The sequence below is a fragment of the Seriola aureovittata genome, chromosome 4 (assembly GCF_021018895.1).
Source record: "Seriola aureovittata isolate HTS-2021-v1 ecotype China chromosome 4, ASM2101889v1, whole genome shotgun sequence".
NCBI classification, from domain to species: domain Eukaryota; kingdom Metazoa; phylum Chordata; class Actinopteri; order Carangiformes; family Carangidae; genus Seriola; species Seriola aureovittata.
This window is the reverse complement of record NC_079367.1, coordinates 8,475,141-8,585,681: the sequence shown is the minus strand read 5'-3', so window position 1 is coordinate 8,585,681 and position 110,541 is coordinate 8,475,141. Positions and strand designations below refer to the sequence as shown.

The 110,541-nt window shown below is 40.3% G+C and overlaps 7 protein-coding genes across 13 annotated transcripts; 3 read left to right on the top strand and 4 right to left on the bottom strand.

Moving 5' to 3' along the window:
- The first annotated feature begins 3,792 nt into the window (after window positions 1-3,792).
- mmp13b (matrix metallopeptidase 13b) lies at window positions 3,793-7,556 on the top strand. Its single transcript, XM_056374458.1, has 11 exons — window positions 3,793-3,918; window positions 4,031-4,141; window positions 4,539-4,666; window positions 4,758-4,906; window positions 5,037-5,162; window positions 5,259-5,414; window positions 5,603-5,723; window positions 5,940-6,073; window positions 6,170-6,329; window positions 6,493-6,596; window positions 6,691-7,556. The coding sequence occupies exons 1-11, from the start codon at window positions 3,796-3,798 to the stop codon at window positions 6,789-6,791; spliced, it is 1,413 nt and encodes a 470-aa protein (XP_056230433.1). The 5' UTR covers window positions 3,793-3,795; the 3' UTR covers window positions 6,792-7,556.
- A 6,162-nt stretch (window positions 7,557-13,718) lies between these two features.
- tsku (tsukushi small leucine rich proteoglycan homolog (Xenopus laevis)) lies at window positions 13,719-23,136 on the bottom strand. Of its 3 annotated transcripts, none has more exons than XM_056374858.1 (3): window positions 22,864-23,136; window positions 17,023-17,333; window positions 13,719-16,108 (listed from the first exon to the last, which is right to left on the bottom strand). In XM_056374858.1, the coding sequence occupies exons 2-3, from the start codon at window positions 17,326-17,328 to the stop codon at window positions 15,368-15,370; spliced, it is 1,047 nt and encodes a 348-aa protein (XP_056230833.1). In that variant the 5' UTR covers window positions 17,329-17,333; window positions 22,864-23,136; the 3' UTR covers window positions 13,719-15,367. The 3 variants fall into 3 exon arrangements, with proteins under 3 accessions (XP_056230833.1, XP_056230834.1, XP_056230835.1); XM_056374859.1 differs by lacking the exon at window positions 22,864-23,136 and adding an exon at window positions 22,152-22,510; XM_056374860.1 differs by lacking the exon at window positions 22,864-23,136 and adding an exon at window positions 19,005-19,109.
- Window positions 23,137-27,665: 4,529 nt separating this feature from the next.
- On the top strand, window positions 27,666-36,923 carry gucy2f (guanylate cyclase 2F, retinal). Its single transcript, XM_056374456.1, has 18 exons — window positions 27,666-28,407; window positions 29,106-29,407; window positions 30,018-30,372; window positions 30,519-30,603; window positions 31,144-31,240; window positions 31,400-31,525; window positions 32,232-32,312; window positions 32,481-32,657; window positions 32,760-32,916; window positions 33,099-33,248; window positions 33,498-33,646; window positions 33,772-33,935; window positions 34,050-34,242; window positions 34,543-34,717; window positions 35,352-35,450; window positions 35,558-35,652; window positions 35,735-35,820; window positions 36,466-36,923. The coding sequence occupies exons 1-18, from the start codon at window positions 27,666-27,668 to the stop codon at window positions 36,545-36,547; spliced, it is 3,315 nt and encodes a 1,104-aa protein (XP_056230431.1). The 3' UTR covers window positions 36,548-36,923.
- Window positions 36,924-39,063: 2,140 nt separating this feature from the next.
- On the bottom strand, window positions 39,064-43,260 carry serpinh1b (serpin peptidase inhibitor, clade H (heat shock protein 47), member 1b). 2 transcript variants are annotated; one of them, XM_056375011.1, is made up of 8 exons: window positions 43,112-43,231; window positions 42,418-42,449; window positions 41,464-41,613; window positions 41,133-41,325; window positions 40,718-40,988; window positions 40,503-40,601; window positions 40,154-40,386; window positions 39,064-40,030 (listed from the first exon to the last, which is right to left on the bottom strand). In XM_056375011.1, exons 3-8 carry the CDS (start codon window positions 41,580-41,582, stop codon window positions 39,728-39,730), a joined length of 1,218 nt encoding a protein of 405 aa, XP_056230986.1. In that variant the 5' UTR covers window positions 41,583-41,613; window positions 42,418-42,449; window positions 43,112-43,231; the 3' UTR covers window positions 39,064-39,727. The 2 variants fall into 2 exon arrangements, with proteins under 2 accessions (XP_056230986.1, XP_056230987.1); XM_056375012.1 differs by lacking the exon at window positions 42,418-42,449 and having other exon boundaries at window positions 43,112-43,260.
- Window positions 43,261-50,224: 6,964 nt separating this feature from the next.
- gdpd5b (glycerophosphodiester phosphodiesterase domain containing 5b) lies at window positions 50,225-93,413 on the top strand. 4 transcript variants are annotated; one of them, XR_008827303.1, is made up of 18 exons: window positions 50,225-50,646; window positions 66,892-67,071; window positions 77,045-77,148; window positions 78,975-79,068; window positions 79,284-79,343; window positions 79,832-79,930; window positions 80,812-80,905; window positions 82,165-82,310; window positions 83,513-83,595; window positions 85,329-85,479; window positions 86,784-87,005; window positions 87,266-87,423; window positions 87,532-87,679; window positions 88,614-88,696; window positions 89,459-89,473; window positions 91,088-91,200; window positions 91,528-91,835; window positions 92,027-93,413. XR_008827303.1 is itself a non-coding variant. In XM_056373832.1 (17 exons), exons 2-17 carry the CDS (start codon window positions 66,955-66,957, stop codon window positions 92,110-92,112), a joined length of 1,773 nt encoding a protein of 590 aa, XP_056229807.1. In that variant the 5' UTR covers window positions 50,226-50,646; window positions 66,892-66,954; the 3' UTR covers window positions 92,113-93,413. The 4 variants fall into 4 exon arrangements, 2 of the variants coding, with proteins under 2 accessions (XP_056229807.1, XP_056229808.1); XR_008827304.1 differs by lacking the exon at window positions 89,459-89,473; XM_056373832.1 differs by lacking the exon at window positions 91,528-91,835 and having other exon boundaries at window positions 50,226-50,646.
- A 1,797-nt stretch (window positions 93,414-95,210) lies between these two features.
- On the bottom strand, window positions 95,211-99,403 carry hspa13 (heat shock protein 70 family, member 13). The gene is made up of 5 exons (XM_056373834.1): window positions 99,117-99,403; window positions 98,663-99,003; window positions 98,198-98,411; window positions 97,902-98,069; window positions 95,211-97,603 (listed from the first exon to the last, which is right to left on the bottom strand). Exons 1-5 carry the CDS (start codon window positions 99,139-99,141, stop codon window positions 97,023-97,025), a joined length of 1,329 nt encoding a protein of 442 aa, XP_056229809.1. The 5' UTR covers window positions 99,142-99,403; the 3' UTR covers window positions 95,211-97,022.
- A 303-nt stretch (window positions 99,404-99,706) lies between these two features.
- samsn1a (SAM domain, SH3 domain and nuclear localisation signals 1a) lies at window positions 99,707-105,714 on the bottom strand. The gene is made up of 8 exons (XM_056373171.1): window positions 105,545-105,714; window positions 104,433-104,513; window positions 103,706-103,834; window positions 102,926-103,043; window positions 102,677-102,828; window positions 102,309-102,521; window positions 101,716-101,863; window positions 99,707-100,533 (listed from the first exon to the last, which is right to left on the bottom strand). Exons 1-8 carry the CDS (start codon window positions 105,599-105,601, stop codon window positions 100,379-100,381), a joined length of 1,053 nt encoding a protein of 350 aa, XP_056229146.1. The 5' UTR covers window positions 105,602-105,714; the 3' UTR covers window positions 99,707-100,378.
- Between the last annotated feature and the right edge of the window lie 4,827 nt (window positions 105,715-110,541).

The window sequence follows — 110,541 nt, the reverse complement described above, 5'->3', positions numbered from 1 at the left end:
CATCTGAGTGTAAAAGAAATGTAAAGTAATTGGATTGGACTGGCTCTAAAAATCACCAAATTGTAAAAGACAAATAAAAAAAAAACTTGTAAAACTTGTACTGCCCCTGCCCCACCCACCGTGTTTGTTTAACTGTGGTCTGTGGGGAGATCCAGACACATGTTGCTGAGTTTTGCTGATGTGAGACAAAACCAAAGTCACTGTGTTGTATTTACTAGAGCAACAGTTTATTGATGGTTGTTTTAACTGTTAATGAATGGATCTTCTTTAGCGAAAGCTGTGTTTAAGCATAAAGTAGCTGTTGGCTTTTCATATGGGTGTGACATCTGGTCTCCTGCTGCTCATACAGCACAATTAGCTTTCCATAAAACAATGAAACAGCCTGACCGTGTCTGATTCTTCTCCTGACGTTCCTCCCCGTCATCATCTAAACTGAAACACCAACAAAAAGTGCCCCAAATTTTTTTTCTAATCCAGTGCTCATTTTAAAGTTGGGACATATGAAGAATGAATGAATGAACTTGGCCTGAGAACCTAGACAACAAAGAAACGTCCAGCTACTTCATATGGAAAATAATTAGGTGGATGTTTTTGCACAGAGGAAGAAGAGGAAGGGTCACCTGGTTCAAGGCTCAGTCTGACTGTGTGTTCATATTTATAGTTGGTTTGTTGTATGTATAACTTTTTGCAGGGCTCCATGATCAATAAGAACCAGGTCCTGTGTAAGATTAGGCTGATCTCAGTGTTGGCAGCTGTCAATCATAATTTGACGTAGTTTGAGAAATGGCACAGCTGCACCTTCATCAGCAGTTCATAAATAATCAAATACATTCAGCTATGAGTTGCAAAAACAACAACAGTGTAAACCAAGTGAAAGAAACTAGTTCGTCCGGCATCAGCTTTTCACTGACACAGCGGGGAAGTGGTCACAGGTCATGTCCGTACAAACCCCTAACATATCCCATGCCAAAGGTTTATGACCAACAGTGACAATTTAAAGAGTATATGAGTACCCTTCCTGCTAAGTCACAAAAGCAGTGGGCTGGTCCATCACACCAGTTCCAAGCAGTGGAATTAACAATAACAAAATCTAACGGGCTTTGGGTTGGACATCACCAAAGTGCTGAGCTTGTGGTTTGTTCTTCTCAAGAAGCAAGGCAACAAACCACCAAGTAGCGTAGTCATGCCACTCAAGGCATCAGCCACTTCCCAGGTGTCAGAGAAAGGTCGATGTAGGGTAATAAGAGACCAGAAGGAGGTTTATATTAACTTTATATTGAGATATATTTTTCCCCTTATCTCTCATAATGCTCTGTTGTCAACTTTCCATGACAGAGCTTCTCCTTAATGGCAAACCAAGGTTTTAGTATGTAATGTGTTCACACTGAAAAAGTGACTAAATAAGCTCTACAGCTGAGGCTGATGGATGCTGAGCTAGGCCTAGTGATGTAAAGCTGAGCATCACAAGTTGAATCTGATATCTCCTAAACACTTGCCACAGAGATGATTCTCTGGTTTTACAGGTTCGAGTCTTCACTACAATATAGATACAACATGATTTTTAAGAACTGTAACTCTTTTCCCACAAGAAGTGGGTCACAGCACATATCAGTGGTGTCTATGTTTCCCCATATTTGTGTGTGTGTGTGTGTGAGTGTGTGTGTTTGTGTGTGTGTGTGTGAGTGTGTGTGTTTGTGTGTGTGTGTGTGTGTGAGTGTGTGTGTTTGTGAACGTGTTTGTGTGTGTGTGTGTATGAGTGTGTGTGTTTGTGTGCGTGTTTGTGTGTGTGTGTGTGTGTGTGTGTGTGTTTGTTGGTGGCCATTTTAAAATAACAGCAAAAATCCCCATAACTGTCAACTTCCCCCAGGCATGAGTCAGGAGCACCCTGTTAACCACCGTCTACACAATGATGTTACTCCACAAATATTTGTCTCCGCAGGATACTGCAGTGTTTAGACACAAGTGTTTGTTACACAATACACATGATATCACTAATGAGCTGCAGATGAACACAACATCTGTGATGTTTGATTAGTACCCGTGTAATTCTGAACATCATTTACTATCTACAATAATTAACATCAAGAGAAAAGTGAGGGATCAATTTGACTTTTTAAATTGATCAGAGGGTAGTAAATGTTCCACATATATATGTATATGTCTGCCACTACAGCTATTGCTCCTTTATTATGAAATGTCACCGATGAATAGTAATCATGCCATGTATGAGATTTGGTGTTCTCTGGCAGCGCGGCAGCATGGTACCTACTCTAAATGCAAAATGTGACATACAGTGTCATATTTAGAAAAGAAAACATCAGCATTGCAGACACTTTCCAAAAGTATCTTGATAATGACTGGAATTGTGACACTGTTAAATCATTCTGTCAAATGTTTGCCTTCACCTAATTGTCGTCAGTGCAGCAATTTAAGTAGAACTGGATTCTTTGAATCTATAAAAGAGTGTTTCTGTATCTAAATATGTGAACGATGCCTTTATCTGGATAACTTCCAGAGGTCATTGACCAGCCTCTTTTCACTATGTGGAATTCCACTGATGTTACAGGAGCTAATAATTATATACCATTGTTGTCTCACACAGACACTGATGGAGTAGAAGCAGTAATAGACGACATGTCTTTACCTGCCTTGTCTTCAGGGACCAACAGATACCTACACAGCTATGTGTAAAAACATCTGAACTGCTCGTGGCACCAGATGAGAAGTCAGAGAATTAGCACAAACATTGTGAGGATTCATCCTCTGAGCAACATGAAAATCTGCACCTCATTTCAGGTCCAATAAATGAGATATTCCAGCCCGGATCAAAGTAGTGGACCGACCAACGGACAGATTTCACCTATAGGAGAAAAATCAACAATTTAAATGTTACATTTATGATCAAACAGCTCTCTTACCATGTATCTTGTGATCTATGCGTTTCTATATATATAAACTCTGTGCTGTAATTAATCGTAATTCAGTTTGTCAGACAACAGTTCCTTATAACACCGGTACATATGAATCACATATCACTGGAAACGGAAACATAAGAAAACACTTACAGTAAGTCAGGAGGAGCTGGTTTTAATTATTACCAAACAAAATGCATGCAGGGCATTTGTTTGCAAGGAAACAACTCACTGTCTGTCTTTATGAGATTGCTCACATTATGTTGAATACAGTCATATAACACAGTCATATGTAAATCTCATTACAAAAAAACATTTAACCCACATGTTTTCATCACCCCTTTCTTTATTTTGACGTGTGTTTGTTAGTCACGTATCCTAAAACGTCTTCACCTAAAATAACAAGATACAGAATGACAATCATGAGACCAGCAGCAGTATAAAAGTATTCCAAAAATTCCCTACTTTTTAATAGTGGGGCATTTATTTATTTATTTATTTTAAGTGAAGAAGATGGACAGATAATAACTAATGATGTGACTTTGGGATGTATTCATCCTAAAGTATTTTCTGCCAAAAAGGGAAGTCTCTGCCCACAGGAATGGCTTCATAGACTGTTTGCCTTGTAGACATTTTCAGTAAATCTATTGGCAAACTCCTTGAGTCAAGGCAAATTGTGAAATGTTTTATCAAAGCATTTTTAAGTGGGTTCAAAGGGGTACACTCAAACCACAGTCACTCTAGTTTTACAAATACAAGCACATTCTCAACAGGCAAAGGAGGAAGTGGCTAGGTGCTTTTACATGAATCACTGGGACCCTTTGAAAAAAAAAAAAAAGTGGACCAAAACACTATAAATACCCTTCAGAGGTTCTTGAAGCCAATGACTGGTTTGGACAACACAAAGACAACAACAATGATAGCCTTGCTGCTGCTGGCGCTGGTCGCTCACTCCTCTGCTGTCCCTCTGCCGTCTGGGGACAAAGACAACCAGAATTTAGCAGAGGTAAGATCTTCAGAATGGCCACTGTCTTAAAATGTGATGTTAAAAAATGTGATGTTAATTTTTCATGCCCCTATGTGATTCAGTTGACAGCATTTTATTCTCTTTCAAATAGAAATACCTCCGTCACTTCTATGGTCTTCCAGCTGGTCTCCAAGGTAGACAGGGGGCATCAAACCCCTTTGAGACCAAGATCAAGGAGATGCAGAGATTCTTCAAACTCAAGGTGAGATATAATTTACGTAATATGCAATATGTAATTATTACTTAGTTTTAGGTTTCAGGGCTGATCTTTTGTCAGTAGCTCACCAAAGTCATGGTCTTGTTGGTTTTGTGGTTCACCCTTTGTGCAAGTGGGGAAAATCTGCTTATCCTAAAACTGTATGTTTCTTTTGTGATTTTTGGAAAGCTTTTCTGTGGGAAAAATATACCTTAAAGTGCAAAAGGTTTACTACAATATATTAAAATTAACAAAACAATCAACCCATGATTTTCAAAGAAAACCACAGGCTGAGAATATGATGAGGACTAAATCTGCTAATAAAAACTCTTGACAATGTTGGCACTGTTTGTTACTAACCGTGGTAAAACATATTTTCTTTCCACTTCCTTCGCCTCTGAAGGTGACTGGGAATCTGGATGACAACACTTTGGACCTGATGAAGCAGGCCAGATGTGGTGTCCCTGATATAGGGGAGTACAACCACTTCCCTCGACACCTGAAATGGCAAAATAACAATGTCACATTCAGGTACGCGTTAAAATGATTACTGTGGATATAGAAGGAGCTGAACTTTTCATATTCCCTGGCTTACCTTGACCTCTTTTCCCTCATGTTTCAGGATTTTGAATTATACACCAGATCTGAAGAAGTCTGATGTAGACAGAGCCATTCGCAATGCGCTGAACGTTTGGGCTGATGTCACCCCTCTGACCTTCAAGAAGCTGCATGTGGGCAACGCTGACATTATGATCAGCTTTGGATCAAAAGGTACGATAAACCTACAATTCTGAAACCTTTATTCTGTTTGACATGAAAACGTAATTATTTGCTCTGAGGAGAAAGCATAATAGTGCAAATTCTCTCAATATAGCAATTTCTTTGTCCTTGTATTCTGCAGAGCATGGCGACTACAACCCTTTTGACGGGCCTGATGGACTGCTGGCTCATGCCTACCCACCAGGGCAAGGCATCGGAGGAGACACCCACTTTGACGAGGACGAGCACTGGACCAAAGATTCATCCGGTGAGAATTATGCACAAATGCTCAATATAAGTCACTATATTGCAGCGTGATGATTACCACTGAACAATATTTTGACTGAACTTATTCTCTCTACAGCTTACAACCTGTTTGTAGTGGCAGCCCATGAGTTGGGCCACGCCCTCGGTATGTCCCACTCCGCAAACGCAGGTGCCCTGATGTACCCCATCTACACGTTCACCACAGGCTACCCACTGTCTGAAGATGACATTGAAGGCATCCAAGCTCTCTATGGTGGGAAGATGCATGATTTTGCGTTTTGATTAAGGATTAACTAGAAACTCAAGAACTGAAAGTCACGAGTCAAATCACAGCTATTAATACAATGCTTTTTAAAACATTTTCCTTATTAATATATATATATATTGTATATATAAAATATTATTGTGAACAGTGTATTAATGCCAGATGTTCAATCACAGGTCCGAACCCCAACCCAAGGAAAGTGAAGCCAAAGCCTGACGCACCAAACAAATGTGACCCAAGGTTGAGTTTTGATGCTGTCACAGAGCTCAGAGGGGAGACCATCATCTTCAAAGACAGGTAAGACCCATGACGGTTCATACAAACATGATACATAAACTAGGCCGGAAACCTATAATCACTTTACACCATGGATTCTGGGACTTATCTCCTTTCTTCTGAGTCTCACCCTAAAAAAAAAAGCTCTGTAACCCGCTATGAATCATTATTGAGATTTTTGAATTGTAGATCAGTTTATTGTGCCATATTTTGTTAACACGCTGCGCCTTGTTGCAGATTCTACTGGCGTATCCATCCTCAGATGGTGGAGCCTGAGCAGACACTGATCAAGTCCACATGGCCCTCCATCCCCAACAAGGTGGACGCCGCTTACGAGAACTCAGAGAAGGATATCGTCATCATATTCAGCGGTGGGTTATTAATGTTGCTGTCATTCCATTGGATGTTCTATATGTTTTGTTATTTTATTCTATTTTGACTTTGGTCTCTGATCTGTGTTTCTTCAGGGATCCGAATGTGGGCTTTGAATGGGTATAACCTTGTGGACGGTTACCCTAAGTACATACACAAACTCGGCCTTCCCAAGACTGTAAGGAAAGTAGATGCAGCTGTTTACATTAGGGACACAGGCAAAACTCTACTCTTCACCGAAGAGGAATATTGGAGGTACGTGGAGATGCATGCCACACATCTCAGTTATTTTAAAGTTTTAAAGTCTTTAATTCTGCACTACAGAGTATTCTTGGTGAACAAAGATCACCTGAGTGATTCTTGCCAGATGTAATGTTGTGTTTCATCAATATGTCTTGCTGTTATTTGTCGCCCACAGCTACGACGAAGCGACAGGAACCATGGACAGTGGTTACCCACGAACCATTGAGGAAGACTTTCCTGGAATGGATGATGAGGTCGACGCTGCTGCTTATCACTATGGTAACGTGAAGCCTTTGATACCATATTTTCATGAATATTCAAAAGGATGATTTTTTTTTTTCACAGCACTTACCCCCACTCTGCTCTCTTTCAGGATACTTGTATTTCTTCCATGAGCAATTGCAGTATGAATACAGTTACACCTCAAGGAAGGTCATGCGCATCCTGAGGACCAACTCAATCCTCAACTGCTGATGAGGTGTTCGCCGACTGGCAGCAAATGGCTTAGAAATATGTGTAATCATAGCTGGCTATATGACGAATGACAACAAAGTAAATACACACAAACATACGGAGGTGACGGAGGTACGGAGGAAAATGCAGCCCGATGAATGAGCAGGGAAGTGGACGCATGGATCAACATCAGAAAAATGTTTATTTTCACTAGTGCTGGACACATGTAGGTCATGAAATATGTTTGACACAGAATGCTGGAAAATTCTTCGTTTCTATAACTCCTTAGATTATTGCTATTTATTTTACAACTCTATATTTGCACAAGTTTCACTATGGACCGAAAGATCCTCAGCAAGTTAAGTTTCTTGTCAGTGACAGATGGCTTGGCTGGTCTGTGAGCTCATTATTTGACTTTTTATCACACTAATATATTAGTATTTCAACAAAGAGTTTAGCAGTTTAATATAAACTGAATCTGTCATTAGATTTTGTTTTGTAGATTAATGAAAGTAGAGTTGAGCGTAAAGCTCTATTAATGATGTCAGTGTTAAAGAGCTGTGTTGTTGTCACTAACTCTGTTTTAGGTTGTTCCAAAGATTGCATTTAATTTATTTTCCGCAACACTGCAGAGCATATGCAATATTTTTGTACATTGATTATGCCAAACATTACGCTGAATGCTTCACAAGTGTGCACAAAACATCCACTTACTTAAACCTGATTTTTGTTTAAACATACTCCTTTTCATCTGATGTCATTTTAACACTGAAACATTTCTGTGAATTTCCGTGTCAGTATTTTCAAAAGTGTTGACAAATGATTTATTCAATAAAAGTATGTGAAACTAAAGCAATGTGTGTGATTGATTTGGACAATGAAGCTGCCTGTGTACCTTACATATTTTGAACCAATACTGTATATTTTAAGTCAAACCTCTTATTTGTTTGTCTGGGACGTCTGCAGTAGTATATGTGGAATAGTAATATAATGTACTATATATTATGTAGTAAATATAGTGTAGTAAAGTATACACACAGGAAACTTTCAAACTTGTAGTTACCTACCTTTTCCACTAGAGTGCAATCCTATCAACTGTTTGAGCACATAAAAGTCCTGACTGTTGATTTGATAGAAATCCTCACAGTAATTATGGGACAGGTTAAGTGACTGTAATGCAGAAGTAATAGTACATGCAGAACACATCATGAAAATATTCCACTGATCAGGTTTCAGTCTCTAAACCATTGAGTGTGTGGCTCCGTTCGTGAATTTGGGAAGAAAAAAAAAAATCAGTGTATGCTTCATTAGCACAACAAATGTTGGGGAAAATCTTTGGCTCTGGCCACATTAAATCTCAACATACCAGACATCAAACAGACTAAGCACTAATCATATTAATAAAGGGCCATTACACAGAATATCTTCGTCCACCAGCATCCTGTAACAGCTTAAGGCCAATTTATCTGAAAAGAAAATATAAGGATATATGGGATGTTTCATGAAAATTAAGAATTTGTGTACTGTGAGCAGCCTGGTTTTGAAAGGTCAGTAAAGTATCTCTAGCTGAAGTTTAGGAAACAGTGAAGCTTGAGCCAAGCAGCATAATCCACAGGCCCAATCATGTGGATGTAATTACAGTGCAGTGAAGCAGTCACCTCATTAGCTTATTTCCGAGGTACTGCGTGGTATGGGCTGTGTCACAAATTCTGTGTGTTCATCACTGATGTTGACTTTGAAAGTCTAAGCTCCAGTTTAGAGAAACACAGATGATTTATCTGGGAGTAAGATGCCTTCTACATTAGCCCTTTTTTCAATTAAAGTAAGATTATCAGGTAATTTGTATGTCTCAGAAATAATACAACACATTTTCTCTGCTTTCTATCCTTTGAATGTGTGAGTGTGAATTGTAATTTTGCAGAGAGCAACTGAAAAAGAGAAGGGAGACCTGATGAAGAAGTTTAAACAACAGGCTAACAGGACAGATTGATGGAGGCTCAGTTGAAACTCCAGTAACTTTAGGGAGATGTTTGTGATGTTTAGAGATGCATGTTTGTTGCATGAGAGAAAGTTGAAGCTTTTTCTAATGAATGTTTAGCGCCAGGATAACTTCGTTTTTACTATGGACAGAAAGATCCTGAGCAAGGTAAGCTTCTGGTCAGTGACAGTTGGCTTGTTCGGTCTGTGAGCTCATTAGTTTAGCAATTTAACATTAACTGTATTTGTCTGTAGACCTTTGTAAATTAAGTGAATTGTTATCACTAAAAGAAGCATGGAGAGTAAAGCGGTATTAATGATGTCAGTGTTAAAGAGCTGTAGCTCTTAGACTGCAGTCACATTTCAAGCTCTTCTAATAAATGTTTATTTTAGTGTCAGGATAACTTTGTCTTCTGTATGGGAAGGTAAAGGTGAACAAGACAGTTACTACTGGCATGCTCTTACTCCTCAGTGGTTTTTGCAGAAATAGAGCAACTTTCAGTATTGACTTGATTTTTAACTTTTGTAGAGCACTGCAACTGAGAAACATAAAAAATTAAATTACTTTTAGCCTATGTGGATTTAGAGGTCATGTTTTTGGGGGGTTTTTTTGTTGTTTTTTTAATCTTATTCCACTCATAGTCATGCACCTTTCCCTCTTCCTGTGACGGGCAGGAGTGCTTACCATAACCAACTCTTTCAACTCATTCAAAATGTATCAAGGAGGATTTGAGCTCTTGCCAAATGCAAAGATCGTGAACCCTGAATTTTAATGTCTTTCCACCAGTTACAAGGTCGTGAGCTGATGCTGGGTTTGCTGACGTTTGAATTACAGTCAAGTCAGTGTTTCAGCTACATTACAGAGCATTCCCTGCTCTGTGAGCAGAAGAGTTTGATCCTTCAGCCAAGACTCAAGATACGGTGGGTGTGCATTGACTAATGAGTGCTCCTAGACTGGAGTGAGCTCCCCGAGGCTATAAAAAAAATAACCATAATGTTTTTATCCAGCTCTTATTTTTCCTAATTTTTCTATTATGATTTTGTGTTTAATCACTTTATTTGCCCGCGTTTAAGCACAATGGCAGGTTGAAGTTTATAAAAATGTGGAGCGAGTATAGAGACAGTTGAAACAGGTCAGTGAAAAGTGGCACTGGAAAAAAAGGTGGTATCCTTAGAGGGAAACCTTCACATGGTCCAGCCCAGCAGCTCCTGATGGAAACCAGATGGAGGAGAACGACAGAGAGGGCAGCAGAATCAGGATATATCCCCTTTTCCTCTAGGAAACTCCCTCCTCAGATCACCAATATGAGACGTGGTGATGCAACACTGTTTCTGCACTGATTATACTGAGTGTGAGCAGGCAGCAAGGTTTACGAAACACCAACTGAAAGCTCTCTTTCCTTCATCTATTTTGAGGAAAAGTTTAAATTGCTAATTTAAGTGGTGGATGGTGTTAGACTGCAGGTCAGATAGGAGTCTTATTCACCTAGTTTTAAAGGTGCTGATGAATGTGCTTTTTGCTGTGTGCTCATGATAGTGGCAAATACCATCCTCCTGTATCTGTTCAGCTTATCTTCCACCTTAATCGCACTGATGCCTTCAGTGTGCTGGCTGCCTTGTCTCATCTGCCAGTTGCCATTTTTCCTTTCTTCCTCTTCCCAGAGCAGAATAGAAAAAACAAACTGGTGTTGTGTTTATGCTTCACTGAAAAGGCACAGTCTCTGCTGGAATGTGGAGAAAATCGGGATCTGTTTAGTGTTGGCCTGTAAGTATAGGTAAATCAGACCAGATATGACCCAGAGCACACTCATAAAAGTGACTCAGTAGCTGATTTTATCTCTGTGGAGTGACAGCGAACCTTGCAGCAGCATTTTGAGATTAGATCATGTTTACGACATGTCACAACTTCACCTATTTGATCCCAGAATTGCGGATGTACCTTTAAAAAAACCACCTCATCTCGTGGACTCAGTTGCACAAGCTTTAAACAAATATTGGCACTTTCATTGAGAGCCTGATGGTTTGTTTATACTTTAAAAATATTATATCTATATTATATATATTATATTTTTCCCCAAACTGTTATATAAAGTAAGTGGAATAGAACAAATTAATGAACAGATAATGTCCCTATATGGATTTATTTTCATTATGTTTTCACCTGACAACAGTGCTATTGACGTATTAATGCCCTGAATGCCCTCTGGCTTGTCGTGCCGCCGTGACAATAGACACCAAGGCACTGTGTCAGCGTGCTGCCGCTCAGCACAGAGGTTTTTGTTTTTCAGACAAACAAAAGATCAGCTCAACTTGTCACAGTCCACAAAGATTTGCTTGTTTTTCCTGAGGGCCACTAAAAATCTGTTGAAGCTTGTACCACTCTATGGCATTGTTGTGCTTTCTCTAAACATATTAACAGAAACTTGTTTCTAAAAGCACAAATTATGGGTTTCACCGGGGACAAAAAGTAAAACCTTGCAGTGTTTGGAGCAATATGGGCTCATTGTTGAAGCAAAGTGTATTAGCTGCTTGGATAGCCTGATCCTCCAGAGGATCTATGCGGGAAGGTCAAATTACATTAGTTTGATAGTTGTTCAAGCAAGAACAGAGCACTTAATAAAGACACCCTGGTTCTGCTTGCCTGAATTAATTATACACAGTTCAAAGCTTCCGTCTGCTTTGAAGTAATTACGTCTCAGAGCCAGACCACTGCAGAGAAGCAAGTGATTACCTTATGATTTCTTCACCCACATGTCCCATACCACCGTAATGCAAACAGCACGCCTAAATTAAGTTGTTCTCAAAACTAAAGATTAAGGGTGATGTTTAAAATCATCTCTCCACTGCTGGTCTGTTTTGAAAAGCAACATAAGAACAAGAAAAACCGGAAGATAAAGTCAGTTTTTCTTCGGTAAACGCTGAGTCAAGTAATAAATCTTGTTGAATCTTGTTCAAACTTGGATTAATGTGAACTGCTGTTTGTTTAGTAGCAATTACACCACAAATATTTGCACATAACTCACACCTACAAATACTTATTTGTTTTTGATTTTTTGTTGTTTTTTTTTCAGACATCAGCAGCGTGACTGAAAACACGGCTCACTCACTCAAAGTTTCTGTTGACCCAGTTTCAACTTCATCTACAGAGAGCAACCTGAAAAAAGGTCTCTTGTTCTCATGATTACTGCCTCCGCTTCCAGTGACTGACGGATATTTAAAGGCGCTATATTTGTGTGATGACATTACTTCAAACCACAAAAACAAGCTTTTACATTGTCTGGTTTTTCTTCACTTTGAGGGGAAATTAACTTTCTTTTTTTTTGTAGTGTCAAAAGTTAACCATACTCTAATTAAATGTCATTGTGCTGCATCGTGGGTTCATCAGGGTTTGTTTTTCTGCATCAAACTGAGATGTCAGCATTTCTTTCAACTGCTCTATCGATTTCCAGTGCTGTGAGAAACTTTTTCACCTTCGCTTGCTGTTAAAAATCAAAACAAGTGGCCTTGAACTTGTGGATTTTCTCTGGTTAGAGTCGATAGAACCTCATTTCTCTAAGGAAGCTAGTCTTGTTGTTTCATACAGATTGCATTGCAACACATTTGTGCTGCTTTTCAACACATCTGTGCTCGTCTCAGACTAGACAGAGTGACATTGTTAGGAGCAAACTGAAATGTGAATAGACATGTGACCTGATCTTCTTTCAATGTAGCTTTCTGATTAAGTCCTTGTTCTGATTAACGCTGAAATTTCTGTCACATCTCATGTCCATTAACACTTTATTTCACTTCAAACAATCTGAACTCAAGCTGGACTTTATGCTCATATATGAAGAGCTACAACAGTGGGACCAAAGTGAAAAAAAAATCTCTCACTTTTGATGTTTAACCTGATTTGTTGTGCTGTTGCATTCCCTGAATGTCTTTGCGATTTCACAGTGTTGTAGTGAGCATTTATCCCAGTGCTACTGAACGCAGGCAGGACAGTTTCTGATGGATGTTTGGTTCCTTAAGTCTCGACATGCCAACCCTTCAGGAGATGGACCAAAAAGCACCAACATCTGGAAGTGTTTTCTGCAACGGGGTCAAATCCAATGGGGCTCTCAAGCAGCCTCCCACCAACTCGAAGAGAATAGAGTCACATTCACACATGCACAGGCTTAAATAGACCCAAATACAGGATAACTGGGGGAATTTGATCTTGTTGAAAGAACTACCAGAGATCCTCTATATTGTCAAGCTGTTTTCAGGGTGTGACATGTACAGTCCAACTCTGATGCAATCTGTGAAAACCCCTCGCTTTAGTCAGCCTTTTCTTTGGTTTTGGCTGTTTCTGGGTGTCTTGGAGTTTAAGAGAAAGGAGGGTATAATGTGAATGTTTTCTCTGTCTCACGGGACAAACGCTCATTGCCAGACACACACAGGAGATCAGTAAGCTACCGTGACTGAAACCCAGCTCATTCCCCCTCTTTCTCCTTTCTCTTCTCGTCTCACTCCCAGTCACCTCCTTGGCAGGTTACCAACCCAGTGTAGCATGGTAACCTGCCAAACCCTGACGTGTCTGCCCACTTTAGTGTTTATTAAGAGCCATTCAAGACCACAAGTGTGTGTATGAGTCTGTGTATCCAGGCACTTTCAAGTAAAGAAAGAAAAAAAAGCTTTATATACAGCATGTTACAAAGTTGTAAAAAGTAAAGAAACTGTTGTGAGGAAACCACAGACTTCGAAGCTTTCCTCTTGTCCCGTAGAGTCACACCCTGCTATGAGTCAGTCCTGTTCATAGAAATCACGACTGCTTTGAAAAACAGTATTTTCAGCAAAAAGTTAAACACAGTGTCGACTCTGACACAATCTTTCCTTGTGTTTGGTTTTGTTTTTAATGTGTGTTTATGCTCCTTCACTGACACACCAAACCATTGTTGCCATTCTTACATCATACAGAACATGAGTAACAGCAGTCATTCAAAGCACATGTGAGAATAGTCAGTTTATTACATATATGATTCATATATATATATATATACACACACACACACGTTATATAAGTTATATACAATATAGTTAATATATATAAACTTCTACACCAAGACTGGGCTCATCTGGCTTTTGAAAAAAGGTTGATTTCTTTTCAAATCTCAAAACTAAGACACCAAAGCCTTTACAAATAGCTGACATTCACAACCTTAATGTGCAGTCTTGAGGCTGATCGTCTTCTTAGAAATACCACAGAAATGCTAAAGTAAGGTTACAGGTGACAGCACAGAGCAGCTGGGAGTTTAAACATCAACAGATAGCGGCATCACTTCATTACTAAATATGTAAAAGTTGTCTCAGATTTGTTCTGAACCAACCGTTTTGTTGGAAGTGGAGACAGAAGGTCAAAATAAACTCAACATGGACAACAGCTTGTTTGATCAAGTTGTGTGCTGCCACTGAAACAGTGAGCACCATATCCAAGGACGCATGCACCTAATTTACAAAGGCTGTACACCAAACTTAGTGTCATAATGAAGAGAAATTGTCCAAATACATTGGACATGTTTTCAGATTCAGGCTAATATTTGTAGAAGCAAATTCAAGTAATACAATGTTTATTTTGTGGTTGTTACACAAAAAGATATTTACCCAACTAGCTTTATCACAATGTGTTTAAGTCTTTACTTTTTCCAGACCACACTTGATAAATAATTACCTTTTTCACCGAGAGTTAGATAAGAAGTTTGATACCATCCTCATGCCTGTATGGTAAATATGAAGCTATAACCAATCAGTTAGCTTAGCTTAGCATAAATACTGGAAGAAGGGAGAAACAGCTAGCCTACTTCTGTCTTAAGGTAACAAATCTATCTTATTAATAGACATTTCTGTACATAAACTATAAAAACATGTTGTGGTTCATTAGTGAGCTTTAGAGGTTCTTCAGACAAAGTCTGGCTAGGTGTTTCCCTCTGCCCCCAGTCTTTGTTCAAAGCTAAGCTAACCAGTTGCTAGTTGTAGTTTCACACTGAATAAACAGAAATAAGAGTGGTATCAATCTGCTCAACTCACTTTCAACTAGAAAGCGAATATGTGCATTTCCCAAACTGGAAAACTATTCTTTTAATCATTTCCATAAAGCATCACATTCAAAGTCAAATGAAAATTCTTAGTGGTCAGCAGAAGGTTTTGTACTACAGTGGATGACATTTGGCCACATGTAAGTGCATTATTTAAAAAAAAAAAAATGCAACTGGAATTAGTGCAAATAACTGTTAATATGGTCCCACTTTAAATGATGTACACTAAGTACAAACATTACTTTTTTTACTAAGTTTTGAATTTATGAAAGACTCTCTACCAGATTAGACTATACTGTATGTTAGCATGTAAAAGTAATTGTTCTGTGCTATGTTAAATGCCGTACATTTTGCCATTGAGTCTCTAAACAGTACAGCATTTGTGATATTTGTGTCAAAAGTTCATGAAGGCTGCGTTAAACCTTTAAGACATATTCCAATGTTTCACCTTGAAACAGAGGTAACTGAGTGAGAGTTACACAAAAAAGTGTTTTGCATATCAAAGCAGATAAGGCACACTTCTGGCATCTGGATTGTAAGGAGTGGTCCATGTCCACAGGCACAGTCTCACAATGCGATGCCCTCCATGTTACAGTTCAGAACCTCGTTGTGTTGGATATGACCCAGCTGCCGGTGGAACTGTCCCTGTTTCTGGGTCCTCCAGCAATGGATGCTTCGTCCCAGTGTAATAATCTTAATACTGGGCAGGTGGGTCAGTATGTTATTTGGCAAGGATGCCACACCTGAGCCTGACAAATTCAGCTCTTGCAGGGAGTCTAGTCCACTAAAAACAGCAGGGCTCAGAGTCTTCAGCTTTTGGTTGTTGGAGAGATCCAGAACCTGGAGGCTCTGGAGGCCCTTGAAGCTGTAAGGCTCGATGTCCTGAAGCTCATGGAGACTGCTGATGGATAAATGAACCAGATCTTTCAGCTGAGCAAAGGCTCCCACCTTGATCTGCGTGATGGGGTTACCATCCAGATTGAGGTACCTCAGCGGAAGTCCTGCCAACCCGGGTACTCTCAACAGGCGGTTTGCTGACAGATTTAAGCTTTGAATGTGTAATGCTCTTCCATGCAAAGTCGTGGAAACTGACATGAGCTTGTTATGAGACAGATCCACGCTGACAGGTCCACCGTTGACTTTAGTAGTGAACACATCCATGTCAAACTCCTGGAAGCTGTTGTGGCTGAGGTCAACTTCAGCCAAAGGGAGGCCAGAGAAACAGGTCGGGGAGAGGCTCACCAGGTTGTTGTGGCTCAGATCCAGTGTCTCCAGGTAACGCAGCTTGGACAAAGCATTAGAGCTTATCTGAAAATAAGGAGGCAGGGAAGTGATTGACAAACAGAAAAATAAAGAAAACACTTAATGCAGTTGAAAGAAATTCTCACTTTTCTGTTCTTGTAAAACTTCAAAATATTTTAATGACTCACCCTGCCCTCTGAGGTGTTCACACAAATTTATCCATCAAACATGATTTGGAGTGACCAGCTAACCCTTCATATCATTAAAAAAACACACTTGGCCATTAGTGTGCAGTAGCTAGCATAATAATATCATAGGCCTGAGGTTTGAGCGTGCTAATGTATTATTTTGTCATGATAAAACCACTGAAATGTTTCTCTGTAAAATACTAAATCTAACAACACAACTTGCAATAACTGATTGATCAAAAAGAAGCTAAGAACACAAAACTGGCACATTATCAACTCGTTAGCCTCCTATTCGCGTATCCAGCATATACAGAGAAACAGTAGCTCTTATTTTGTAGCCATGTTTGTGTCTAGTTGATAAATGTAAGTCCAATATTCACTCTCATTTTAACCCTGTCCTTGTCTCCACCACCTGCTGAGGTAAATATCTGGCTATTTAACTTGTTTAGCTGCTAAATGCTGCACTGGCTAGCTGCTAGTTTTGTCTGTATGCCATTTGGTGCTCAGAGTTGAGTTTGAGAGTAAACCAAAACACTCAACTGTCAGTAACACTTATTAACATTAGTTACACAATATCATAACTTAAAAAGTTAGTTAACATTCGCTAACATTAGCCACAAATTGTGACCAAACATGTAACAATGAAGCAGCAACACCCCTAAGTTTATTAAATTGAGAGTGGGTGCTTTATTTTCATTATATACTCAATTTTTAATTTGCATGAGACAGAATATTCTATTAGTTGTATTACTTCGTTTTAAGGTCTATACATGACTTCCATGAACCACCGACCTTCGTAATATGGTTGCTGCTGAGGTCCAAGCTAACGAGGGTTGTATAGCCTGGACCAGCTAACATGGTGTCACTGAGCGGTCCCATGGCAATGGAGGACAAGTCCAGGTGGGCAGTGTCCAGTGGGATGGGAATGGGCATGTTGGTGCTGGGTCCCAACCCGCGACAGTCCACCCTGGTCAGGCTAAAGCTGTCAAATAGGCCAAAGCTTTCCACCTCACAGCGGCAACCAGGGTGGCAGTTCTTAACAGTGCTGGCCTGGACACCCGCCAGCAGCAACAGGCCAAAACACAGGAGGAGTAACATTATGCCTGGGGAGAGAACAAATGTTTTATTAGCATTGAAACCTTTTTAACCACGCCACACCCGTTGAGGTTTGGATAGTTTTCTCTAATGGAATCCAATATCATGTTCTAATCAGCTTTCAGTAAACAATCAACATCAAAGAAACAGCCTCAATCATCAGGCCCTAGGGTTGGTTTCACAAAGATACACTTCGACTATGGCTTAAATATATCAGATAGTCAGACTTCAGATAGACATCTAAAGTCTTCCGTTGCGCAAAGCACTTTAATTCTTGACTATAGTAAATCCGACTGTGCTAAATGAATTCTGGATAAATTCCGATTTGTTGCTAAATAAAAAAAATGGCCGACCAAATCACCGCATTCAACCGCTGCCCTCCGTTTACCCCAGCAGAAAATGTTTGTCTACTGGAAGAATTCAACAGTTAAAAGGACTTGGGAAATTCAGCTTACAGTGTAACAATAGGAAGAAAATGTGATTTGGAAAAAAAATTGCAGCGACAATGAACATTGTGAAGATATACGGTGGCCAGTTGTTTCTGTTTGGGGGGGATAAATGGCGGACGAGAGAGGGGAGTATGTGGAGTCAACAGCGGGGCGACTGGGGCTCCCACACCGGCCAGCGTTGGCGCTGACAGCAGCCTCCCGAGAGGAACAGACAGAGGCCAATGACAGCCAAGAGAACACAGGTAATATTAGTCCAACAATGTCTCTAGTGATTGTTTTAATGACAGCAGCCAAAATAAAAAGGTTTTACTTTGTGACGGTTGTTTTGGTATGCTAGCCGGTAGAGCCGGTAGCTAGCTGCTAACGATGTAACGATATATATGCAAGCTACCGGCAAATTACATGTCAACAAACGCTACAATTTGGCCATCAGAGTGCTACTGGCCAGAACAGGTGTCACTGATTGGTAGCATGGTAACATTACTCTTGGACCTGAATTTGCCTGGGGGTAAAGTGTCTAATTTTTTTGGCTTAAAATTAGTCAGTCTTCATTTTTACTCTTACTTGCATTAGACTGATCTATGAGCCAAATTAAGACTGGTCTAAGACTACAGACCAGTCTGAAATATCATTGTGAAACTGGCCCCAGACAACATCAGAACACCTTGTTTGTGATTTTAGAAGTTAGAGAAGCGAGGAGCAGAGAGGTCATTGTTCAAATGTTGTATTCAAGGTATTTGTTAATCTTCTGGAAAAGACTTTAAAGACTTTTCATGCAACTGGAGTAGCCTCAAATTCCTTCTTTCTCGGTTTCCCAGTGGGTTTGACCCGATTTCTTTGATGAAAGAGTTCATTTGCAATTTCTTAGTTTACTCACTACAGTGACTATGCATTGATGTAAAAATGAAAATCAAGGCCCTTAAAATATCTCTACTTTAAAAAAAGGAAAAATGAAACGTGTCCACTCTCTGAGCATCTCCTGTGAGCCTCAGAAATAACTTCTCATTCTGAAAATTATACTTCCACATGGTCTGATACTATGATACCACTGCATCTGAAATGGCGGTAGAAATTAAAGCTCCAAAATGAAACAATATAAATGCGACATAAGTACAGTCTGCATATTCAAAAAAATTATGAACGATTTAATAAAATACATACACATTCATGTTTAATTTTTAAGTGAATAAAAATAAATTCTTTATCTAAAACCGGAGAAGAACCTCATACCTTTTTTCAACTGTTGTTAGGTCCCTCTCTGTGTCTCTGTCATGTGTAAATGAAAGCTGAATAGAGCTCACCCTGTTCAACACTGTTCAACTTCAGCAATGTGTACACACACACAAACACTCAAATAAGTATGAATACTGGCCAGAGGTTAAGAGTTATGCAATAGGTACATAATTAACAGTCATGGTAAAGTCACCCTGTCATGACACAGAAAAGCCCGCAATCAAGATAAAATCTTTCACAGTATTACAGCTGCATGAAAAATTAAATTACAACCTCACAATTCATTTAAAGTTTACATCAGTGTCTAATCTATCAAACTAAGTAAAAATAACTGTGACCTACCTACTACTGAGGCCACCTTTGTCCTGAATTTATAGAAAATGCTCAATCAAAAAAACAAGTATTTTTCATGAGCAAGTTCAGCTTTTCCTATATGCATATTAGTTCATTCTTGCAAAAAGCAGTACGATAACAATGCTCTCTGATCTTTTGATTGGTGTTAAATTCTGACTGTCTTTTATGGTCTGCAGTTAAGTCACACACAGTGATTCAGGTTAAGGCTGTTAACAGGTATATCTAACATGGGTTAAGGTTGTTTATCCTAGCTTATGTAAGATGATGAGGTTGCATAGCTGCATAATACTTTTGGATCAACATATGCAGGCTGATTACCATGGTTCAAAGTCTACTTAGACAGAGCTGCTCACCTCTGTGCAGTGTTTCTTTAGTTTTAACCCTTGAACTTCTTACTGTAATACTGATGGTGTGGAGTAAATGTAATCAACTGAATGATTTCAGTTGTGTTTCACTCACCCTGTCTAGTGAATTAGTGTAATCAAGGTTTCCGGTGTCCTGTGTCCATTATTGTTTTGTTCTGCTATATAAAGGGTATGACTTTAATATTAAAAAATAGTGCTAAATTTTTTTGAACTAAACCCTAGGCCACTTTACATAAAGAAAACAAGCAAAAGATGAGTTAGTATTTTACACCAGTGTTTTCATGAAGGCCAGAATCCCTCCAGCTGCAGGTTTTGACCAAACAGGAATGGGCGAGTTTTATGAGCGTCAAATTAAGCTGAGTTCACAAATCTTTCACTCACTGAACAAAATTTAACAAGATTTTTTCTGGTTGAGCTCTTCAAAAGCTCAATAGTCCACCCATGGAATGAGCAACATAAAGGGCAGAGGGGAAACTTGATGAATGAACTGGTGTCATGCATAGTGTTGTGTGGATTAACTCAGCACCTTCAGGTTTTAAAGCAACCGCTAAACTCTTATATTGTGTATATATATTACATCATTGGCTGTCACAAAAAATGATAGTAAGCCCTCTCTGCAATTGCAAGTTGTGTTTACACCTCATGAAAACTGCCTCCTACAAACTACGTGGTCTTCAGCAGCTCGTCACCTCTGTGTGGTTTTGCAGCCACGTTCATCTGTCCCTCCTTCCCCTCCTGCATCCTTGGCTCCATCTGTTGCTTCAGCGAGGACTGTGAACTTTCTGCACCAGGTGTTCCTCTGAACCTCTCGCCAATAAATCTCAGCTAACGGCAAACTGCTGCTGCTGCTGCCTTCAAATCAGCCACATTCTAACTACTGCAATTATCCAATGGCAACGGCAGTTAAGAGCTGTGAACCCCCCAGAGTGGACAATTGGCAAAAGCCTGTGAAATCACACCCCAACACCTTCTCACTTTCTGAGGTCTTTTCACACCTATTTATCCTGGGAGAGCAGAACAACAACCTCCACTGTCCTCTGAGGATCATCAGTCATTAGTTGTTTATTTATTTATGTATTTATTTACCAACCTACACCTAAGGTATACAGCAGTGATTATTTTTATGGCACGATTTTCACAAAATTATGACTTATCACCTCTGAACTACATTCAGACTTTTGCAAAACTTAAACAATGTGATAATCCAATTACCATAGAGTGTTATCAGTGTAAACACAATCACTTAGCATGTCAAAACCCAATATAAAAGCACCACTTTTATTGCCTACAAGCAATACACTTATCTCAAGAGATTTTGTCGAGCTGGATTTGTTGACAGTGAAAAGTAAGAAACACATAAAGCAAAAGACAAAAGTGAATATCCCTAACATAATATCCTCTTAGCTCTCCCATTTAACACATCTATATGTATCTACAATCCCATCTAGCCCTCAATTCGTTTAGTATCCTCCAGCGCACTGATGTGTTCCTAATGTCATTGAGGCCGCTCTTTCCCAATTTAATCTTCAAGTTGAAGGCTGAAAACTGTGTAATTAGAAGATGGATGCCACGCTAATCCTTTTAAGCTAAATTAATGCATGACACTGAGGAGGAGGCAGTGAGTTTATATTAAATAGATGGTACTTAAGTGTTTTAAAACAATTAGGCAGCAATGGGACGCCTACAGTTATGGTGAATAAAAACATTCACAAGAACAGAGATTGATCAAATCCATCAAAGCATATTTTAGCAAGGCTGGAAGAGAGTGTTTCAGAAAGAAGTGATGAAAGATTTATAAGAGGTGAAGCCACACAGTATGGCTTGAATATAATTATGTGAAAGTCTAGTGTAATAGGTTAACTTCACTGTAGGCTGTAGGGATAATATCAAATAATGTCAATATACTGGTGAATATGTTGTTTATTTGACAGAAAAATAATGAAGCTGATATTAAAATTAGTATAATTTACCAGAGGTGATACATATGTTTGTATTGAAAACCAGTGATGATGAACTAAGTACATTTACTCTAGTACTACTCCACTACATTTGAGAGGGAATTATACTTTTTACTCCACAACATGTATGTGACAGCTTTAGTTAACATTTTACTTTTAAAACATCTATGATCAGTTTCTAAAGTATGATGCATTGTTATAGATGAAACCAGTATACTTATCAGTAGCTTTACCTTCAACATGCTACAACATGAAAATGCTGCTCACACAGTAATCTACCCGTAACAATACTCAAATAATATAAAATATAATTATATAACACAAAAAAGGGTTATTCTGCTGCACATACTTTTACCATTGAAAATTTAAGTAGGCTATCTATAGCTGACAATAACTCTGTACTACTTAAATAATATTTTGAGCGCAGGACTTTTACTTGTAACATTAGTTTTACATTGGTGCATTACCAGTTATCCTGAAGAAAAAGATCTACTTCTTCCAGCGGATATCCCAACCAAAGCTCTTCTTTCTGGCTGTAAATGTCAAGTTCCCGGCCTCTTTTCCCCTCTGTGTCATAAAAAATGACTGAAAACTGTGACAAATTTGTCGCTGCCCCCTCTGCATTACAACAGAGTGAACAACCATGCCATGCCCTGGGAAGTAAACATAAGGGGCGGGTGTACAGACTCCGCATGGGCACCTCTGCAGATCAAATTTCCTGCAGCCGTACGTGGCAAACCACTGAGAGCAGAGACCTCCAGTGTGGCCTTTTCGGATAAAATACTCAAAACGGTTATCACATGTGTAAGTCAAAGTACCGTTAATAACACCATCAATTTCAACCCCGCCCCTTTCAGCTGTCAATCATTGCTCCACATGTCACCTCTGCGCGCATCATTCACAGAAGTTTTCTCACAGTTTTTTTCTCTGTGTCTGAATAATTTGCGGTAACGACACAAAAGAGCCCGGTCAGTTCAGTCGGGACACCAGGGGCGGTTTCTTAAACACAGAGGCAAACGTGAAATCTGATCTGACCACAGAGTTCCTCTGTCCGAAACTACACCGCTGACAGACGAGGTTTTCACAGACAGCTTCTGACAGACAGAAATGAGAAATAAAATAATAAAAACTCTCCTACTTTGATGACTTTCTCGTTAGCCAGGGTTCCGAGTAACTTACTTTGGTGCCTTTCATCCAGACTCTGCGCTTTTCGGACGTTTTTCACTTCACCGCTCCCATTTTTCCAGACCCCCGCAGCGCCACTGTGTCCCGGTGGTTATCCTGCCGGCTGGTCTACATGAGCTCCGCAGATCCCTCTGTGTGTCTGTTCCGACGCAATAAACTGCCAGGAGCTGGAAACACTAGGGCATACTCGTCTGTTCCCATCCTATAAAGTCCTGCCTGGGAGACTCGGCTCGTTTTACCACTGTCAAACTCGCCGGTGTACAAAATGAGAGAACTTCCCGTCGATGATTTCCAAAACAAAACGCTTCAAATGCGACGTCAGGGTCTGTTACGGGTTTCACTTTAAGTCTAAGCAGATATTTGCGCTAAATATATCCCGTTGTTATATATTTTGTAGTTCTTTTCATGTTACCAGTTTTTTTCATTGTGTTGCCTAGGCTACTGTTGTGTAGCCATGGTGTTTTAATGTCATACAGGACAGGGTGAAATGAATCACTTGAGCCTATTGACCTAGCTAAACCACAACAATGAGTTAAAAGTTTATAAAAAATTTTAAAAAATCCCCGTTTTTTTCTTTCATTCTTTCTTTACTCATTCTTTTTTTGTTTAGTTTGTTTGTGTAATTTTACATTTAACACACACATCATAGACTTTATGGCACACACATAATTGAAAAGAATAGCACTTAAACTGTCACCTTCTGATAAGCAATATTTTTCTAACTAGAGAATCTCAACTTTCTTCCTTGACCAACATTGTACTTTTATTTTTAAAGGCTCACACGTGTGACTTCCGGGCTCTGTCTGCTCTCTCAGGTGGCTTTGACTCTACTCATCGGCGCGCAGTGAAGTCGCAGCAAACTCAAACCCACTCGAAAGCAAAAGCTGAGACACAGTGTTGCGCAACAAGGCGTCGGTTTGTTTCATTTGGCCAGAAGTTTGTATTTTGATGTAACTGATAAAATAAATTATGTGAACGGAAACAGACGTTTCCTGTTACTGCCTACTCAGCAGATCTTTAAAGTCTTGCAGACAGAGCCTGTATAGGTTTATATGAAGTAATTTAAAAATATTTTACTTAGTAATATGCCATTACAGTGTGTATGCAGGAAATATTAGTTTGAAAATCGTTTCCTTACACTAATCTAGACAAGAGACCCTGACAACAACTTTAACAGGATAACTCCTGCACATACTGCTGCACAGCAGACCAAAGTAGATTTGTGTAGACATTAGGTTGCATAATGTTAGATCAGACATTGTAACAATTTCTCAAAAATGAGGGTCAGACACACACGTGATGAATTATGGTGAACATCTGTTGCTGCTCACACAATGCTGAGGGGCCTCCACTCTTCATCTGCGACCTTGGCCATTGTTTTCCTCATGAGAGCATGACAGCATCACAGCGCACACCCATACAGTACAACACACATATGCACTCTCAAGAGTCCACACAAATTAAGGCCACAGTTTTGTTTTGTTTTTAAAAAGAGCAAAGATTATTGTGTTCATGTAGCTACTTGTAGGCTACACACAGTCAGACACACACACATACACACAACCCACTTGCATGTTGCAGTGTCTGGGAATCTTCAAGGCTGTAAAGATAAGATATGGGCTCAGACAGGCAGAATGCAGAGTATAATATCGGTATGTAAAAGGAACAACAACAAAAAAACTGTGAATGAAAACCCAACATATGTAAATGAAAATATCTTAACTAAAGCAAACACAACCAAGGTGGTACTTTAACTATCTACACATCAATTACATTCAATTCCTGTTATAACATTCTTCCTTGTTAAGGGACAAGGGAGAATGTTACAAAAATATCCCTATTCAATCTAGGTTGAAAGTAGACTTATGCAACTTTTTATCATCCAAAAAGATAATGAGTCCATGACAAATCAAGTCTACTCTCTTTATCAAGGTGCAAAATAGAGAAGGCTAAGCATCACTGCACACTCTGTGTCCACTAGATGGCACCAGAACTAAAGCCATTCTCTAATAAGTTTACTGTGTGCAGCTGCATTGTGAAGGATCATGAAGCAACTCAAATAAACCAGCTCACTTGACATGACAGCTTCCACTGAAAGTAGAGGAAAATAAAAGAAAAAATGTTGGAAGACACAAGTGGACAGTGTGGCTGCTATATTACAGTGGAACCAGCACAGTCTGGATTAGTTTTGACCACGAGGCCTGAGATTTGTTTTGATCCTGCACAAATCTTGTTGAGTATGTACTGTATGTAGTCCAAAAGTGACAGTGAGAGGCCATACGATCTGAGCCATAAGTATTTAACTTACACTCTTGCTCATGATATGTGATATAGGCTAGGTCTACTCTCACTTATTAAAAACAATACCCCTAATTGAATATAGTCAATTGTATCTTATTTTTCTAAGTTTTTGAGATACATACTTCATAAGGTTAAACCACTTCAGTCATTATTTTAGCATCAACAACATTTGGGCCTTGCTTTGTGCTATTAAGCGGACTTTCTCAATGCACACTTCACCATAACATCAGTATAAAAATTGAAAGGAACCTAATCCTTAACTTCTTTAACTTACTTAAGGAAAATATTCTGTGCTTGGTGACTCCATTTACCTTTCACTGGTGCATTTTTTTTCCATTCATCTCCTCACTGATCCTATTTTATCTGCCCAAAGACATATTTAATCATTTATCTCCTTTTCTGCCGATACATAATTTCTAATTTACCTCCTAGCTCCTATACAGTATAATGTGAGAGATGTGTCTTTGAAGTATTTTTATATCTTTCTTTTTCTCTCTTTTTTTTGGCTTGTAAAGATTATCTATGTTTCCTTCCACAGTATCCCATACAGAGTGCAGAGCTCGTCTCAGGAGCTGCATCCAATGTGTTGTGTTCACTACTCACTGGGTGGACATTACGCTGAGTCGCCATTTCTGTCCTCTATTCCTGGATGCAGGTGTCAAGGTGTTACGTTTAAGAGGCTCATCAGCTTATGTGGGATATGGGTCAACAAAGGTGGAATCACTTTCCAACTCCTTGTGCATTTAATGCAATGTAATATTCCTGTAACTATGGATTCTATTGTATTGTGTAAAGTTTGTATAATGTTCCTTTACTGCCTCATTGTCATTAGTAGTCAGTGGTCTGGATTGAGTTTGGAGGAAAAAGGTTTTTGGCATGATATTTAATATCCTCCAAACACACAGACGCACGCACACATGCACACACACACACACGCACACACACACACACACACACACACACACACACACACACAGCTGCAGCCTGATGTTGGTTGAACTAGTCACTCCATAGCTTCTGAACAGATGAACTCTTGAGCATAAGCTCACAGCTCACCCTTATGTGGCCATTACAATTTATGAGAAGTTATGATCCTTTGATGATCTGCAAGATTATACGAGAGTCTCCATTAACTAAATTAAAACAAGTTTGTGTGGCTAACAATCGCCTTCTTTTTATTCTAACCTTCCACTGCATGGTCTCACATGGTTTTTTCAAGTCATCCATCCTGTCCATATTTTGTCTTCCACACTGTCATCCAAGGGCTTGATGTTGTGGCAACCAGCTGTTCTTGGAGTCATTTGCCAGCCAGGCTGTTTCACTAGTGGAGTCTTCTGAGAAAGAGCTGAAAAGACTGACGCAGGTGAAACGCAGCAGAACTCAGGGGACCCACAGGGAGAGCCCTTCGTTATCTTTAATGACTGCCACTCCACTAGGGTTCAAATTCATTTGATCTGTGGGACCTGGTGTGCTGCAGGCGTATTAGACCAATTACAGCACGGTTCAGGTGTCTGTGTGCGATATGGCTGAGGTGTCTCCATGGCTAGAAAAACGTGTGCATACAAAATATTTATCTCTAGTGATATAGAGGTCTAGTCTATAATGTTGTAATTTTTAGAGAAGTAAGTTAATTGATTGGGAAATGCCTTATTGCTTCTCCAGCATGAATGATAACAAGGCTTTTAGAACAGACTAAGGCCTGTTGTCAATCCTCTTATATTGTACCTCACTGGAAATGGATTAGAGAGTAACACCTACGTTTTGCCCCAGGTCACTTTGGAGGGACTTGATTGAATGGGCCTGTAGCTGACACTGGCCTCCTATATTTATAATACATCATATACTTTCCCATTTTTATTGATCAGAAACATATTTTTAGGGAGGACGGCTCATTTTTCCACCGAGTTTTTTTGCCACCTAGATTTGGATTTTTTTTTTTTTTTTTAATACATATGACAGACAGAAAACCTGAGGGCCGGGGGTGTTTTTTCCCTCCTTCAGATATGCTTCCTGTGAACAGAGGTGTTTGTGGAAACGCACAGGAGCCTTCAGAGGCTCTGACTGCGGGGCGTAAGTAGCTCTCCAGGGTGCTGAAGTTGTCTCCAAACGCGACAGACGCGAGCCCTGCCTGTCACTCTCAGCCCCGTAATCCAAACACAATGACTTTGCTGTGTCTTCGCATGAGCGACGCCGTGAATCCTCGGGGTGAATAGGTAAGGTTTTTTGGGATGGTTAGGTGAGGGTTTATGTGGAGACGGAGAAGCAGACCCGAGAGGACACCTGTGAGATTGTCTCACCGGACATTGAAGCTGTCCTGATGGCATCAAAGACATGGTAAGTTACTTCAATTTGGCCATATGGCTCATAATTCTATTCTGTAACTATTTATTCCCAGAACATTTATTTCCATCTGTCTTGCAGGTGTCACTGGTCTAATTGATAATTAATAAAGTGAACGCAAAGATTCACTTCACCTTGGACATCCTGGAAGGAAAATGCAACATATTCCTCCAAATTTCAGAGGGACGCTATGGGAGTCCAATCATCCATATATCCCCATCATTAAAAGTCGACCAACTCTAACCACACTGCCCTTCTATAACTTTCTATTATGGGTCCTCCTCGGAGTGCTGACGTTCCCTTGTTGTGTCCGATGTTTGATTTTCAAAGTGGGGGTCTTGGGGCCTTGGAACTGCGACCCTGTGTACTACAGAGCGCTGCCTGCTGCGGCCGCCAGGCTCGCTGTAAGCAGGATAAACGGAGACCTGAACCTGGATCTGGGCCTGAAAATGGACTTTATCATCCTCCAGGAGCCCTGTGAAACATCCAAAGCTCTCACCGCCTTTATTTATTATGAGAAGATGGCGGATGCGTTTCTGGGCCCCACCAATCCCGGATACTGTATTGCAGCTTCTTTGCTGGCCAAGAACTGGGATAAGGCCGTCTTCTCCTACGGCTGTGTTAACTATGAGCTGGTAGGCACCTCAGGATACCCAACTTTCGCCAGGACAGTACCGTTCCCCACTGAGGTGTTGTTCACCGTGTTGAAACACTTTAGGTGGGCCAGTGTTGTGGTGGTCTCATCCAATGAGGATATTTGGGTGGATACTGCTGGGAGATTGGCCACTGCTCTAAGGAATAAGGGGCTTGCCGTTCGCCTGGTTACACCTATTGGTATTAATGAGACAGAGGTGGAGAACACACTGAGGAAGATCCAAGCTGCAGGAGAGATCAGAGGTGAGGACCTGGGTTCATTACAGTGATAAAATATTGCTGTAAGATTATTGTATGTGTTAAAGTGAGAGATAATCATGAAGTAGAATAAAGTCGCATTGAATCTAGTTTTGAAATAGGGGCTTTATAGAAATAAATGACCATTGATATAAGAACATGGGGAGCAGATATTACATCACAGGTGAATGAGTGCAAAACGTCAGACAATCAGCTCTCCTGATTTGCTCCACAAGAATATTCTCATATCCCAGCGGTACACACCCTCTTCAGTAAGCTCAGCCATCTGACGAGGAAGCCATCTTGACTCTGTAAATTTAACCTTGTGGTTAAGGTGAACTGGGACAGCAACTTAATTTATCAGTTTCTTAATCCTACAGGCCACCCTCTCATTTTGTGAATCATTTGAACCAGTGGTTTAGTTGGAGCCATCAGCCAGTTTGCATCCAATTGAACTGAGTTTATAAATAAAATAAATAAGTCTTTCTGATCATATGATTAACATTTTGAGTAGGTATTGCAGTCACTCCACTAGAGGGGGGCACTGGAGTACTTTTTACAAGAGTGTATTTGTTCATACTAGTCACTTGCTCACACATTCAATCATTATAATACTGAAGTCACAGGTCATATTATCACTTTTCATGAGCCACTTTGTAAAAATCAAATACTTTATTGTGTGTTTTTTTCCTTGTCTGTTTCAGCCATAATCATGTGCATGCACTCAATCCTGATTGGAGGTGAGCAGCAGGCTACTTTCCTTCTCAAAGCACGGGAAATGGGTCTGACCTCGGGGAAGTATGTGTTTGTTCCCTATGACACTCTCCACTACAGCGTGCCCTACACCAACGTCTCCTACGTTCCCCTGCAAAACAACAGCAGGCTAAGGGAGGCCTATGATGCTGTGCTCACTATCACTATGGCCTCTGAGCCTTTGTCTTTCAACGAGGCGTTCACTGCCGCCAAGAGGAGTGAGGAACTGACGCTGGCCGTGCAGGCAGAGCAGGTAGGAACTTTTAGGATGATACACTAGGGAGTTAAAGGAAAGGGTCCCACTTTTTAAAGTCTGTCTTAAAACTATTCACATGCCCATTTTTACACTGAAAAACTTAAGTCGCTGAAGTGATCCTTTCCTAGTATCAATGTAAGGGATAGGGAGCAAAAATCCACATCCTCAATACATGCAAAATGTGTTCAAGAGTCATTGTGAATTAGAGAAATCAAATAGGTATCTTCCAAAGTCAGTCTTTATTAGTATGAAAGTCCATCTTTTTGTTATTCCTCTGCTGTAGTTCTATAAGAAAGCACAGTCTAGGGATTTATTATTTTGTGCATTTTATAATGAATATCAGTGTTACATGCCCTTTAATTAGCAAAAAGTGAGTGGGTTTCCTGTTGCCTTTCTTCCCCCCATATACCCCATGGAGTCTTTCCAAGGATATTTCTCATTTGAACTCATGTTTATCGTGCTATAAACATCCCATATGTAGTATTTTTGCCTGCATTTTCAATTGCTAACTCTCTTTATCAGAAACATTCATTTTTAGTGATATAATATAGTAACACATCATGTCTTCTCTTGTGCCCCAACCAACAACCCTTGATCATCCTTGCAGGTTAACCCCCTGTTTGGGACCATCTATAACAGTATCTACCTCCTGGCTAAGTCCATCCACAATGCCAGGAGAGCAGGCATGCAGCTGTCCGGCTCGAACCTGGCGTACTTCACAAAGAACACAACCTTTAGCGGTTTCAACCAGAAGGTCAAGGTGGACACTGCTAGGGAAATCAAGACCAACTATGTCATCCTGGACACTGACAACAGTGGGAGCCAGCTGTACCAGACTTATATCGTGGATCTGACGTCCGGAGAGCTTAGTTTTGCAGGGAGGTCCATTAATTTTCCAGGAGGAACCCCTCCACCGTCTGATTCCAAATGCTGGTTTGAAAAGAATGCCATCTGCTCAGGAGGTACGATATTTCAGTTTGGCATTTGTATACAGTCTGTTGTGTTTACTCAAGTCTTCACAGTTTTATGGCATGTATTTCATACATTTTGTAATTTATTCCTCAACCATAATTTCCCACACCATCAAGTTACCTGTTGTCGTCCTCAGGTGTGGAGGTCGTCTATATCGTAGTGGTCTTGGCTGTCATCTTGACTCTGGCTGTAGGAGGGCTCGGTATAAGTCTTTATATCAGGTACAGCCTGTAAATACAAACTGGTTCATGTTATGTAGAATTATACAGATGAAGCCTTGTGTTTCTCTTCCATTCTTTCTGCCTCCATCTTTCCTACCATTTCTCTCATACTCATTGGTGTGATTTGCACAATAATAGATTTTCTGTGTAAAGGCTCGAGAATAATAAAGGACGATTGAAGGGACAGCCCCCTAAAGCCTTAGCAATGAAATACAGTCAGCCACATTTTTGAGTTTTGGGAGTTTGACTCTGGCTAACATTTCAGACAAACCAAGTGAGGATTTCAATTAGTTATTTAAAAACCACACTATTGATCACCTTGACCTATGGCAATAAGTCAAAGAAACCTTTTAAAATGTCCTTGAAATTACTGCATGCTGTGACTTTACAGATATCAAAAATCCTGACTCTTCTTATGTATCTTCCAACCTCACGAATACACGCTAACACTGGACTAAAAGTAATTCTCCTACAAGGATTTCTTTGCTCCAAAGACGATCTCCAAGACAGTTTTTTATCTTTTCTAAATCTCATTGAAAGGCGGCGACTTCAACAGATCCAGCTGATCAAAGGTCCCAATCGGATCTTGCTTACCTTGGAGGATCTCACTTTTATCAACCCCCAGCTTAGCAGAAAGGTAATCAGCCTCACTGTATCTTAGTTTCCAATATGAAATTAAACTTTAACTACTCTATTGACCACAATTTTATCTGCATTCCTTGGACATGACACACTGAATCTTTCAGGATACAACTCATTTCTATTAAATCTTCCCCTGGTGTTTGATGTCCCACAGAAAATCACTTTGGAGGATCTGAGCGAGTCTAAGAGCGCTCTGGAGGAGAAATCTGCAGACCGCTCACACTCTGTAAACAGCATGCAGACAGCTACTCATGAGACAACAAATGTAGCCGTGTATGAGGTAGGTTACACTGCAATACTGAGTCATTGCACTTGTTACTTCAACCTGTACTGCAAAACAATATTAAAACATTTAATTAAAAATAAAATGGTAAGTATCTGTTGAGGGAGTGAAGGGTGTCCTTGTGAAGCACATGTCAGGGCCATTCATTCTAAGTGGTACTGGGGGTTCAAGTAAGGTTAAACCTTTTGGTTAAAGGTGGAGTAGAGTCAATTGTTCTGGTTAAAGTTCAAATAAGGTGTTGTTCACGTTTTTGTTCTTTCTAATTAAATCACTTTCACTTGTTTTGTATAAACATGTATCCTGTAAGATTTGTAATCTGGAATTAGTGCAATACCTACATACCTACAAACACCTCCAAGATTCTCAGTCATTCAAGAAAAGTAAAATTGAGGGCAACTGGACTTGGTTGTAGATATGTGAAGACATTTCACCTCTCATCCAAGAGGCTTCTTCAGTTCTGATTTACTGGTGAAGCTTGTTCAGAACTGTAGAAGCCTCTTGGATGAGAAGTGAAATGTCTTCATGTATCTACAACCAAGTCCAGTTGCTCTCGATTCAACTTTACTTGCATTGTTCATTATCACGACAATGGTATATTGCCACATTTTGAAGCAAAAATGAAAACACACAGTCTTTAAGGAAGTAAACCCTTCCATTTTTTACCTGCAACATTTCTTCTGTAACAACATGGCTCCTCTTCCAGGGCGACTGGGTTTGGCTGAAGAAATTTGAGGAGGGCCACTTCAAGGAGGTGAAGCAGAGCACCACAAAGATTTTCACAAAGGTAGAGAAACATGTCTTGACTTGTGGGGGGATAACAACGGACACAAAGTAGAATCCTCACTCAAATTAAGTGGTTTGGAAAAGCTACACATTTTTATTGTGTGTATCTTAACATACCTTCTTTTCTTCTGTCCTTGCATTACCTGTTTATCCACCTATGTGCTCTCAGATGAAGGACCTGAGAAACGAAAATGTCAATCCATTCCTGGGCTTCTTTTCGGACTTCTCCATGTTTGCGGTGGTGACGGAGCACTGCTCGCGGGGCAGTCTGCAGGACCTGCTGAGGAACGAGGACGTTAAATTAGACTGGATGTTCAAGTCCTCACTTTTGCTTGATCTCATCAAGGTAAACATAAATATGATAACCCTGTTTGTCATTTTGCCATGATTTTCAAAAGTGAATTTTACCTCTGATATATTATGTGAGTTGGATGTGTTTTGCTTCCAGGGTATGAAATACCTTCACCACAGAGAATTCCCTCACGGCAGACTAAAATCTCGTAACTGTGTGGTTGACGGACGTTTTGTCCTCAAGATTACTGACTATGGCTTCAATGAGCTGCTGGAGTCTCAGAAAGCTCCCATAGAGGAACCTCCACCTGAAGGTAAGAGCGTAACCCCAACCTGTTGGAAATCACAACACAGTTCCATTTTTTTGGAAGACAATATAAATATAAATCATCTGTGATTTATTTTTTTCACTGGTAGTGTCCAGTGATGTATACACAAAACGTCGCCAAATCTGTCTTCATTGGCTGATATCGAATTCTTTCTTTTGTCCTCTCAGATCTATTTTGGACAGCTCCAGAGTTCCTGAGAGACCTTGCAAGCTCACGTAAAGGGACCTATAAAGGAGATGTGTATAGCTTTTCTATTATCCTCCAAGAGGTGGTGGTCAGAGGGCCGCCATACTGCATGCTGGGTCTACCACCTGAAGGTACTGTATGCATCCATTACAAAGGAGGAGATGCTGATTAAGAGAAGCAGACAAATTAGAAAGGAGTTTTTCAAATGTTTTGAGACAAGTGAGATGTAGATTTCAGGAACATCTCACCAACACAACAGCCACCACCAATTTGTTTGTTTGTGGCAGCAAAGCTCACAGCCAACAGTGTGACAAAATACTGCTACAAATTCTTGTTTGACACTGGATTAATGTGTCCCATCTCCACCATCTCCTCACCAGAGATCATCCGTAAGGTAAAGAAGCCTCCTCCAATGTGTCGCCCCACCGTGGCCCCGGACCAGGCTCCACTGGAGTGTATCCAGCTGATGAAGCAGTGCTGGAGTGAACTGCCTGACCGCAGACCAAACTTTGACGAAATCTTTGACAGGGTAACTTTTTGGAGACACCGATGTGTGATATTATTCCAAACTATACAGTTGTTATTTCACTCACGTAAACCAGTTTTAAAAAATATTACACTGTTTAACATGAATCTGTATTTTGTTACAACTAGTTCAAGCTCATCAACAAGGGTAAAAAGACCAACATCATTGACTCCATGCTAAGGATGCTGGAGCAGTACAGCTCCAACCTGGAGGACCTCATCAGAGAGAGAACAGAAGAGCTGGAGGTGGAAAAGCAGAGAACAGAAAAACTGCTGTCTGAGATGCTCCCACCGTGAGTTAACCACACACCATGATCCAATCCACACTGTGAAGTTAGGAAATAAATATACTGTTTGTTGCATGATTATCTGAATCTCATCTCACTTTTCTGCCTCTCTGTCTTCAGTTCTGTGGCCGAGGCTCTGAAGACTGGTGCCACAGTGGAGCCAGAGTACTTTGACGAGGTGACAATCTACTTCAGTGACATTGTAGGTTTCACCACCATCTCTTCGCTGAGTGATCCCATCGAGGTGGTCGACCTTCTCAATGACCTCTACACTCTGTTTGACGCTGTGCTCAGTAGCCACGATGTCTACAAGGTCAGAAAGCATGCTTGATATTCATAATACACTCTCATTTTCAATCAATGTGTTTGAAAATGAGTGATATGTTTATGGAGTTTGCAGAGTTTAAGGCTTATGAATGCATCCCTCCAGCATCTTAGCAATATTCACAGAAATGTTGTTTCAACCTGACACTGTGGAGTGATCAACAGGAGGTGTACTTAGTAAACAGGTATAGCACAAGACCTTAAAGAGACCTGAAAGCTACTGTTTGAGCCATGTAACCAGTAACCAGTGACACATTCTTGTCCATAACTAAATGTTGGCATTGCCCAGGTGGAGACCATTGGTGATGCTTACATGGTAGCATCAGGTCTGCCAAAGAGAAACGGCAACAAGCATGCTGCTGAGATCGCCAACATGTCTCTGAACATCCTCAGCTCAGTGGGAACCTTCCATATGCGGCACATGCCAGATGTTCCCGTCAGGATACGAATAGGAATCCACTCAGGTGAGTCCAGTTCAAAGCCAGAGTCCTCATCACATCATTTTACACCTATTAACATTCTGCTCCAGTTGAGCAGGTGGTCCAGTACCTCTGTACAGCCATTTGTAGAATACATAAAATTGAACACCATCGTGACCGGTCATTGTAGGACTGATTTTGACATGTAAAATGAACGATATGTCCTCAGTCTACGTCAAAGGTGACAAATATCCATATATTCCCCTACTGTAAAAATAAGGCTTCAGTGTTGAGTGTTAAGTAACGAATGAGTTGAGTAACTAATACAGGCCAAATACACCAACACAATAGCTTTCATGGTCTTGAATCTTACTCTGTTATGTCCCAGTCTCAGTTTTGACTCAGTTTCACTAATAAGAGTCTCACTATTGAATCCAGCTCTAGACTGGACAAGCTCCAGGTCTTATTTCATCTCCCTCTCTTATGTGCAGCTGGAACACACATGCAGAAAAATACATGTAATACATATAGTGAAGGCTATACAACTGATACTTCAGTGCGTAAGATGCAGCAACCATATATCAAATGAGAAACAACAAAAACAATCAGAGAGTGATACAGCTACTCTTTTTCTTAATCATATTATTCTGCATATCTGTCTGTTTTTTTGTGTTTGCAGGGCCCTGTGTTGCTGGGGTGGTAGGTCTGACTATGCCGCGGTACTGCCTTTTTGGAGACACCGTCAACACTGCCTCTCGTATGGAATCCACTGGGCTGCGTGAGTATCACACCGAACACATCACCCACTGTGTTTTTTTGTGTTGCTTCATGTTTTGTTTTTTGTTTCTTGGTCCAATCTCTTTCTCTCTTCTCTTCTGCCATCAGCTTATAGAATCCATGTGAATATGAGCACTGTGAAGATCCTCCATTCTCTTAATGAAGGTTATAAAATAGAAGTCAGAGGCAAGACAGAGTTGAAGGTAACATTTAACCTCAGTGTTGGCAAATATTTTGACACTCTCAGATTTTCTTATCCATGCCTTTTTTGTTTTTTTCTGCTAGGGTAAAGGTATTGAAGAGACATACTGGCTCGTGGGGAAAACAAACTTTACAAAGCCTTTGCCAAAACCACCAGAGATCAAACCAGGGTAAGAGATTCAACTCACTGTTATTATTCTCATTATCAACTCCCATCTGATCGAAAATTGCCTAACTGCCATTAACCTGCGATTGACACACGACTCATGCAAACTGCAACTATCCGCATGTCACTTCAGGGAAAACAATCACGGGCTGAACCCTGAGGATATAGCCGCGTACAGGAGAAAGAAAGCCGAGAAAAAGGCTTGACCTTCTTAGTTCAAACACAGGAGGTAGAGACCTGCATGCCAGCTGGTGTTGTGTTGTGTTGTGTTGTGGAAATGTCATCGTGGCTGATTTGATGTGACCAAAGTCAACCATTGAGCCTGCGCAGACACAATTCCCTCTCATTGAGTTCTGAACCTTAGTCGTGGCTTTGTGATTTACGATTCTCATTAATCTCTTGATCTTATCATCTTCTACATGTTCTTAATCAGATTGGTGAAAGCCCTCTTTGTTGACTTCATTTACTTTGTGGCTGGCACATTTTCATAATTAACTTCTAGCATTCGTTTTACTGTTTGTGCTTTTTGTGTGCTTTGTGGTACTCTTTCATAGTGTTTCTGTTTCTTTACATCCTAGAGCCCTGCTTAAGAATGAATGTCTCTGTAAAATACAATATTGGTCTGAACTCCCTCCTCTGTCTTTACTAGGGATAACTGGCAGGAGATGGTGACAGAGGAGATCAAGACACTATTTCGTAAGGCCAACAGGCAGGTGGACAACAAGATCTAAATGAGAGGAAGAGGAGCAAAGATATGAAAGAAGCAAAACCAGAAACATCCGGAGAAAGAAAGAGACAAAGAGCTGGGAGGGGCAGGCAGAGCAGACGAGGCACCACGCAGCCTCTCACTGTGGCTTAATGCAGACTTGTTTAATAGGATTGTCCATCGACTGGCTAATCTGCCTGCAGCCAACGCAGCAGAACGCAACGGTGCTAATGTAATGAGAGTTGTCGCATTACCTGCCTACGTATCTGCTGCCGAGAAGCACAAGGAAAGTGCACCCGCTCCTTAATGAAGGATGCACTCATTCACTCCTCTCTACACACACTGGCCACTGAGTGGTCACCTATTTCAGGGCAACCAGAGGTTCACCCGTCGGAAGATTGAACGCCCCAAAACGCCTATTTCAAAATGAAATGTTTGGTTTTTTTCTGCTTATAATGTCTGTTTTTAGTTTGTCATGAAAGCTCATAATAGAGTTGTGGAGCCAAGCCTGTTACTTAGCTATGGTTGAATATTATATTATGTTATTAGCCCTCCAAGGCTGGAGGCAAAGGCTGCTATTGTATATAACTATCAAAAGAGAAGAAGAGAAATTTGCCACTTTTATTTCTACTCTACTAGAGCTGAATGAGAAGGAACAGTCAGTCCAGTCCATACATGCCCCTTCCTATAAATTGTCTAATTATTTATTTTTTTAAAGATGTCACCCTCTTATTGATTGCCACTAATGAAAAGGAAAGATTATTTTTCTTTTCTGCTATAGTCAATGGAATTTTACTATTTCCAAAGTGCTCAGTGGTTGATTTATTCCACTAACACGTTGTTGTAACACTTGATATCATCATCTATAATTCTGGTTGAAGTAAATTGAGTTGACTGATACAGCTACATGCTTCTGCTACATCTCTGAATGATATGACACTCCTGCTATCAATAATAGTCCTGTAATACGAAGCTATGATGTGAAAAGAAATTATTCATAATAGATCAACATTTCAGCTTTTTTTTCTTTTCTTTTTTTTTTTGCATATTATTCTGTTATCACAGTTAACTTTACATCCTCTCTTTAATGTGTCAATATAAGAACACAATCTGTGTGTGTGCCTGTTCACGCAACAATTTTATTTACAACATCAACCCACCTTTCTTGACTACAGAGTAACTTTTGTACATAAATCCATAGATGTTTATGTCTGCGTTCAGGGAAGCAAGCTGAGTGTACAACATTAATCATATCTGGGAGTGTGACTGCTCACTTTGCACCCTTCTACTCGGGTACATTAAAACACTTCCAGAGTGTCAGGTATAGTTTCCCTCACAGAAGCATGGTGATGTGTGCGAGCTGTGCACTGGCTGAACACCGCCATCTAGTGTTCAAATTAAGACATTTGCTAAGAAGCATTGAACAGATTTTTTATTATTGAGTGCTTTGAAGTAAAAGAATAAAAGCGACAAAATGTAGATGCTGATGCAGTTTATTGAAATGGCATGTAGGTGTAGGGGAATACCTGAGAGCACAAATTTAAAAGAAAAACATGAATCCAAATAAATGATAATGATATTAATATGTTACTTCGTAGAAATGTATTCTTCAAAGTTTTGACCTAAATCCCAAAATATAAAGTCTCATCTCAACCAAACCTTAGACAATTATTGTCTTTTTTTTAAACAACAAATGGAAATAATCCCCTTATATTCTATGATTTTAATGTTGACTATAGGAGAAGCGTAATTCATGCTTGGTGTACAGCAAAGTCAGTCAGAGACTTGCACATTGTGTAATTTATATGTTGTTATTTTGTCTTGTGTATTATTCCTGCACTGCAAAGTACAATGTGCATGTAAATACAACATGATAAAATAATTAAACCATTGATTTGTAACATCATAATTATCTTGCTTATAGTCGTTTTACTCTTTACAACCAGAGGGTGGTGCTACAGCTCTTACACGGAAAAAAATCTAAGCCATTTACTGTATTTCTTACAAAGGGGTTGTATTATTTATGTGATAACAAAAGTCTTGAGCTAATGTTTTGAGTGTGTGAAAGGTGTTAAAAACTACTGATTTTGATTCTTTTGTTGACCCACTGTTGAGGTGCAGCTACACCTTTTCATTTGCTGTGCTGGAACGGCAGGAGATTAAGTTCCCCACTCACCATGATAACCCTGCACTCCAGTTTTTCCACCGCAGAGTCAGCTTTTCCTCTGGTTGGGACGTCCTAACAAAGATCCCACTTATTATTAAGGCTAGTGGTGGTTAAAGAAATGAACCACCAAATTCTCTGGCTGGTTATCTACAGCAGATTAGCAGTATGAGGAAAGGGCGGCCATTGTCATGTCCCTGCATTCCAGAGATGGCAGGATTGTTTGACCTCTAGTCAACTGGAAAGATTGTTATCCCTTTTCCTTTGAGATGTTAACTCTTGCGTGCTCACATTCCTCTGTTCAGCACTCCAGAGGACTGTATCAACTGCTTTTTTGTTGTATTCAGGCATGCTTTTATAAAAACAGGACACACACACAAAGAGCATTTCCTTTATTTTTATTGGAAAATGAACACATGATTTCATAAACACACAGTTCCAACAGCTTCTTTGTGGAAAATACCTGCAGCAACAACTGTATGGTTGGCAAGTGGACATAAATTAAGCATCAGACGTTTGCCACCTTTCCACTGCAAACTCAGCTTGTGTAGACGAACAATTCAGTGCAGTGCAGACTGGAAGCAAAATAAGGGAGGGAGTGAGACAGATCTGTAAGACAAGCTTGTGCAAAGATCTTTTTTTCTTTAAACATTAAAGATACTGCAAGAAGAGCACATTAATCATGGCTGAACCACAATTGCAAAAATAGAATGTAAAGAAAAAGAGATCATACTTAATATAAGCATGTTGTCTGTTGTGCCAACTGCTTTTCGTTTATGGAAATCTCAAATGAGGCAAATATTTGTGTTTTTCTGTGTGATTAAGGACATAATTCAATCCAAGGAGGCTTAACGCTGAGGCTTAAACATACAAAATTGTTCCCTGGGAAGGTGTAGTGTGTCTAAAAACAGTAAGCTCAGATTTTCAGTCCACAGATTGTCTATTGGAATGTGCTCATGAGGTAACAGTAATACCAAAATGCACACACAGGATCCTGACATAATTTCACAAAGCTACCCAAAGTGATTCACAACATTAACATTATAGCTCATCACGCATCTTATCTCCTTTGGGTCTAACCACTCTGCCAATGTAAAGGATGGAGTTGGTCTTGTTGTCCTTCACCAGGAAAATGAAGGGGTGATCTACGTAGAAAAGTTTGGGGTTCCTCAGCTTTTCGGTGCCGAAGATGTTGGTGTCGAACGGATTTCCCTCCACGTCCAACTCCAGGGCCGATGCGTGGAAGACGTTGGAGAGGTAGAGGTCCTTCTTTCCAGAGATGTTGGACAGGTCAGCCTTGGCTTTGTCCACAGCCTCGGTCAGGCCGAGCTCAGCCAAGTGTTTCTGGAGAAGACAAAGAGACAGATTTGCTCAACACACAGGGTTAAGGTTATTTTTGTTTGATGTCTGATTTTTGGATATCTATGTTGTGATAACCATCAAATCACCAAATTGCCACCAATTTACCTGCAGATTGTGGCTGACTTCCACAGAGATTTTAGGAAGAGAGATGGCCACAGGTTTGTTCTCCATCTTGCTGAGCCAAGTGTCCACCTGCTTCCTGGTCAGGAGTTTCTCCAGGCGGTTCAGGGGCTCCAGGTGGTAGGGCATGATGAGGATCATGGAGGCCTGCTTCTTGCCCAGAGGCATGTTCAGCACAAAGATGTTGTTCGCTGTGTCCTCATAGAAGTCATACAGACCTGTGAAGCGCAGTCAGACTAATCAGATACCTTATCTTGCTTGGATTTTTGTTGAGGCAGCTATGAAGCTCTGAAGACATAATAAGATCAGAAGCAGAGATGATGGAGAGACTCACCTGTGCGATGCATCATGGGAACTCCAACGGTGAATGAGCGAGTAACCAGGAAGCCTCGGTTGTCCACCATTTTATGATGGAACTTTTCATCCCAGTGAGCTGTGGGACGAAATATTAAAAGACTCTGTTATACCTCTGTACAGTCACGTTTCAGAGTTATGATCAAAAATGTGAAACATACCAGGCTCGGAATCAGAAATACTGTTTATACTCACGCTTGAAGAACATGGCATTGACAATCATGGCTCCATCTGGGTTCTGCACGTCCTTGGTGATCTCAGGCAGTTTGCCATCTGTTGACTTCGCCGCCCATTCATTGATGGAGTTCACGGCGCTCCTCTTGTCCCTGAAGTTGATTTTCGAATGGTCGTAGTTGTAGTGCTTCTTGCTGCTTTTCACAAAATCGTCAGCGAAGGAAACGGAGCTGGGGCCGTAGAGGCGGTTGTTGATCTTCCAGGTAGTATTGCGTGTCTTGGCGTTGCTCACCTGGGATGAAGCAACATATAATCAGACAAATGTGCAAAAGTTTGAAACTATTGAGGGTCTATATTGAAGCCTCTTCTGGTACCAAAATTTAAAATTGTTGATAATGAGGTCTAATGTATTGTGTTTTATATTTGTTCTTCATACCTCAGAAAGCAGCTCAGACAACCCTGAGTGCAGATGCTCATCCTTCAGTTTGTCAGCACTCAGCACGGTCTTGACCTGGGAGGCAGTGGAGGCCTTTCCACCAAGAGCCACCATCCCCAGAGAGGAGGCCACCACCACAGGAGAGATGAGGATGTTCTCTGTGTCTTTCTCCTTTGCCATGTTGTGGTAGAGGCTAAATCAAAATCACAAAAACAATTATTTACTTATGTTTTTCTAAGAAAAAAGTGCTTAAGCAAATCTATAGAAATAATTGAGACTATAATCAGGCCACTTTATGTTACAAATGTATAATCATAATACGGATGCAGACCTAAAAGCCAGGTTAGCGCTGTTGTCAGCCAGCGTGGTGGCATGGCTGCTCAGCTTCTTGTCCTCTGCAGAGGCCACAAGGGCCAGCAGACAAAGAGCAACAACGTTGGTCATCCACATCCTGTCTGTCTCCAAAAGCAGCTGTAGCAGCCTGCGAAAAAGGAACAAAAGAAAAAGATATGGGTTAATATGACTTAATCTGGGTTGTTTGAGTGAAATCAAATAAAGCATATGCAAGTATTGAGTTTGAGATGGAAGGCACATGTCAGAATATATCCTCAGAGAGACTTTGTGGAATTGATACATATCCGAACTATATTTAGTTTTTAAAACTATAAATTCAGCAGAAAGAAAATGTGAAACTGCCCGGACACAGAATGGGATGTGATGACGTAGATGCAGGGAGGGGTTGGCTCAGCCCACACAGAAGCTCGGGATGGCCTCCAGTTTGAGGCAGACATGTTGCCCGCCACGTCAGCAGCAACTGGAGGCTCAGCTGTACAGCTGGAGCTGCTGTCCACTCGGAGTGTAGCTGTGTGCTGACTCAAGGGTGTAATATGATACCTCCCTATTCTCTACATTTCCTGTAATTGACGCAAACTGTTGCACATCTGCACTTTAATGACCTCAAGCGCTTGTTTTTCTTGAGCCAGTAGAAATAAGGATCAGAAATCCCTATGTTTGATGCATTTGCATGTTCTCTGTAGCGACACCCTGAGCCATCTTTTTGTCCTAGAGAAGGGTGTGTGCCTGATGTAGGCTGTATCTAACTCATCCCATCACTTCAAACAAAGGACCAAATGTATATAGCCTGAGGTTGCAATTAACCAGCTGCCCTGACGTCTCTGAACACGTTTCTGTCTCCTCTCCACCAGTGCAGACATATGTTGCCAGTATCTCAGTATTTGCATATTTGTGATACAGCAGAAATGACTTTTGCATCATGTTCGGATACCTTGAGTTGTTTTGATGTCTGCGATTTTCATTCTGAAAGACAAGAGGTGTACGTAGTAATCTCCACAGAGCAGGCAAGGAAACATTATTCAGGCTCTGATGGAAACAGTCTGTGTTGTCTAATTTCTCCTTCTTATTCCCCAGTTTTCATCCGTTAAACTTCAAATGTCTAAGTTATTGTAGTAGTTAGTCATCACTTGTTCACAATCAGACACGTAAGCTGTTTTCATTGGCTGTGTGTGACCCAGAAAAAAACTTTCATCCAATCAGCTGTGCCACGGTAGAGAAGCACGGATTTCTAGAGGACAGATTTGAACCTCTCCTCAACAAATAGTGACAGGTCAAAGTTAATAAAAAAGCCAGATTAGGTGCATATACAGAACATTTTGGTGAATTTGCAGTTAAATGCCTTTAAATAGACGACAAAGCACTGGCATGCTGGAGGGAAAAAGCTTTGCTGAGATTGCATGAAAACTTTAAGCTCTGCCAACAAATCTGTCTTTGTTTTCCTCGCAAATAAGTTAAAGATATTCTGTGAAATATGCAGGTCAAACAGCCAGAGAAATAGCAGAAGATTTCAAACTGGTTAAAATGGAACAATGCTGCGCTGTAACATTAAACCTTAACAACAAAGCAGCCCATTCACCCTCTGCATTCCTTCCTGAAAACAAAGACAGTTATCTTCCAATCCTCACCTGGCACAGAGTCGCAGGGTTTCTCTTCTGAGTTGTGTCCTGTGGATTGTGTAACTGTAGCACACTCTCCTGCTCTATATAGCCCGAGAGAGAATTTTCTAGAAGTGGGAATGGGATATTCAAATGAGGCTGTCTGTATTTTCCCCAGGAAGTTGGGAGCTGGGACGTCCCACAGGCTGGAAAGAAGGGGGTCGGCTGGAGTCAACTCCTCAGACCTGATCTGGGTTCAGCTTCGAAACTTTCCAGATGAGCGGCTGCAGAGAGAAACTCAGAGGAAATCTGATTGTGGGTCAGTTGTGGCCGCTGTTGTATAAAGATACTCCTCAGCCTCTAGGTTCTAATGCTGTTTGCTGACTCAATCTGCAACATTGGTTTCATCACATCTAAAAGATAAAGATAAAACTGTGTTTTAATATGAACTTAATGATTCTTATGCATAAGAAAATACAGGATGTGGCATGCCAAAGCTTGTTTTTGCAGTTGTTGCAACTTGGAGTGTGTGAGCCTCTCTTGGACACCACCCCACTGCATTCTCAGCAGACAAGACACCAGTGAATGGAAACAACTGTTCTCAGAGGACACGCAGTAATTTATTGTAGTTAACCTCATTAGACTGATGTGTAGTTTCAAATGGAAACGTCCAGAGCTGTAAAAAGCTTCATTCAAGTTGTAGCCATGCTTCACAGAAGTTGCCAGATCTCCAGCCCTGCCCCCACCCGTACCCCCACCCCCACAGCGCCACGTCTGTCCAACTCAGCTGCCGATTGCAGGGTGCTGGAAGGATGGGGGTGTAATGCAGGACCACTGTCATAAAAACTGTCATGTCCTGACCAGGGCCTCCTTTGTTCTGTGCAGGAACATTTTAAACAAAATAAGGGGTACGTGTAATGTATGGAAATCTGTTCAGTCTTTACTGATCGATATTAAAGACATCAAAGATGAACAGCTATAATGTCAACTCTGTCAACACATTATGTGCAGTATAAAATACTGATCATGATGTTTAACACACACTACTTTACAACCAGAGGGATTACCAAATTCCTCCTCTTTTGCAGCTCTCAGCACACTGTCCTGACATGCCAACTGATGACTGACTGGCCTTTTTTTCAATGACTGGTTGCGGGAGGCATCAAGAAAGTTCTACGAAGGTTTGAGGAAAACAAATCTCCAAATCCTAACTCCTTATTGAAATCATGCTCACTAGGATCTCACATGATCGGGGGCAGGCTTGCAGCCGCTTCGCTCCGGTGAGGGGGTTGTTTGTCACTCGGAAAAAAGCACCAGGAGCTACAGTTTACACTCAAATTCCTCAGCATGTGAGTGCGGGCAATTTCTGGATCAGACAAGCCTGGTCAGAGCTCCTATTACACTTAATCTCCATTTAAAAAGCACTCCTTTCATTGTCTACCTAATGTGGTACAAAGGCACAGACAGAGGATGTGAAGGCAGCTCATGGACAGGAAACATGAAAGACTGCGTATAGTTAGGCATTCATTTTGTAACACTACATAATCTCATGGCAAATTCAGCGTTGTGATACTGCATTGTAATGTTAGCTTTACAGAAAAACTGCCCTGTTACACACAAGAATCATGCAGAAAGGTATCTTTACTGACAACAGAACAAGATGTTAATTCTTTGTTTTTTTAAGGAAGGATAAAAGAGACACAGGGGTCCTCCAAGACCACACACCCTGTGTGTGACCTCTTTATGCTGTCTATATATATACCATGTGTCTACGTGTCTGTGTGAGCATAAAGACTCTTCCAGCACTTTTCTGAATCACCACCACACACAAACAGTTTAAATACTGTGAAACTTTCATCTTCTCTAACATGGCAGGGAAGGATGTGAGAGCTACAGGCGCAGCAATAAATGAATATTTCAACCGGTGAGAGTGAAAAGATTGTCAGTATATGTCACATTTTCTCTACTACAGAATCTGATGTAAGAGTAGGAATAGCAGACCTTGGAGGGTGGAGCAATTCTTGCAAACTACAGCAATAAAATGCTATTTCAGGGATAGAGGCATTCAACATCTGCACGTGATTACACTGACCTCCGCACTAGTCTCGGTCAACTGCATCTTCGGCTGAGTCTCTCCCTCCTTCTCTCTTTTGCTTTCTGGTTTCATTTCTAGTCTATACATTTGGATTGAAATGATAGATTATGTCAACAGGTACTGACTGGAAAATGTAAGGTGATCACTATTATTTTTATGCGTTGTAAGACAGATTTGTACTGTACTGTTATATTGTACATTTTGTAAGGAATGGATGGCAAACAGTTGTTTATGCAGTTGCATTATAGTTGCTACTGCTGAAGAAAACAGAGCTATAGGGGGGTTGTGACCAAACCATCTGTGTTAGTTCTGCAACCAAAAAGACTAACAGGGTTTTGGCAGCCTGTTGCAACTGTTTGGGGGTTTTCTAAACACCTCTCGTCCTGCTTATCTCTTCCAGATGTATCAGTGTAGGGTTTCTTCTCTAATATACCCTCCTTATGCGCATATTGTTTACTGATTCCAATGCTACAGACGTGCATCCAAAACAGTTTAAAGAACTCAGGAAGGACTAAAAGACAAATATTTTAATTGAGAAAAAAATATCCAACAACGGGTTTCTAAAGGAATCTTAACACTGTGATAGGTGATAAACTGTGTATCTAAATGGCTACAGCAACCACTCCACAGGGAGGAATTGCTGGACACAAAGACTTCACTGGAGGAAGTAGAGCAGGGCTGCCAGTGATGCAAGACCTGAGAAATATTTCAGCTCTGCTGTGTGATGTAACTTTCTGAGGTTTTGTGTCTATGAGTGCATAGAGCTACTACATCATATACAGTTACAGTAATCTGTGTAATTCTCAGTCTAAACCAGACTCACATTATAATGTAGTAGCATTAAACTGAACACCCATTAGGATGCAAAGTTTTATAAGTAGATAATCAAATGACTTTTATATCAATCCGCAGGTTAAGACATTTGCTCTCTCTATTAAATAGACTGAGTCCAGTTGAAATTAAATATGTTATTGAGGTAAAGATAAATAAAAGTGGGCAGTGGACTTGTACGGCATGAAATGTGTATCAAGGCATTAAACAACAGCTGATATATATGGGCTGTGTCTATTTAGATTTTTTGATATACAATACATACAGTACTCGCCTTTACAAAAGTACTTCACAATCCATTTTCAGCTAATCTCTGGTTGAAGAGTTTGAACATCAAATCACACATCTTCAAGTTTATCGACAATTCAGTTACTCCAACATTTGGGACCCATCTGCCTGATGTAAATTAATCAAAAATGTGTAATCAATTAACTTTCTGGGTGACTCCGATGAATCCAAATGATCTTATACAATACATTAGTCTATATCCTTTGATGTTGAAACCTTATTAAACAAAACTACTAATTGTACTTGCTCATTTCAGATGAAGAAACATTTACAGATTATTTTGTCACTTTTAAGGAATGTCAAAAAGTCTATTTTAGATCTACAGTATAACTCGTGAAATGGGAATTAGGAAGCTGAATCTTTTCAATGGTCTTAATATAGAATAAACATGCCCCCTGGTGGGAGAATTTTGAAAGCTTCCTCCAAGGTATGCTTCACAGTAATTGAAGTAATATTGTCTTCAAGTTTGTATTCTTTCTTTTACCCTTACGATGTTTTTGAATTTTACTTATTTCATCAGGCTTCATCTTAAAATACAGACAGGCTACTGCAAGTTTATATTTTCCACTAAAAATATGAATGACAAAAATTAAACAGGAAGAGTTCTGAAAATAAACCAAAGACATCCAGCTACTGTTTACTTTTTTAGGAAAGCCTAATATCTTGGATATAAACTCTGAATGTCTACCATATTAGAAGAAGCAACAGCAATCATTTTAATTGTTGGCCAGACATCAGATACACTGCCAGCTATTGTAGTGTGGACTAACAACCACTAGATGGAGCTAAAAGCAACCGGATAAATTACCACCACTACTCCAGAGGCAGTTTTTCAAGACAGCATCCTTAAAGATAAACTCGAAAATTCATCATTGATTTGTCAGTACATACATGATAAAGTTACTTGCATGATCAGCAAATCTAATTCATTATTAGAAAACTGGAAACTGCAATTTCTGAAGAATAAAGCCATCCTACTGCAAGGGGGCAAGCTGAAGCCAAACTGCGTTGCTGCCTTGAATTAGTATGAAGAGGGAAGCTCCAGTGACTCACCTGGTAGAGCGCATACCATTTAGGCTCAGTTCATACCACAGCAGTTTGGGTTTGAATCCAACTCAGGCCCTTTACGGCATGTCATTCCCTCTCTCTCTTCCCTAACTTTCCTGTCTCTCTCTCTCACTGTCCCCTTCATAATAAAGCCAAAAAAAACTAAATAAAAAAAAGAATTTGTATGAAGAAGCAGTTGAAGTTGCATGAAGAGATGGAAGAAAAGGGGAAAGGGATGAAGAATGCAAACTGAAATGGATGTAGTGAAAAAACTTTAGATGTGAGTAATATTGTGGAAGTGAGTTGAAGTACACGGAGAGAAACTGAGCTGCATTGCCTCATGCATAGCCTACACTGTAAATCCCATTTCACTCACTCAATTTAAAAGTTTATTGGAAATGGTCTGCACACAAAACTTGTTTACATGCATACCAGCTATGGACGCAGTGGGAACCGTAAGGCAACGCCTGCTACACGACAACACCCTTCACAATAGAACCAACCTCAACCCAGAACAGATATGTGAACTACTGGACCTCAGCGAAACACCACCTATTTCCAGTATAACTGGGGGTTCTACAGACAAAGGCATGGCAGTGCTATGGGCTCCCCTCCCATGGTGGCAAACCTCTACATGGAAGAAGTAGAAAGCAGGGCCCTGAACTCTTTCAGAGGAACAGCATCAACATTTCTGTTATGGATAACAAATATATTTTTCTGGTTTCATAATTTCACCATGGCAAAATTAAAGGAAACTGAAATCCAATCATTCATTAGCACATTGCAACATCAAGAAACACAACATTCACTCTCTGGCTTCTACGAGTGGGATAGATGCTGCATATATTAGATAAACTGTCCAAGATCAATGTTTTCATACCACCCCCCTAAAGAAATTTATAAGTATTATACAAAGTCAGTGCTGTTTCTCTTCCTCTCTGGAGCTGATGTGAGGCCTCCTAAAAGATTGTACCTGGCTGTGAAATTCCAGCAGACCTTCAAAGTCAGAACAAGCTTTTGTATTGGCATTTAGATGATAGAGTGTGACTCTTTTTTCCCCTTCTCCCTGCTTTAGTCCAATTCTGTCTCCTTTAAGACAGTATCAGTCACAATCTATTCGCCTGACCCTGTTGCATTACGCAACACCACCTGCAGATGAGACCCCTACCAGCAGTCCTCCCCTTCCTGCCAGTGGATGCTGGTTGGCATTTTAAAATGGGCGGAGTTCAAACAAAGCTCAGCAGCTGGAGCTACTGACTAATGCCAACCTGTGGAGAGAGGAGTAGCAAAACCCGGGTCAGCCACATCAAACAGGGATGTGCCACAGGAAATCATCCTGAGAGAAACATTTCCCTAACCCCCGAACCTGTAGATGCTCACAAAGAGACAACGTCAGAGTGTGTGTGTCTGTGTCACTGTGTCTGCATGAGTGGTTGCATGGATGCAAGGGTGCTCATATAATCTCAACCTCTATTTGACTTGTATTAATGCCTGATATCTAAAGTGCTGTTTGATCTTAAAACAGTTGATGCAATTGAAACATTGCAACACAACACACACACTTTTAATTTCCATGATTCCAATGATGCTAATGTTTCTGCCAACATCACACTGACTGTTTCCTTGGTGATAAATCTGAACCGTTTCTTCTTTTAACTACAGCTCCTCCTCCACTTGATGTTCATAGTTCAGGATAAGCAATTGAATGCAGCCGATCTGAAAATGGTTGAACACTTCAAACACTGTATCTGTATCCCTTGTTGAGTCATTTCTCACACCAGAGACCTGCTACCACCTGTCATTATCACAGATGATCATCACAGTCTGAATACATTTCACTGTGCTCTCTGGTACAATAAATATTGGAATTTGTCAGTGTAGCTTTCCTGCTGAGAAACATTACAGCAACAAAACAAACAGTAAACTAAACATACGTGTCACTCAATACTGTCATGTTCTTTAATGTGTGCAGCTGCGTGAAAAAGAACTCTGCTTTGTTTCTCACCCTTTAAATAATCAATCCATGAAATCAAACCAATCTTTGTAACTGAACATCTTTAAACAGGACAAATTAGGATGAACACTAACCGTGTCACGGTGTGTGTCAACTGGCCAATTGTGAGGCACTGCTGACATTAAACGCTGTCTCTGACTATGGCTGCAGATGGTGTTCTTTTGACAAATGTCAATAAATCAGTTTGGTTTAATGAGTCATCTGATACTTGTCAATAGCCTATGATAGAGGATGACAAAGTCTGAACCTGGAAAACACTGAGTGCACAAAAGGCCAGTGACCCCTCTCGTGGTTTGAGTGTTTACTTTGTTTAAATGCCTGGTGGATTATTGAAACTTATTTATCTTATTTTTTCAGATCCAATGGTTTCCAATGATACTGGAGAGTAGATCTCACCACTTGTTTAAGTGGATGGCAATCATGTAAATTAAAATGTGATAAAAATGTGATAAAAAGGGGGAGTCGACCTTGACAAATCAAGTTGGTTGACTCTTAGACAGATTTGAAAAATACTGAACTTATTTTTAAATGATTGTGTTTGCGTGCTGTTGCGTTCAGGTCGCATCGGATTTTCTGCTTTCAAACGAATTGACGATTAGGGGAAAACCGCTGTTGGCAGTTTAGTTTACTGGCTTCTTTATCTCTCACTGCTCGGTGTTAATAGTGGCACAGAATAACGGCAAGCAATACTAAAACCCCACAAATACCCTTCAGTTTATTTTAGTTTTGTAAATTGCAGTTGATTAAAATGGCGTGAAGGGTTTTACGGTGTAGCAAAGGTACAGCTGTCTGGTAAACGATGCAACATGAAGGGGACCGGGAGTAAATTCAGCCTGGTGACGCTCTCTCACTGTACAGGAGGGCTGGGGATAAAAAGACCGACACTCACTCCACCCACCGTTCAGTCGGCTACGTTCAGTTACTCTGCCGGCGTATGTGTAGATATCGCGGCCAACAGGGACGAAGCGGTACGCTCTACTCACAGAGGAAAAAAAAAAAACCCGCAGGACCAAGTGTCTGAGAACATGAGACGGGACCTCTTTTAGCTAACCCGAAGCAACTGACGCCGTCCGGCTCTTTTCTCCTTTTGTTTTCGGTGTAAAACTTCAGCTCTGTCAGCATTTACCGGTGTGCCACTCACCTCTAACACGTTACCTCTGACACGGGTTGTCACCGTTTGACTCTAGGGGGCTTTTTGTCTAGGGGAAAGAAAAAGAAAAGCCCCAGCTTTACCGTGGACCTCTGAGCTACCTCTGAAATCAGAGAAAAGTGGTAGCAGCCAGCAGACAGGTGAGTGTGTAACGTTATGTGCTGTGTGACATGTTCATCACGTTGTAATGGGAGCATTTATGGATAGCTTTTTTTTTTTTTTTCAGAACATGTTTGTAGTTAAATGTCACATTTACCATATTTATTTATTTATTTTTTCAATTTGTGACACTCTGTAATAAGAGGTTTAACCATGGTAGCATTTGCTAACATGTCTGTAATGTGCCCAAAGTCAAACTAGTTTCCCTGAGTTTTCAGGATTGACACAAGTTTCTTTCCTGCATATGTTTTTTTTTTTTTTTTTTTTTTTAACCCATCAGTCTTTAGGTTAAGTACTTAGATTACTGCTCACTGGTGGTCTTATGTGCACCCACAGACATGGGACACGCCCATGATGTTTTATCCCATGAACGTTTTCCCTTTTTGGTGAAAGTATGGACTGACTCATGACACACGATTTTCCCATCCTCAGTTTATATCTGTCACAAGATAATGATTTTAGTGTAAAACTGCGTAATGCAAGTAAGACTACAGACACTGATTGTTGATTCATCCAGTCATATTTACTGTGCGCATATGTTTTTACTCATTTTGCCACTAACTTGCATAATTAATGACACCATTATTTATTTCTGTCCTCCTGAGGATGAGGATTGCCATTTGGATGATGCTGGTGCATTAGCGAGGAAGTTTGTACATTTACTTATTACCTTCATGTCATGTATCCCTTCATCAGAGGGAGTTTTAATCTGGTAAACAAACAGGACTTCAATCACCATAAAACTTTTGCTGTTGTTGCCATTTGGTCCAATGTCTTTAACAATTACATCCTTTTTGACTGTTTTAACACTTCCCCATCTGTCACTACACCTCCAGTAAAAACAGCTAACACTTATTTGTTTTTGTTCTGAGCTCTAGTTGACAGATGACATTTATTTACATCCCACAGGCATGTAAATAATTACTTTGAAAGATATTAGAGCCTGTTTAGTCAGAGTTTCAATAGATGGATGACTCAGGATTAGTCAAGAATTTGAACAGCGAGGCTGTTCTTTTTTTTTTTTTATCACTTTTTTACAACATCTATAAAAGGATTGAAGGGCTTTGGATAGCAATGTGCTGGATATTGTGTTTTTAAAGTTCTTGTTGGCTTGTACAATACTGTTGCTCCTGTTTGGTAAGAGAGGCTCACGTCCTGAGGACAGCCAGGACTATGAAAATGTTTTCAGGTCATGACACTGAAAGTCATTTTGTACAGAACGTTAGAAAATAAATATTACCCTTGATACTCAGACTGCTCCTATTTCAGCTGAGGAACTTGAGAAAATGATACAATAGTTGACATTTTGAAGTTAACTGGAAAAAAGGGGACATAACATATACCTTGTACTTCTATCGTTCTTCAAATTTGTGTGGATTAGAAAGGTGTTGCATTGGAAACATGGGCAACCATGTTGAAAAGGCTTGGTTTGTTTGAAAAATGCTTTAAAGATCACCCTTGATTTATAAATGTTATTTTAAGAGAAGAAATGGAGAATAAAGGGAGATATAATCGGTTGGAACAGTGCGGAATGTGGTGTGCTAAATTCACAGCAGTAATCCACTTAATGGTTACCTATTCTTTTACATACACACACACAGTCTTTTAGATGCATTTCTCCACTGAATTCATGTTCTGTCATACATCTTTTAAACCATTAATTCTTTCTAGCTTTGAGATCTCATGCATATTACTGCTGATTTGAATTCCACTCAGTCAGCACTTTATGAGAAACACCATACTAATACTGGGTAGGGCCTACATTTGCTGTCAAAACAGCCTCAGTTCTTCATGGGCATAGATTCCACAGGATGTTGGAAACTGCTCCATGTTGACATGACTGCATCACATCATTTCTGGAGATTTTTCAGCTACACATTCATGCTACCAGTCTCCCTTTCTCACACATCCTAAACCTGTTCTATTGGATTTTAGTCTGGTGATTGTGCCTGGACTGTTGACTCAAGGCAGGTTGGGTCCATGGATTGTTGCTGCTGTTGTAACCCATCCACCTCAAGGTTTGACATGTTGTGCAGTCTGAGATAATTTTCTGCTTACCACAGTTGTAAAAAGTGGTTATCTGAGTTACCGTTGCCTTTCTGTCAGCTCCAGCCAGTCTGGCCAATTTCCTTTGACCTCTCTCGTCAGAAAGACCTTAGAGACTATTGTACATGAAAATCCCAGGAGATCAGCAGTCTGCCCATCTGGTGCCAACAATCATACCATGTTCAAAGTCACTGAGATCATTTATTCCCCATTCTGATGTTTATTGTGAACATAAACTTAAGCTCCTGACCTGTATCTGCATGATTTTATGCACTGCACTGCTGCCACTTGATTGGGCGATTTGATAATTGCACAAATTAGCAGGTGCACAGGTGTTCCTAATAAAGTGTCAGATAAGATTAGCTGTGCTGTTGATTTAGACATGTTGAGCTGCACTGTGTACAGAGGCCGACCCTATTTCCCATTTAAGATGAGAATTGATTCTGTGTCCCAGCCATTCTGCTTTGTCCTGCTTACATAAGTCTGTATGTATTTATATGTTTATGCCCTGTATCTTTAAATAGCTGTTTCTAAGAACAGAAACATACCCAGTGCTCATCCTGCAATATATATTCTGTAGGATACTTGCAAGCTTCATATACCAGAAGAACATCCAGAGGGAGTGTGAGTCTGAGTTGTAAAAAAATGACCTGTTATTGCTGGCTGCCCTGAAGCAGTGAAGTCAAGTCCAACCTTATCTGTCTGTGTCACTCACACTGTCTCACTGCACTCATCTTTTGTGTCTATCCCCAGTAAGGATAATGAAGCTCCACAATGAGCTGGCACACTTCTGAAAGCATTGCTATTAATTTGCAGCACCCACATGAAAAAATTAGATTTCTTTGTGGTGCCACTCTCTGAAGCAATAGCAAATATTTAATAGGAAGGGATAATGAAACTGGATTTAAAGATTTGAGAGAATGAGAAAGAAAGGCATGGGTGCAAGGCTGTGTACACAACAGCCTTGACTCAGTAGAAGGCTATAATTTCCACAGTACTTTTACGTCATGCTGTTTCTTTACAGCGACCAATGTTTTCTTTCTGCCAATACATTTCTCACCTCCTTAGGAGAGTGTCAATAGAGTTGTAAAGCCGCGCATGCTAGCATAAGGTCGATTTGGTGGCGAGGAGTGGAAGCATGTGAGACTTTACAGTGTGAGCTGGTCTGGTACTGTAATTGGTTGAGAGTTGGTGAGGTGTATGGAGGTTGAAGGTGTCATGGTAACGTAGATGAATAAAAAAAATAAAAAATGTAAGTAGACAGTCAGTGACGTGCATTCACATAAAGAGGAGCCTTGCTTCACAATGTCTAAGAGAACAAGCTTGTGTATTACTGAATATACAAACCAAATATAATCTAAAATTGGTGAAATTCACTTGTTTATCCACAAAACCAAGTGAGAAGTCAGCTCTTTGTTTGCATGTGGTAACACTGACTTAGTCAGCAACTTTCAGCTCTCAATCTATCCAAGAACAGAGTGGGCTGGGAGAGCTGAGCTTAGATCCTTTGTCATCCAAGAAGGTTTGAGCCCTGCTGTTCCCGAATGAGTCCCCTCTGTGTCAAACATGCTCGATATTTGCAATGCATAGCAGATCCTGCAGATCCCTTTAACAGGTTTTCTGTGAGGCCACTACCTGATGCACTACGGTTTGTGACAAATTGTTGTCAAATGGGAGCCAGAAAATATAAGAAAATTCCCTTCTCTGCTCCAAAAATGTACAGGGCTAATTGCCATTTATTTAACTCCCATAGGAGCATTACAGGCTTTGGTTCACTGTCTTTGCTATTTTGCAACTTGAGCTCTCTTCAAAGCCCAGCACTCAGACGAACTGGGAGGTGCACAGTTATTATGTCAAAGCTGAGGTTCCCCTTTGAAAGAAGGCAACAATACCTCCTTGACTGCATCACAATTCTGCTTGTTTTTCTTTCGTTCTTGGTAATATTCCCACCATCTGAGACCCACTACCACAGAGTTCAAATACTGACTTCTGTGGCTAAGAAAATGTAAATTTTGTAACATGAGAATGAGCCTCTCTATAATTTTAGTATCTTCAGTGCCTTAGGTGTCTCTGCGTCACCTTTTTAAGTGAGAACTGTTTAAGGTTATTATGTAATCCTCTTAACTGAAGACAGAAAGCAGTTTTTCAGGTTATTTGATGGTCTAAGTTCATTTCAGATGTACTGTACTTATATTTACCACCATTTTGCTGTTGGGAAAACAGTTGTGTAACCGTCCCCTTATTACAATCAAAGAAGCCAAATGTTCGTATGAGGAGAAAGTAGAGTTACTCTCTCAGAAAGCCAAGTTCACCATGGTAGCACCTGCTCGTCTGGCCCTGCCTCACGGCTCAGACAGCAGTCACAGTAGAGGACAGAGCTTGGTGTAATGTCAACACACAGATGGTGGTGAAGAGCCCTCATGCAGACATACAGATGGCACCTTAATAAAATATACCAGTCCACCCACTTTTTTCTTTTCCTCTCGGCCATGAAAAACATTCAGACTGAGGAGGCCTGGGTGAACTAAGCCAATGGAGTTGTCCATTTGCACACAGTACAACAATGGTTCCCACCGTGTCTCTGCATGCCACGGATGTCTTTGTCAGCTGTTTGCTTTCCAGGCCACAGTATCAGCACTATAGTATCACCTATGATTGGGAACCAGCCCCAGAATACGTTCTCTCAACTCTAACAGGCAGTCAGGCAAGGAGGAGTCCTGACATAACTCCCTCTGCCATGGCTTTATGTTTCTTGAAGCAGGATGATAGTAAATGGGAGTGCTGTACACCAGGTTGAGTTACGGGAAAATACATTTCCAAAGATTTCTGCCAGGCAGCACTACAATCGTGCCAAGAAATGTAAGGCAGTCACAGATTTCACTGCTACAACTTGGCTGCCCAAAGAACTAATAATTTAATTGACCTGAAAAGCTGAATGCTCTCTGCTTCTATGAGACATGATTACACATATCTGCTGTAGAAGGTAAACAGTTCACAGCAATTGATTGTTACAGTGATTTTCGACAGGTCAGGGACCCTACACCTCCCTTTCCGTTGACTAATCATGGCAAAAGCAGCTGTGAAAGCAGTGACATTTATTGGATTAAATACTGTGGGTTCAACTATATGGGGAACTGTATAAAAAATTTAATTGGAACCTGGGTTGAAAAGTACTTTAAGTAGTCTGGAGAGCTCTGACAAGTTGGACTGTATATATGTTGCCTTTATACTCTTTGAGACAAAATGCATTTTGTAGATGTATAAAAATTACCATTCATTTCATCAGTTGACAAACATCCAAAAATATCTGCCCATTTTTCTGTTTGATTTCCAAATTCATGGACCATTTTATGAACAGTTAAGTGAAGTAACAATTATATGCTTGGATAGCTTGAACGGGCTATTTAATGGAAGCTGCTGATATGCCAGGCGAGCTGGACACAGAAGCTTAAACCTTAGTTCACTTTTCATTATCAGAGCTTTAATAATCAGCAAGAAGGTACATCAAATCCAGATGAAACGGAGACTATAAAGCCGTTTAAAAAAGAAACCTCTTCATATAAAGCTTGAATATGCGATCCAGATGTTGCTGTTTATAACACCAACACACTGAAGTAAGGCTGATAAAAGAGGCAAAGTGTCCGTCTTCTCCCCAAAACCATCTTTATCCCCCTGCTATTTGATCCTGGCTTTCTTTCTCTCCCGAACATACCTACAGGTGCCTTTTGTAGGAACAGAAAATATGTCAGAAAACACTGGTTTTCACCTTCGCACTCACTCTGGCCTTAATGCATGGTCGCAAATCATAGGCTGCTTACCTACGTTGCATTTTTGTCCATTCTAGCAGCATGGCTTTATATATGGCAATATCGCTCTGTGTGGTAGTCGGTGAGTCAGTCCAACCAATATGGTACAGACATTCATGGTCCCCAGGGGATGATATCTTGATGTTTCCTCCATCGCCACCAGCAGGCCAAAATCTTTTTACTTTTCCACTAAAATATCTAAATATGGATGGATTGAAACAAACTTTGGTTCAGACATTCACAGTCCCAGAGGGATGAATGCTACTAACTTTGTTGATCCCTTAATTTTTTCTTTCAGCATGAAATTGACATTTGTTTTTATAAGTGAAATGTCTAAATAACTATTGGATGGATTGGTATGGATTCATGTGCCTCAGTATGAAATGTAATCCCCAGACTTTTCATCTAGTGCCATCATCAGGTCAAATTTTCACTTTGTCTGATAGTATGGTTAAATACTTTCAAAATTTATGACCTTCTCATCAGCTTCAGCTGTACTTAGTTTTTAGTGGTAATTAGCAAATGTTAGCATTGTGCAATATGCAAAACTAAGTTTGTGAACATGGTAAACTCTGCAACTGCTTAACATCAGCATGTTAGCATTTACATATTTCATAACTGTAGTCATACAATAAAGAAAAGAAAATAGAAAATACATAGATGAAATATAGAATACAATTAGTATGTAAGGATTTTATAATCCCACTGAAGCCAAAGCATTTAACTGTAATCTATGGATTCTCGTTGGCTTGAAAGTTTGTGTAGGCATTACGGACATTCAGCTCTGGCCTTTCCATGCATGTCCTTCCTATTGCCTCTTCATAGCCTGGCCTTCCTCTCTGTTGGATCCACCTCCTCTCCTGAATGCTTCCTTTCACTTTCCCTCCAGACAACCGAAATCACAGGCTGTACTAAAGTTGATGAGAAAGCGTGGTTCAAATATACATTGAGCAGACAAGAGTCAATGTCATCAAGTCTTTAAAAGTGCTAATTATTCAAACCCACACACCATCAGCTGCCTAAACAGTGGCATGGTGGATCAGAGGTTAGCGCTGTCATCTCACAGCAGGAAGGTTCTGTGTTAAAACTCCACAAAGGGCAACTACGGTGTTTCTTTGTGAAGTCCTCCTTTCTGCCTCTGCACCAAAACAAGTGTCTGGGTGGTCCATTCCTCATACTGAAAAACACATGCGTTAAGCGTTAGGAATACTCCCACCTTTGCACTTGACACCTAGTAGATGAAACCTAATAGAAGCTGCTCAAATATTCTATTTTCATGGTGTGACAGGTGATGCCTCAGCGGAGAAGCATTGCATTTACAGTGCTTCAGACACATAAGTCAGTAATGACCATTCCCCCTTCATCCACAAGACTCCATAAAGCTCCTAGTACAGCTTTATTGTTTTCTGTAGACACATTGCTTTGCCAAGTTCTGTCCCTGCAGCCACATTCCAGCTTATAAGTCTGCAGCAAACCAAATACACTTCTCTATGACACCACCTTTCCTCAGAAACCAAACCTCAGCCCATGAAAGTGGCTGCACACTGTAAAATGTAAGCCCACTCCTTTACGATTATTTTTACCTCCAGATGAAAAATGAGAGTGATATCTCCAAATGTCACTTGACCCACATTGAAATGACTCGGTGGATTTCCTTTTCAGTCATTTCATTTTGTTTTGCTCTAGTAATGGAAATTAATAACAGCCGTGGCAGTTCCTCTTCCGGCTGTCAATTTTCTAATTTGAAGATACTGATGGATTGTGATTAGATTAATTTTTCTTTGGATTATCTCTGACCTGTATTTTTTCAGATTGATGGGCTGTCAGTCTGATGAGCAGTGAGATGAGAACTGTCAGATTGTCTGAATGTTCTTGTACCGTCCCACTCCCCCCTCAGCTCTACTAATTCTGTTTATTTGCCGCTGTCGGTCAGTTTGCATAGTATCTCTCCTCACAGTAATTCTTCTTTCCCGGCTGGCTTTGAGCTACAGCAGCACTGCTCACTACCTTGCGTGGCACAGCCCTGTAGCATGGCTTTTTAAATCTAAGGTTTAATGGTTGTCTTTGTAGGTTTAATATATGCCTTTGTAAGACGCTGTGATGACTTCTGGGCTAAGTTGGCCACAAGAAGACCCTAATCATTCTCACAGTGCTCCATCAAAATGTCCACTCCTTTATGTTATCTGTTAAATAGTTATTTTAATATGGTGCCTTTCTTAAACCTTGTTTCACAGAGAATAGATGCTCAAGATTGTTGGTATTTAATTGGTTCTGTCAGTTTCAGAAATAATGATAATAATTAAATGTGAAATCATGACATGATCAATATCATGATCAGGAAGGACATTAACACCTGAGAGTCCTTATGTGAGCATGTTGCAGTACCCCTCTATTCTCATTTGTCGAGACAGAGTGTTCTGGCACCAGCGGCTCTCAACAAGTATGTGTTGAGTACTTCTTTTTTCACTTTTGCATCTTGCTGTCATAAGCTCTTAGAGCTGGAGAAACTTGAACACTGATTCGTGTTACTGAATATTCATTGTCCCCCAGGGCTTGTATGCTTATAGATGAAACTGCATTCTGTCTTATGACCATGTCAAGGAATATTCTGAGGGGCACGAAGCTGACTTCAAAGAACTGGCTCCAGCAAAGACCAATAGATGTGTCGCCTCACATTCCCCTTTTTTGCCTCTTTCTCATTTGCCTTGGTAGCGTAATGGTTAAAGCACATACCACGTAACCACAACGTCCACAGTTTGACTTCGAACCAGGGGACCTTTGTTGCATTGCCCCTCTCTCTCTCTCTCCCTCTCTCCACATTTCCTGTCTGTATCTCTACTGCTGAAAAACATGCCGAAAAAAAATCTACATTAGCATTAACAGCAGTTTACTTGCCAGTCTAAAAGAAATGTTGTGAGTTCATGATCAAATTTCATTCCTTAACTCACAAAGAGCTGTCTCAAGTGGTGAAAGCAACACCAATGTTAACTCTTGTCTTTTCTTCTACTGAAGTTAGCTCGCTAACCAGCTAGCCCTGGCCTGTCTTGTCACTTTCCGATAGCGACTCACCGTAGCCTTCTTGAAGACGATGTGCTGCTAGGATGTGTATTATAACCTCTTCTCTTGTGAACACAACAATAGCCAAAGCTCTTGCCGAGCGACAATCGCCACCCCCTGATCCCAACAAGAAACCACATTCAGCAGCAGAGAAAACTTACAAATAACACTTTTTTAAAGACACCACAACTAAAGCCACATGCTCGGCCAGCTTACTTGCTGCACCTGCATGAAAGGAAGTAACAAGGGATGTCTGAATCACCTTGATCATCTGCCAGTGGTGTCTAATTCAATATTTCTGTGTATACAAGTAAATGCTTTAAAATGTGAACAGGACATCTTCACATGTACAGGGCAGTTTATTCTTAATGTTTTAAATCCAGGTAACCATTTGTAGTTGGATATGGAAATGCATAGAGGAAAAAAGCTTTTTTTCCCTTTACATCCAGTCTTTAAAATGCTGAGTGAAGACCTTGAGAATGATTTTCCTGACATCAACCTTTCCTAACATCATAGAAAACTGCTTGTTAGCCAGGATGCACTTAATTCTGCTTTGTCAGTGCTTACTAACTTGCCTTTTGCTTGCATATCATTAACTAATCATTATTCCTCCCTTTCAATATTCTGTGAAAGCAAGCTATCCTATTTGTAGGTGCATGGTCACCCTCGGTGGCCCTAACAAAGTGAAATCATTGGCTGGGATTGATTCTACCATAGATCAGTCATTTGTCTGGTGAAGCTATTATAACGCTCAGTTAATTTGTACACAAGGTTCCTGGAAAGAGATGCATAAATCAAACACATACTTTACTTCGCTGGAAAACTTTAGACAGGGTGTGAGTTTTATTTTGTTGCTCAGTTGCACTCTCACCATGTGGACCTATGTCTGAATAGGGAAGGTGTTGTTTTCTGCAGTATCACAAATCTCCTTCCTTCTATGTGTGCGATAGCTGTCACTGACTGGCACAGCAGCTGACAGGGCAATTTTCAAATGGTTTGCGGTGGGACTTATTGTCAGATTCAGGATGAACGGGAGCTGTGGGCATCAGCTCTCTGCCACACACCACAGTGACTCATGGGAGTGATATATATTGGGGTTTGGTCAGGATCATGATGATGATTTACATTGACCTGATAATATTTATGGCTGCATTTAAGATGAGTCTATATGGAAACCTGCCAAACATTGCTTTTGTTGGGGAATGCAGAGGCTTCCTGCATGAACTAGCATAAATAAATTGTGTTAATTGAAAAAAAAAAATCTTTAAGACCACCAAAATTATGTTTTGGCAAGGAGTAAACTAATAACTCTTTATTGCTTGTTTGGAGAAAACATCTTACAGGTTACAGCCTTATGGCTTATGGCCTCATATTGAGCAGCTCAATTGATGTATTTTTTTATGGCTTGAATCCTCTGCTCATCATCTCCATGATTATTGATGGTGGTGTTATTCAAGTCTGTCAGCACAGAGTGAGAGATAGAGCTTGTTTGGCTGATAATTTTTTTTTTTCATCATACAGGTAGAAACCAAATAAAACGGTTGCTTTGAGGGTCTCAGAAGTAATTGAAGTGAATAAGCTTATTGACACGGTGGACACAAGTTTATTACCTCAGTTTTTTATATTGCTTGCTACATGATTGTCTTTGCAATGTGTGGTAACATAATTGTGATTTCACAGTCTGTTCTTTATAATAAAGTTGGCTGTATGCATTATTGTGTAGACTTTACAATTTACCACTGAGGCGCTGGGCCGGCACTCTTACCGAGATTATGTTATTAAAAGGCTGACAGCATAAGTAGTCTGCATTATGGAGGAGGAGGAGCAAAAAGTAATATTAAGGCAGTATTCATTTATGATGAAGTGTAAGAGAAAGAAATGGAACTGCAAAGGAAAACTGTTTGTGGGAACAACATGCTGAGATTTTCCAGATTTATTGCATGTACAGTCTAACATAAAGAGATCTCAGGTCACCTTTGTTCTTTGAGCCACAGTTCTGCTTTATGTATAAACTTGATCTAACCAAATCAGTTGGTGACAGTAGTTTTCCCCTTGTTTCACCCGAAGTTGAAGTTGTTATATTTTGTACAGTGCACATGCACACATGTTATGCAGTCTATGCCTGGCCAGGAAGAGCACGTCTCTAGATTTTTGGTTTCCCAGGAAACTCACCCGGCTTTGTCTCATGGCAAGAGGAATTAAAGAAAGCAGCGTGAAGATTAGCTCAGATTTGCTGAACTGGTAACTACAGTGTAACACAGGCCACAATGTGGCCTCGGGACATAATTTACACTTTAAATTACTCTTTAAACTAAAAGTCTTCAATTTTCTTTACATGGATACACAATTGACTGCATTGTTCCAACTGATAAAACACAGTAATAATTGAATCAATGGCCAGTTTATAAAAGCCTGCACTTCTACTGATCTGAACATAGGAGTCTGGTTCTGCTGGTCTGTCCTACAGAGCACAGGAAGTGACAGGAGTTATTTTACAGAAAGCACCAACAATGGTTTGTTAAGATTAAACAATGGAAGAGGAGTGTAGAGTGCTTTTTAATACCAAGAATACTGCTTGGGGGATGATGTATCCGTCATCACAAAATTTAAAATTTTGCCCAGTCTCTCTATAGTGAGAGCTCTCGACTGTGAGTGCTGAACCAGCTCTAACAGCTCTCATGTAATGACTCTCTCATTGCTTGTTATAATGGGTTTATCACCTTTGTGTCACTAATCAATTCCCTCACAGGCATCTTATGTTGCCACATGGTTCAGCCAAGTCTCGGTAGTTGGTATCCATTGCACATCTCAATAAGCAGTTCAGATCATTCAGACATGATGGGGGTCATGAACAGATGAGATGAAGGCCCATTTTCAGAAGACTGAATAGATTCCTTAATGTGCTGCAGGTTTGTTTATGACAAGATTACTCCATGTTGTTTATACTTTCAGTGTAACCAAGGTGTTTGCATCTAATTTTGGCCGTTGCACATAATTTACACATGAACCTACGTTGTGACCTGCGTCACTGAGTCTGCAAAAGTCATGCATGTTTACCACTTTGTTGGGACACCTTATCATGCACTGTAGGACAAGATAATGAGTTAAAAATGTGTGAGTTTTGGTCCTATATCGCAATAATACACCTCCAAAACACTCATTGGAAACTCCAAAGAAATATCAGACACTTCTGTCATTTTGGAGAAGGCTGATGTGTAACTACAGAAGGTTAGGATCAGTGAAATATCACTTGACAGTGACAGTAAAGATTACCTTTGTAAAGAATCTGTTCAGTCAAAAGTCAATAATTATATATAAAAATGAACAGATTGCACTATAACACAATCCATTACAAGAACAATACACCGCACAGCGTAAACAAATCACCAGTTGGTTTAATTTAAGAATTACCTCCCTGAGAAAGTTAGTGATCCAACATTATGAGCTCCACAACATTAGCAGTAATAAATGAAGGCCTGTTGTACAGGATTACATGATACTGAAAGGCTAAGGGTCCACTCTGTACATTACAGTGGTATTTTAAATGACAGTGTGGTGGTTAAATGAGGATATTTCATCCCTCTTTTTTGTGAACTATTCCTTTAAGGATCTTTTCTTTCTCAGCAGTGGGTTGGCCTTCGGTCCCACAGTTCTCTGCTGCTTGGCCTCTCCCTCAGTTCCCTGGTCAGAAGAAGACACTGCTTTCTGCTGGGGAAACTGCTGAAGCATTTCCTCCCCTGCAGACTGTTTTCCCTCGCCGTGCCTTTGATTGGAGGAAATGAGGCAGCAGAAAACGAGATGACAACAGCCATTTCGGGAGTTTTTCATATACCCCTCATAACTTCTCTTCTTATTGACCCAAGTTCAGACAATTTGTGACAGATGCAGAAATTTTAGGAAAGCTGCTTCTCCTGTGGAGAGAAGCTTTGATCACTTGTTGATTTCACTGAGTTAATCTTTTTCAGTGATGAAGGGACAGTGCAGGTGACAGGATCAGACAGGTAAATCTGTCACAGTGGATCTATTTATTATAGAACCTGATGTCTGACTAAGCATGGGGAAGGTCTTTTTTTGTATTTTAGGCTCAGTTTGTTTTTGTTTCAAGTGTGTGTGTGTGTGTGTGTCTCTTACTCTTTTATAGTGGTCACATTTCTACACCTTTAGTGGTCAGAGGTGTTACATCCATGTTGGCAAAACGTGGTAGAGCTGCAGAGCCTTCGATGAATAAAATTCCTCCCTGTGCAGAACATCACCACTCATGCTGTATTTAACTTCACTCTGCCAATTCATTCTCGTTTATTGAAGATGTAATTGTCCACTGGGTCATATTAACTGATTAGTTTCTGGTAAGACATCATGCTGATAGAGGGATTAATTGCAGCAGTTCTCCGTCTGTCTTTATACACCCTTGAGGAGAGTTGGAGCTTAACCACGAAGTAAAAAAAAAAAAATGGATGAGCCTCTCATTTCAAGGTAACAAATCTGGAGCCTGAGTGCTGCTCTGCCTAATTATGATAACATCCTACATCAAATAGTTGTAATTAAAAGGTTTTTGATGTGCAGCTCAACTGAAGTAGCAGCGGTGAATGGGATATTTTTGTCTTTAAGGATACAAGTGGCTGCGACCCTGCATGAATGCAAGCTTTTGGGGGTAAACATGTTGCGACATAAAGCGCATGAACCACTTTGCTATAACAACATGGAGACATCGCTGTGGATACAGGTTTTTAACGTTATAATTTTTCAACAAGAGACAACATGACAAGGCTGAGAGTGGTTGTTACTTTGCCTTGATGAACGCAGCAACACAGCTTCACTGTGTCAACTGCACGATTGTTTTTCTGTCTGAAGGGCTTGGTAGACATGCCCAGACGCACATTCATATTTGCCTTCTGTTCTTAATATTTGGAGTTGTTGATTATATTCAACCGTCACTGAAGTTCAGGTCAACCAATATTAATATGAAACATTTAATCCAGTCATTTAGATTTCTGTAATAAATAATTAAATAAGAAATTTAATTTAAACTTTTAGATTTATTTGTCAATTGGATTTTTAATATATATTTTAATTTCCAGTGGTCTGACAAGTTTAGTTACTACTTTATTTATTTACTCCAGTCTATGCTGAGTGAATGAAAAATGGAAACACTTTTGATAAGTCTTACCACTATTTGAACAAAAAAAATGAATTGTCCCTGATCAGAGGCCTGAGCCTAGAGTTTATAAGTATCAATACCATCTGTAGAGCCCTCCTGCTTTTTTGCAAATTTTCCAGTTTTATTCCTTAAACAGACCACTGCTTGCAAAGCTGTGATCTCCATCCACCGTCAGACATTGTTTATTCAGAGGAAATGTCTGACAAGCATAATAGCCATGCCAGTAGTCGAGCAGTGCCTGATCTGATCAAGGTCTAAATCCGTCAGACTGCAGTGTTGTTACTTGGTAAAGCTGGCTGCATGATAGCTAGAGGTTGGGCAATACATTGGTGCAGACTCTAGATAAGATAAGGTGATTGTTGAGAACACACTGGTGCATAGCGTATTTGGACAGTAGTGGGACATGAAACTGTGAGTCTCTGCATTCATCCGGTCTGTGTCTGGTTTAGTTTGACAGAGTTTGTCAGTCAGTGGGTGAAGCGCTGGAGCAACCATGTTAGCACCAGGGCTCTCAGTACAGTATAGTACGCTTTGTAACTTAAAATGGAGCATTTAATTCAGCAATTTTTGAGTATATTTGAAAGTTTTGAGGAAGTTTTATTGTGGTCATTTAAGAGTTTAGATTTTTGAGCTAGTGTTCTTCTTAACTCTTTTCATTTTAAGGCACAGAGCAGCACTGCACATTGCCTGTCAAAGACCCCTGTAGTCCTGCTAGGGTGGGCCAGGTTCATTATACCCTCGGGTCAGGCCCGCCCTCCTCAGAGCAGTTCTACTAATAACAGGAAACATGGCCATTGCTGCAGATGCTAATGAGCAGCTGCCCAGCGCTTGAGACAGCCTGATTACAGCAGGAGAGTATAGTTAGCATGCAGAACAGCTCTGAAACATCAGATGAGACTTGAGCCATATGCTAGCTGTGCTTATGCTAGCTGTGCTTCACAAACTGCAAGTAAAGAGGAATATCTCCAGTTGAAAGGCTCCAGGGAGACGTGTTTGTGTGTATACACTCTTAATTGTGTTTGTTTGACTCTCATCAGAAAAGAGATTCCATTAATCATGCATAGTTTATGCTTTGATAACACCAAGATGCACTTTCAACCCCAGATTGAACTGAGGTGTTTGTTTTGCAACTGCAGCAACAGCTCAACAGGCTCCATCATGTCCCCGGAGAGTGAGGTAAACTTGTGATAACAGTCAGCACTGTTGTAATATCATTATTGTTATTATAGCTGATTGCAGAGTCTCAGTGCTGAGTCAGCAGCAGCTCAATGGGAAGACTGAGATTTAACTCTGAATATTCACAGCTAACACAGCCTGGTACTTCTCACTGCGGTCACTACAACAGCGTTAGTCAGGAAGGAAATGAGTTGTGGGCTTTTTCAAAAGTATCACAGTGTTCTGCTGCTCCTCCACACTGAGAGGGAGTAGTGAAGCTGGATCAGGCACCAGAGTCGGTTCTCTCCCTGATATGGACCCTCACCAGCCTTAAGTTCAGATGAAGCATTAAATGATGAAAAGACCCTCTAGTTTTAGAGGGATCTAGAAAAGGCAGGAGAGAAGGCCCTGTGCACATTTGGCTTCACTGCCTCACAGCGTGATTGTTGTTTTGCTTGCAGTTTCAGTTGCCACTTCGCCCTTCAAACCTGTACAAAACAGCATGCATCAATTTTCATTTATTTTATTTTTTGTAATACTGTAAGTTAAAGGGTTTTGATAAAATGTCACTGTTGCATAACATCCTTGTTACACCTGTTGGCCTTTTCTTTTTCTGGCCTGGCATGAAAGGGAGAGATGACGTCTATTCGCTGCCTTTTGGTCCAGATATGTAGTGACTGTGTGATATATTCATGATCACTGAAATTTTATGTTCTGTTCTGTTTTTTTTTTTTAATTTAACCTTGATCATATTGATGAAAGCTCCTTGCAGCCTCAGTTGTCATTGGAAACGAGAGCTGGGAAACAAGGTCTTAATTTGAGGCCTGGCTTTGCTTCAAAAGAATGGTGCTTCTGCAGCCAGCATGTGTTTTCTATCAAAGTGTCGGACATGTTACTCCAGTAACTATTGTTCCACGGATTGCCCAATGTGTTCTTTGTAGTCCCAAACACTTTGAGACTATGTTGTTTGCTTCGACATTAACCTTTTTTTAATCTTCTTACAGGATCCTTTCTAGTCAGTGGGATGTTAGAGCTCTGGAAGCAGGACCAGGACTGACTGAAGGAGCATGGTGAAACACCAACCCCTCCAGGTCTATGAGCGCCAGCTGTGTTTGTCATGTATCACTGGGATCTATGGTTGCCGCTGGAAACGCTATCAACGTTCCCATGATGACACCACCAAGGTGAGAGGCTTAGAAAACCTCTTTTGTGGATGAAGTAAACCAATCAAAATTGCACTACATCTGGCTGTCAGTGATTTTAAAAGAAAAACAAACCCATATGGCTGTTTTTGCAGAATATGCTGTGTAGTCTGACATAGTATAACATATTGCTCAGAGTGAAAAATAGAGTATATGTGTAGGATGGTCACTAGAGAATACATGTCAGTCATGTGTGCCTTCAGCAGCTGATATGTTAATGCACCAAAGAATGACATTTGACTGACCTTGCAGCATCATATGTCTAAATCCTCCACATCTTACAGATTCATTCAGCTTTTTCATTTTGGAGATTGTAGATAACCTTTTGTCTGTGGTGAAAACCCTTTTCAGGGTTTGATATGTGTAATATGTAGAAAACACTGTTACACAAAGGAGTAGGAAGCAGTTGAGACTCTCCTTTTTGTCATTGATTATCTCATGAGATAATTATAAGATGTACACACTCATATGTGCACATGTGCTCATATCAGGTTGGAGCGATAACTGCACAGCTGTTCTGAGAGAGCTATTCATTTTTACCAGAGATTTTAGTTTTCCTTGTCTGGTGTGTATGTTCCAATGACCCCACATCCCAAAGAAAATCATCACATTACACTTCTTGATTTTCAGCTGCTCAATTTAGAAGCTATTACTGTAGCTGTTACATTAATGTGACTCTTTTCACAGCTCTGAATAAGAACGTGGCTGTGTGGGAAGTGATACACAGTACTGTTCCTGAATCTATTACTAAGGGGGGAAAAAAACAGAAAACCCATTGAAAGCTGTAGTCTACAGTCTGTGTTTGGCATCCACAGCAGTGTGCTCTTACACATCATGGTCTCTAAATACCCTACACTGATGTTTGTCTTTCAACATTGATTTACAAAGTACAATTATCTTTGACCAAATATGACCTTCCTGGCTTATCCGCCATTCAGTAACCTTGAGCTTTTCCACCTAGAGGCTCATTCCAAAATTACATCACAAATACTCCACTGTTTCTAGTCTGGAATAATTTTAAATTAGTTAAAAATAGTCAGTATTTATTTATTTGTGTGTGTTTGAGTATGTGTGTGTCTGTGTATTAGTATATTTAGTATAGAGCCTGGAAGTTGTTTGTTGTGTTCTGTATAGGGGTCACATTTATTGTTGTCTGAGAAGACTTCAAGATAATGAAAGGTTATGAGAGTTGCATATTTGGCATCTAAATTATTTTATGTATTTAAATTATGCAGCTTTTTATTGAATGTTTTATCATTTTAACACTTTTTGTAGCTACAAAAATTCAGCTGATGTGTGTAACCAGAACCGTCAAATGCAACCCCAAACCAAAGAATATTGCAGTGCATGTTTTCTAGTATTAAGCACATGCCAGGTTAAGTATCACGGCCTACACAGGACGAGCCATGTGTCCTGACCTTTCCCTTAATCTCTTCTGTTCTGTAGTTAGGAGGGACACACAAGTTATGTTGCTGCAACAAAGTCAGACACACAGCGTATAACGATGTTGCGCACAGACACAAGGTTGGATGATTTATTTATGCCCACATACCATTCTGTAGACAAGCAGAAACCTTGGACACACACACACAATAGACTCATGTCACTCAGAACACACATGGATGTACCAAAGAAAATATATAGGGTACATGAACCTTACATGAGACGTTTAAACACAACACAGGCAGGTAAGGGGAATTATCACTGGTAGCACTTGGATCATATATAAAAGCATAGCAGAACTAAATAAAGATATATTGATTCTCCCCCCCCCCCCCCCCTTGTTTGCAGGAAACTGGACACCTTGTAGCTCTGTTTCCTGTTGCAAGTGGTTGTCTTTCAGGCCAACTGACAGGATAGTGCAGAGTCAGCATCATTCGTTCACAGTGCTCATCCTTTGTTTTGACTGTGTGCTGCTGGACAGCACTTGTCTTGATCCAAGTGTAAGAAGCTCACATTCTGGCACATACCCTCTGCAGGCTGCAGTTGATTCAATATATTTCCCCCCTCAACATTCTTTTAACATGTTCACATCATGAGGGGAGAGAACTGAAAACAGATTGAGTCACTACTAAGAGTGCAGCTTTGTCCTGGGGCCGTCAGTAGAGATGTGTAATCCGATTTTTATTTGTCTGTTTTTATTTGCTAGAAGCAGATAGTTGTCATTTCCATTGGGAATGCTACCCAGCACAGGTCAAGGTGATGTTATATAAGACTGCATCTTTAACAAACCAAGTAAACAAACTGTGACCAATCAAGGGCAGGTATCGGCTACATGTAACTGGACCTGAGCGAATCACAGAAGCGTGAGAACTGAGAATCTCATGTTGAAACAATTGTAGACTCATTCATAATCCACAAGCAGATCGTGCCGTTTCTCTCCTTTTTCATCTTTGTTCACTGTAATGAGCTGTTCAGGCTGACTGGCTGTCTCAGTGAAGCTGCTTCTGTCTGTTCAAGGTGCTTTGTAGGAAGACATCCCACGTCATGCAGTGCAAGCCGATCTGGCCTCTCAGTAATAATTGAAAGTATTTCCATTTAGCCACTCATTACCATTCGGTCACACAAAGGCCTCAAAAATAGAAACAAAGCTGCTCCGGCATCATTTGTCAGTGATCTTTGGGTCTTCATTTGCCCTAGACTGTGAAGTATTGGACAAGGCAGACAATGTGGTTACTTAGAGCCAGCAGTTACACTTCCTTGGTAGCAGGAGTTATGGTGACTCCACAAAGTGCTGTATTGTCGTTTCATTGACTTTGTATAGCAGCAGTTTAAACGGCAGGAGAATATGAAATCAAATGAGCAGTATTCAAAATTTGAAGATATGTTCTTGTTAAATGACTCCCTCCTCTATCCCCTGAAATTTTAAGTTCTTTTTTTAGGACCAACGACTTGTATTTATTTTAATGGACATAAAGGTTTTCCAGCATTTTGTGTGTCTGATCACATACTTGTCCTCTCATTTTCCCACTAGCTGTCAGACTGAAAGGTCATGAGCTTCAATATATCAGATGTGAGGTGATTCAGTGATGAGGGTGTGATGGTTAGTGATGTGTTTAATGTAGAAAATGGTCACAGTAATCATAGGGATTTTGGCGTGGCAAGTAACAGGGTGGGATGACTCCCTGTTGACTTCAGTTTGTGTCAAAAAAAAAAGAGATTGGATTATATTCTTTCAATAAAAGTCCTTTCTTTTTAACTGAAGCTCGGTATTTAGATTTACACGCTTAATAAAACCATAAATCATATATCCACAACATATTTACAATAGGAGTTTGCATGTTCTCCCTGTGCCCCCCCCCCCCCCCCCCCCCCCACGCCCCCCCAGGGATAAGCAGAATAGATAATGGATGAATGGGTAGATATTTACAATAGGGTTTGTTCCTGAAATACATGGGAAAAACCTTGTTCTCTCAAACTGTTTTCAACGTAGTTTCCCACTCTCTCCACCCTGACAATGACAGTTCATCATCACAGTAAATATTCACTATCAGAAGCCATGAGTCAAGATCTGTTTGTGAATCAGTCATAGATTTTTAATGAGTGAGTCGTCCTGATGTAGTAAACCTGTCACAGTATGCTGGGGGAAAAAAGAATGTCAGGCATGGTCAAACTAAAATAATTTCATTTCTTTGAACACGATGTAGTCTGTGATTTAAGTTAAAAGTTAAGTTACAGTATTTTGCTTAGTTGTGATGTTAACAGATAGAATAGTTGATTAATTGATTAGTCAATCAACAGCAAAGTAAGCAGCAACTTTTTGTTAATCAGTTTATTGTCTTTGTCTTATGTGATGGTGAACTGAAGTGTTGGTTAGAGGCTCAGACAAAACAGGATTTGAAGACGTCAGCATGGGCTTTAGAGAATTGTGATCAGGTTTTTTCTTTTACTATATTCTGACGTTAGATAAACAAAACTATTAATAGATTAATCAAGAAAATAATCAGCAGATTAATAGATAAAGAAAATAATCATTAGTTTTAGCCTCGTGCTTCTCTGACAATAATATGAAACGGTTACTAATGATTAGTGATTGATCTTGTCTTTTTGACAGTAGAGATTGTGGTCTGCTGATGTCAAGCAGTAAACACTTGCATGTTCCAGAGAGAGAAACCAAGGCCTTGAAGGATGAAGGATTTATTTGTACCTTCCCTATATTCTCAGTACACAGCAGGTTGTCAACTTCACAAACTATGTTGAATCTAAAATCAGCCACTTGTTAACACCTAAGCGCTGACTAAGATGGTCACTGATTGACGTATTTATTTTATCTGCTGTGATTACAAAAGCCCCAAGGTACTTCATATGTGGCTGTTGAGCTTTGTGAGGCATGTAGCATGATTTGAGGTATTATATGTATCTATTCATTTTAGCATAATGGGGGAATATGTCTAAAAATATGGAGTAAAAAGGAGGTTCAGTTCAGTATTGTTTGTTATATTTTTCATTTTTCAGGACCTCCTGTGTATTTTTGCAGACACTTTTACATCTGGTGCATTTCTCTGGTGGTATAGCCGCAATATAAAGCAGTGCACACCCAGTGTGAAATGCCAGGGACTTATCGGGATATGCTCAGGAATGTGACAAGGGACCGAGGTGTTAAGTCTAGTGAAGATAGAGGCAGAGAGAGAGAGAGGCATGAATTAGTAGCTATAGCAGCTTTGCCTTGTTTTCTGCTTCCTCTCCCACATTTACATTAGCTTACAAGTTCATTCACACAAACCAACATGTTTGTGTTGGTTTGTATGTGACTATATTCATCTTTGACAACAAGTTCATTCAGGACCCTCCCACACCATATTTTCTCTGCACAGCGTTGGCATGTTAGATGACAGCATACTGAGCCAAGCTGCCATGCCTAATTGAATACATCATTTAATTGTGTGTTAACTATATAGTTGCTGATCTGACCAGAAATCATCTAATAAATGTAATTTAGGATGTGTATATGCTGAATGTTGAGTGTGTGTATTTTGGTAGAGGAAACCCTAATATTAGCTGTCAAAACATACTAGTATAGCTGGAAAATGTGAATAGATAACAGTAGATTACAGTACTGTAACCCACAGAAACTACAATTCCCAGAGTTATATCCCAGCCAGAGACACATAATCATCTGAGCACACAACGTGTTGTGAAATTGTCCTTGTTATATTGTTGTAGACAAGTGCTGCCAACTTTCACTGTCACTGCACACAGTGGCATACTGTACATGATACAAGGACAGCTTGACATTACATTTGAGTTTATGCTGTAGTTCTACAAAAGAATGCTGTGGTAGAAATGTGTGCAGTTATTATTATACTAGTAATCCATATGCCTGCCTGTATGATTTATAGGCTGTCAGGCTGTTTTCTTTCCCTGTGCGTTGCTGTTAAGGGGGTCAGAATTGAGCACAGAAGGCTCGTTTGTTGTAGCTGTATTTGTAGGTTTGACAGCTTGAAGAAAATCTATTTATAATTTATTCATAATTTATTTAATGTATACACAGTGATACACAACTTAACTTGTGAATCTGCAGAATTACTATTTTTGTTTGGTGAATGTATGTATGTGTGTATTTATTTATTTCTTTTTAATAGCTTTTCAAGAACATTACATCCTGGTTCCATAATGGCTCCAGTTTGACTTGCAAATCGGATGCAAATCAGAATAGATAGTATTACATGACATTACAAGGCCATATGCTTTGTTTAAATAGTATTACATTTCTTATGTGAATCTAAGTAAGTGAGCATGCCCATGCATGCATGTACTTTGCAGAAGAGCAGCAGCTGAGCATGAGTAATAACCCTTTTGTGGATACGACACTTTAATTGTTGCCTAGATCCTGTTTGACATATTGAGGCATTCATGGAGGAAAAAGAGAGAGCACACGGATCGTTCAGTCATGCTGGCATTATCAATAGGAGTTGTGCACATAGGGAAAACAGGGCAAATGAATAGCAGAAAACCACTGTACCCTTTATAAAATCAACATTATGGAGTGATGCCTAATGCTACTGTGACCTTTGATTTGACCATGTTCTGTGCATGGCTCATTTTCCTGGTTTGATGGGGGCTGTTCCAAAGAACCGCACAGAAACAAACGCCAGCAAATCTGCATAAAAATGTTACTTTAGCATAAAGTATATCTCTTCTACAGTAAATTGGTATAGTAAACTTCACCCCCATAACACTCCAAATGACCTTCACCCGACACAAGACAAGGATATTTACTATGCTTATGACAAATGACCATCAGGGCTGCAGATAGCTTGATGGTGTCAACTCAACAAGAAGATCAGCGATGGTATCAAAAAGGTCTCAGAGAATTATGTCAGACATTTTAAACTAAACTTTACAAGATTATTATTTTAGACGGATAAAAACAATCCAATGAACATATCTAATAAATATGTTTTTGGCTGCTTCTGTTGCTTCTGTACCAGATCTACTGTGAGCCATTAAAAGTCGAGACAAATAAATAGAAATAAAAATCAAGCGCAAATCCACTAAGGGAAACAGAAGGGTAAAACGGTGTTTACTGTTATTGCAGTGTTGCTCTTCTGTCCTGTGCTATGGTGGTCCACAGCTCCTGTAAAGTTAGTTTACTATTAAAGTGGCTCAATACCCATTTCTGAAAAAGGGCCAGCGTTTTCTGCTTCTTTCGCCTTCTTGTTTTCCAAGAATGTTCAATCACTGACGCACTTTCCTCTGACGCAGTGCTGAGTCAGCAACGATATATACTTTATAGTAACTGGAAAGTGCTGTAAATCATTCGTACATAAATTCCTAATGCAAAGAGGCAAAGTGGAAATGAAGGATTTTATGGATTGTCCTTTTTTTGTGTTTTAATGAGTGTTTACATGACATTTGCCTTGATCCATTTACTACTTTATTTTCAGCAGGGAAGTGTGTTCTATAAGACTAAGTCTGTGACTTCCATCCTTTTCCAAATTTACAGTTTAGGAAGCAAATTAGTGACTATTGTAGCTGTTTAGACTGCGTTTCTCAGAACAGCTACAAAAAGGGTCATTGATGATTTTTAAAAGTCATTCTAATATTTTTAATTACACTTCATCTACATAATTTGATTTGAATTAAAGCTAATTCAATAGCTCTGAATTTTCCCAAGGAGAGCTTTGTCCTCTTTGTCTTCTATGATTTCTCCAAGGGGTGAACAGCGTAACACAAGTCAGAGTAATTATCAGAACAAATGGATGACCGTTAGCACACACTGCACTTCAGCAACAGTCTAATTGTCAGAGGTTGTGATTTTCTGATAGATTCCTGTTGCCGCACTATCAGTCTGTGCCATGGGGTGTTGCGCCCAAATAAAATGCCAGCCATGCAGAATGTTAATGTGGTATCACCAGGGCAGGCCAAGTCATGTCAGGCTAGACAAGCTCTGCTGCTGAGTTGGCTGGGAAACAGGAAGAGAGAACATCAGGCCCAACGGGGTGTTTAAATCATCAGTAACTGAGAAATGTCAGGTTTTCTTTTGAGCTTTTTTTTTTTAATCTCGGATTTTGATAAATTAAAACTAAAAGCCAGAACCTTTAGTAAGTTAAATAAACCATCTAAAATATCCACACCACAAGACCAGAGAGCTGTACTAATACACTGTACTGTACGTACTATACTGTGGTTGAAACACAAGGTTTTCTCTCCTACAAACAGATTTAGATTCATCCATCGATAACAGTTGCCTTCTTGTCATATTCAGGCCACTATAGTTGTGTAAGTTAATGATGAATAATAAAATTCCATCTGTAGAATTAGATCTCTGAAATGACATATGAGACAGTTTATTAGATGATCAGATTAACCACAACAACGATTTCACCGCACCATCACAGTTCTCTCAGGGGCCTATCAGGTCGCATCCATCATAATCCAGAGGGGAGGAGGGGGTGGAGGAGTGAGGGAATGAGGGGGGGGTTTAACAATGTCACCTCTCAGGAGCAAGGTCGGATTTCCCAGGTGTTTCCAGGTACTCATTACGGACCATGGGAGCCAGGGTCGGTTCTCTGTCATCAGTGAGCAGAGCTGCCTGTCACAGAGACCCTGGCAACCTTTCAGCTACTGGGATTGATTTGTTGTCCTCCTTCATTTGTCCTCAGTCATTTCCTTGTTCCTTGTTGTAAAGACACACCATTAGCAGCCTGTTATTATTTGGATGGTGCCCATATTACTCTTCTTACATAATGAAGTATTTTTTCGTACACTTCTGAAATGTACTTTAAAAGCCATATCCAAATATGAGAGAGTATTGAATCAGCAACTGATCAGTCATGCCATAAAACCATGCCCATAAATTAAATGATGCATCTTTATACCATCATGATTTCCCATAAATTAGTCTGATCCACGTCTGAATTGTGAGGCGTGGGAAAGCTCTTAAAACGAGCTTCGGATAGTGGACTTTATTTATGATTTGAAAACATTAAGTCCATATTAAACATTTGAAAAACTTTTGTATTTAGTCAAAACAAAAACAAAAACAAAACAAAGTGAGAATGAGGCCAGATATAAACAGGTCAGGCAGGCTGTCTCACTTGTGTGTCGCATCAGCAGGTCCAGGTGATAATAATCTGATCCTTGGCACACACACACAACAATGGTGCATTCAAGGTGACTGTTTAACTGAGTCTTTACCGCGACACTACGGTGTAGATAATGCACACACATACAGGTGATTTGACATAATTAGGCAGCAGTTAACAAATATGGATTAATCTATTGTTTGTTCTCGTTTAAAAAAAAAAAAAAAAAAAAAAGACCACCAGTCCAAAGATATTCAATTCGCACATTTAGAACATACAAAGCAAATCCTCACGTTTGAGGAGCTGGGACCAGTAATTGTTAGATATTTCTACTTTGATTTGTCAATTATCAAAATGCTGATCAATTAATGGGATAACTGACAAAAGATTTTTGAGCTAAACACTATATTGATATAATGAAAATACGCCATTTCTCTTTATGCAAATGTGTGCACACATTTTGCCAAATGTCTTCGGCCTTCATAAATACATGCTAAACACTTGACCTCTATAATGACGACACTATCACAGTTGACCTACTGTATAACATTGTCTAAAGATGAGGTTTTCTGAGCAAGCCTGAATACTCCTTTTATCTAACAATGCAATCAAAATATGTGTGTTATCTTTTCATACCCGTTCACTTCATATGTTCACAGCTGATAAAGTCCTGCTCTTTAACCGAGAGATGTTATTCTGTTAACATTGTATGTGTACATGGTGACTAAAGGGTTGTCACCAGCATGGCTGCTGCTCGGGTTCTCTTGAGTGCACTGAGTCGTCTTTAAATAATGAGCACTTTTCTGTGCTTCACCAAAAAGCTCAAAAGGTTCTTGTCTGGGTCAAATGTGTAGATGGATTTAAAGTGCACTGAAGAAGATAGAAATGTCTGTCATTACGCACATACCTTCTCGAGAACGGTCTCAGTGTGTGTTTCTGTCTGTCCATTTCTGAAGATGTAGCCAGTTTAATATTTGCCAGGGTACAAGAGTGCATGACAGATGAGGACAGTAATTAGTCAGTTTACGTGTGAAGTTATTAAAAGTAATTCTTTGATAATGAGCAAAGTGTATGAGGGAATACTCTCTGCAAAGGTCAGCAGCCAGGTTAGCACCATGTGACCAAAGTAGATAAGTTTGTATAAAGTTTAATTGTAATTAACTCTGCTGGTGTCTGAAAAGTTGAAGTTGTGCTTGTTAGTGCAATAAGTTTACACTGTACGTGTGTGGGAGGGTTTTGAATAAAAATAATAGTATGTACAGTACCGGTGAAAAGTTTGGACACACTTTCCTATTCAGGAAACTTTTAACTCAAAGGATATGCTTTGAGTATTATCTAATGAGCTTAAGTCTTGTTTCTCTTTCAATTAAATATAGTGGAGACACATAAATAATCGATTGTGTTTGTATATATCTGTGTGTTTGCAGTGGGAGCTGCTGTGGTCCCTCATCCTCCTTTTTACCTTCTGTCTGCTGCTGGTCTGGTTCTACTTCTGGTGGGAGGCTCATAATGACTACAACGAATTCAACTGGTGAGTACACATCCAAACTGACTGTGCGTGTTGTCATGTCAAAACTTTGGGCCAGATGCCTGTCACCATATTGTTTTGGCTGTAAATAGATTCTATCCGTGCTTGTCGGCTTGTTGATTTCCTAAATCATCTGCTTAATCTGTGTCTGAGTAGAGACTGCCCAGCCCTCCACAGATTACACCATTATATAACAAAGAGTTAGCTTGCCAAACATTTCCTGTACTGTACATCACTCAGCCCCTGTGCCACATTGGTGTAAAAACTAATTTATGTGACTGAAAACATTATACTGGAAGATACCACAAGTAAGATTAATCTGTTTTCAAAATGCCACATACGATTTTCCATAAAGCAATATGTTTAAGTGTTTTTGTGAATGCTATAGTACAAAATGGTTACTGCTGTGTCCCATAATGCCACATACAACACACTGGTCTTTCTTGTGAACAGTCTCTCCCCTCCCCCTCTCCTCCTGCTCTCAAGGACCTCTACAATGTCACCTTTTCCTTTTATTATCATCCATTGCCTTCCATTACCTCCTGTCACATCCCTTTCCCACTGTAGTTTTTCTGTTATATCCCACTTCTCATTTCTCCTACATTTCACCTTTTTTAAATTGCCTTTTGCCTCACATCTTTTGCCGTGTGTATATTCTCCATTCCTTTTTTTTTTTTCTGTTCCCCAAACAGTCACCCCAGTCCAGTTTTATCAGCAATCTCACTATTGTGTTTTCTTTTTTATCTCTGGATGTCAGTTTTGGTGGGCAGACATTTGCCATTCCTTTTTAATAGGCAGTGGACAAATTTCCTGTTTTTTATGTGGGTCCCACAGATAATCAGAGAGATGATCCTGCCCTTGTGTGTTCTAGTGATTTAGCAGCAGGGAGTGTCCCAGTCCATCTGCAGTATAAATGTATTCACAAAGGGCTAGGAGCATCAGTGCTAAGTGACCCTGCTGTGGCTCTGTGCCATTGGAATCACTGATAAGGCTTTGAATGTAATTAGTGCTATAGGCCCTTGCTGCCATGTCAAACACCCCACACACACACACACACACACACACACACACACACACACACACACACACACACACACACACATGCACGCTTATACACTTTGCTCTGCAGCTGTCAACCTTTTCATAACAAAACAAGTAACAAGTGCTGAATACTCTTATTGTTACTTTTACCGTCTGTCTCCCACAATGCAGCTCCTCCACAAGACAGAAACCAGCTGTCAATAATTTGCCACCCATCCATTTATAATAACAATCGCATAATCTCTTTGGTCTGAGTTCTCCCTATAACCCAACAATAGTGTCTGCTGTCACTGGGGCTACTGTGTTTGTTGTGTCCGTTTTAGTTTTATTGCAAGAATAAAGCATTAAGCTCAAGGAACCTTGATGAGTGTCTGCCTGTAAGTCAAAGGCCTTTGTAGCACCAGTCGGCTTTTATTTTGTACAATATATGTCCTCGTTTTTTAACTGTACTCGTCTTGCAGATCCATTGCAAACTGATAATGCTGTAAAGTCACTCTTTACACCACTCACTCTCTCTATTTGTGAAAGGAAGTTTGCAAATAAGACTTTTTCAGGTTGTTACTGTTACTGTAATGAAATTTCATCCATTATAAAAAATTAAGTAAAACTTGTAAGGCATTTACAGTTTGGTTTGAAAGGAATTCAAAATGACAGATTATTATTTTAAAAGGTAATACAAAAACCTACACACATAAATTCAGTTCTGCCGAGCCGTCATATCAGTGATGATAAAATGCAGGTGAGCTCTCAAATGTTGAAAGACACCACTCCCTCTCTTGTTCCGGCAGGTTCCTCTACAACCGCTCTGGGGTGTGGAGCGATGGCACTGTTCCCATCCTGGCCACCACCGCTGCTGGCTTCACCTATATTGCATTTTTAATGGTCAGTCCCATGTCAAATATTCACTAAGGACGTGCTAAACATGTTGTGCTCTTGTTCAGGCAGCTTTTTATTTGTGTATATGTCAAGAAAAAAGTAGTCACATGTTGAAGCTGAACAAGTTAAGATCTGTGAGGCAGCAGACTTGTTTTTGAAAGTTGGACTCTTATTTGCATGTCTCTTTTTTTTTTTTTTTTTTTTTTTCCTCTTTTTTTCAGGTTTTAGCGCTTTGCCACATTGCGCTTGGGCAACAATTAAATTTACACTGGCTCCATAAGGTAAGGTGCCAAATGTGAGACCAAGTGAGCGACTGTGTTTGTGTGAGTGTGTGTGGGTGGTGAAAACTTGGAAGGTAGAAAGAGGTGGGTGAGGTTTTTTATATCTATCTTTTTTTTTTTTTTTTTTTTCTCCTGGTGTGTGTATGTGTGTTGGCAGTTGTGTATTTACACTTACCTGTTTGCTTAGTGCTTGCGTCTGTGTCCATTCATAGCCAATCAGCTGAACTTGTCCTGAACTCACAGTTGGGATCATGTTGTCCCAGGAGGCTTGTGAAAGCCCAGTAAATGACCTGCTTGAGAATACGATCAGCAAACCAAACACACGGACCAAACACTGCTTGAGGTGTGAAAGGGCTGGGAGCTATTCAGGGTTACTCTGTGGTGTGTGTGTGTGTGTGTGTGTGTGTGTGTGTGTGCATGCGTGTATGTATGTATCCAAAGTGACAGCCTCTCTGATTTTCTGCATCTTTCTCTCTCTGTCCACACAGATAGGAGTGACTGCTGCTCTGCTCACCACCATCATTGGGGTGATATCTGTCAATCAAACATGGGGACAAGAGTGGGATGTCATCCCTATCTCCCTGCAGGTCAGCAGACTGAAACATAGGAAAGCTTCAAAGCTGTTTTGGATGACTTGACATTACTCTTTTTTTTTTTTTTTTTTTTTTTTTCTTTTTTTTTTTAAGATGAATAATTAAAATTTAAAATAATTTGATAGTGAAGAGTCAGACAGAAAACAAAGGGAAGGAGAGACAGGGGTCTGACATGCAACAAAAGCCCCAGGCAGGAAGCAAACCATGGATGTTGTGGTTATGTGGCATGTTCTGTAACCATTCAGCTACCAAGGGGCTCTGACATCACTCTTAATGACAAGTTTCAGTACAAAACTGAGTCTTGTGACACATGGAATGAAAGCAGACTGTTATTTCTACATAACAACATACACTTGGTTTGTGAGCACTGGATAAAATAAATGAGCTGCAACCACTCTTGCATCCAGGATCAACTGTTTAAAAACTCTGAGTACCTCTTTTCATTTCCATATAGAACAAAGTGTAATACACCTCATACACTGTAGTGACACCACACTCAATCTGCATTTATCCTGGTAAAAATTAGCAGCTAAACAATATGCAAGGAGTTGTGAGAAGTGCATAATTAGTGTGTCCCTGTGAGATTATTGCACCACCAGGAATGTGTGATTTGAAGTCTGCTAAAGTGCAATTAAAATTGAATGCCTCTGCAAATGATAGCTATTATCCCTGAATAGTGCTACCAGTGTCTTAACCCTAGATAATGTCTGTAATTCCATGCCTGTCTGTCGTCTTTATCTTTGTTTCTTTGTCATCTCTCTTTAACCCTGATTCTCCCTCCCTCCTCTCTCTCTTTCCCCTTTGTCTTCTATATCTTCTTTCTTTTTTTTCATCTCCTGCCTTCATCCTCTCCACCGTGTCACATCACTGCCCAGGCTACAGGTCCGTTCCTTCATATCGGGGCTCTTGCTGCGGTCACAGCACTGTCGTGGATTGTGGCTGGACAGGTCGCCCGTGCAGAAAAAACAAGTACGTTTAAGTTTGTAACACAAAATACGAGTTACTGTTACCTGATGTAAAAGTCTGTCTCACATACACACAAACACACACACACACACAGAGTTACAGGAAGAGTGGTGAATGATTAACACTATGTAGACAGAGGCCAGGACCTCCACCCAGGGTGTCGGAGATAACGAACATTCCTATGGGCTCATGTGATGTTTTCCAGCCAGGACACCTTGGATTGTTTTCTCCTCAAGTATGGGTTCTTTCTTGAGATTAGCAGCACTGTTAGTGTGTGTTTTAACTCTCACCACTAATTGTGTCTGTAGAAAAGAACAGGTGTGAATAGAGTTGAAAGTTGGTGTCATTTATATGCTATTTATTGTCCACTGGAGAAATTATAGCCATATATCAGTAGTATTTATTGTAAATGTCATGTCAGTCCCGTACATTGTTAACCCTCCAATGAGTTATATAACTGTCTTTTGGACATGACAGTTGCTACTGGGAGAGACATTTAAAACTAATAAAAGAGATATTCCGCTTCATTTTTTGGTTTTTGGTTGGTCTGCTTTTGGAGGTTTTGACAAGGTGGAAAGGGCCTGGCCGGGGGGGGGGGGGCTGTGAATCTCATGTGTATAACAAGAGTTGTCTACTCAACCCCGCCCCGCAGGTGACCTTGAAACAAATACATTCCCCCATGAGTGTGTGTGTTTGTGTGTGTGTGTCCACATTTGCAGCCTTCATCGCTCACTTACACTGAGGTTTATGCAGGGGAAACATCACCCACATTCACAGCAGCTACTTCCGTCACACTTCTCTTTGAAAACTGAACAAGAGTCCTAGATGTCACATAAATGTTCTCTTGGTTACAAATCAAAATGTTTTCCCATGACGGTCAGTGCTGTGGCTTTAATTAGCTTATTTATGTCCATGCTGAAGATGTTTACTAAGGGAGCTTGGCATTAAAATAAACTTGACCAAGGCAATTATTTGCCAAAAGCACATCCCATCCCAAATTGTATGCAATTTCAAATTTGGATGTGTATTATTTGTAACATTTAAAGGAATGGTTTGACATTTTGGGAAATGCGCTTATTTGCTTTCTTGTTGAGAGTAACAAAATCTGGTACATAACTCCCTGAAAACAAACGAGTTATGACATGTTAATTAATGAGCATCAAAGGTGCCACTAGGCAGATTTTGGACCCCCCCCCCCCCCCCACTCTATAATCATATCTTCATATCAGACACAACAAAAGAAATCATCTGTCTTGTCCCAGTGTTCCAGGTGGTGGTCGTGCTGCTGTATCTCAGTGTGTTACTGGGACTCTATGTGATGCCCCTCTACATCACCTCCCCCTGCATCATGGAGCCCACTAGCCTCAAACCACGTCCTGATGTTATTGGTCACCAAGGAGCCCCCATGGTAAGTCAGCTGACCTCTATCATTGAATCAGAATGTGGGGAAATAAAACGGGCGACTTTTGCTTTTACATTGCCGTACATTTTGAGCTACCTGATATTTGCTTCACAGAGAATTTAACCATAAACCAGAGTGTCAAGGACCACTTGATTCTATTTTGGAGAAGGGAGAGGAAAATTTGTCCACCTTGTTTTTCATTCATTTCTCTTCTCCTGCTCTTCCCAGAGCTATTCTAGTCTATTAATGACCTTGTGGTCCCGCAACTGAAAATAGTCCACAAACATTGCGCAGTCAGAGCCTGGAGCTCTGGCTGCCTCATGTATGGCAGGGATATATTCTCTGCCTGGCAAACACAAAGACATGCACAGACAACTGTTACATTGCAGCTTGATGTGAAAGAGAATTGTTTCTGGTCTCTTCACCTTTTCAGCTACAGCATCTCGCTCACAGATCAGATTTTAGACTCCACTACAGTGTGTACAAGAGCCTCTGGGTAAAGTATGCTTCAGAAGGTCACATTAATATGGCTCATGCATACCAAAGCACATTTTCATTTTTTTATGTTTGATTTATGTGCTTGGATTAATTTTATCCCTTCCAAACGTTACCTGCAGAAGGATTTACGGACTTGGCACAATAAACTGCTGAGTATTGTGCAATCGTTCGAAGGAAAAGGAATTTCTTGTTTTTCATTACAGTTACTCACATGCTCAAAAACACACCCTGCCTTTTTGTGGTATTTGCGTAAAGCGATCGATCCTCACAGAGGAATCTAAAATTAGGAGTGGTTCGGTGAGGCTGTAAGAAACTCCCACTGGAAAAAAAAAAAAAATCACATGACTTGGCTCAGTTTCCCAGTCAGACGCTGTATTGATTATAGCATCATTCCTATCCTGTGGTTCCCAGCTTTACTAACAGGGTCTCACAGGAAGGTTGAGTAAGTGATGCATAACCTATTGGTGTGGTATTGATCATAACCTTGACTTGAAGAGTTAAATAATGGAAGAGAGCACTTCCCATTTTACAACATTCCTTTGTGTTCAGAGAAATGAGTCACGTCTGTGACAAATCGCATTGAGGATATTTTTTTACTTGATAAAATAACCTCGTCTGTCATGTTTTTCCTCAGTAGTAGGACTTACAGTAAAGTCACCTATTAAGTCATTGTCACAGGATTACATTCAAGGGTGTGTGTGTGTTTCCAGCTTGCTCCAGAGAACACGCTGTGGTCCTTCCAGCGAGCTCTACAGATGAACGTCACAGGGTTGGAAGCTGATGTTGCTATCAGGTACACACACACACACACACACACACACACACACACACACACACACACACACACACACACACACACACACACACGCACAATCAATACAAAGGAATGACAGCCAAACAAATGAAGGGTTATTTAATCTTTTCAACACTAGTTTCCCCAAAACATCTGAATACCAGTACCAGAGCGAGCTCACACTGGATGACAAATTACCAACCAAGGGAAAAAGATAAACTAGCAATTATATATTATTTATATGTTACATATTATTTATATTTTATATTTTATTACTACAAAATGGGTAACTCAACACACAATAGGGATATAAACAGCAACAGCCACAGGACACTAGCACTGAACAGGCTCGAGTGATGCAACAGCAGATCAGTGTATCAGCAGTCAGTAGATGGAGGCATGACATCACCAACACAATGGGAGATGACAGGCTGAGCCCAGCAAGACTCACTTGGAGGAGGAAAGAGGAGTTGGGGAGGATGGATGCTGTAGCGACCATGGTGTATGATTAATAGTGGGTGTACATGTTTACTCATGCATGTGTCCAGTGATGGAGGATAAGTTATTGTGTTAAGTGGGGAGTGTTTCTGAGTTGGTGCAGGTTGTGTGTTTGTGTGTTTCCGGTTATCATCACTACAGTCTTGCATCTTAACCAACTGCAGACTCTTTTATTGTATTAGCAACCACCTTGGCGCCGTGTATGTGTCTGTGTGTTTGTGTATGTGTGTGCTGACAGTGTTCCCTGTACTGTCCTAAGAGAGGTGAATGCATGTGTGATTAGTGCAGGCTGCTGACAGGTAAGCTCCTGACTGTGCTGAGTAATTAGACTTGATGACAGCCAGAGCGACAGTGAGACTCCAGTCCAGCAGCAAACCAGACACACACACACACACACACAAACACACACACACACACACACACACACACACACAATATGACACATACACACAATATACCAACATATTTTCCTGCCCCTGTTTCCTCTGCATCCATTTAGTATTTCTTTTTCTCCTAATTAATATATTTTGGGAATTAACAGTTCACAAACACTAATGTTCACACAGGGAAAGATTTTTGTCTTGGCTAAACATTTGAATAGCAAATATTGAGAAATGGGGTAGTTTTTAGTGTTGTCATGGTTACATCAGGATAACAACCTGATGTGAACTAAAAAAAAAATTGAGCTCATTTGCTATTCAAATACTGAGCAGCAGCATTTTCGCATAAAAACCTCACAACTGGGCCAAACTCTTATCTCCTCTGCTCTCTCTTCTGCTCCCGTTTTCAAGCAGGACCTACAGATAAAGTGACCTTTTTGTGATACTCTCGAGTCCTTTTTCATTGTAAACAGACACTAATTTTGAATTATTATAAAATGGGAGTGACAATAGTGGGTGATTCTGTGTTAGTGGGGTTTTAGGAGTTCATACAGATGAAGGCTGCTGCCCAACTATGAGCATTAATCCTCATTAATTTGAAGTAGAAATTATTAATGTACCTATAATTAAAGTATTCTTGTCTGTAAGGGATAATCCATGAAGCAGTGAGTAGTGAAGTCGCTACATCAGAGACATAAAATAAAAACCCTCTGGCCAATCAGAATGAAGGATTCTATGTGACCAATGATGGAAATTAGAACGCCATTCTATTATTCATCTTTTCTGTCTATACCATCTCTCCTCTTTCTTTCCAACTTGCATCTTTAAAACTCTGATCCCCTCTCTGATCACCAGTGTGGATGGAGTGCCCTTCCTGATGCACGACAGCACTCTGCGGAGGACCACAGACGTAGAGAAGGTTTTCCCAGACAGACAGATGGATGAAGCCTCATTCTTCAACTGGACAGATCTGCAACAGCTCAACGCAGGACAGTGGTTCCTTAAGGTAGCTCTTGGTTGCCAATGAGGACTAAATATAGGGATTATTTTGAAGCCATTTCATCTTCTCACAGCGTGACGTGCAGTGATGTGTGATAAAGGTCATTAGCCCACTGAGTCATGAGTGCTCTCACTCATTGATCCTTCATGACGTCCTCTGGTTTCATCTTAATAGGGAGTGGATCAGGGTCAACCAGTGCTTCACAATATTTTTTTCTGTTTCAAGCTGTTTGGCGTGCCAGACCAGTGGGCCAAACAGGCTCAAAATACATCAGCAAACAAGGCATGAACATTGTGTATAAATACTGCCTGTCCTGGTACCCAATTATTTTTCTCTGCATGGGTCCATATAACAGTGCAACGTCTACAAGAAAATGGAAAACTGACCTACTCTATTGTTGTATTCCTACTTAGTCATCACCTGCAACTGCTTCTATCTTTTGATTCTGTTGCTAAGGAAGAGATTTTAGATTCTCTGCAAGATGCAGCACTGAGCTTCTTTGCTGTGCTCCACTTTAATCCTTCAACAGTTTACTTGAGTCATGTATTTGTACTCTATCATCTGTCTACTTGCTTAAAAAGTACTCTGGCAAATATCTCTCTGTAAAATGAAATTCTATCCACGTCTTCGATTCTCATTTTGCATTTTAAAATGTGTTTGTTAAATATTTTCTTCAGAAGCTCAGACTTTCTGAGATCAGATTTCTGCACAAAGACACTTGGCTGTTCTGCTTCTGCTGTGTCAGTGTTTGAAGGAGCATTACTTTCCCCACTCTCTCCTTCAGTCTATTTACACTGCATGTGTGCACGTTGCGCCTGGGTATTGTATTCTAAGAAAAGCCTTATTATTTCTGTGTATAGGACAATTCACTGTCTATGCCCAAACATGTCACCTTATATGTCCTGATTGTATGATAAAAGTGTCATTAAAATGATAATTTTTTTAGTCAGAAAAGTGAAGTGAAGCACATCATGGAAGAGCTAAATAAGCATCATCTGATCATCCTCTCCTCTGTGTTTTGACAAGCAGTGAGGGAGCAGTGAAGCGGGAAAGCAAAGGAAATTAGGAAAAACATTCCACTATTTTTATTTCATGTAGGCGTTGTCCAAACTTTCTACATAACACCGGGATGGATGCTTTTATTCAAGGCACCTATTAGGATTATGAATGTATAGACATTTTTTTTTCTGCTTTCCAAAAACACAGTTGAATTTCTAGCAGTGTCATTGCATTGTAGTAATTGTATTTTAAACAGTAAATCCAGAGATATTACTGGTGTTAAACACATTTCTGATGTCCCCCTGTTTCAGGATGACCCCTTCTGGACGGTGCATACCCTGTCCCAGCATGAGAAGACTCTGATTGCCAACCAGAGTGTGTGCAGCCTGGAGCAGCTTTTGAAGCTGGCCTCCTATCATAACAGCACAGTGGTTTTCAGGCTTAGGAGACCTCCCCCAGACCATCCCTGCTACTACAGCTGGATCAATGATACACTGCAAGCTGTGCAGCAATCTGGGGTTCCTCCGAGCCTGGTAGGTGTATAAGAGCTGAACACGGCATGATGTCGGGGTGTTTATTCTAAACATATTTCATACAAATAGGATGGGTTTAAATGTCAATTAATATAAACAATGTCTACATAAATTGATTTTGCTATTACAGTCCAAGGGCAATGATTGTTCCCCATTCCTATTCATGTGCATTCAGACCCTGTCACTTCATTAATATTGATGACACAAAGTTTCATAGAGACAAGTGTAACAGCATGTTCTATGTTTTGTGCTGTGTGTAGGTGATGTGGACTCCAGACGAGCAAAGGGCCCAGGTGAGACAGCTGGCACCTGGTCTGATCCAGACCTCAGTGGAGAAACTGAGTCCTCAAAGTCTCCATCAGTCGGGCATCAGCAGGCTGCTGCTCAGATACAACCAGGCCAGCACAAAGGACATCAGGTAGGAACATACACACATATGCAAATGTGCATGTTATCAGGTTGACACCTTAACTCTTGGATTATATTTTAAAAGAAAAAGTGTTTGAATGTGTGTAATTGGTTTTAGTGATTTCTCTGAGAGCCACATCAACCTCACCCTCTACACTGTCAACGAGCCCTGGCTGTACTCGGTGCTCTGGTGCAGCGGGGTGTCATCAGTCTCCTCAGAGGCCCCGCATATCCTCAGAAAGGTGCCTTACCCCATCTGGCTCATGGTAAGGATCCGTCAAATACTGTATAGTTTTTTTTTCTCTTGTTCTTTGCCTGGAACTTCTCACTTCTCACTTTCTTTCTTCGATATGCCCCTTCAGCCCGTCTCCTCTCCTATAGCTGCACCTCCTCTGCATGACTAAATTGGATTTTACCAGGTGATATCAATAAGGGACCTTAGCTTTCAACTGAGCTCATCTAGTGTGTTTATTTCCTTTATTGAAAATGTTATCCTATTACTTTCCAACACTCATCGGAAGCCCCAGCACAGTAGAAGAACGGGCACCATCACTGCAGCATATCCTATAGAGAATGACTTGTGGTCTTGTTTAGTCGTCTCCCAAAACCTCTCAACATGGGTAGCACCCACACTGTTCCTCTCCGGTATCGTTTCACCTCCCTCGTCTGTGCAGCAGCCCAGCCTGGTCCCCCCGTCTGTGCCACCATATGGGAACTCTGCATGATAACATGTAGATATGACCCTGCCCCCCCCCCCGCTGTGGTTCAGGCACACTCTAGGCTGTTGGGCATCCGCAGCTCTGTATGCACTGTGTCTGTTAATTTGAAATCTAAGTCAAATGAATCTTCCATTGGACATTAATAAGGCCAGTGTAAGGGAGTATTTATCATGGGGCCATCAGTTATTTAGGTCAGGTTTTCTTCTAGTTAGTACTGTGCCTGGAGAAGAGTGCACGTTTGAAATCATTTAAATGCTGTTAAATACATTTTATTTATAGTGGATTTATTAATAAAGACCTCAAATTGTGACTTTATTTGCAGGAGTATTATATATAAAACCCTAAGATGGTTAAGGTGTTGCTGCACATATAAGAGTCTGTATTGTTGACATACACTGCCATCCAGTGGTAGATACTGCCAAGAACCTCTTAAGGGCAAAATTCAGACTCACCATAATTGTGTGTCTGTGTGTGTTTCCAGAGACCACATGGATACTGCCTGATGTGGGTGTCTGCAGACCTCATCTCCTTTGCTGTAGTCATAGGAATATTCATTTTCCAGAAGTAAGTACAGTCACACGGTGATGTAACTGTAGTCAAATCACTAAAGTGAGGGCTTATGCAAGAGTTGGTTTTTCTCCATTTTTCTGCTGGTGAATGAGGAGGAGAAATGTTTTTTTTTTGTCTGTGTGTGTGTGTGTGTGTGTGTGTCTCTCCTGTCATGCTCACTGTGCCTGCAGTGTTTGGGTGTGTTTTCATCTCTTTTTTTTTTTTTTTTTTTTTTTTTTTTTTTTTTTTGTTAATGACTCAGCTGTAATGACCTTGAAATGAGAGGCTTACAAGTACACACAATTAGTTATTTAAGAACATTATTATTATGTGGTTGTATAAGCTGTTATGATGTATTTCTGATGTCCTCTACCGTCTACCTCTGTGGTGTCACAAACCAGTGGTGACACAGAAGATGAGCATGTCCTCTCCTAGCTAAAGAGTATAAATCATTCACATCCTCCAGTCTTTCTGTTCCTCTGCTGGAGAGTGTGGTATTGTTTTTCAGACAGAGGGTCTGTCCTCGTGTTGTTTCTGGCATGGGGGACAGTGATATATATATATTTTTTTTTTTGTTTGTTTGTTTGTTTCCAGTGCAGGTTTGCTCTGCTCACTCGAGCTCTACAGTAGCTTCTGCTGGCTTCTGAACTGACCTCTCTTGTCTCCTGCCTTCTTTTGTCCTTTTTTATCCTTCCGCCTCTCCTTCCTTGTCCTCTCTCCTCTGCCTGACGTGCATGCTCTTCTCCTCCTCTGCTGCATTCTGGCATCTTCTCTCAGCTATCACATGATCAGGTAACTGGGTCACCTATCTGACCCAAAATCTTCTCTCTTTTCACGCTCTTTCTGTCTTTATCCATTGTTGTTTTGTTTGAGGCATTCTTTGCCATGTCTGTCTTTTTCTCCATTCTTTCCCTATGTTTTTTTTTTTTTTGCTCTTTTTCAATCTTCATCCGATTTTTCGCTCCACCTTATTTCTACTGTATTTCTATATATTTTTTTCCCTCTCTCACTTCTCTGTGTCTCACCTGAATCGTTGTAAAGCACTGCTGCCTCTTTCCTCTGGAGAGACGAGCTCACGTCTTTATCCCTGTGGGCTCAACTAAAATGAATGCTTTCCACCCACACAGCACAAAATATCCACAGCATTAAGTCCTCAGTGAGATTTTTAAATTTATTATCTGTCTCATTAAGCCAAATGACTAAGCGTCCAAAATGAAGTACGGATATGCCTTCATCAGGGGAAAGTGCCTCAGGATTGGCTTTTATTGATGCTGATGAACTCGAGCCTCGCTTCTGCATTTCTGTTCCTGAATGCCTGAATGTGCATTAGTCATTGCTTTATTGTGACTAATGCTCTTCTCTTAAGTTAATCGAAATCAAGGCTGTTCATTACAACAAGGACATCATTTTCACATACAAGAAATTAATTCCTCTGCCTTGACTGATATGCTAATCTGAGGGAGCTAACCTAACACTGTCATAACATTTCGCTGAATATAGCAAAATGTCCTCATCATTATTCAGATGGTATTTTCAATATACAGCACAAGTCGGAACAAGACTTAATATTTAAAAAAACTTAGTTCTATTAGAACAGTATTTTTGCACACTAATTATATATGTGACATGTTTTGGTACCACTTTCTAGTAAGGCCTTATTTATAAATGCTATACAAGTTGTAATTGCTTTATTAATGGTTAATGAGTCGTTTAATGCTTAATTCTAATGCTGAATAGATCAATTAAAAGCCATTGATCAGAGCAACTGAAGGGTTGCAAAAAATAACTTTCACTGATTGGACTGGAAAAGGCTGCCAAAGGGGATTTGCACCAAAATCCATTTAACAAATTATTTAGCGTTAATTGATGGATTACCAACATTATAACTACTTTATTACCAAAAACACACAAGTCAAATTGAGTTTGCACAACCTGGCCACTCAAAATTTGTTGTTTAATAATGGCTTATGAATAATTTATGAAGCTTTAGTAAACGCTTCATTAGCCAGTAATAAAGCCATTAGGTACAGCTTATAAACCCTTGATAAATGCAGCCATACCAGAAAGTGGCATCCATATTTCAGTGCTCATATCAAAATCCTGTACAATATATACTATATTCATAAAATACGAATCTGATGTGTTCTTTTGTGTGCACATAAACTGAATTGTCAGATCAAATATTCTATAACTTAAATTTAGGAATCAGTTTTCTCAGAGAAGTACTTTAATAAACACACAGGCAGTTATGCGCATTAACTCCCTAGTTCCTTTTAAAAATTAAAACGTTATTCTTGTATGTACCAGATCCTGACCCTAAACTGCATGTTGCGAGCAGAGGCAGCAGTATTTAGTGATATCCTTGTTGTCACGAGGTGATTTTTGACCTAACGCATGACCCCGCAGGTATCGGATGAGCGGTATGCACAGCTACAACCCTGAGCAGATCATGCTGAGCGCTGCAGTCAGGAGGTCTAGTCGAGACATCAGCGTCATGAAGGAGAAACTTATCTTTTCTGGTAAGACCCTCACACAGAGATGAAGGGGATATGTATATGTTTGCCAGCCTTTGGTGTTTTGCAGTTTTGTTGTTGTTGTTGTTGTTGTTTATTTGGGCTCCTGAACTCAAAAAGAAATTCCTCTCTTTGTACTGTATCTTTTTTGATTTACTGGTTTTACAAAAACAATCTCAAACTTTTTAACTTGAAGATGAGGAATGAGCCTTCTTGAGTTTCAGGTGCCCTACTAGCATGTCACTCCATCCCAGCATGCATCTGTCTGAGTATTTGTGAATGTTCTTGCTCCTTCTCCTCCTCCTCCTCCTCCTCCTCTCTTCCCTGTTGAAGGTCAGTCCCAGTAGCCGCCTGCCTCCTCCATCCTTCGTGTGTGATGCGCACCACCTCCTGTCCATCCTACCTCCTCTCCATCTCCTCCACCAGCAGTGACTTCTTCCTTTTCATTCCATGCATCCATTGCATCCCTCGTTACCTGCCACCTCTCTGCACTCCTTTGCCCTTCTCCCCTTCATCCATTTATCCATCGCTTCATGCACCAAATCTCCCCCACATTCCTCCCAATGGAGACAACGTTGTGTGTAGGGGAGCTTATAGACGCCCCAGTCTGTCTAGACAGCCACTAGTGCTGGGGGTGAAAGGTAAGCCACGTCAGTGCCAGCTGATTGTTGTTCTTCATCATTTTTTCATTTTAAATTAAATTTTGCACTTAATTACTGCTTTCCTTTTGTTAACTCTTGACCAAAGGTGAGAATTTTCATGCAACTAATGAGGTTTATGAGCTGTATTATAATTTAATGACTTTTTTTGCTTTTCTTTTGGCGCCCTCCAGAGGTGGGGAATGGAGTTGGCAGTGCTGAGGAGCTGTATGCAGATAATGGCTACGACTACTACACCAATCAGGGCATCAGCCAGTGACTGGAACTAAGCCTGTGTGAATCTGCTGCAGTGAGACGGAGACTACAACACTCTGTTCAAATCATTCCTGTTTTAGTCGGTGTAAAGTCTGTTCTCCTCCTCTGTCCTACTGATAAACTGACAGACTGCTGTATCTGATGGAGAAAACAACCACCCAGCTGCTGTGTGTACATTGTGTAAATAAGGTTTTTGCTTGTCAGACATAGTGTATATCACACGGGGCTACACGCACTTTTTATTGATGGAATTCGCCAAATCTGTGGCCTCCTCTCTCACATTTAAATGTCCAAGAGCCCCCCCCCCCCCAAGTTACCAAGTTACAGAGTTTCCAGATTCTTTAAGCTAATTTTCCAAAGCAGTTTATTATTTTAAGCAGTGTAAGTGTAAATTATACTCTTCTCTTAGCGAATGAATTTCTTTTTAACAAGGCTTTTTACAATCCTTTATTGCAGCATGAGCCTTCTGTCAGCACTCCATTGTGCTGTTGTTCATAATAGTACTAACATTATATTTGTATTTAAAGAGGAAAAAACAAAAAACACAAACAAGCTGTTTACAGAGGTCCTGCCTTCTCCTCCAGGTGAAATGTTCACATGGTGTATGTAAGATAATTATTTTGATAGAGGCTGAATGAACCCCCTGCCCTACTTTTGATCAGTGCATGTTACAGGAATGATCATATCAAATGACTTGTGTGAGCTGTGCTCCCAGTGTGTAACCAGAAGACGAACTGGTGAAAATGGTTTGGGGTGGAGATTAGTGCTGTCTTTTTATGGTTAATGTGAATGTGTTATGGTTTGTTCGTTTCTTTTTTTTTAAGATGTGTAAGGTGTATTTGTGTGTATCCTGACTGGAAGTGTATTTTTTTTACCCTGTGTGCAGTGCTATGTTGAATGTGTTATTGTAAATAAGAGATGAACCAGTGTGAGAGATGCTCCAGCCAACTAAGAATTACATTTGAACAATGTGACAGTTAATTAATTACAATAGCAATAGTCTGGCCATGATGGAAGTCATTTCGCTTCCTTCACAGCCTCTGGACTGCAGTTAGGTCTGTGGTATTGTATTGCTGACAAACAAAATGCATCTCAATGTAAGTTTCTGGTGTAAAGCTGAATGTTATAAGATAAATGAAGTGGGTGCTAAATGTGAAAATAAAGCTCCAAGCTAATTGAAGGGACGCTACTAGAGGTATCACAGGAGGCAGCACAGGGTCAAGAAACTGATTGCGTTTTGTGTTGACTTTCTTTCTTTGGGTATTACTGTGCCTCAGAAGTAAAACATTAAAGACTCTTCTAATACAGGAGTTTCCTACTGGCTGTTTATTTTTTGTCATTTTTCCCCCCCTCACATTTTTTTAAGAATTTGTCTCTCTTTTTTACTATGTGCCTCAGCAGTTTTTTTCTGACTCCAGCAGAGCTGCAGAAGTCATGTGAGTGATCATATTTGCCTACATAGAACTTAAAGTAGGTCACAGTGTGCCACTAAAACTCTTAAACGGGTCAGCTCTTTTTAAAGATTATATTACTGTCATTTGGCAAATGACTCTGTCCCCTACATACACACACTTACTCATCAGGAGTAATCTGGGGTCCAGTCAGTGTTTTGCTCAAAGACACTACGCCATGCGGATGTAACCAGGCTAGTTTAGCCCCAGATTACTATTATGGTGCTGTCCCTTTAAATGGGGTTGATAGGTTGTAGCGCTCTGCTTAGTGCGCAAAAGTCTTCACACTGGCACTCTTACTCAAAAAACACCTACTTGCGTTCTTCCCTCGATGCCATGCAGTTCTGCTAGAGATAAGGAGCTACATGCTGGATCAAACCCTAGTTAGAGCTTCATGACCATGGGCCCTATCTTACACCCGTATTTGCTAGTTTCAGACCCACGCAGCTGTCATTTTTCCATCCAGCGCCCACGTTGTTAAAATAGCGAATACATTTGCGCCTATCAGTGCGCCCCTGGGCGTGTTGGTCTTAAAATGTGGTGTGGTCAGGCGCACTGCTGGCGCAGGTAAATGTGTCTTATGCTTAATTACCACGTGGAGTGCAGGCATTGTGCCACACCTGGTGTGGAGATAGCATTAAAGCTAGTATAACCTTTCATGCTGCTAAACTTTATGTGAGCTACGTATGACGTCTGCTAAAATGTTTGCATAGAGTAAATAGGTCTATTAGAGAAACACTGTTTAATTTCTTTAATGTTTATGTTGAGTTCGTGTACTTTGAGGTATACTGCGGAACGTATTGTGTTACATTTGTTAATCAAAAAAAGAAAAAAACAAAACAAACATTTTACACCAGTGACTTTATTTAAGTAGATCTCAATGGAAATTTATGATCATTTATTAGGACTTGTGAATAATTTCCCTGCATGTTGTGTAGGCTGGTTTTGAAGAGATCTTCTGTTGGAAGTAGAACCACCATCTCATGGTGTCTCCATCCACATATCCACCTCAACTGTCCTCCCGCCGCCCTCCCAGTAAGTCTCCATCTCCACTCAACCATCAGTCTCACGTCGCACCATCTTGTGGAATATTCATTTAAGACAAGGGTGGTTTATTTATTTATTTTCCTTATTTGAAGGGTTTCTGAGATCTGTGTTTTTTTTTGGGTTACAATTTACCTGTTTTTATCTGGTTTGGGTCAACAAGGTTAAAAGAGGCATGTAATGTGTACAAAGGTTTTGGTATATACACTTAGTGTGATTGTAGATCCTTGATGGTGGGTTATCTGGTTGCTGGTAGTACATTTAATTTCCTTCAGATATATATTTATTGAACTAAGAAAGTATTTTTGTGACTTTAAAGTGAACAATTGAATATAATACACTTACCTGAACCAGAGCCAGTCAGATGTCATGTGTATTCATTGGGGTGGATGTTTCATCTCTACTTTATAGTTTAGACAAGTAACTTAGAGCCTCATCGAATCTAGATTATAGTTTGAAGCCCTGTTCTACTTGGATGTGTGTGTGTGTGTGTGAGAGAAGTACTCTGTAGGCTGCTCAGGAATTTATATACACACACACACACATATATATATATATAGGCAACAAAATTGACCTAGTTAGACTCTCAAAATAAAAAGACGGTGGAGAAGTTGAGAAATGCAATTTTAATAGGTCATAGCAATTTAACTTATTTCATATGTGGCTCAACTCTGACAATGAGTAATTCTTGGAATATAAAAATAGATCCTAGTCCCATTGTTTTTGTTTTATTTTTTTGGTCTCCCTATTTCCATAGGGACTGAAACTATTTGTACAGTATCAAATACAAACAGCAGAGCCTCAAATTTGCTTCATCTTAACTGAAATCTCTTACATCAAGATCTCAGTTACAAAATGAGAGATACATCATCTGAGAAAAAGGAAATAAACAAATACACCTACTCATGAATGGTGTTTGGCAAGAAAAGAGTTGTGACAGTTTTAAAGGAATGTAAGTACCTTAAGTTCTTGGTGATCTCACTGATCTTGACAGATACAGAATACTGTGTTATTTTCACAGAAATTTTGGAATAGAAATGGAAGTCAACCTACATGGTGGATGAACAATAAGCAGCCTACTGTCAATAAGGATAAGTGCAGGTGAAACTGATTTTTTTCACACTAAATTATTCATCACAATTTAGGCACTCTGATCTGTGACGGTAACACATTTCTCAATATCAAATACACAAGGAACCAGTAAGCAATGCTTTGGTCCTTCTGTGGGACGATCAGTTGACTCTCTCTACTTACAGCAGTAAAAGCAAACTCTCACGTGCAGCGAAATTATTTGAAGCGTATAAGTGTCTGCCATTTCAATAAAACATGGGATGTTGCACAAAAAAAGTGGAAGTTGGGCAACACGTGGAAGTTGCCAAAGTGCAGCAATGAGCATGTGTCCTCCATATCTCTGACAGGCAAATAATCTGACCTGCATCCTCTTCAAATACAGGGGCAGTTATGCTAATGAGTTAACATTTACAGTACTGTGTGAACATTAAGGCTTTCTCCGACACACACCTTCATCTGTTAGCTGGGGGGCTCTGAGTCAGCACCTCACCTAAATGCCTTATGTATGAGGTGACTAGTCTATATTGCAGTGAATTCATTTTAAATTAATTGTCCATCTCTGAGGTGTCTCTGTGTCCCAGTTGCTTTCCAGTGGATGTAAAATCATCTCAGGGACCTGGACAAAGGTCTCTGTCTGAACCACCAACTTGCAGCGGTTCACTTCATTTCAAACAATATAGCAGCTTTCTAAAAAGGCACATGCACACAATATGTCAGCCTTTGATGGGAAGAAAACACTTTAAAGGCCTGCAAAACACCTGCACTCGTACGTATTTACACACACGCAGCCATACTGTTAAATGAGAATAAATAAATAAATAGATGAAGACATACTGGCTAGTCTTTAAATCCTTTAAATGAGTGGTTGTTCCCTGAATTGAACACCATTACAGTATCTACCATAACTAAGCATCATCAGTGAAGCGGGCTGGATTAGTAGATACACGACAGAGAAGCTTCTCACTCCCATTTCATCAGAATCTCACCATGTGGTTTCTGCTGAAACTTTGCACAACAAAAGCAGCTGGGACTTTGACAATGAAAAGAGAACTGTTGATTTCCGCTGATGTTACCAGTCATTGCACGTCAAAGTGGAATGCAATAGATGTTTGCACTTATCTTTTTTTTTTTTTTTTGTTACTGCCACCTTTCGCAAAGAAGCACAAGAAGAGCTGAAAACCTGAATATCTCGTACGCCTCCATTTTTGGTGACAGTAATTTTTGTTGTGCATTTTTCTCACACCAGCAGATTTTAAATTGAGCACTTTAGAGAAGCATGACACAGTTCAGAATCTGTGGCACGTTTCTGTGGCATCCCTTTAATCTTAATAAATAAACTTAATCAAGATTAGCTAAAGTTCGTCTTGCGCAGGTGTCTGTTGGGGATTTCTATAGCGCTCACTTGCAAAGGCCAGGAACCTCCCATGATGCCAGCCTGAATGGCCACGCCTGTCACCACAGCCAGGTCAGGATCTACTGATGTGTTGGGCTCCTTCCCAAAGTACTCGCTGATCAGCCTCCTGATCCGCGGTATCCTGGTGGACCCTCCAACCAGGACGATCTCATCCACTTCCTCTTTCTCCAGGTGGCCCTCAGCTAACACGGTCTCGACAGGAGCCAGAATCTTCTGGAAAAGGTCCTCGTTGAGCTCCTCAAACAGCTCGCGAGTGATCACAGCCTGGAAGAGAACCGGGGCAGCAGCAGAGCCTTCAGGTGACTCGGAGTTGCCGTGCGCGTGAAGATGCAGGGGCACCTTGATGGTGACCCCGGGTTGGAGGGTGAGGTTGATCTTGGCGGCTTCCACAGCCTGTCGGAGACGATGGATGTCCTCTTTGAGGGTGGGCGGGACGCCAAACTCCTGTCGGACACGCTCTGTGGTGTACTGGAGCAACCTCTGGCTGAAGTCTTGACCTCCCAGTTTGTTATTTCCTGCAAAAACATCCACTTAATAATAGTGTTCTGTTCTCTCTCAAGCTTTGGAATAAGCTGCTTTGTGACGTTTCAGATTACAAACACTAAAATTAAATCAGGTTTTTGTCTGAACAGATATTCGACACCTGCTATTTCTCTCAGTTGAATCCACTTCAATCAGGAAGAAGAGAACACAGAATAAAAGAACAATTCTTTTTGAGCTTTTACTGCAAACCAAAAGTTAAAGCTGCTTTTTCAGACACCAATGGTTCACATCACCTCCTGTCTCTTTTTACTGAGGCAGTGAAGCACCTACCTGCCATGGCTCTGGTGAGGAACATTCCCCCCTGTTTGTTGAGCAGAGACACGTCCAGGGTTCCTCCCCCGAGATCGACCACCAGCACGTTAAAGACGTCCACCTTGTGGAGGCCGTAGGCCATGGCTGCCGCTGTGGGTTCATTGATCACACGCAGGATCTCCAAGCCTGCAAGACAGTAACGTGAGTTAGTGTGCACATTATGTCGTTTTTAAACTTGGGTGCCTGATGTTCAGTTTTGTCAAAAGACTCACTAACGTCATCCAACATCATCATAAGATAATTAGAGAACTGACCAGCCAGGTTGGCAGCCCTGACAGTGTAGTTCCTCTGTCTCTCATCAAACTCCGCCGGCACCGAGATGACGGCTTTCTGGATGGGCACACCCAGCTGTCTCTCGGCCATCTTCCTCATCTTCAGCAGCAGCCTGGAGCCGATGAACTCTGGGCTCACCGTGAAGGTGTGGTTGGTGGAGATCAGAAACTCTGCACTTCCATTGTTGTTAATCACCTGAAGGAGGGGGCGAATAGAGACAGCAAACCACGATGAAGAGATTTCAGTAGAAGGGGCAAATAATGTGCAATACATCATTTGTTTTTGTTTTAATTCGTATGAAAAGAAAAACAAGCACTAAAGAAACTACAGATCCAGGACTGATCAACTTCAAAGATTCTTTATTCCCATCAAAAATGGTTTAACCAAAGAAAAGCAGCTCCTGAAGAGAGTTACAAACGTGTGTGACCAGCCCCAGCATGACCCACCTTAAATGGGTACCGGGCACTCTCCTGCTCCATGACTTCCGGCTCAAATATTTTCCCAATGAACCTCTTTGCATCGTAGATGGTGTTTTGAGGGTTGGCGTCGGCGAGATCTACGGCTTCGTGTCCGGCCAGCACCGCAGTATTGGTAAAGGAGACTGCGCTGGGGATGCTCTTCCTCCCCTCTTCATCTGCAATCACCTCCACATCCCCGCTGCCCGGGTGGAAGACGCCAACAGAGCAAAAAGTGGTGCCCAGGTCCAGGCCGATCACTTTGGGTTTGGGGGGAGGTAAGTACTGCTGGCCCAGATAGCCGGCCAGGAACAAGGCCAGGATCACCGAACCTGTGGACCGGTAACATCATGCGTATTAACAGGTGGGACAAACCAGCTAGCTCATGTGTTAGCATCCAGTCACCGGTTAATTACTGGAGAGAAATAACTCACTTCTGACTTACCAATCATAGAAATTTCTCCGGACATCGTCACACACTGTTGCGAATCCCCAAACCGCTTAAAATTCACAATATGTCGGTAAAAAAAATGTGCAAGTTGCGGTTAAATGATGTCCAGCTTTGACAGCTGGATGATGCGAAACAGAAAGATTTCAGACTATCAGTAAAATACACGTCAACACTGCGTGGCTCCTTGTGTTAACTGGGTATTGTAGTTTACGTCACACACCATCGACGCCACCAATAGCGCAGCAGATTTTAGCTTTTTACTACAATTCCCATCAACGCTAGCGGCATGAACGAAAACAGAAGTTTCGTGACGTATCTGTGTTCTCAGCCAACCAGGTAGAGCCAAAACAGCCAAGGATAAAAAATGAAATAAAAAAAGTTCACATTAAAATGAAATGTTAAAAATAAGAGAAAAAAAAAAAAAATCAAGAGTAGAAAGAAAAACAGTAAATGTAATAATTAATTATATACAAAAATAGAAAATATATTTCCCATTCTATTATATTTCATGGCTATTTATGCATGAACCACTCACTCTACATCAAACACTAGCATTTAGTGAAATAATTCCAAATGACAACAAATCATATTTAATTGTATTTATTTGATTTTATTTACAAAAAGTTGTGAAAACAGATGAATACTGACTTTCATGCACAGGCTCGCTCTCTCTCTCTCTCACACACACACACACACACACACACATTCAGAAAATAACACAGTTTTTCTTTTCCTGTACAGTATACATTATAGGCAAGATTTGAATATGCATTGTCCAAACCCAAACACTACTTTTCAAAAACATCCCTTCAAATATCTCACTTCAGTTATAGGACCAAAAACAAAGATGACACTCGATGTTAAATTGAGATTGGATGTGATGAGAGGTTAAAATGATACAGCTTTGATAAATAAAGGCATTATATGCAATAACACTGAATGATTTAGAATGCAATAAATACAAGTGACATTAAATCAATGAAATGTCACTTCTTCAACAACATAAAAAAAACTGAACTGAAAAATTACAAGTTGATCATGATAAACTGACAAATGGATATAATGACATTTAGAACACAGATTGTTTGTTCTTCCTATATGTATCACGCTTTTAAAAAGCTTGTGGTTGGCTAGCTGGAATAACAGATATTAACATGACATTTGAGAAAATTAAGAGACAGTTGTTGAAACTATCAGTCACAAGAAAATACCCAACTTTGAATCCCAAATGTCAAAGTATCCATCTAATGAGGACATTACGAAGCCACAGCGTCTGTGAGCTGCTCTGCGTCGTCTTTGCTGTCTGAACATTCAGATGGGATGAAGCAGCCCGAGTCTCTGGGACAGTCGCTGTCTTCTTCCTGTAGACTGTGGGAGGATTTGTGCTCCTCCGCATCCCTGACATCATCACCTGCGATCACAGACCAAATGGAATTGAATGAAATGTCATAATATTACAAGTTTCTGTTTCCAACCACATGAGAGAAGGAAATCTGTGCAAAGTGGTTGAGTTAGTGGAAATGAACCCATATTTAGATTTGAAATGCTAATGCTCTTTGACATTTGATTTGATCTGCTGCTATTCTATTAATAGTAATGTACATTATTTTTAATAATAAGGTTGTTATTGCTAAACTTAATGTGAAAACAGCTGTTTTTTTGGCTGACTGTGAATGGCAAAATGACCCAAATATTAAAATAACTTCTGCAGGTGTGACCTAGCAAAAAGCAGCACAAAACACCTCAAATGTCCTCTTTGACTTTTATTTTCCACTCCTACAGAGTGAACATATTGAGCTGACATGCACCATTCTTTAATATTTCTACCTCACTGACGGAAGCTACTAATCCACATGTCCAGGTTGCCAAAGCACTACGCTAATGGAGTTCAGCTTGATTAAATTACTGGCCTCTCGTGTGAGTCAACTAGCTCGGCAGGGTAACGCTGCGGCCGTTGCCATCTGTTTAGTCAAACTGTCACCCAAACAAAATAATGACAATGACCTTTAAATCGCCTTTTGTGCATCTATTTAAAGTTACACTCAATAAAACATGAATAGATTGAACAAAACCAGCCAGTTAATGTTGCTCCTTCTTCATGCTAGAAAGTAGTCTTGTTTTTATTGATGTAGGGCTCTGCGATAATCAGCTTTCTGTTTCGAGAACTCAGATTACAGGAACAACTTCTGCCCTCTTAAGCACTTTCTATCTGAGTAACAGGAAATCACTGATAAGCCTCTCATGGTGCAGGATGTATTTCTATTCAGTGTGACACAAATGTCTCAGCTTCCACCTGATGATTATTACAATTGTTCCAAGACAATATATTGTATGACACCAATCAAGAATCACTGTTAGTGCTGTGCTGTTGTAATAAAACAAAGGACAATATGTAGGACAGTATGCAGTGGGATGTCATGCTGCAAAATAAGATAATAGGAAGCCTGTATACACGGATCTCAGAGTTTGACAGTAGTTTACAGTGATCTTCTCATTGAACATGAACCCTTACAGACACCTTAATAAGCATTTTAGTTGATCATGTCTCTTATGATTGGTTCAAGTTGTAGTCACAGTTTGGTGTGTTGCTAACCTTCTGTGTAGCGGCACTCAGCAGCAGCGAGAAGCCTGCGCCTGTGCTCGGGGTCTTTCACGTTCAGCTCTATCAGGTGTTTCTCCTGCAGGTGCATCAGGTCCTCCACTGTCTGGTAGCCATTTAGCAGCAAGGCAGAGGCGTACTCCTGCAAAAACGATAGCAGTGTTTTCACTACTACGTATAGACTGTTTACCTCAGTAAAAACCAAACATCAGGTTTCAGATCATATGCGGCACAAAGTAATAGCTTAGGTTCCAAACTTGTGAGAGTCACCAACATCTGTTATTTCACCTTTTTGTTTCTGAGGTTGATTTGTAAAAGTATGGCAACATTTCAGTAGTAAGTCTGTCGAAATTGAAAAGGATTTTTTTTTTTTGTATATCTTTGTGGTATTTTCTGGACAGTGAAAATAGTTTCACATTAGCTCACTCTCCTAGACAAGGTTAACAACATCAATAGAGTTCTCTCTCATTAAGGAAGATGGAAAAGAGAAGTGTTTACTCTTTTAACTTCTCTCCCGTTATGATATGAACAGTCTGACTTGCACTAAAACAAGTGAGCGCTCCCCAGTGAACAGCTAACGCCCTCACCTCGAGATTCAGGCGCTCCAGTAACTCAAGCAGCGTTTTAGGTCGAGGTCTTTTGCAGAGCTTCTGCTGTCTGATCTTGGGAGCTTCCTCTTCTTCCTCTTTCTCCTCCAAAACATCTACATAGATGAATTTGAAGTTTCCCACTTTGCTGTTTAGCATGCCGGTCCAGATGCCCATCGGAGGCTTACTGATGATGCTGATGATGTCACCCACCTAGGAAAAAATTAACAGCAGGATGTGGTTGATTTGAATATTTGCTAAGTTCAACTAGAATATAATTATCTCCATGAAAAAGGATCATTTCTGTTGTGGTTCTTACGTGAGACTGCAGAGTCGTAGCACTGCACACAAACAGTATAGTGTTTTACCTTGAGTTTGAGAGAGTCTGTGTCATATGGGCTGGGAACAAAGTCTGTGTGGACACGAGCTCTGCCACAGAACTGTCCCTGGTAGGAGCCGTCCTCCTCCAGCCTCACACTGTCTTTCTGACCAGAACCGTTGGACTCACTGGTCACACCACCTGAACCCACAGACACAACACAATATGATTACACAATTATGGTGATCTAATCCATAAGATAAAGTAATAAGTAAATAAAATAATAAATAATACTTACTTGAGGAGCTCTGGCCACTGTAGAGACTTTCTAAGGAGTTGCTTGTCTTTGCAGAGTTTTTCTCAGCTGGAGGGCTGCTGTCTGTCTCTGCCTCAGGGTCTTTGTCTGTGTCATCACCCTGGAGGGGGAAAAAAAAAAGCAAAGATGTACAGTTTTAATTGCGAGGCATGTTATATAATACAAACAAACCATACAATCATCAATCAATCAGTCAGTCGTGGATGAGATGTAGACATGTCCAAACTGCTGTAGCCAGACTGAGTGAGTCTATATGCAAGTAAAAGACAACAAGGAAAATAAAACAGAGGTTCAGGTGGAGGTGTGGGTTGTGAAATTTACAAGCTACTCAAACATTTTATCTTATCTCTGCGTGTCACAGTAACGTAAAAAAAACCTGCAAGAGGACACTTTCTGGTGTAGGTCAGAGCGAAGCGTGTCATTTAAATACTGCCAGCAACAGCGTCACAGTCGAGGATGTGGGTTTGATGAAAGGGATAAGCCTCTTTAGAAAAACAGCACAGGTTTGCAGTAACTGAGGCTGACTGTCAATGTGGACTTTTACCGTGTGTGACAGGTATCAAGGGGATTTTTGAACATTTACACACACAAATGATAGCTGTGTTTACATGAAATAGTAATCTTTACCCCTTGAATTTACCAATTTATGCATATCATTGATCAGAAGCTTTATCACTGGTGCCTGATAGCAGCCTGTTTAAATAATAAGTGGAGGCTGTGTGTGTGTGAGTGTGTGAATGTGTCTGTTTTCCAGTGACTCACTGTCTCTTCAGAGAAAGACTTGATGTGTTTTTTGCCCATTTTTCTGCGCATGGTCAGTGAGATTGCCTTCATCTTCTTCCCAAGTCCAGCTGATTTGTTTGTGTCTGAACTTTCACATTCTTCGGTGAGCTGTGTGCAGAAAGTTGGTTTAGTTAGTTTTGAAATACCATAGTAAAATCTGTATATGTAAATATATCAAAAATATCTATGATGACATTTTACACAGTATAACATGTTGCAAGCATATTCATATAGTGTATATATTCATACTTTGGGATGGATATATACTGTCTACAATATTACCGTACATACAGAGACATATATGTTTTTGGTTTATATGCACATATATTTCATATATGGAAATTTAATATATGTATATGTATTACATCTGCATATGGGAATAAATTTAGACCATAGCTACTCTTATTTCTGCCATCTCCTCTGTTTTTGTACTTCTGCTCCATGAACATACGGTAAAATGCACCACTTCCTGTGCCATGAAGGGTTTTTCCCAGGATGAACCATGTTATTTTTATAAAACGCTTTGCACTAGGATACAGCTGCAAATATTTGTATATCTGCTTATATTCAGCTATTTCAACGCTAATGTCTCTAAACAAAGACTTTGCAGTATCATTTGTGATGTTGTTGACCTCCTGGTACTATTTTACTGATGTATTATTACTTCCTGTCATTATGACAATATAAAACAAACATATCTACAAACCATATTTGTTCCATTGTCCTCTGGTTTGGCCAGTGACGAGTGATGTCTGAGACCCTCAAACCTGCCGAAGCTGGTGGAGCGCTGTGAGGGACATTTAAAAAAAAAAAAAAGACAAAGGATGTCATAAAGACAACTGGCATGGTTTGTGTAGCAAAATTTACCAGAATTACATCATGTCAAGTCGTTGTACTTGTCGTTGTACTTGAGTCCTTGTCTCAGCTGTCAAGACTCACAATTGTAGTGCATTTAGCTGTCCATATACTTTATATAGTCCGTCTATTAATGAAAGCCATGGTGTTCCTAAACGTACACCGAAAGCACCCACAGTGTACATGTATGTATATGTGTGCGTGTGTACATGTATGTATGTATGAATGTATATATATATATATACACACACATATATAGCAAATAGTCTCTTCAGAGTGTTCCAGAATGAGAGCAAGTAAAAGTCAGGTTTTGAGTCATAAAGCAGTTTAGTGAGAGGGCAGTGAATAAGTCTCTACATACAAGTGAACTGACAAACTTGTCAGTATGAAAAATATATAAATAAATACATAAATAAAACAACAGCGTCCTCACAAAACTGATGACATGTACTCATAGTTGCTTCACTCTGGCTGGGTTTTAATTGTTTCTCTTTTTTTTTTTCCTCCATTTTTCATAAAACTAAAAGTCATTATAATCTCTCCCAAACCCCCATCATCTCCACAGCAGAGCACAAAAAATAATTATATAAATGAATAATCCCTGGAAATCCTGGTTAAACATGAACTCCTAGACAGACCTCTGTGGACTGATTTAATGCAGCGTCGACTGCTTTGACTGACAGGCCCACATTTTACTCCAGTCTCCACAGATGCAGCAGCAGAATTGAAGAGTTTTGTTTTAAAGCCATTCTTTGTCTTAATTTTAGTTATTGCACTGTTTAAATTTATTGTCCTTCTGTAGGACAATGAATTTGGAAAATACATTTTAGTGCATATATTTTTGGAAAAAAACATTACCTTTAAGTAAATTATGTAAAAGGTTACATTTGAACATCTCTGCTTCCAACTAAATGTCATGTCACTGACTCATATAATCAGATTCCTGTGTAGATTCTCTCCTACCTTTGGTTTGTTGCTCTTCGCTTTGTCTGACACGTTGGATGCTGCCCTCTGTAACATTTTTCTGCTGTTTTAATCGTTTTTTATCAAATCTCAGTTCTTGCTCTTCTCTTTTCTTTACCCCTCTCTCCTGCTGACAGTGAAATGTTAACTAAATGCAAGAGGCTTGCCTGTCTGATGGGCTGACTAGCCCACTTCCTCACATCACACAGGATGTGAGGCAATCGACATTGTGTGTCTCGCTCCAGTATCGCTTTTGAAAGGAAAAAATACAAATGCTTAAGTGTGCATTTTGTGGCCTGCTCAAAGAAAACATCACGAACCACTTCCAGGAAAGGTTGTGTTTAGGTTTTATATGTGTGGTATTTGTTTTCATAAGATATTATATGACTTATGACATACAGTATCCTGGGGACGATGAGCTTGTGTCATATTTATCTTACATTATATGGTTGGTTAAGCTCAGAGTTGGGCTTATGTCACGGAGTATAACTCAATCATATAAGCACTGGAGTGTAATGTATCAGGGTAAGGGCTTCATCCACATCCATTAAGTGACAATACAATTATTCTTTGTGGCCATTAAGTTTGTGGTAAAAGTTGTAATAATATTGATAAAACAGGAAGTCAGTATTTAAAAATAATAATAAAAATATTAGATTCTATTTAAATCAATTCAAAGCTCAGTATACCTCAAAAGTTTCCTTTAATACCAACGAGGAACTTGGTAAATGTAAATGATGCTGGAATAATTATTCTTATGCATTAATTACTTCATGTGGGGAGAGAGCTTTTGAGGAAGTGCTGATGTATGAGAGGAACAGTCAAAAAAGGCAACTTTATTGTGTTGAAACACTTTTCGGTTTGTCTCTTTTCTCGACATGGAAGTGAATATAGTTCATTTGATGTCTTAGAAACACTACAATGTAAAACACATGATAGATTTTTCTTGTTAATGAAAGTTGAAAGTTATAAAACTGTCACCTTCTTAAAAAACATGGTCTCCGCAGTGAATCTGAAAGTGTGATTCAGTTTGACTCTCCACAGGATCCTACACTGCTGTCAGACGTGGCTCTGATGATGTTGCCATGGGGGGATTTGCCACTGTGTTTACATTGTGGGGCATTTGAATCAGTCACTTGTAAAAAAGGGAATTCTACAGACAAAACCATTGCCTAATCCCTCTGCTTGCAATCAGCGTAAACTCCTGTCAATCCAGATTAAGGCTTCTAATCTATTACTTCAGAGGCTCCTGACTCCCCGGAGAGGCAGTTGTTCATCTGAAGAGCAGAAAATGAGATATCTGCCATTTGAAAAAGTCTCCTGGTCTTTGTTGAAATATATTTTATACAGTTACTGGTTAAGGTTTTGTAAGGAAATATTCACAGTTATAAGGAAAAATATCATGAAAGTGAGCCGTTTTCTAAGATATAACACAATAAGTAATGTATATTTGTATTATAGCGTAACTGTTTGTAACTGTATGAGAAAGATCTGATACATTTGACAATATAGTGTCAACTAAACTGGCTTAGCTTAGACCAGCTTTGCTGAATGTTTTCTTTCCTTTCATGTCCTTGTGGGAAAGTTTCCACATCATTATGATGTTTGCAGAGAAAGGTTCTTAACCTCCACACCATCTCTGGCTACACTGTTAAGAGGCTTCATGTCAAATGAAATTACATTTTGCCTCTAAGAACCAATGACACTATAGATCCATAGGCATCTTGTAATCTCCACGCCGGATCATCCTTTTCATCTCAGACAATTTTCTCCCAAGTCATGTTAAGCTTTAACAACTGCGTTGTGTCACACTGGGTGCAAGCTACACGTGCTCACTGGGCATCAGTCAGTCTTATGCTTTGACAGATATCAAGTGCATGCAAAGGCACTGACCTCCAAGGTCAATCTGCATTATTGTGTGGTATTAGTACTGAGTGACCATTGAACCTGCTGCACTGAAACACAAATGGCAGAAATGATTGCAGTGGGAGAAACACAGCTTAATTTGAAAATTCATTTAAACTAGATTTTTCACATTATTTAATGGACCTGCCAAAGGGTTTGTGAGGTTTGTGAGGTTAAATAATGGTATCACAACTACTCAACACATACGATTACATCAAGTCTGTCTTAAACTGTACTCACATGCCCATACATACATAGAAAGACTTTTTGGTTGCTGTAATTGTTCCCCCCTGTCCATACAAGGACAAAATCAGTCCCCAAGCATCCATCTCAAAGTTGAACCAAAGCTAGTTGTAGACATTTCAAACTCAGGCTGCTAACATTAGCTTCAGTTCAACTTTGAATGCATTTTTGCAGAGAGGACCGTGGGTTTTATCCCCCAACAACAACATTGAAATCATGTTAAGAATAGAATGCATGCAAAAAGTGTTTCAATGTACATATGAGCTGGTGAGCACTTTTTAAGAGAGACTTGAGAAATGTGAATCTATCCTTTAATATTGTGACATCTTTAAGAGACTGATTCTTGCATATTATCGCAGCATGTGGGTGTTGAGGTTACTTTAAGCACGGCACTTAGAGCTGCATAGTGGCCAGTAGTGTGACACTGCATGTACATTTACACCTCAGAAGTGCATGTGACTTAGCATCTCTGCACAATGCAAATAAGAGAGGCGTTTAAAAGCAAAGTTTGACCTACATACTATATAATAATATAAACTCACATTTGGTTCTGACAGATCCACATCAGTGATGGACCGTGGCACCTTCGGAGGAATCTGGGGTTTACAGTCCCGCTTCAAGCCGTCATCCTGGGCCTGCTGCTGTCTTCCCTCCCACTCCTTCCCATTAGGTGCGGGGAAGTCGTGGGAGTACACGCGATACTCTGTGAGCGGCCTGCGACAGGTGTGCTGGATAGTTCCCCAGGCAGGACTGCTCTCACCCGGGTTGCTCCAGCGCTGGTGGTGGGTGTGGGTGGGAGTCGCACCACCAGGTAGACTGGCCATTTCCATGTAGCGGCCAGGGGTTGTGTTCTCCTGAGCAGGCAGGGTGGACGACTTGCCAAGGTAGGGCCTCCTGTCTGATCTGTATGGCACGTCTAGGTACTGGGGTCCCATGGGTGGGCCCGTAGCACTGGGTGGGGAGGGCACTGACAGAGATGACAGGGTGGAAGAAATTCAATGAAAAGTAAGACTGGAGAAGTGTCATGGATGTTAACCCTGGTTTTTTCATTTAAACTGGAAGCAGGCCTGTGCGTCATGTTGACTTGTTACTGCGGTGTAAGGAGTGATTCATGCTTTTGCAAAGGCTCTCCCCACCGAGTGGCATAACACCACCACAGAACTACTTGGCAGGTTCATGCATTCATGCAAAGTAAAACAGATTAGTCTCTTTGAACATTTACTTCACAAAAGATCAGTAGCAAAGAGGAGCACTGAGAGGTTTTTCAGTTTTTGAAGCAGCAATGGAAAGTGAGAAGCAGGAAATATGAAGATGACCAGGCAGACCAATCAGAGTTTTGCGGTGTGTCCTTTGCAACTGCTATGTATAGTTTGAGCGGATGCTTGTTTGGTGTAAAGCAGCCCCATATGTACATTCATTGCAGGGACACCACAGGCGCCTACACTGAAGCTGTTGCAACACTTAAATGCAGAAGTGTAATACAGAATCTATCGAAGCATAAAAAGAGTGACGAACTAGAATTGCCACATTTGACAAATGCTGCATGGGCCTGTTCTGCTACTGTAAGCACAAGTTTAGTTTAGTCATAGCTTAGTCATATAAATTCTAGAAAAGGTCGGAAAGGACAATTTAATCTACGGAGTGGGGAGACAGTGTCTTACCTAATGAGTTGTGACTTTTCCTTGACCCCTCTCTCCCGCTCTTTCCGCCTGGTTTCTTTCCCGTCTTTTGGCTCCTTTTGACGGCAGGTTTAGACTCTGTCGCCACTCCGCTGACATGGACACTCTGGTGAGATGCAACACACATCCCATAAAAATACTTTAATTCCTAAATCTGTAAAATGATGGGAATTAAAACACTGACAGACCTTTTATGACATGTTAATGAAAGACAAAGAGTCTTATCTAATCACTCTCACATAACACAACCCAGTTTTTAGCCATGCTGGCTGTCAGTCAGTCGTTACACCACTGTGGTCAAGACTGAAATATCTCAGCAACTACTGGATGGATTTAAGTCTAATTTGGTACAGACTTTCCTGTTCCGCTCAGGATGAATTGATCTCCTCACTTTCCATCTTGCACCATCATCAGGTCAAAACCTTTTTCTAGTCCAGCACTTTGGTTGGAGAACTTTTTTTGGTGGGTATTTATTTAAAAGAAATGTTAGACACAGTATCTTCTACCAACGCCCTTTAGGATCACTGGTCTTTGTAGCTGCACTGCCACGTTGTGAGGCGCTGAAACTTGCTGCTGATCCAGCATTGGCAAACTCTGCTTTGTTTGCTTCTCACTATGATGGGCATTAGTCAGAATGGGCACTGGGTGACCTGGCATGAGGCCTCTAAACCCTCACCACCCCAAACACACACTCAAACACCAAAGGCCACACATGCATATACACAGTCGTTCCTCCTCTTGTTTTCACATCTCTCTCTGCCATGTGGCCCAGAGATTACTCACAGGGCAGTACCCACTCTTTGGGCCATCTGCACTGTATTAAAAACCAATCAGCATTTACGTTAACCAATTGTGCCATTCAGGCCACCAGAGGCTCTCTGGATGTCACAAGCAGGTGGAAGCTTCAAACCCCTAAAATGTTCTGGTGTGCCATGTGTCCACGAGTCTCACACTTGCATTGCAGCAACAGGTCCTTGTCAATGCAGACGCATCAGTCTAAGACAGACAATTATTTTATTTTATTAAGTGCTACATTGATAACGATGGTGCAGGGTGCTCTGTCACATTTATTGTGAAAGGGAGAGATGACCCAGGTTCATGCTCTACCACTCTGTTTTTACGTTTGCTGATTGGTTGGTCTGGATTTGGCTTCCATCCCTCATAGCTACT

Bases quoted from the DNA above. Each gene is read 5' to 3' on its own strand.
- mmp13b (XM_056374458.1), top strand. From the start codon at position 3,796: ATGACTGGTTTGGACAACACAAAGACAACAACAATGATAGCCTTGCTG. The intron at 4,907-5,036 runs GTACGATAAACC...TGTATTCTGCAG, and splicing joins GATCAGCTTTGGATCAAAAG to AGCATGGCGACTACAACCCT. The intron at 5,163-5,258 runs GTGAGAATTATG...TTCTCTCTACAG, and splicing joins CTGGACCAAAGATTCATCCG to CTTACAACCTGTTTGTAGTG.
- hspa13 (XM_056373834.1), bottom strand. From the start codon at position 99,141: ATGTCCGGAGAAATTTCTATGATTG. The intron at 98,412-98,662 runs GTGGGTCATGCT...CCCCTCCTTCAG, and splicing joins GTGCCCGGTACCCATTTAAG to GTGATTAACAACAATGGAAG. The intron at 97,604-97,901 runs GTAGGTGCTTCA...ATGTTTTTGCAG, and splicing joins CCTCACCAGAGCCATGGCAG to GAAATAACAAACTGGGAGGT.
- samsn1a (XM_056373171.1), bottom strand. From the start codon at position 105,601: ATGTTACAGAGGGCAGCATCCAACGTGTCAGACAAAGCGAAGAGCAAC. The intron at 104,514-105,544 runs GTAGGAGAGAAT...TGTCCCTCACAG, and splicing joins CGAAGAGCAACAAACCAAAG to CGCTCCACCAGCTTCGGCAG. The intron at 100,534-101,715 runs GTTAGCAACACA...CTGTGATCGCAG, and splicing joins TGAGTGCCGCTACACAGAAG to GTGATGATGTCAGGGATGCG.
- gucy2f (XM_056374456.1), top strand. From the start codon at position 27,666: ATGCAACATATTCCTCCAAATTTCAGAGGGACGCTATGGGAGTCCAAT. The intron at 31,526-32,231 runs GTAGGTTACACT...CTCCTCTTCCAG, and splicing joins CAAATGTAGCCGTGTATGAG to GGCGACTGGGTTTGGCTGAA. The intron at 32,917-33,098 runs GTAAGAGCGTAA...TTGTCCTCTCAG, and splicing joins AGAGGAACCTCCACCTGAAG to ATCTATTTTGGACAGCTCCA.
- tsku (XM_056374858.1), bottom strand. From the start codon at position 17,328: ATGTTACTCCTCCTGTGTTTTGGCCTGTTGCTGCTGGCGGGTGTCCAG. The intron at 16,109-17,022 runs GTCGGTGGTTCA...CCTTATTTTCAG, and splicing joins GCAGCAACCATATTACGAAG to ATAAGCTCTAATGCTTTGTC.
- gdpd5b (XM_056373832.1), top strand. From the start codon at position 66,955: ATGGTGAAACACCAACCCCTCCAGGTCTATGAGCGCCAGCTGTGTTTG. The intron at 83,596-85,328 runs GTACACACACAC...TCTGATCACCAG, and splicing joins GAAGCTGATGTTGCTATCAG to TGTGGATGGAGTGCCCTTCC. The intron at 85,480-86,783 runs GTAGCTCTTGGT...CCCCTGTTTCAG, and splicing joins CAGGACAGTGGTTCCTTAAG to GATGACCCCTTCTGGACGGT.
- serpinh1b (XM_056375012.1), bottom strand. From the start codon at position 41,582: ATGTGGATGACCAACGTTGTTGCTCTTTGTCTGCTGGCCCTTGTGGCC. The intron at 40,387-40,502 runs GTGAGTCTCTCC...TGCGCTTCACAG, and splicing joins TCCCATGATGCATCGCACAG to GTCTGTATGACTTCTATGAG. The intron at 40,031-40,153 runs GTAAATTGGTGG...TGTCTTCTCCAG, and splicing joins AAGTCAGCCACAATCTGCAG to AAACACTTGGCTGAGCTCGG.